General features: G+C 43.9%; 2 protein-coding genes across 4 annotated transcripts; both read right to left on the minus strand.

Annotated features, from left to right (window-relative positions):
• Positions 1-334: 334 nt before the first annotated feature.
• Positions 335-44094, minus strand: DSG2 (desmoglein 2). Of its 2 annotated transcripts, XM_070421227.1 has the most exons (16): positions 43892-44094; positions 28959-28994; positions 27832-27966; positions 25203-25364; positions 24917-25061; positions 23703-23869; positions 21662-21799; positions 21344-21529; positions 20700-20965; positions 17702-17844; positions 17176-17403; positions 15252-15479; positions 12581-12702; positions 8879-9214; positions 7524-8252; positions 335-586 (listed from the first exon to the last, which is right to left on the minus strand). In XM_070421227.1, exons 1-16 carry the CDS (start codon positions 43928-43930, stop codon positions 575-577), a joined length of 3072 nt encoding a protein of 1023 aa, XP_070277328.1. In that variant the 5' UTR covers positions 43931-44094; the 3' UTR covers positions 335-574. The 2 variants fall into 2 exon arrangements, with proteins under 2 accessions (XP_070277328.1, XP_070277327.1); XM_070421226.1 differs by lacking the exon at positions 335-586 and having other exon boundaries at positions 4843-8252.
• Positions 44095-56181: 12087 nt separating this feature from the next.
• DSG3 (desmoglein 3) lies at positions 56182-85048 on the minus strand. 2 transcript variants are annotated; one of them, XM_070421229.1, is made up of 16 exons: positions 84931-85048; positions 76172-76207; positions 75545-75673; positions 74522-74677; positions 73943-74087; positions 73139-73305; positions 72171-72299; positions 71716-71901; positions 69844-70115; positions 68954-69093; positions 67357-67584; positions 64514-64762; positions 62807-62946; positions 62458-62530; positions 60316-60581; positions 56182-59115 (listed from the first exon to the last, which is right to left on the minus strand). In XM_070421229.1, the coding sequence occupies exons 1-16, from the start codon at positions 84976-84978 to the stop codon at positions 58498-58500; spliced, it is 2982 nt and encodes a 993-aa protein (XP_070277330.1). In that variant the 5' UTR covers positions 84979-85048; the 3' UTR covers positions 56182-58497. The 2 variants fall into 2 exon arrangements, with proteins under 2 accessions (XP_070277330.1, XP_070277329.1); XM_070421228.1 differs by having other exon boundaries at positions 75545-75691.
• Between the last annotated feature and the right edge of the window lie 22447 nt (positions 85049-107495).

Below are 107495 nucleotides of genomic sequence, written 5' to 3' on the forward strand. Positions count from 1 at the left end.
AATAGGGTTGTTCACTAAACATTTGTTTAAATTTGCTCTATGAAGTTTCCCAATAGAATGTGGGGGGAAAAGTCCAGTGACACAAGATATGCCATTCAATTAATTTCAATAGCACTGCTTGATTTAAGGGCAATTCAACAGCAAAAAATGGCTGAGCACTGGCCACCTACAGAGCGTTGTTTAATGTACTGAGCTTCCAGGACGAATGCAGCTAATGCTCTTGGGTCAGAAAGCTCACAGTTTCGTCAGGGAGACTAAAGTGAAGTCAGACTGTCATGGCAACAAACATATGCCAGTCATTTTCGGAAAGAGTCTAATTTCAAGTACCTTTATTATTTTTAAATGTAAGGGATTCAGAGTAAATAACTCAATGTTATTTTGGTTGCTTAACGTAGTAACACTTTTTAGACAAATAACTTCACAAGTAGGGAAAAGGGTCTTTTGTCCAGTGCTGTCTTCCAGCGTTGCTTAGGGAAGCGTGTGCCGCGCTGTTGCTGCTCCCCTGGTGGTCCCGTGTCCTTGTTGACATAACATTTAACATTTACTTTACGGGCAGGAAAGAGGCACCGGTGCGTTACAAAATCAACTGAAAGCAGAGGAAAGAAGGAGAGGTTAATAGTTAACATGCACAGGGGTTGGAGTTATCTTCAATGTTTCCCCTCTCCCCTCCTTCAGAATTTCCCACCTGCTGCCCACCCCCCACTGCAGCCGGGGGGGGCGGCGGGAGGGCTCCTTCTGAAAACCTGGTCCTCAGGGGTCCTGCTGGGTCAGTGGGCTCCACTGACTAGACCAGTGATGGCGAACCTTTTGAGCTCGGCGTGTCAGCATTTTGAAAAACCCTAACTTAACTCTGGTGCCGTGTCACATATAGCAATTTTTTGATATTTGCAACCATAGTAAAACAAAGACTTATATTTTTGATACTTATTTTAAATATTTATTTTATTGATTTTTTACAGAGAGGAAGGGAGAGAGATAGAGAGTTAGAAACATCGATGACAGAGAAACATTGATCAGCTGCCTCCTGCACACCTCCTACTGGGAGGTGCCCGCAACCCAGGTACATGCCCTTGACCAGAATCAAACCTGAGACCTTTCAGTCTGCAGGTTGATGCTCTATCCACTGAGCCAAACTGGTTAGGGCTTGATACTTATTTTATATATTTAAATGCCATTTAACAAAGAAAAATCAACCAAAAAAAATGAGTTCGCATGTCACCTCTGACACGCGTGTCATAGGTTCGCCATCACTGGACTAGATTCTGCTCCCACAGTCTTAGCCTGTGGCCTGTACCCACCTCTTCACCCACACCCTATGCTGCGTCCAGTGCGTCATTTCCCAAATAGTGGTACCCCCACCTGTGTGAGGTCTCTGTCAGCTGATCCATGTTGACTTATTCATGTTCATGGAACGCCCTCCCCTCTAACACTGCTCGGGTCTCCCCAGCCCCCACCTCACATGGGAACCCATCTCCCAGTCAGCCTTGGTATTTTCTGTGTTTGATGGCTTGTGTGTTACAGGCTGTGTTGGTTTTAGATTCAAGTGTTTATCACGACCACTCCCACGGCAACCTAGGCCCCACGTTGGCAGAAAAAGCCAACATCTATTCTTAAAATCAGCCCACGCCAGGCTGTGTGCGTTCTTTGTAAGCCCATCGGCCGGGATCATTTCCTCCAAAGCACAGCACCGTGTATAGGAAAGGCTCAGGACGGGCTGCAGAAGGACGCTTGTGTGTTACCCCCAGAGGAGCCTACAGGTTTAGTAGACTTCCGTAAGGGGGCGCATTTCCCAGACAGTCCTGCAGCGCAGTACACTTATCTGGGAGAAGCAGTGAGCAAAAGTATTGGCCTTCGTGAGTTTCTCTTGCATATGAACTACTTTAAATTGCTTAATTCTCTCTTCTAGTTTAGATACTGGGGGACTTGCTATCTTTTGCTGCATGCATAATGCCATCTAGTGGCCAGAGAGCACATGACACTCATTTACCCAGTGCTCCTGAGGCTATGGATTTGGGGCGTGCATAGGGTTAGATACTGTGCTTCTGTGCTCCATCCCCCCTGTAGTATTGCGTGAATATAGTATTCATTTGAATGTTGCCTAGGAGGGGGGTCCTGGGCTCTCAGTCTGGCGACAGATGAGGAGGGGCAGTCAGCAAACACAGCGGCCACCTGTCACCAGGCGGATTAAGGCGCGCTAGGGTGTTGGCATGTCTTGCTTGAGGACAAGTTCTTCCTGACCTCGTGAGCATGGAGGTACTGGATGGTTATCTGCCTGGCTATAGGGAAAGGTGAGGTTTTTGTCTGTGCGATTTCTTTATGGGTTGCCTGTGATGCAGGTATCATTCTGGCTTGACGTTTATTCAATGATAGCATTGTTTTCTTTCTCATCTACCTTTGTGTAGTTTTTCTAAGTGGGCAGGAGATTTTGTTTTTGATTGTGTTTCCATAACCAGGGCAACCGGTCAAAAGAATAAACACAAAGAGGTATAGTTTAAAGGTCAGTAGGGGAGCCACTGGGGAACCCTAGCACACACCACACCCAAAGGAAGGCAGGAAAGAAGCAGAGAAATGAGGAACCGACGGGACCAAGAGGAAACAAACACCGAGAGAGCAGGCTTCAACTCACCCACACGAGTCACTGCTTTATGCAGACTGAAACCTTCCATTAAATGTCAGACATTGTTAAAATGGACAAGAAACACGGTAAAGGCATAGACAGGCTGAGGGTAAAAGGATCAAAGATACACTGTGCAAACACTAAGTACTAGAAGCAAGCTGGTGTGGCGATGTTAATGTTTAAGCAAAGTAGATTTCAATACAAAGAATATAACCAGAGCTAGACATTGCATAATGATAACAGGGTCCATTTTATTTGGGGCCCTAAATGTGCTTGTAGCTAATAAACAGGTGTAACAAGTTTCAAAGTATAGGGAGCAGAGGGAATTAAAAGGGAAGTGGGAGATTTTAACATCCCTCTTTAATAAAAAGGTAGACCAAAGAAAAATCAGTAACGAGACAGGATTGGAGCTACTAAAATAGTGAAACCAAGGAATTTGGTATGTTTAAAGAAGTAAGATTTAAAGATCTGGTAGTTGTTATCTGAACCCTCACTTCTGAGTGATACTTGATAAGCAGCATTTTCTTGTACACATTTGGATGTGGTGATGATTGAAATGTGTCTGTAGGTTCGAGAAATCAACCAGAACTCGCTCCCGTGTGCTGCCTGGGGTGGGAGCCCTGGGGTCACAGCAGTAGGACCCAGTCTTCATGCTTTAGGGTGTCTCAGCCATGTGGTAAAATACTTATTGATGTGACATTATAGCACAGGCAGAACCTTTGATCTTTCCCTGGTAAACTACACTAAGCCACGCAAACAGCCTCTCAACATTGGCCGAACGTCATGATTTCATCTCTCTGGGACAGGGGCGCAAGCTTCCTTCAGCCAACCCAGCAGGCTTCCCAATACCTTCCGGACCGAAAGCCCACGGCAGTTCTGTAGGAAGAGTTGGCAGACTTGGCAAATAGAAATGGAGTGCCCAGTCCCATCTGAATTTCACATAATAGATGATTCTTCACTAAGAGACATGCTTACAACTCAAAAACCATTGGCCCTGGCCGGGTAGTTTAGTTGGTTAGAGTGTTGTCCCAAGATGCCAAGGTTTCGGGTTTGATCTTTGGTTGGGGCACATGCAAGAATCAACCAATGGCCCTGACTGGTTTGGCTCAGTGGATAGAGTGTCATCTGGCGGATGGAAGGGTCCCGCGTTGCAGGCTTGATCCCCAGTAGGGGGCGTGCAGGAGGCAGCAGATCCACAGTTCTCTCTCATCATTGATGTTTCTATATCTCTCTCCCTTTCCCTTCCTCTGTGAAATCAATATAAACATGTATTAAAAAGAGAATCAACCAATGAATGTATAAGTGGGACAACAAATCAATGTGTTTGTCTTTCTCTCTCACAAAATGAATAAATAAGAGCAAACAACACTCCCCTCCCCCATTCATTGATCTGAAATTCAAATTTAACCGGGCCTTCTTGTGTTCTGTGCTACTTCGGAAGGGAAGGGAAATGTGCTCTTCCAAGGGGCTGCTGAGCCGGATGGAAGTTTAACCCTTTGCACTCCGCTGTCCCCTCTCAGGGGACATTGGAATTCTAGCATATCACTCGGATGTCCCCTCTCAGGGGACATTGCAGTTTATTAGTGATTACAGGGAATTGAGTTATTTCAACACAACTTTTTGAGACATGCATGTTTCCCTGAAGTTTTATCTTGAAATGGCACAAGAAATTAAATCAAAATATCGTAAAATTACTAAGATATATACAAGAAATGTCAGCGGGTTTTGTGTCGGATTAAACAATAAACTACATATTCCCGATGTGGGACAAAGAAAACGGGACTGCATTGTGTGTTCTAACAGGAAAACACCTGGTGGCAGGCGTCAAACCACTTATTACTGTAAAACATGCATTAATCAGCCTGCAATGCATATTGGGGAGTGTTACAAAACTTATCATACTGTACAAAATTATAAACAATAAAATATTGTTTTTTTTTGCAAATATACATTCCTCGATGTCACCCAATTCATATAAGTCCAATATCATTATAATACGTTACTTGGTTCCAAAATTATACTAAATAATACGAGGGTCTGTAAATGCACGTTTCCGCCGCAAAGTAGCGTCGAGTAGCTGGTAGCCAATGTCCAGAATGGTTCGGAGTGCAAAGGGTTAAAATGCCCAACAGGCACCTGCCTTCAGGGTGCCCCCTCCTCCTCTAACCTCCAGCGACATCCCTTGTCAGATATGCCGGAGCAATAAAAAGATATGGGCAAAGAGCTGCTCTAAAGGTCATTCTTTATTTAAATATTTTGATGATATGCATACAAATAGAGTCTCCCAAGGAACAAATGTAAAAACTAATACAGATCACCCTTTTGGGAACAGAGAAAGCCATTTAGAAAATGTGATTACGCTATACACATGCGACAGGCCAGGGTTCCCAAGCCTGGCCCTGGTGGGGGTGGTGGGCGGGAGTAGGGGGGAGTTTAAGACCAAGTTTTGTTTGTTCGAAGTAGTTAGGTCATGTTTACGTTCTACACAGTAGTGCTATTCCTGCCGCATACTTGACAAAATATAACTACTAACTCTATAATAATAAAAAGAAGCAACAATCCTAAGTAGAGAGTAAAAAATTTAGGTGAATGGAAGAATGACCTTCACCTTGGTCATGCACTTATGGTGTCAGAACATATTTGCCTTTTACTCATAGTCAGTGGGAGCAAAAAGTATCAGTCTTGTGCATAACACAATTCAATTCAACATTTCTATAAATGTGCTACAAAAATAATATTTTAAAGATTCATTCCTCTAAGCAAAATATCTTGAACAATCACAAAATTACATAGTATTTAAAATTTCTAAAAATGATTGTTTGTTGTGGAGAATATTTATATAAATTGTTACTGATATGAACATATACTTTGAAACCTGAAATGGATTTTTTTTTTTTCAAGGAGCAATAAAAATATAATCTATTTATTTGGTCAAAACACCCAAATCACTTTCCAAAAAAGGGCAAGGGTGTTACCCAAATTCATGTCAGTTACATATTTAATATGTAGTAAGTCATGACTGCCTAGTCAATAACTTTGAGACAGAATAAAATACTTCAAACTCATAATTCTATAAATTATAAGGTCTTTCAATGTTTTGAAAATTTAAAGAGAGTGGCTTGTAAAACCCACTTATGCCACAAATATTGATTTGGCACCCATGTTAGGCACTGAGGATAAATACCAGCTCCAAAACAGGCGTGGTTCTTTCTATACTGTACAGAGATAGCATTGTGGTGAATTTAGCTGTACAAAGTTAGAAGATAATAGAGCCTGAGGTTTTAGAAATAGTATATTATTACTATCAAAAGTAAAGTGATTTTATAGTTATGAATTTTCCCCTGGATAATTTCACTGAATTGGAAGTATTCAATATCTTCCTGATTACTGAGACAAAGGGGGAGGTATAATGCTATTTTTAAGGCCATACAACACACACACAATCATACAGTTATATGCACAGAAACATGTAATGTGTTCTTAGCATGTCAGTGCTCCAAAATTCAGTCCCCAACACAAACGTGAAGACCTCTAGCCTTAACTGGTCGCCCAGCCTGTGTGCACCTTTGGGAGAGTGAGTGTGGACAGTGTGGCAGGTGCAGGAAGGACGGGCTGTAGAAGAGGCTGTGCGGGGGCCGTGGCTTCCTGGCTCTGCTGTGTGCTGCTGACCTGGATGCTCTGTGTTAATTTGGTAAATTCCCAGAAGCTAGATTCCCTGTGGTTAACTTGCTTTGTGACTATTGTGTGGCCACAACTCACTAAATCCCAGAGCATTTCTGAGGGCCTCCTGGACGCTGAGCCGGCCAGGGCCGCTGTCTGTCAGTGAGGGAGACACTTTAACTTTGTGTACGTGCTTCTCGTCTGTGAGGCTCATGAAAGGCAGGTCCCCTGGAAACGGGAGACAGTTACTGCTGTTGACCTCTGGGAGACTGCAGGCATCTCAGGTGTAGGGGTGAGGGCTGCGTTGCGCTGACTGCTCAGGCATATGGGTGAGGGATGTGCTGTGCTGGCTGCCCAGGCATAGGGGTGAGGGCTGCTCAAGTGTAGGAGGGTGAGGGCTGCAGGTGCTGGCTGCTCAGGCGTAGGGGTGAGGGCTGCAGGTGCTGGCTGCTCAGGCGTAGGGGTGAGGGCTGCAGGTGCTGGCTGCTCAGGCGTAGGGGTGAGGGCTGCAGGTGCTGGCTGCTCAGGCGTAGGGGTGAGGGCTACAGGTGCTGGCTGCTCAGGCGTAGGGGTGAGGGCTGCTCAAGTGTAGGAGGGTGAGGGCTGCAGGTGCTGGCTGCTCAGGCGTAGGGGTGAGGGCTGCTCAAGTGTAGGAGGGTGAGGGCTGCAGGTGCTGGCTGCTCAGGCGTAGGGGTGAGGGCTGCTCAAGTGTAGGAGGGTGAGGGCTGCAGGTGCTGGCTGCTCAGGCGTAGGGGTGAGGGCTGCTCAAGTGTAGGAGGGTGAGGGCTGCAGGTGCTGGCTGCCCAGGCGTAGGGGTGAGGGCTGCAGGTGCTGGCTGCTCAGGCGTAGGGGTGAGGGCTGCTCAGGCGTAGGGGTGAGGGCTGCAGGTGTTGGCTGCTCAGGCATAGGGGTGAGGGCTGCAGGTGCTGGCTGCTCAGGCGTAGGAGTGCTGCACGGTGCTGTGCTTGGAGACCCTGGTGGACGCGGTGGTTACAGTGCAACCAGAATGACCAGACTCCTCGGAGCTGAAACTGGGCGGAGGGCCAGGGATTCCAGCTCCCGTAACCACAGTCCTTCTGGCCGTCATGGCCGTTTCAGAGGCCACTGGGGCGCTGGACTGCAGGGTGGAAGCGGGTGTCAGCACCCTCTCGGTCACAGTCACGCTCCGCCCGCCTGCTGCGCTGGCCTGGGCCCGAGCGGACTGCACGCCCGAGCTGGGGGCCAGGAAGCTCTCTCGCTCCCTCACCATCACGTAGTGTCCATCTGGCAGGTGGGCGGTGCCTTCCAGGGCCCCGGACAGGCCCCCGCTGGGCTGTATGAGCCTCTCCGTGACCGTGATGTTGCCTTCATTAGCATAGTGCTGATGAGCGTAGTGCTGATGAGCACAGCGCTGATCCCCCGCGGCAGAGGCTGGCGCGTACACCCGCTCCGTCACTATGAGGCCCTGAGGCTGTCGGGGACCCAGGACAATCGCGGGGGGCGGCCCAGTGCGGCCCGTGGCAAAGGACGTTTCTGTCACGATGACGTTTCCGGCTGCCAGTGGGTCAGGGAGCTGCGCGGCTACCTGCTGGCCCTGCTTAGAGGACACAACCCTCTCGGTGACTGTTTCCCGAGTTATTTCCTCGCCACTGGCTTCGCGCACAGATGTGGGAACTTGCACGCTCCCAGCCGAGGAGAAGGAGCTCTCTGAATGGACCCTCGTTTGCTCGGAGAGGGAGTGGGAAGCGGATTCTCTCACTGGTGCCGGCCTCTGCTCAACTTCCAGGCCCATCTCTATTTTTCGGCCCAAGCACACTTCAGCCAGGGTCCTGAATTTCAGTCCTAAGTCATCCAAGAAGTGGTCATCCAGCTCTCCTTCGATAAAACTGCAACAGCCAATGGAGCCGTGGAGGGACTCGGTGTCCTCCTGAGAATACAGCAGGAGGCAGTCTTTGCCTACGAGGCTGTCATCTTCCTCAGTGTAACAGGCAGCTTTCTAAAAAGGAAATAAAAACAGAGGCGCAGAGTCAGTGACACCACCTCATTTAAGGACAAGACTATATTCCTGCCCAAAATCCATAACTGGAGCGAATTGCAAGGAAACGTTAGGTACCCACACTGAAGGATGTCCGGCGACACATTGGCCTGTATTCTTAAAAAAAAATATCAGTATTGTGAGCCCAGTCGCCATGGCTCAGTGATTGAGTGTTGACCCACAAACCAGGAGGTCATGGTTCAATTCCCAGTCAGGGCACCTGCCAGGGTTGCGGGCTCGATCCCCAGTAGGGGGCATGCAGGAGGCAGCTGATCAATGATTCTTTCATCATTGATGTTTCTATCTCTCTATCCCTCCCCTTTCCTTTCTGAAATCAATAAAAAAATATATTAAAAATAAAAAAATATATTAAGAAAAAAAACCTGTGGGGTCATTGGTGATCACTACTTAAGTCAGCTGACGGACTGGTTCAATGGGTTGCATCTCTCTTCCCTCATTACCTGTCTGCAATCTCTTTCAAAAACGAAATAACAAAGTCCCATCCAGATCCAAGGCAATAACTAGCCTAATCATGTCACATTCACATAGACACAGCTTTTCTCCCAAACCTACACCCCAACCCTTACCTCAGTGAAATAGCTTCCTAGGAACTCCTCACTCATGGCAGCAGCAGCCGCGCGAGCTCCGGCCATGTCTCTGTAAATCCCTGTGGCCCTGGTGGTCCTGATGGTTTCGCCACCCTGGAGGGCTCCTGCTGTCCCTGTGACCTGGGTGGTGCCCCCGGAGAGGTGGCTCCTGTGTTCCTCCCACCGTCCGTCCACCTCGGACATGTCATGCTGCACTCTGGTGAAGGAAGCGGAGCTGCCTCCTTTCACGGTGGTCTCCTTGGCTGCCACGCCTCCCACTCCGCTGCCCACGGCCACGCTCTCTCTGTGATCCGCTGTCAGCAGCGATGGTACCACCTGTGAGGGCAAATGCAGTTGAGAACTGAGTTGGAGGGGTGAAGGGTCTGTCCGGGTGGTAGAATCTGAGCTAAGTGGGCACACAATAAGCTCTTTCCACAGAAACAAATTTGGAACAGTTTTGGGTTGAATAACTTTTCTTTGAGGCTTTTAAAGACCCCCCTTCTACCTTCCTGTTTTTTTAGATGATTATAATCCAAGGAGAAAACAAACGTTACTTAAATACTAGAGGACCGGTGCGCGAAATTCGTGCATGGGTAGGGTCCCTAGGCCTGGCCGGCGATCAGGGCCGATCGGGGCCTTCCAGCTACCGGCTGGGGCCTCCCTGCCCCAGCTGCCGGCTGCTGGCTGGGGTTTTCCTTTGTTCCATGCCACCCCCTGGTGGTCAGTGCATGTCATAGCGAGCGGTCGAACTCCCAAGGGGACACTTTGCATATTAGCCATATATATATATATACTAGAGGCCCGGTGCACAAAAATTTGTGCACTCGGGGGGGAAGGGGGGGTCCCTCAGCCCGGCCTGTGCCCTCTCGAAGTCTGGGACCCCTCGGGAGATAACGACCTGCTGGCTTAGGCCTGCTCCCGGGTGGCAGAGGGCAGGCCCAATTCCTAGGTGCAGCCCCTGGTCGGGCTCAGAGCAGGGCTGATTGGGGAGTTGGGGCGCCGCCCCCTGTCATGCACAGAGCAGGGCGGATTGGGAGGTTGCGATGCCACCCTCAGTCACGCTCAGGGTAGGGCTGATTGGGCGGTTGGGGCACCGCCCCCTGTCACACTTAAGGCAGGGTCGATGGGGAGGTTGTGGTGCCACCCCCTGTCACGCACAGAGCAGGGCCAATCAGGAGGTTGGGGCGCTGCCCCCTGTCACTCACAGAGCAGGGCCAATCAGGGGGTTGGGGCACTGCCCCCCCCTCGCCCCCCCCGTCATGCACAGAGCAGGGCCCATCAGGGGGTTGGGGAACTCCCCCCTGTCACGCACAGAGTAGGGCCAATAGGGGAGTTGGGGCACCGCCCCCTGTCACGCACAGAGCAGGGCGGATCAGGGGGTTGGGGCACCGCCCTCTATCACACACAGAGCAGGGCGGATCAGGGGGTTTGGGCACCACCACTGTCACACTCAGGGCAGGGCCGATGGGGAGGTTATGGCTCTACCCTGTCACACACAGAGCAGGGCCCGTGGAGCGGGGGGGGGGGGCGGGGTGGGTTTGGGCGCCGCACCCTGTCACACACAGAGCAGGGCCGATCAGGAGGTTGGGGCTCCACCCCCTGTCACACACAGAGCCGCAGGGCGATCAGGGGGTTTGGGCGCTGCCCCCTGTCACGCTGATCCGGTGCCAGGAGACCTCTCGGCTCCGCTGATCCCGGTGCTGGGAGGCATATTACCCTTTTACTATATAGGATAGAGGCCTGGGGGCCAGCTGGTTTGCCCTGAAGGGTGTCCTGGATCAGGGTGGGGGTCCCCACTGGGGTGCCTGGCCAGCCTGGATGAGGGGCTGAGGGCTGTTTGCATCTGGTCACACACCCTTCAGGGTGGGGGTCCCCACTGGGGTGCCTGGCCAGTCTGGATGAGGGGATGATGGCTGTTTGCAGCTGGTCACACACCCTTCAGGGTGGGGGTCCCCACTGGGGTGCCTGGCCAGCCTGGGTGAGGGGATGATGGCTGTTTGCAGCTGGTCACACACCCTTCAGGGTGGGGGTCCCCACTGGGGTGCCTGGCCAGTCTGGGTGAGGGGCTGAGGGCTGCTTTCAGGCTGGCAGTTTTGGCTGCTTTCAGGCTGGCGGGAAGCTCCCAACCACTCCTTTTTTTCTTTTTTTTTTTTCTTCTGGGCCAGCTTTAGCTCTGGCTCTAGCTCTGAGGCTTCCGCTGCTGGTTTGTTTGCAGTTCTATAATCGAAACAATGTATAACTTCAGCTCTGAGATCCCAGCCGGCTATATTTGTTAGAATGTTTCAAACTGCCAGCTCAGAGGCCCGCAAGTGAGGCGGGGAACGTTGGAGTCTGCAGTCACTGGAGCAAGGAAGCCTCCCTGCTCGCTTCAGTGCATGGCTGCCGGCCGCCATCTTGGCTGACAGTTAATTTGCATAAGGATACGCTGATTAGCCAATCAGAAGGGTAGTGGTCGTACGCCAATTACCATGTTTCTCTTTTATTAGTGTAGATATATATATATATATATATGGTCATGGCTCATTTACTCTATTGGCACCAATTGCATTCCAACTTTCCTCTAGAGCAGTGATGGCGAACCTATGACACGTGTGTCAGAGGTGACACACGAACTCATTTTTTTGGTTGATTTTTCTTTGTTAAATGGCATTTAAATATACAAAATAAATATCAAAAATATAAGTCTTTGTTTACTATGGTTGCAAATATGAAAAAATTTCTATATGTGACACGGCACCAGAGTTAAGTTAGGGTTTTTCAAAATGCTGACACGCCGAGCTCAAAAGGTTTGCCATCACTGCTCTAGAGTTTAAAGCCTTCTTTATGATGATAGAACCATTATTTTTTGTCTAGCTGGACACATGGTCATCGCAAATACAGATTCTATTTTTAAGCCTCCAATGTTGGTAGAAGTGCCACCACTAAGGCTGGTGAATGGGATTGGCAGATGTGGAGGATGTGTCTTTTAGGAATGTTTTTCAGGGGCGGGTCTTCACCTTTCTCCTGTCTGCTTTTGGGAATGTGGGGACAGAAGTTAGTGTCTGGAGCATGAAGACAGCAGGGGATGGAACTCATCTGTGGAGGGACGATAAGGAAAAAGGAGCCGGCCGCCATATGGGATCACCATGTTGGTCCTGGACCGCCCACGTGTACACTTCAGCCACTGTTGTTCTGAGTTCTCGGATACCTGATGCTAAATCATATCCTATTAGACATGAAGCTCACGTGAAGACTCAGTGAAGAGAAACAGGAGATGCTATTAAGTAGGTAGAAGAGGGGGTTTCGTAATCTTTTACAACTGTAATGGGTGTTGGGCTTACCTCTGCCAACCTGTGTACTGAGGAAATGAAAATGCAGGAACATCTGGTTGTGAAAAACTGCCCATTTAGTATTGGCAATAAGAAATATTTTCATCCTAAATCTCTACACACTCTTGTTCTCTCTAACCTTTGTTCTACATTCCCCGTGTCACGACCTGACCCTTTTTCTACATTCTCTGTAACCCAGGACATGCCACAGTACAGCAAAGCCACCTCAACTCTGCCCTGGCAACGAACACAAAATACGTCTAATTTAAAGGCATGCGAATGAAATCTGTAAGGACCACGTTACTCTCTCATGACCTAACATGTTAGAAACACTTCCCAAGGGCCCTTAAAATCAGAAAAGAAGACGAGGTCCATGCTTATCCCATGATCTGACCTTGTCTTCAGGTGGTGCCCCTTCGTTATTCCAAGCGTGCAGCATCTCCACGGTGCCAGGAATGGGGGCGAAGCCTTTGGCGCCTTCTCCACAGTGCCACATCAGCAGTAAAAGTGGTACAACTGGACAGAAACAAAATTAAGCACAAAAAACGTTAGTCCCAATTTAATTTTAAATGTGTCATATAATTTTGGAATTTGCATATATCATTTCCTGGAATTCAGTCTTCACTTATTTACAACCCTATTTTTTTCTTTTTCTTTTCTTCACCCTGATCCAACCTTGCCAAGCTTGTCGTGGGAGAGGCACACCAAAGTCTGCAGGCAGGATGTGGGGTCCTACAGATTCAGGGGCCTTGTCTGTCAGGAAGAGGCTGTGTCTGGTTACTGAGTGGAACACCAAGACTGAATACAATAGTATCTAAATCATCAAAACCAACTTAAAGACTTCAATTTTTTAAAACCATTTTCATCCTTTATTTTTATATATTTATTTTTATTTTTATTAAATCCTCACTTGAGGATATTTTTCCATTGATTTTTTTAGAGAGAGTGGAAGAGAGAGGGAAAGACAGAGAAACATCGATGTGAGAGAAACACATGCACTGGTTGCCTTCTGCACATGCCCTGACTAGGGCCTGGGCCAGGGAGGATCCTGCAACAGAGGTATATGCCCTTGACTGGAATCGAACCCAGGACCCTTTGGTCCTCAGGCCAACGCTCTATCTACTGAGCTAAACTGTTTAGGCCACTTTCATTTCTAATATGAGAATATCTACTATCCAAAAAAATATATGTGTTAAAAAAAATCAAAAGCGTCTAAGGGTAGAAACATTTTAACATGCTCAAATATTCGAGCACATTGGAATTTTTATAATACTTCACCACTTCCTCCTAGAGTAGAGGTGGGCAAAAGGCAGACTCACTGAGGTTCAAATCTACCTTTGAGTTACTTGAGTACTTCTTTCTAAAACGATTCTTCATTAAAACCCCTTAGGATAGATCAAATACTCAGTACAATTTCAGAGCTCCCCCCTTAAATCTCATTCTACCTCCAGGAGGAAGTGAAGGCCAATGCTGGCCTCTCCATCAAGGTGGTTAAGACTTTAACTACACCTGTGCACAGTCCACCGGAATTGGGTGTTACTGCCACTCCCATTAGGCAGCTTCCAATGATGAAAAGACGACTCCCTAGTCATTTCTTATATTAACAGTTGGCAGCACAGTCACTGTAGCTACTGTGAGCAATAAAAAGATTGAAACCAGCCAGGGGCAGTTCAACATTTGTGCAAATTCAGCAAATATTTGTCAAAGGTGTACTAGGTGCCAAGTGCCACAGTAGGCCCCGGGGAATGTGAGTGAGAAGGCAGTGCAGGGGCTCCCCAGCTCGGGGACCTCCCTACCAGCCTGGGGAACTGAGGGAAGTCACTTACTGGTGTGTGTGTGTATCATAAAGCAGAGACGATGGTATGAAAGCACACTGTACACTGTTGAGTGGTGAGCACTCAATCGCACACCTACTGATGGCTTCGCTAAGCTCTCCCTGTCACTGAAATGGCGGGGCTGCCTCAGAAACGGCCCTCTGCCCACATTCAGTGGTCAAGGGCAGTGGTCTTCCACGTGACCCCAGACTGCAGCCCTTTGTTCTCTCATGAAAGGAACCCTGAGGTCTTGGAGGACATGCAAGGCAGGCAGGACGGGTCCTCACTGTTGGGAAGCACAGAAGTCTCAGTGCTGTGGGCCCCGCTGAAGGGCAAGCCACGCAGAGGGTCGGGGAGGTGGGCTCTGACCAGTTGAATGTGCAAAGCAAAGATGAATGAGAATAAGATGAGCTTGTGAAATAGCCTTGTATCCATAATGCAAATTCAGGCACCCAGTCTTGTCTGAGTGCCTCCTGTGGGCAAGGCCCTGTCCTAGGCACTGGGCAGCGAAGAAGAGACCAGGGCCTTGCCTCACAGAGCTGCCCAAACGGGGACACCACATACTCGAAGTCAGTCAGAGAAAGGCAGATGCCACCGGATTTCACTCACATGTGGAATCTAAAGAACAACACAAATAAAAACAAAACAAAACAGAAACAGACTCACAGACACAGAGACCAGACTGCGGATTCCCAGAGGGGAGGGAGGTTGGGGGACTGGGTGCAAAAGGTGAAGGGATTAAGAAGTACAACTTGGTAGTTACAAAGCGGTCAGTGATATACAGTGCAGCACAGGGAATACGGCCAATAATATTGTAATAACTATGTATGGTGCCAGGCGGGCACTGGAAATATCAGGGGGAACGCATAGTAAAGTATATGACTGTCTAACTATTATGCTGTGCACCTGAAGCTACTACAAAATAATACTGAATGTAAACTATAATTCAAACATTAAAAAAAAAAGTTTGTTTTTCTTAAATGGGGACCCCAGCCTTGTCTATGTTAAAAGGTTGCTGAAGACCACGCATGGTAGCCTTGGTGATTTAAATCCGAAAATGATACATTTTTATATAACCAAGTTCTGAGGCGTGCTCTAATAACCTTTGGTGAATTCACCAATGATCAATCCTTGTTTCCCTCCTCACCCTCAGTGTTCAGTGGTGAGGATAACTGTAAAGGAACCCACGACTACTGTGTAACAACTCCAGTAAAGCCCTTAATGACCGAAGGAGCCAAACACAGTACTCACGCAGCAAGAGCAGAAGGGCTAAGATGATCAGCGCGATGGCGGCCGGCCCCAGGCCCACGGAGCCGCCGTGCAGCGCTTCCACGCAGCCGCTGCCATCCAGGCACTTGCACACCGTGAGCTTCAGGATCTGCTTTTCCGAGCAGCTGAAGCCCTGACTGTCTGAAATCAGGAGCTGGATGTCGCTTCTCCCGGGCTTTCGCTCGCGTTGCTGCAGCAGCACGCTGGTACCTGTGGGGGAAGAGGCAAGAGGGAATGAAATGAGTGATTACGGAGAAGGGCAAGAGTGAGTTATGGAAACATTTTATTTTTAAAGTAAGTTTTTATTGATTTTAGGGAGAGAGAAAAGGAGAGAGACAGAAACATCGGTGAGAGAGAAACATCAACATTGATTGGCTGCCTCCTGCCTCCCCCTGCTGGGGATTGAGCCGGCAGCCGGGCATGTGCCCTTGACCGGGAATGAAACTGGCTCTTGGTGCATGGGTTGATGCTCAACCACTGAGCCACACTGTCTGAGGTAGAAACAGTTTTTCGTGGCCAATAACATTTAGCACCAGTTAGAAGCTTCATCCTTTCTTCATGGCTCTTTTTTTTTTCCTTTTGGGGGGAGGGAAGGTGAAACTATCCACTTTTGGAGACACCCCAGAGGTGGGCTGGCATGTTGGTATGAAAAGGGTTTGGTCTAATTTCTTGCTTAGTCCAGACACTCCAAATACGTGGGTGAAGAGCAAAGGATAGGAGTGAGACATGCTTTACTTTTATGATGATTAGTCTTAACAAGTGTGTGTGGTTTGCCAAATACTATAAACTATTTTATGTACTGGGAATACAGTGACACACAAGTGGTGAGTTAAATGGTACTTCTATTGAATGACCTTTATTTTATCATTTCATGAAAAATTGTTATCCAGGCAATTTCAAACAGACAACAGAGAGAAGAGCTTAATTAACCCATGGTGCCTGTCACCAGCTTTAACATTACTGAAAGCCTTGTAAAGTGATTGTGAAGAGTTGTTAAGCTTTAAATGTTTAATAATAGATCTGTAAATTAAGAAAAGCTTGGGTATGATATTTGAAACTTTAGAAAACGAACACTAATTGTTTAGGAAAAAAGTCTTGTGGTTGGGTCTTTGTACATTCAAAACCACCTGAAGGGCACCCGGAGGCTCACATCAAGAAGGCGGACTTACCTTCTAAGAGAGCTATGTCCAGGATGTGGCCATAAGCATAAGGCTGTCTGGCATGGAGGGTCACAGAGACCCTCCTTAATGGGTGTCCATCACTCACCTGCTTCGTGACCTTGAACAAGCTACTTAACTTTAGTTAAATCAAGGTTTCCTCAGCTAGAATGAAGGAATAGTGTTACGGAGAAAGGATCAAATGAGATCATGTGTCTGAAGGGCCGGCAGAGTGCCTGGCACATGATAAGTGATCAATAAACGTTACTTTTTGCTTAGACGGGCAAGATGCTCCTCAGCTTGTGAGACACAGGCACATCTTCAAGAGCAATTTAGAGAACGCCCAGCTATTAGGACACTAGGTAATTTTTCTTCTCTCCCTCTTCTGTTGTTCCAAATGGGATATTGGATTCGAGCCAGACAAAGGACACTATGCCCAAGGTTCAAAACCTCATTTTATAGCCCCTTTGAAAATTGTGTTGGAAATCCTATATAGTAAAAGGGTAATATGCAGATTGTCCCCTCCACCGGGAGTTTGACCTAAGTTCAACCAGGGGGTAGGGTCGCCCACCAATCGTCCACGTCCCCTCCCCCTGATCGCCTGATAGGGGCGGGCCGCCTGGACCCCACCTGTGCACGAATTTGTGCACTGGGTCTCTAGTATAATTTATAAAAGAAACCCAGCCTCTAGTATAAAGGTTTTCGATTTGTCTTAATATTTTGACGTGTCAGCCAGTGACTTGGCTTACTTTCTTTGTGTACGATTTTCCATTCCTCTGCTATGCCAGCTGGTTTGTCAATGATGACGAAAGTGAAAGGGTCACTGTTTGGGTACCCATCCAGGTCCCTCGCGGTCACGTTCACATACTGCACGTCGTCACAGACATTCAGCACTGGGTCCACCAGGGTGGGGCAGTTGTCATTGATGTCTTCCACCGTGATCACAACAGTGCCAGTGATGGTTTTTCTAGGAGAATCTTAAAGAAAGGGAAGAAAAAAATATGTATATTCTGATTCTACTGCTGATGACAAGCATAGTTTGAATTTTCTTGCCATTTTCATAAGAAGTTCCTAACAAATTAGGACACTTCCTATCCTAGATATTTTTCATAGTTAGATTACGTAATATCTTTTAATCCATGAAATAAGTAGAAATGTGAAAATTTCTCTACTGGAGAGATTTGGTTTTTCTATAAGATCAAAAGAAAGGTTTGTGATGTTGGAAAATAACATCAAACCATATATAACCAAGAAAAATATTTGTAAATAACTTACCTTCTGAGATAGCTAAAATCTTTACAGTGTATGTACCATTTTGGACATATCTGGATTCAAAATCGGGAAATTTTACAAGTTTAATCTCAGATGTGACAGAATCCACAGAGACCCAGTTGTCTATGTCTTCCAATTTGGTATATCTGTTTAAAACAAACAAAATTAATTTTGAATTCTGGATAAACTGTGCCTCTGTAATATTTACAACTTTTTCAAGTTTAACTTTTGCTTCACTGTATATGTTCTTGTTACAGGCATTAATTTGAAATGCTTTTAATTTCCTGAAACCATCCTAAAAGCTCCTCTCTTTACTGCATACAACACTTACTTTAGAACCTTCCTTGTTCCTGTAACTCAAGACATACACACAAGGGCGGCCATCCTTTGTCTGCTCGGCGGAGGTTCACAAGTCTGTCTCTAGCTCTCAGTCTACTCTCCCTGAAGTTTGGGGTAAACCTTTGGAGAATGATGTAGTTACCCAACGAGACCTGGCGGAGAAAAGTGGTCTCACATTCTATTGTTTATTGGCATAATATTGTTTATTATCAATATTTTAAAAGACCAATTTTAAAAATGGAAGTACTTTAACATTTTGGAATATTGTTGATCGCTAAGAGTAATAAGGCTTCTTTCAGTGAGAAATGGTTCAAAGTGAAAGTAATGCTGATGAAGTGATTTCTGGGTTTCTTCCCTCAAAGCCAGGAGAATTAGTGTGGAAGGAGGTAACTTTGAGAAAGGCAAGTAGAACTTTCATATTATGTCTTCAGAAATGTATGTAATTTAATACCATTGCGTTTACAAATAACTGAATCCAAACATAAGCCAATGAGTATTTGGTTCAGTTAACCAGATTTATAATTTATTTTCTGTTAAGTGGCTGTTTGCTAATTTAGAGCAATACTTGTTTACATTGCTATTTAAAAAATTCCAATTATATACTTTAACTGAAATTTCTGCTTTTTAATATTTCTACCAGTAAGGGATGATACATTTGGATTTTCACAAGTATTTCTGAATTTCATGTCTAGAATTTTAAAGCCTGGACTTAACTGATGTCAATGGTTTCCCACATTCATAGTTATAATAATACAGGCAGAGTCTTAGTAAGAAGGATCACATTTCCCATGTATGTGATCGCAGTTACGGAATTTTCTCTCTTCTCTACGGTAGAAATTATAGACACCATTCAATGTAGAATGGCGGCTCACATGTTATGCCAAATATCGATAAACAGTGGATGCATGTGAATAATCAGTAAAACAGTAAATTATGACAAAGTTAACGAAGTAATTCTTCTGTGCCTGTCAGCATTTCTAAATAGCAACCACTAATTAGTTAGGGAGACGTTAGAAAATTATTTAATTTAGTTGTGCGTCCCATTCCTTATCTGTACAATAGTAGGTCTGAATCGACCTTTAAGCTTTCTCATACTGAAGTTCTGTCATTGCATGCTAGAGAATGAAAGAAAATCCTTTTGAGAAATAAGGAACATGGTTCATTATTTTTTTCCAGGCAGAACATATATTTTGATATATTTATCACCCTTAATAAAAATAGCAGCCAAAGTTAAATAGGTGGGAAATATAAGTTTCAATAAATAGCCCAGTATTATTGCAGGATAATGAACTAGAACCTGTAAGCCCCTCAGTGGGCAGCAGTGAGAAATGGTCAGAGAGAGCATGCATCCTCAGGGCTGGGGATCCCCGTAGGGACGGCCTCGTTAAGGTTGGAGCTGTGGAAATAAAGACTAGACCACAAAACTCCCAAGAAGCAGGGCGGTTCCTGCAGGTATGGTGGGCAACACCGGGTCACCAAGATATTGCAGAAAACACAGCGGAGGCTGTTTGTGAATATTATTTTGGGAAAAGGCAATTTGCTACTCTTGGACGATGAATTCTATTAGGAGTCACCAAGCCCGGCTAGTGTGGCTCAGTAGTTCAGCATCGACCTATGAACCAGGAGGTCATAGATTAATCCCCGTTAGAGCACATGCCAAGGTTGCGGGTTCAATCCCCAGTGTGGGGCGTGCAGGAGGCAGCCGATCAATGATTCTCTCTCATCATTGATGTTTGTGTGTCTCTCTCTCCTTCTCCCTTCCTCTCTGAAATCAATAAAAATATATTTTTAAAAAAAGAAGTCACCCAAAGGAAAGAGACTGTTGCAGGGCATTCAGCATTCTTGTTGTGGTTGACCACGCACGTCGACACACTGTTTTACAAAGTGCTGGCACCCAAGAATGCTAAGATAACCCACACGCAAGGACAGCGAGGCAACCGAACCACCCCAGCTGACCGCAGGACCGGCTGTGCGTCTGGGTGGCAGGCGGGCTTCTTTAAATTTGACCCAAGTGACTCTAACTGGGCTCCGTAAGTAACCATCTGTAGATTCGTCCTCTGGTGGCATGGACCTGCGATCTAAGATGTACCTTTACTCTGAACATTTACCCATCATGCACACCTAAGGTGTCGCTCTAAGGGGGCACAGCCCAGTCCCTTCCGCAGGCACAGTGGTGCCATCTAGTGGGCTCTCAATCCAAGTATCCGAGTAAAAGCCACCATGACCGAGACCAAGGTTCCTCCATCCCTGCACCAAACAGCATGGTTTCAATGAAGAGTCATTTCCAGGATTGATGTGCAAATGGTACTGGTTTCTCCACATTAAAATACATGCGGCAACTATTTCTTTTAACCAACCTGGTAGCAAGTGGAATTTGCAATACAATTTGTGACTTCCTGTGCTGTTTTCCAGCCTTGCTAGCCAGAACTGAGGCAGGGACCCCGCCTCTGCCTCACACTTGGGGTGGAGGGAGCGGGCCAGGGGAAATGTCTCCCTGCCTCTCAGCGGCAGGGACAACTCTGGAAAGTTAATCTAGAGCCCGTTGGGGAATTAGAATGCTGGGTGGGAAGAAATGAACGGTTCGCCTTTCATTGCGATTTTGTCAAAAACAGGCATTGAGAGTAATTTACAACGAGCAACTCTACTCGTCACTATCTCTTACTTTACATGGGCTACTTTTCCAGTGTCTTCGTCAAAAGCTTCAAATTTCCCAATAACTTGGCTCAGGCTTGTTTTTTCCATGCTCTCGCTGGTGCGAATGGAGATGGTGCTGCTTCGGAAATGAATGCCTTCCTTCACATTTTTCACGTTGACTTTGATGGGGATGGGTGTCGGCTTATATTGACTCTTCACTGACTTGTGGAAAGGGGCTTTATTAGTGACAATAACGCTGAAGTCAAGATGCTTTATTTCTTCATAATCTAATTCCTAGAAAGGCAATACCAAAGGGAACTGTTCAAAAGAGAGAACTAGAACACACTCAGAACACACACACACACACCCACGTGTGATTTTAATGTTGCATAGGACCATTTAACACAGCAGCTCTGAGTATTCCAACTCATACTGATATCATGCAGTTAAAAATCTGCCAATGTGGATATTCGTAACTGTGAAGGATGATTATGAAACATCCCCAATTAATTTTTTTAAAGGTCAATGTCATTTAAAAAATATATTTATTCTGAACAATTTGAAATGATTTCTTTTCCTAAGGAAGTTAATGGGCATTCAATATCAGTTAATATTTTTTAAACTGGTTCCATTGGTTTGTTCTGGGGAAAGGGCTACAGACATAGTACTTACCTTAATAAGGATCACGATTCCTTCATTAGTTTGATTATCAGTTTCTATGCGGAAATAACCCCTTTCATTTCCTGATGCAAATGTAAAGTTTGCTAACCAATTATCCGAGCCTCTCTCATCTGCGTCCAGCACTTTTATGCGCATCACTTCTACATTGACTCGGTTTTCTTCAACTGTCCCTTCATACTGCAAATCAGGAGCACAGGATTTTCATGTTAATGCCACACACACACACACACACACACACACACGTCATACATTTTTAGGTGAAACTAAGGTATGAATATGTGGACACATTGGTTATGAAATAATAGTTACCCTTTGACTCTCCACCACGGGTATATTGTCATTGACATCCAAAATACGGATCTGAACTTGAGCTTGCTTGACAGGCTTATCTGTTACTTCTCCTTTGCCATCTCTGGCTTCCACTGTCAGAGTGTAGCTGCTGCGTACCTGCAGGGCAATGCAAATACCCCTGGGGTGAACATCAAGCCTCCAAACCTGTCTTCCTGGTTTTATTCACTTCACCATCAAGAAAATGCACCACAGTGCAATTTACTCATAAGTAAGTTTCCTGATCTGCTATTATTCGTGTGAAGATGTTTATTTGCTGTCCGCGGTTTTCCAGAAGGGGCAGAGAAGCCTGGAGGAGTTGCTGGTAGTTATTTTCTTAAAGATGTCCTTGGTGATATTAGTCAATTTCTTAAATCTGTCATTGGTGATATTGTTAGGAGATGAGTCTCTCCTTAAACCAGTTTGTGCACAAGAGTGCTGTTCAAAGTGGCTTTTGCTCTATCTTGGCAGTGATGGCCAGAATACAGGGATCGGTTCTTTCTACCCTACACTTCATTTTCAGCTAATAGTTAAGGCAGAAAGACCCAGTCGCCAGGAAAACCTGGCCAGTGAAGGCAAAATGTGGTGACCTTGACCTTTGTCCGGACATCCCGAGAGATCTGATTCTTAGAGAAGGTGCCCTAGAGAACGGCATCTCAGATGTTCACCTCAAATGAACCCTGCTCTTCCCCACGGCCCCACAGCGCCTCCACCCGAGTGGCGGGTGGAGGTTACAGGGTGGGCAGCCAGCACCGTGCAGGGCGGCTGTGCGGGGCAGAACTTCTCAGTGACAGGAGGACGGCAGAGGCCGCGCCCGGCTCTAGTGCTGGCTCTGTCCCTTACTAGCTGTGCTGGATACACTCGCTTCCTCTGACCCCCAGTGTCCTCCTGTGTAAAAGCGGTGGATAATAAGTGGATCTGCCTCACTGGGTTTCTAGGTGGATTAAATGGGTTCATCTACGTAAAAGGTGTGGGATGCACCTGGCATATGTAAATGCCCGATAAGGAAGATTATGGGCTAAACTTGCCATACTTCAGGGACAGCAGCTTATTAAAAAGTCACACTACTTCAAAATAATACTTTTCCACTCTAATTTTATTGAAGGCATAGAGTAGAGGTTTAAGAGTAATAAAATTCTTGAATTCTACCAAGATCTCAGTAGGAACACTGGGCACAACCCTGTCCCTCTCTGGGCAGAGTGAAACATCCTCCCAAGAGATACAAAACGTACCGACTGCACTTGGGTGATGATTTATGGTTCTTAGGATCATCACCATTTTACTCATGCACACTGTTAAAATCTTCTAGATCCCTTTTTTCTTCTAAAAATTTTCCTTTCACTTAGAAATAAAAATGTGAAATGTTTGAGAGAACAGCCTTTCTAGGACGCCTACTCAAATTTTCTTCCAATTTGGGATTCACAATAATTCTTCCCTTTACAAATAGTTCTATAATGGGGCTGCCACTTGCCTTCCCAGGCATATCTCTGAGCAGTAGAGGAGACCTCTAGTGTTTCATTACAGAACTGCAAATGAAGGAAGCTCTCCAGCAAACAGAACCCTGGCTGGAGAGGCCCCAGACAGTGTTGTCCTTGACAATTTTAAATTTTCTAGCAGCCACATTCAAAGAAGTAAAAAAACCCAGCCCTGATGTTAACATTAAAATTATATTTTATCTAACCTATGGTATCCCAAATATTATTTCAAAATGTAATCAACAAAAAATTATTAAGATGGCATTTTATATTCTTTTCTTTTTTCATACTAAGATTCCCAATTTGGTACATCTTCTGTTTGTAGCACAACTCAATTTGGACCAGTCACATTTCAAGAGCCCAATGGCCACATATGGCCAATGGCTGCCATATTGGACAGCACATCCTTAGGAGGGGATAATTCCAAGAGTTAGCCTATGAACTAGAAATACACAACAAAGCAAGAAAACTGAACAGAGAAACAGAGAGGAGAACCTGAAAGAATAAAGGAGAGTTTAGAAGATGAGCAACATAAAACATTCATGTACCTCTCTGTCCAAGGTATTACTGACTGTATAAATCTCTCCCGTGTCTTTATTCAGGTAGAACATTGCGGGGTTAGCAGGCTCCTGAGATACGATTTTGTAGGAAATTTTAGAATTCATGGAATTGGGCTCATCTGCGTCTGTCGCATTGATTTTCATCACAAGGGTGTCTGGCATTAGAAACAAAGGCATCCAGAATGAAACAACCTTGACCACATGCATATATGTTATTTTATGTATCATTTCAGCTTGTTCCAAGGAGGATTTCATGTGTTTATCAAAACCACAGTTTACCAAGATCAAAAAACTGAACTAGACGAAGAAATAAGTATGAGTGGATTAAAGGAGTAAGAAAAACAAGGAAAGGGCAGGACCAGCGTTAGTAATACAATTCTTAGGGTGAAGTCCCCAACACTTGCTACAGGAGGGCCACAGGTTTATTTACAATAGCTCTAATAAAAAAAGAAGAACAAACAAATACGAACAGATGCTTATTAAGATACAAACAGTTCAGGAGAAGCACAGCTGTTCTTCAGAATATGATCAAAGAGAAATGTCATGCCTGGCTGGTGTGGCTCAGTGGTTGAGCATGGACCTAGAACCCATGATCCATGAGGTCACCGTTTGATTCCCGGTCAGGGCACATGCCCGGGTTGCAGGCTTGATCCCCAGTAGGGGGCATGCAGGAGGCAGCTGATTGATGATTTTCTCTCATTATTGGTGTTTCTATCCCTCTGAAATCATAAAAATATATTTTAAAAAAGAGAGAGAAATCTCTCCTGAAAGTGTTCATGTAGAACACTCTATTGAATGATGCCAATAAACCTGACATGAGTCACAGGTCAGCAAACTACTGCCAGCGGGCAAGGCTAGTCGGCCACCAGTTTTGTAAATAAAGTTTTATTGGAACACAGCCATGCCCATTTGTTTACATACTTTCTATGGCTGCTTTTCTGCTACAAGGCAGAATAGCTGATACAGAGATCCAACATGTCACATCCATCCACCATATCTGTTCTGCGGGTATGAAACAAGTCATGTAAAATCTTTTGAACTTATCACAAAAAAGCCAGTTCTACACCTAGAGCAACAGGCTTGTTACTATTTGTCCCGTGGTTAATACGCAGCCTCCACGGAGTCACAGGAGGTCGCATTCAGCCCCACAGTGGGGTTACAATGCCTCTGGGTATTCATTCATAAAAACAGCGGACACTTACGTGCTGCGCTCAGTTCTTCAACGGACCCAACAAAGACGTCCTGAGTGAACACGGGCTCGTTGTCATTGATATCAAGAACTTTAATGCGCAGTTCTAATGGCTTCTCTAGGTTGTTGCCTCTTTCATCCAAAGCATAACCAGTTAGCTGAAATCATGGTACAAATTATAGAAGAGATTAGATTTAACCTAAGGTAATGACCTGCCATGGTACCAAAAAATAATAAAACAAATCATGACAGTTACTAACGAAAAAACTTCAAACTAATAAATATAAAATTGTTCTTACCAGGAAATAGGGCGTTTCTTCTCGATCAAGAATGCTGGTAACGTTCAGTTCTCCCGTGTCTTTATCAAAGACAAACACACCATACGGTGGCTCTGTGATGCCTTTCCCAGTGTATTTGTATGTAATTTTTATTCTTTTTTCTTCTGCAATATCAGAATGTATCTAGCATGGAAATAACAGGGGAATATTATCTCTAGATAGAGTATTTGGAAAGTTGGGGAAGTTTAACAAGATTTTTTCCTTTTCATGTAAATTTTATTCTTAACGACGTATATAATTAAAATTAGTAAGAAGAAGAGTTATTGCCTACTGAACCACAAAGAATCAGTGCATTTTAGGGAAACATAACGAAAGAATGTGTGAATGACTCAGATATCTCAGAAAACCAAACCAAACCAAAATGAAAACCTCAATTGCTCACACACATACTGGGATGTGACGCCCAGATTACAAATCTGGGTTTTAGAAGGCTTTCTTGAGACGACCTGTTGCTGGGAAATGGAAAATACTATCTTCCGTTATGTAGCTGCTCTTCCTTTCCAGGAGCTCGTCATGCACGACGTGTATAAGACTGGAAGGTGAAGGGAAACTTAGAAGTGTCTGCGCCAGAAACGAAGCGACACAGGGATGGGACGGGGTGAGGCAGGGAAGGGAACCCTGAGGACCCGACACTGCAAATACCTGTGGGGCGGGGCTTCCAGCAGAGGGAGGGAAGGGCCAAGGGGAGGGGCTGGAATGTGGAGCGAGCTTAGATCAGTAAGGGATGCAGCAGAGTGTGGATGGGAGCTTAGATCAGTGAGGGATGTAGCAGAGCAGCCGATGGGGGATGGGGCGCTAGGAGCTGAGGTCAGCGAGGAGGTCAAGGCCACTAAATCCCAAGGGAAGCAATTGAAAGGGTCTCAGGAAGTGGGGGAACAAGCTTCGATTTGTCTTTTCAACCCATCACTCTGGCTGCTTTTGGGAGAATGAACTGTGGTGGGGCCGGGCGTTGGCACGGGGGTGGCAAGAGTGAGAGCAGGGACACAAGGTCAAGACTTTCGGGAACACAGGTCAGAGATGACGCTGACTTGGATGAGGGGGTGGCAGTGGAGGAAGTGGGCAGATCCGGAACATATTTCAGGGGTGAAACTCGTAATACTTGTTACATTTTTAAAAAACTGGATGGAATTATAGTGCCATTTACTGAAATGGGTAGAACTTAGAGCACCTTTAAGGGGAAAAAAAAAAATCAAGGGCTCAGGTTCGCACATGAGATGTAACCATAAAAAAATAGGACACTGAGCGTGAAAGGGAGTTATTAATTATTGAGCCAGGACAGCGACATTAACGGAGACGGTCTCAAGCTGGATAGATGGTCACCTTATGTGTTTGGTATCAGTTTTTCATTTTGAAAATTACTCTTCATGTGTAGGGTGGCAGAACACATGAAGGCCACTCCCAAATATGCCACCTTGGTATAGGTTTATTTTGAGCTGAAGGCAATTGAGAAGAATCGGATATAAAAAAGCTCTCTGCCCTCCCCCTATTTGTCTAGACCAGGGGTGGGCAAACTTTTTGACTCGAGGGCCACAATGGGTTCTTAAACTGGACCGGAGGGCCGGAACAAAAGCATGGATGGAGTGTTTGTGTGAACTAATATAAATTCAAAGTAAACATCATTACATAAAACGGTAAGGTCTTTTTTTTTTTTAGTTTTATTCATTTCAAACGGGCCGGATCCGGCCTGCGGGCCGTAGTTTGCCCACGGCTGGTCTAGACGCAGGACATACATTTATAAAGGTGATCTCACTCTCTCTCCTCTCTATCAAGGACAAAAGTTAATCATCACCGACAACTTTTCAGTATTGAGGTGGCACAAGGACTCCACATAACTTTACTAACGAGTCTTTTCTACCATCAGTTTACCATATATCTGTCTTCCTACCATTTGCTGCCCCTACAAATTCAAAGTCTTTTTCCTTTGCCTTGTCACTTCTCTAAGAATTGTTCCTTTCCTAAGATGCCCGAATTCTAACCAAACCTTTGAGTTACTCATCTCTGGATACTCCCACGTGTGACATGCATAATATACACGTTAATAAACTTGTTTACTTTTCTCCTGTTAGTTTTTCTTTTGTCAGTCCAACAGGTTCCCAGGGAGAGAACCTAGGAGGATAGCAGGAAAAAGAAATTTTCCTCCCCAGCATATACTTCTTTTGATTATTGTAACATTTACACAGAGATTCAACTGGTGCTAGATCCCTTAACTCTTAATTTAATCAAAGCCCCAAATTATATATATGTCTTCACCAATGATGGTGCATCTTCCAGAATGGGAAAGAGGAAGTTGTTTGTTTTCAAATTAAATTTATTGGGTGACATGATCGTATGGGCTTCAGGTGTGGGTTTCTATTTTTTTAAGTTAAATTTGTTGGGGTGACACTGGTCAATATAAGAAAGAAGATCTTAAAACTAGAGGTTCCTGCTAAAAATTAAGCTTTGCTAATTTTCAAATACACCTGCAATATTAAAAACCTAATTAAGTACATTATAGAATTTTCCTTAACTTTGTATGTAAGTGGACATACAAGTCTTCTTCCACCACATTTTGGTAATATGCATGCATTTGCTGTTCCTCTTTAGAAAGTACCTTGGCGATTGGATTCTTTTTGGACAGATCCTCTCCTTCCCGCAGACTCACAGGGGCGGTGATCCAGGCTCGCTTCTGCCGCACTAAGTGAGTATGTTTAGGAAGCGGCTCGTTTGCATTTCTGGTGTGTAAGGTCTACAACAACAAAACATTGCCAAAAAGTGATTAAGTACCTAAGACATCAGGATGGTATCATGGAATTTACTAGAACTTTAAAGAAAGCTGTGTACATTTCAAGGTATAAATTTCCTATTTATTAACAGACTTCCTTTTCATAGAGGAAATGTGTTTATATTCTCGCAAATTCTATAGGAGTTCAACAGATTGTCTCCAAACCAGTATAGCACCTGGGGTTTCATTTTTATCAGAAAGAAAAGATTTCCCAGAGTGAAGAGTTTAAAAGGTTAAAGAATAATTTAGTGACCTTACAAATAAGCAAATTAAAATTAACATGAATTTTTTTTTTCTTACTAATGGAAAATGAAGTTCAGTTTTTCTGTAGTAGCTTATATTTTAAAAATAAATTACTAAATGTTTTAAGACTAAATCTTAGTAACCTATTGATCTCAATTTGACTAAGAGTAGTGAAAGTATCAGTTAATGAATTTATTGTTTTAATGATGGGGTCAAGGTTTAAATTGCCCATATTTTTTTTTAGAACCTTTCCGTGGAAAATGATTGTATAAATTTTCAATTGTGCTTTAACAGATAATACAGGTTTTATCCAAGGAAAATTTCCATACAGCTGACCTAGTGTCTTAAGATCAGAAATGATTATTCTACTAGGTTTCTCACTTCCTAATTTTGTAGTTCTATATGACAGGTATTTATTTAGAAATATTTACACTGCTTATCTCTAGGTCATTAATTTTTTTCCTTTCTTTTAGTTGAAAAATTCTTCTAGAACTTAAAAAATTAAATTATGTAACAAAACATTAAATAACACTGAGGTTTATAATGTAAAAGTATAAAATTTCCCTCTACATTTTCACTCACACTTCAGAGTAGTCACTGTTAACAACTGGATGAATGAGTGTCTTCTATGGTCTTTTCTTATGACCATAGAGTTGCACATGTATAAAGGTCTTTTCCTATAAAAATGCAATGTACTATGCATGGTTCCTTACCTCTAAATGGAGTGCATTTCCAAAGTGAAAGCAGATCTGAAAAATAAAATTATTTATTATTTAATACAATTTATTACTCCAGTTTAAATATTTTTTAAATGAATAATGAGGATATTACAGACATTAACAAGAAGAAAATAGGTTTAACACCACCACTATTCTCCTTTGTCAAAAGGACACAAAATTTATTTTCTCCCCTTTGCCTCCCTGCCATGTCCAGGGCTAGAGAGAGGAATCGACACTCTTTTTGGTCCACAATGTCTTCTCCAGGAAACTCAGAACACAACGAATATCTGAAAACAAACCCCAAACTCTCCTGTGATTTTCATCTCTTGTTCTTGGGGAACCCATTTACTTTTCCTCAAAGTCTTTAGTGTGCAAAGCCACCCAGCACTCCAACTCCCGCCATCCCCCATGGGCCATACACACGGCTACCCATATCCAGACTTCATTCCTCACCTTCCTGGGTCCCACCAACTCTTTTCTCTGGTTCTTATCCAGCACTGTCACATTTTGAACTTCATTATTTCACAGAACTACACGCAGCATGTTTACCCTAACATCTGGACAACACCTCCTATCCTGCCTTTTGATGTTTGCTTCACTTTTCTCCTGGCTTAATCCAAACCAGCACTTTCTTTTTTAAAAAAAATATACTTTATTTATTTTTTACAGAGAGGAAGGGAGAGGGATAGAGAGTTAGAAACATTGATCAGCTGCCTCCTGCACAACCCCACTGGGGATGTGCCCACAACCAAGGTACATGCCCTTGACTGGAATCAAACATGGGACCCTTCAGTCCGCAGGCCAACACTCTGTCCACTGAGCCAAACCAGTCAGGGCCAAACCAGCACTTTCTAATGCGGTCGCCACGTGTGGCTATTTACACTTGAACTTAAATTATTTGTAATTAATAATTCACTTGCTCAACAGCCACGTGAGGTAAGTGGCTTGAGACATCGCAGACACCCATCACTGCCGACAACTCGATTGGACGCTGGTAGATTCCTACCAGCCATCCCAGAGACGCTGTCTGTGACGCAGCCAGCCCTTCTTCTTTTGATCTGCTAATGTTCCTGCCTCACTTTCCCCCCAACTCTGTGAGCCCAACTGTTTTTCTCTTGGATCCTGACCCTGTACTGACCACAGTGCTTGGTAGGGCCCAGGGCCGATAGGGTCTGTCACACACCCATGCTCTCTAACACCTGCTCCTTCCACAGGGCTGCTGTTGGTTTCCAGGGCGACCATATATTTATGTTTTCCTCCAGAGTCCAGAGGACACCATGGTGCCCTCTGTTAGCAGCCCTTTCATTCTCAAAAGTTTGCTCATTCAGACCACAAAGTACACAGCCCCTTTTCTTTGTGTCTCTTATTGTATCCCTATCATGCATAGGATTCCACACCTCATGACCTCATCTAAACCCAGTCACTTCCCAAAGGCCCCACCTCCAAAAGCCATCACTGGGAGATAAGGCTTCTTCCTAGGAATTTGGGGGGAACACATTCAGTCCTTAACTATGTCTGAGAAAATTCTAGCCAATGAGATATCAGGAGAGTCTGGAAAAATGCCCCTCACTGATGAGAAGCACACTGCCAACCTCTCTCCCCACCTGCCCTGGAGATGGGTGAGTGAGGATGAGACGTGGAATGGCTACAGCCAGCTGTGACCACGAGGAGAAAGCTAATGCAATGGCAGAGAAGCCAAACTGAACCTGTGGCATCTCGGAGTCACAGAACTGGTCAAATTTGGAGCCGCCCCATCTCTGACCCACTTTTAAAATATTCTTTTTATTTTAATTTTTTAAAATATGTTTTTATTGACTTCAGAGAGGAAGGGAGAAGGAAAGAGATAGAAACATCAATGATGAGAGAGAATCATGGATCAGCTGCCTCCCGTACGCCCCCTACTGGGGATTGAGCCCATAACCTGGGCATGTGCCCTAACTGGGAATCAAACCGTGACCTCCTGGTTCATGGGTTGATGCTCAACCTCTGAGCGACACTGTCTGGGCTATTTAAGCCACCGTTAGTTGTGTTTTGTTACTTATATCTGAAAGCAACCCACCTCACAAGCCCACTTGGCATGGTTATTACACAAATTAAAAGAAATAATACACAAGTATCTTTATTGCAAATGACTGGCATGTAGCAGGCACTCAGTCAATAGAATTATGATGCTATTTCCTCTATTCCAAGACCTGCATTTTCCTCACCTTAAAATTTCTGAAATTTGGATTCAGTCATTCAGGCCTTCAATTTCCTACAATATGCTAAGTAATATAATGTTCTTAGATGTTGGGGAGAGAGACAAAAGTAGATTGTGATGAGAGCTGTAAAGAAAGTTAAAGCAGGGGCAGGGTGGTAGGCAGTAATGCAGGACTGAGAGGCAGCTCCTGGAAGAGGAGCGAGAGGGGCTCCAGGCAGTGCCCTGCAGGGGACTAGCCAGGCCGTGGAGTGGGACTGATGGCAGCGCCATCGAGGTGGGTGCTGCTGGAGGAGAGTGAGTCGGGGGATGATGGCTGGGCTTTGGGGTGCTGGTGATCTTGTTTCTTAATCCTCTGTAGGCCATAAGTGTCTATAGATGCAAGTGGCGGACCTTTGAATTAAATTCAAAATATCGTGGCGTGTGGGGATGGCTTCCGTTTTGGACGTGTGGCAATTAACCCGCTAATCTAGTCGCTGGTTACGTGGTGTGTGCAGTTTGAGAAAGTCCAGTAATTCAATACACTTGTAACATGTGCACTTTTCTGTATGTTACACTAACAAGCTACAAAGATTTTTGTGCGTCTTGAAGCTGAGGGGGTCTGGTAATCGACATGATAGTTCTGCTGTTGGCTTTTTATAGCACCTGTTGCAACAGCTTGTTTTCAGACTTAACAAGGCAGGAGGGACTGAAATATCCGCTTGGCACTCACTGCACAGAACTGAGAGAATCGTATAACATTCTGCCAGCGGTGGAGCTGTTTACGCCAGCGGTCGCCAGCCGGGGCGGTGAGGTCCGAAAGGTTGGCGACCGCTGGTTTATTGGATTGAAAACAATTAAGATCTTAACTACTCTTTTCTAAAGTGATATGTAATTTGGATGTTCCCTTGGAACTCTGCACCGTGTAAAACACATTCTTCATTTAGAAAAGTGGTTCTCACCTGGAGATGTTGCACCCCCACCCAGCCCTCACTCAGGATATTTGGTAACGTCTAGAGACGTTTCTGGGTGTCTGGTCGGGTTGGGGGTGGGGAGGTGAGTGCCGCTGGCATCGAGTGGGTAGAGACAGAGATGCTTCAGGCCTACAATGCACAAGGCAGCTCCTCTCTCCCCCGACCCGGCCCTCTCTCCCCCAAAGCATTATCTGGTTCCCAAGGGCCAAGGGCCAAGGTTGAGGAGCCCTGATTTAGACCACGGTTCTCTGGGTAGACATCACTGTAGTAACTAGGGCCGTGATGGTGCTACCAGCTCCATGGGACCATGAGGATTTATGTAAATTTCCAAGTTGGTAGCGCATTGCAGGCGATATAAACGGAACAGCTAACACCTCCACTCCTTCCCACTCCCTCGGGCTCTGTCTGCGGGCCCTCCTGGAGGCCTCTCCAGGTTCAAACACTGGAACGTGGCTGCACCGGAGGCCCCTATGGTTTCTCCGAGAAGGAAATCTGTAACTCTTTTCTCACAAGAAACGTGATGAGAGAAAAATATCCTGAGCAGCATGCCTTTAAGACTGAAGAGGAGCCCTAAGCGGTTTAGCTCAGTGGATAGAGTGTCGTTCTGAGGACCCAAGGGTCCCAGCTTTGATTCCGGTCGAGGGCATGTGCCTTCATTGCAGGCTCCGCAGCAGCCCGGGCCCTGGTCAGGACTTGTGCAGGAGGCAACCAATCGATGTGTGTTTCTCACACTGATGTTTTTCTGTCTTTCCCTCTCTCTTCCACTGTCCCTAAAAGTAAATAAATGGAAAAATATCCTCAGGTGAGGATTAACAAAAACAACAACCAACCAAACAAAAAGACTGAAGAGGAAAAGTAATCTTCTGGTCTCTGTGTCCAAAGACTGGAAGATGGACCAGATAAATCCTTAAAAGTGTTCCCAATTTACTAAAGTTTAAAAACAACTTCTATCCTTGAATTCTGTAAAAACTGGTTTTCCTGGTAACTGGCAAGAAAATAATTTGGTTTTGGCAGAGGCACCAGGGAAGGTCAAGCACCACTGCCAAAATACCGCCAAGCAATGCGCTCTTTGTTCTCAAGGTCGGCACCTCTCCATGTACTTCCTGCTCGGAAGGCACCTCGCCGAGTTTAACACGCAGGACCCAGGAGCTCAGGAGGCAGCGGCTGCAGTTCCCTCTGCAGGGCCCACAGGTTCCCGGGGAGGTCGTCTATAAAACGTATTTTATGGCTGAACATCACAGCTCGTTTAGGAAATCGCAACTTAAAAATCCACCTGACAAATGGCCCACTCCAAAGTAGAATTCATACAGCAGCCACACTCAGCGGCTTTAAATTACAAGGACATTTCTGTTTTCACAGCTGCCACTTTAGGAAAGACACAGCCAAGAAAAGCAGTATTTTGAACTTCAAGGATTGAACCCTGAATTTGAACTGTAGACAGCAAAACTATGTCCTTTAAGTCTCACTGCAATAAATTATATGATTTATCACCATCTTTCGCCTGCTCTTCCGATGTCTGGGCTAATCTTAATGTAACAGATATGGCTGTGGGTGACTCATACCTCTTTTAGAATCAAAGAAAATATTTTCTTTGGTAGCATTTATTGGCTGAATGAATTTTAAAATATGGATTTAGCAATGCTGTGATACAGATGAGTTGTTAGATCGTGCACATTCTAACTTCAAGCTGAGTTTTGTGCAATCATGGATAGCTCCTCTTTTCTCCTTGGTATAAGGAACAAAGACAAATAAACCCAAGGCCCAGTTTAAGAAACAGAGCTTCAGATTGTCCTTTTCACCATTAGAGGGCGCTGGTCTACCAAGAAGGCAAACTCCAGGAGCTACCAGACAGTGGCCAACAGTGGCCTCCCAGGTCCTCAGTGGAAAAAGGCATTTTCCATTGCCCTCCCTCAAGTAAGTGGGTGGCCAAACTGAAGATGGAGAAGGTCACTGGCTTTTTGACAGTTGTATGAACACTTGTGCAGGACAAATCTTAGTTTACATTTCTTCTCTCTTTTCCTTTCTAGCACTCTAACTTGTAGTGAAACTAAACCAACAATCTAGACCCAGAAGGTCAGGCCTTACTGCTCACAAACCACAGACAACTGCTGTAAACCGAGGTCACAGTGATGCCTTGGGGGGGGGGGGGGGGCGGCGTGTCAAGAGGCATGGTGTTGGGGGACCTGGTCTCTGTCCGGCTTGGCCCATTAATAACATTCACTAAATCCAGTAACTGGAACACTGTGGGTGCTCACAAAACGTCAAGCCCTCTTCCCTATGCTCCTGTTCCTTCACTTGAGCTCCCTGCCCAGGAGCCAAGTTCACCGGTTTCCTGACTGTAAGCTCCCTGCCCACGAGACAAGTTCCCGAGCACCCAGAAGACTGGCACGTGGAGAAAGCACAGTAGCAGATGATGAATGTATTAACATCAAGCAAATGCTCATCACCCAGCCTACCCGTTACGTATTTCTTGTAAACAAATGAAATTCAGATGATTCCAGCTTTTCTAAACATACATACTTTAGCTCTTACATTTTTAAAGAATACATCTGTGTCCAAGGCACTTAGCTAGTTTAGCTATGACAGGTGGGCCCTGCTCTGGAGCCGCTGAGATGAGTCGGAGAACAAGTGCACCTATATTACTCTAAGAGGAGGAGGAAACACTTGATTGTGTGAATGACAGCTGCCAAGACAGTTCTGGGGACCTTGGAAAGGGCAGCCGCTACTTCCTGCCGGGGAAGTGAGGAGAGGGTTAGGGCAGGGGGTGGCCAGAGCTTGGCCTTGGAGAGCAGGATCTGCGGCTGCGCCCAAGGGAGGCTGCCACGCCGGGATGCGGAGGGGAGGGATGGGCATCGGAGGCAGCCTGCGTGGGGACTTGGAGACTGAGGGCAGAACAGGAAGTCGTGTGGTTTGGCTCCTAGACCAGGCGATGGTAGCAAGTAGAAAATAAAGACAAACGGTTGGGCTAGGGATCTTCACTGACTCTATGGAGTGGGGAGCCATTGGCAGCTTCTGGTAGGGAATACTAGGCCTTCAACACTAGAACTGCAGAAAGATTTCTGGCAGAGCTGGCTCAGATGGAAGGCAGAGGACAGTAATAAGCCAGAGATGTAACGAGGCCGGCGATAGAGGACTGGCACCAGGATGGGTGGGTGGGCGGAGGCAAAGCTTTATGGGGCCCAATTCAGTCCTTGGCAATGCCCTGTGTGTAGAAGACAGAAGGGGTCAGAGGGCACACAGTGCTAAGTCTGATGGCTAGAAGGATGTGATTCTCAGAGCTCAGATGGTAGAAATGTTAAGCTTAGGCCCTGGGGAAACCCTCTGAGTAGGGAGGAGAGGCACTAGACTAGTGGTTCTCAACCTTCTGGCCCTTTAAATACAGTTCCTCATGTTGTGACCCAACCATAAAATTATTTCCGTTGCTACTTCATAACTGTAATTTTGCTACTGTTATGAATCGTCATGTAAATATCTGATATGCAGGATGTATTTTCATTGTTACAAATTGAACGTAATTAAAGCATAGTGATTAATCACAAAAACAATATCTACACTAATAAAAGAGAAACATGGTAATTGGCGTACGACCGCTACCCTTCCCATTGGCTAATCAGCGTATCCTTATGCAAATTAACTGTCAGCCAAGATGGCGGCCGGCAGCCATGCACTGAAGCGAACAGGGAGGCTTGCTTCCTCCAGGAACTGCAGACTCCAACATTCCCCGCCTCACTTGCCGGACTCTCAACTGCAACTCTAAGCAACTATTACTATGTTGCAAATAAGAAGCTAAACAAAACCGGCTTTCAGTCAGCCCCGGACCGCAACATTGTATCCATGTTTTCAGCAGCAAAGCCTCAGAGCTAAAGCTGGCCCAGAATAAAAAAAAGAAAAAGAAAACAAGGAGTGGTTGGGAGCTTTTAGTCAACTGCCAGCGGGAAAACAGCCCTCAGCCCCTCAGCCATCCTGGCCAGGTACCCCAGTGGGGACCCCCACCCTGATCCAGGACACGCTTCAGGGCAAACCAGCTGGCCCCTACCCGTGCACCAGGCCTCTATCCTATATAGTAAAAGGGTAATATGCCTCCCGGCACTGGGATCAGCGGAGCAGCGAGGCTCCCGGCACCGGGATCAGCGTGACAAGGGGCAGCACCCAAACCCCCTGATCAGCCCTGCTCTGTGCCTGATGGGGGGAGCTCCCCAATCCCCTGATCGCCCTGCGGCTCTGTGTTTGACAGGGTGCAGCGCACCAACCCCCTGATCGGCCCTGCTCTGTGTGTGACAGGGTGCAGTGCCCCAACCCCCTGCCCCCACGAGCCCTGCTCTGTGTGTGACAGGGTAGAGCCATAACCTCCCCATTGGCCCTGCCCTGAGTGTGACAGTGGCGGTGCCCCAACCCCCTGATCGGCCCTACTCTGTGGATGATAGAGGGTGGTGCCCCAACCCCCCTCCACTGGCCTTGCTCTGTGTGTGACAGGGTAGAGCCATAACCTCCCCATTGGCCCTGCCCTGAGTGTGACAGGGTGCAGCTCCTCAACCCCCTGATCGGCCCTGCTCTGTGCGTGACAGGGGGCGGTGCCCCAGCTCCCCTATCGGCCCTACTCTGTGAGTGACAGGGGGGAGCTCCTCAACCCCCTGATGGGCCCTGCTCTGTGAGTGACAGGGGGCAGTGCCCCAACCCCCCTGATGGACCCTGCTCTGTTAGTGACAGGGGGCAGCGCCCCAATCCCCTGATCAGCCCTGCTCTGTGAGTGACAGGGAGCAGCGCCCCAACCCCCTGATCGGCCCTGCTCTGTGAGTGACAGGGGGCAGTGCCCCAACCCCCCTGATGGACCCTGCTCTGTGCGTGACAGGGGGCAGCGCCCCAACCCCCTGATCGGCCCTGCTCTGTGAGTGACAGGGAGCAGCGCCCCAACCCCCTGATCGGCCCTGCTCTGTGCGTGATAGGGGGCAGCGCCCCAACCCCCTGATCGGCCCTGCTCTGTGCGTGACAGGGGGTGGCGCCGCAACCTCCCCATCGACCCTGCCTTGAGTGTAACAGGGGGCGGTGCCCCAACCCCCCAATCAGTCTACCCTGAAGGTGGCATTGCAACCTCCCCATCCGCCCTGCTCTGTGCATGACGGGGCGGTGCTCCAACTCCCCAATCGGCCCTGCTCTGAGCCTGACCAGGGGCTGCACTTAGGGATTGGGCCTGCCCTCTGCCACCCGGGAGCAGGCCTAAGCCAGCAGGTTGCTATCTCCCGAGGGGTCCCAGACTGAGAGGGCACAGACCGGGCTGGGCGACCCCCCCCCCCCCCCCCCCCGAGTGCACAAATTTTTGTGCACCGGGCCTCTAGTGTAATTATATATGTGTTTTCCGATGGTCTTAGGCGACCCCTGTGAAAGGGTTGTTCGACCCCCAAAGGGGTCACGGCCCACAGGTTGAGAACCGCTGCACTAGACAATCCAGAATAGGGGATGTGGCCCAGAGTGGGCAAGGGCGGCGCCTCTCAGCCATTGTTGCCACCCTGCTCCCGCGCGTGTCTGGTTTGTCTTCTCGTGATGTGTGCACAGCACATCCCCCTCCCGTGCTTTGCTTTCTTAGCATTAGCCGATGGGATAAATCCTGTCCCAGCGTCCTTCATCCTCATCGCCAAGCTTTGCGTAGGATAAAAACCTCAATACATTAAAAAATAATTTGAAATAGACAACAATAGTCCAATGTTATACGTGGTATACATCTGATACTTTAAGGAAAACTCAACTGAGAAAACAATCTTTCATTATATGTGAACTATATGTTTTAAAGTGTTATTAGCCATTACATTTTGTGGTACATTGAAAGACAGGAAAAAACAAACAAGCTGTGATTAAGAAATGCTCAAATTGATTTAAAGCTCATTTATGATTTCAATTGAGGTTTCTGATTTTTACTACAATTTGATAGTTTTAAAAATACCAATCCCTATTTAATGAGTAATTTCTTTCCATATCAATATTTGTATGCTTCATTCATGAATAAACTATTTTGCAAACTTTAGACTGATAATTGCCATTCTTAGACCTGTCTAATAATTAGATTAATGGGAAGTTTCTATAAGAACGTATTTCTGGATCTCAGCTTTGAGGATTTCAGTTTAGCTCATCAGATATTTCTAATGATCAGGGAGAATTCAGATTGAATGAAGACTGTGTCTTTTTGTAAAGTCCTTTCTCTAAGTTTCTGTTGAGTTGCCATTTCCCTATAACTTACTAATTTTTAGAAACAAAACAAATGTGAAATTATGAGTTTCTAAAATTTCTGGATAGAACTGATTATTCTAAGTTATACTTGAATTTATCCTAAAATCTGTTATCCAGTTGCATATTCGAATACTGTATAACTGATGTTATTGATATTATATGAGTTGCATAGTGTTTCCCAAAAGAAGGTAAATTGAAGGCCTAACCCCTAGCATCTTAGAATGTGACCTGATTAGGAATCAGGGTCTTTGGAGATTTAACCAACTTGAGGTCATCGGTGTGAGCCCAACATGATCACTGTCTTTATAAAAAGGGGACAGTTGGATATGGACTCAGACATGCACGGAAGCAGGGAATATGCAGAGAGACAGGGAGGATGCTGTGTGAAGACAGAGGCCTGAAGTGATGCATCCACAAGGCAAGGAATGCCGAGAACCCTGGAAAACCGCCCAACACGAGGAAGAGGCAGAGGAGGAACCTGCGGAATCTACCAGAGGGAGTGTGGCCCTGCCAACACCTTGATTTCAGACTGCTGGCACCTAGAACTATAACACAAGGCACTTCTGCTGTTCGGAGCCACCCACTTTTTAGTACTTTGTTACAGCAGCCATAGCAAACTAGCAGCAGTAGATACACCTGTTCACAGTACAACTGGCTATCACTGAATCCTTAAAATGTAGTTTGATTTTAAAGGCAAAATTGAGGCAACAATCAGGAAATCTCTTCCTTGAGTGCCCTCTTGAGCATATGGGTGAAGCCTATGGATGTACTGAACCCAATTATATCAAAATAATTATCAGAATTTTGAAAAACCCACCATATTTGTGATGCAGTAATATTATATTGCATTACCAATGCATTAAATGTCTAGTAGGAAGTTTTTTAGTGATGAGAATAAATGGCATTTTGAGATAACTACAGTATGATGTCAACATTTTTGTGAATTCTCAGGTACTGTTAATGCTATTGCAATGTCTTTCCTACATTCATAATTTAAAGAAAGGCTCAATTTCAGTTAGCAGTTAGTGAAAATAGGTATGTAACTTATTCCCAGCCATGTCTAAGGACCCTCTGAATTTTACCTATGGACAGGAGTAGGTAGATCCTAGGTAAAGAACTCTTGAGAAGAAAAGATTCTCTGCTTTTATTCACAAATTCTCTCATTTTTTTCATTTAGGTGGAATTGGCCTAAATGATTGTGATAACTATGTGGGTATCACCCAACATCTCCTCCTGGTGTGTCTTTCTTTTTCTTTAAATATTTCATTTTATTTTTAAAAATATTTTTTATTGATTTCAGAGAGGAAGGGAGAGGCAGAAAGAGATAGAAACATCAATGATGAGTGAGAATCATTGATTGGCTGCCTCCTGCACTCCCTCTACTGGGGATCGAGCCTGCAACCCGGGCATGTGCTCTGACCACAGGATGACGCTTTATCCATTGAACCAAATCAGCTAAGGCTGGTGTGACTTTCCTGAACTGCAGAGGAAAGCCAAAGCTCACATATCACAGACTCCCTTGCAGCTAAGGTTCTGAGTGTGATCATTTAGATTCAGCCACTCAGTACTTAGAGGAGGTGGGAGAGAAGGAAGTGAAGCTGGCACGCATGGATGTGGATGGCTTTGGGTTTCTGCAGCAGCCTTAGTGCCCACCACTAGATTCCTGGGTGCCAAGAGGCAGAGTACAGGTACATTCAGTTGGTGTGGATCCTAGCAGTTGTCACATGGTTCTGTGAGCGGCAGCAATAGCATCCTAATCATGGAAGCTTCCAGACTGCCAGAATGGCAGTGTTTCCTGTTCACAGGAGGGGCGGCCCCTCCCTGTGTGCTTGGGTCCGGCTGTGTGCCTTTGAAGTCTTTACTGATAACACAAACTATGGTCTGTTTCCTCAATCTTTCCTACACTTATGTAATCAACTTACTGTCCGGGAATAAACCTCTTCTTGCCTTAACTAGCTAGAGTGATTTCTGTTATCTGCAACTGAACTCTGACCCATACAGACTATAATTTCTATTCTCTCCTATAAAAAAAAATCCTGTTTCCTTAAGAACTACTTCTGTCTGATGAGTTGCTTTCCATTCTTTACCAAAGACTACCCAGATGGCCCCTGGCTTGCAATGTCGACTTAATGATGGTGCAAATGTGGTAAGCATTCAGGAGAAACCATACGTCCCATTCTGAATTTGGATCTTTTCCAGGCGAGCAATACCTGATAGATACTCCTTTGTGATGCTGGGCGGCAACCGTGAGCTGCATCGCCCTGTCAGCCACGGGATCACAAAGGTCACCAACTGATACTCTACAGTCATGCGCCACATAACGATGTTTCGGTCAACAATGGGCCACACATATGTGATGGTGGTTTCAGTGGATTATAAGCAAAAAGTTTGTTTGTGATGTTGAAAGAAAAGGCTGGAATTGACTTCTATGTTGAATTTCCTGCGAGCTCTGGGTGTTTAAGCAGAAGAGGCGGCTCAGCCTGCTGTCTACCCGTGATGTGCACATACTCACTTCTCCCCTCCACTTCCCTTTCTCTCTCTTTCCTCGCAGTCTGTTCCTCCCTCTCTCTCCTCCCCTCTCCCTTTTATGATTTCTCATCTCAGGCTTAGTCTCTGGGTCTCTGCTCTCCCTTCCATCCCTCCCCACCTGATGTCTATTTCCTCGCCAAAAGCCTCTCCCTTCGCAGCCCTCCGCTGACCCCAAAGCACACATATACATTGTTTTTTGCACCGTTTTTATTGTATCCCTTTAAAAAGACAGTACAAAAAGTAATGTGGATGTGTCTTTCCTATGTTTATATAGACAAATACCGTGGTATTACAGTTGCCTAGCATATTCAGTACAGTGACATGCTGTACAGGTTAGTAGCCTTGGAGCAACAGGCCATACCAGTGATTTCCAACCTTTTTCAGCTCATGGCACATAAACTAATTACTGATATTCTGCAGCACTTCAAAATAAATAGTTTTTCGATTTGACATGCAAAAAAAGTATAATTTGATTCATTCACACCTGATGGCTATTGTTGCATTGGCTGTTGCCATTTATTTTTACTTGACAATCTAAGGCAGGAGTCCTCAAACTTTTTAAACAGGGGGCCAGTTCACTGTCCCTCGGACCGTTGGAGGGCTGGACTATAGTTTAAAAAAAAACTATGAACAAATTCCTATGTACACAGCGGAGGCAAAAACACCCGGCGGGCCGGATAAATGTTTTCGGCGGGCCGCATGTGGCCCTCGGGCTGTAGTTTGAGGACCCCTGATCTAAGGGAAAAGAGGCCAGTGCCCATGACTAAATAGTCAGGTAGTGCATGTTTTAAACATCCTTGTGGCTCACCAGTGCGCCTCTAGTGGCATCCCACACCGGTGGACAATTGCTGGGCCCTTACCATAGAGCCCAGGAGTGTAGTCGGCCCTCCCATGCAGGGTTGCGCAATGATGATATTGCCTAACAACACATTTCTCGGAGCATACACCCGGCAGTAAGTGCAGCATGACTGTGTTAGCAGTGTTTTAGCTAGCGCGTCCTGTGGTGTTGTATCCCATAATGTCTATGAAATGCCTAGCTCTGTCTCATTCTGGTGAGAAGGAGGAACTGGAGATGAAACTCAAGGTAATTGCCCAACTGGACGCTAATGTGGGTGTGCTGAGCGCATGGAAGGCAGGCGAGGCTAGCCTGGGGCGTGCAGGAGGTTGGGGGGAGTAAGTGCATTTCCGACCTACGAGACTGTAAGCATACGAGGAGGTTATCGGGACGGAACCCCACCAGGAGCCGAGGAGCATTTACCTGTCCTTCCAACCTGAGGTACATGGGGGAAAGGCTGAACTGCCCACTTTGACCAAAAATGGACATTCACAATCATATCACAAAATGTACTGTAGAAATATGAAGGCCTGCCAGAATTCTGCCCCACTCCAGTCAGTTATAATCACTTTCAGAGGAACAATGATTGCCAAATTAAAGTAAAAAATATGCTTAAATTATTTATTTCTCTGTCGCTGTTTGAATTGGCCTGCTTGTCACACCATGGGTGATAAAGGTGGCTTCTTTTCCTACATGAAAGGAATTGGATAGGAACTCTCAGAGGGCGCCAGGCGCTAGTTGCTAGGGATTTGTTCTGCTCTGCCCGGAAGTATCACCACGAGGGAATTACGTGCTCTGTTCTTCCCGGGGGTCAAAACAAACCCTCTAAATTATGTCTTAGAAAAGCTTTATTAACAACAGGAACTTGAACTGAAAATTACTTCAATGACTTGGGCAAAACAAGATGGATAAATAGAGCATGAAGGTAATCTGGGGCGGCCAGCTGGGGGTCCTAGTTGCCATGCTGCTGTGAGCTGACTGGAGGCCCTCCTTCTATAACCCAACATAGGAAAGTAATCTTCCTGTTGGGTTATATGTCTAGCTACATTATCACTATATGAAAACCCATTTAGCAAAGTCCTATAAGCCAGGCACATTTCTAAATTATGTGCAAGTCCATTAACAAAGAGAAACGAATATAGTTTAAAACCCAGTTGGCGCATTGAAACCAAGCATGACATGTAGATGTAGCATTGAACACCGTTTTCCAATGGCTCATTAAGCCCTTGCTGGTTTGGCTCAATGGATGGAGCATGGGCAGAGGAGAGGATCCCCGGTTCCATTCCAGTCAAGGGAACATACCTTGGTTGCAGGCTCATCCCTGGGGGAGGGTGGGGGCGGGGGGGGGAGGAGAATGGGGAGGTTGGGGGGAGGGGAGGCAATCAATCGATGTCTCTCTTCTCCCTCATTGATGTTTCTCTGTTTCCTTCCCTTCCTCTCTCTCTAAAAATCAATGGGAAACTATCCTGGGGGAGGACTAACAACAACAGATAGACTAAGCTCTGAAAACCCCATTTGGCTGTGGCTCGACACTTGATTTTCTGTAACCCTTTAAAATGACACAATCTTAGCACTATTACATACATGACTTTTCATACTAGGAAATGGTTTGAAAACACCAACTTTGCGACCTTAAGTTTGATAAGTTAAAACTATCTTTGTGTGGGTGGTTTTGAAAGTGTGGTTTTACTAGTAACCAACAAAAGCTTTGTAAGAAACGTTTCTGAAGTACGTTTGGCCTGGCTGTCGCTGCCGTCTAAGAATTCCGCTGTCCGGGTGTCCCGGCCTCCGCCCGGCCGCGCCCACGGCTCTGGGGGTCGGGAACTGGAGCAGACCGGCGGGGGCGCGGCCACCTCCCTCTGCCTCCGGGTCCCGCCAGAGACCGAACAAAGCGCAGCTCCCCGGGCAGGTGCGCCCGCTCCCGGCCCTCTGCACCCACAGATCGCAGCACCAAAGGGCGTGGGGCTGGGGCCCGGCCAGCACCCAGCGCGTGTTCCGCGGCCCCAGGGCCCGAGCGCGCCGCCGCCTGCCCGGCCTCCCCCGCTCCCGGCGCCCACAGGGAGCACCCGGCGGGCGGGCGGGGCGGCTAGGGCAGCGGGCGGGTCGGGGCCGAGCCCGCGCCCTCGGGTGCCCAGGCCTGCCCGGTGCCCTGGGGTGCCCAGGCCTGCCCGCGCCCCGCCGTTCGCGCACTTACCAGGAGGAGCAGCAGGGCACCCTCCGCGCGCAGCGCCATCGCCGGTCCCCTCCGCGCCCTCGCCTCGGGCCGCTGGTCCCGCTCCTCCGGTTCTGCACTGGCTCCTCCTCGTCCCGCCCGAGGGCCGCCCGCCCGGTTGGTGAGCGGGTGGTCCGAGCTTCCCGCCCCGGTGGGAGTTCCCGCAGGAGGAACGGGCGGTGACGCCGGCCTGTCGCTCACGCACCTGGGGCCCTGACGTCCCTGGTTGGGGACTTTGGGCGGCAGGCCCCGCCCCGTGTCCTCTCCTTCCCAACCCCACCTCCCAGAGCGCTGGACGCAGGGCCACCGGCAGGGCCGGGCCACCCGCAGACCCGCCTTGTCCAGGGAGGACCCGCGCGTCCAGCGTCCTGCGAGGCCGCTCTGGGCGTGTGCGTGGGGCCCGGGCTCAGGAGGCAGGAGGTGCAGGAAGAAAGAGGAGCCCAGGTGGGAACCCGGGTCCTCACTGCACGCGAGAGCGAGGGGCCCACCTGGGGAGCCCTGGTCCGCCAGGGCTTCTCCCCTCTCCCCAAGGCCCGGGAGTAGGTTTGCATCTTGCCTGGCTCAGGGAGAAACAGAAGAATCGCACGTGGTCTAAAGGGACAGTCCTGTGACCCCTGGTGAACTAGATTCCATCAGGAGAGAGCTCTAGAGGTGATAAGGCGAAAGGTACAATCTTCCATGTGGTTTACAAAATCCCTTACACAAAGCGTAACTGGAGGTCCGAATCCTCCACCTGGACACCCTTCTGTGCCTCAGTTTCCAGAACTGTCCAATTGGATTCATAGTGCCCAACACATTGGTTTATTCTAAAGATGAAATCAGAAAATCTGTGTGAAGCATTCTGCGAGGTCTAGCACATAAGGGTGCAATAAATGGCGATATATTATGACAATGGTTATTATTGCAAGTGTACATGTTAATTTGAACTCTTCCTGAAAAACAGAAATACTAGCATCAGCAACAGATGAGGAAACTTCTAAGAAAGGTTAACTATTGGTGTTGGAGTAATGGAAGAGCCCATAAAGGTATAAAGGGTTGATTTGCTACTAGAAAATTTGGCCAAAATGGCATGGTTCCTTCTGTGGTCGGAGGTGCCTTCATCTCCCCTCCCCCAGGCCCCGTCCCTTTCTCTCCCGGGTTCTGATTTTGCCACTTTGCCAGATCCAGTGCAGTAGCCATCTCCTCTTTCGTTCCTTTCAATGTTTAGTTTGTTCCTGTTCATTGAGCATTTAATTTTGTTGGAGATGCAAACATAAATGTTTCTTCATTCAAAGAAACAAAAATAGATCTTTATGAAATAGATCTTATATTATGAAATAATATAACTGTAACTACTATAAACTATTATAAATGCAGTGGTAGAAATATATGCAGGGTGTAATGTGATCATAGAGAAGGGAGTCCCTAGCCACACTTTGAACCATGAGTTAGAGAAATCTCTTTTTAGAGCGTGTGTGCAGTGAGCTGATTCTTAAAAGAATAATTGTGAAGGAGACATTGGGCCTGCCAGGACAGAGTAACTCAGAGCGTAGACACTGTTGGTGAAGAGTCGGGGGTTTCAGATTTATCCGTAACAAAAGCATGGTTTTCATCCTATTGACACAGAAAGGGAAGCCAGAAGCGAAAGCCTGTGTGTGTGTGTGTGTGTGTGTGTGTGTGTGTGTGTGTGAAAATGGAACTTGAGATAGTAGAGCAATATCCAAGTAGAAAAGCCTAGAAGTAGTTTGAATTGAGAAGGAGAAGACCATTGCAGATCAATTTAGGTGGCAGAAACAGTCACCTAATTTTCTATTTTTCTGGCTGTTCTTTCTCAATTCATTTCTTATTCTCTGCCTACCTGTTAAATGCTTATGCCTTTTGAGTTCTTTCCTTCCTCCTTGGCACCAAGCATGAATCTGCAGCCACTCCCAGTGTGCAGATCTCTCACAGCTTCCTCTCCCAAGCCCTGAACACGGGGCACTGCCATTTGGATATTTCATAGGGGCCTCAAATGACCCTACCCAATTCCCACGGCTATCAAGCTCAGCATACTGACAAGAGATTTCCCCGCCCCTCTGTTCCGCTCCAGTCCGCTCTTCCTACTTCCTCCTCTGCCTTGTCAATTTGGCCAACGGGCCAAGAACCTGAGAGTCATCCTCAGCCCTCCTTTGCCCATACCCTCCGTATCAATGACTTCCCTTTCCCTCCATTCCTTCCCCTCGGTGACTCTGCTCAGGATGACTCACACACCTGCCTCTAGCAGTCCCTCTGGGGCTGTGGTGATTTCATCCACGTCCGCTACCCCACCCACCCCTCGTTCTCAGGATTGTTAGTACTTTGAAAGCAGAGGTCATAGCACATTCATAGTGGGCCCAACCCATTGTATCCAACACATAGTAGACAATCAATAAAAACTTGCCGAAACCAATTGTAGGGAAAGGTGTCTGGAATATCCACTGTGGATGAGTTAATCATGGCTCTGGTCAGACAGTGTAGGTCTGGGATTGTGCGTATATGTACAAGCACAGGTGCCCCCACACGTGTGCCTGTGCTGGTTTTATGTGTGTGTTTTCTCCAACCACACTGCAGCAGGAGCAGGAGCAGAATAGCAGATGGTGGGTGTGAGTCAGGGCTGCAGAGTGGCCTGGCTGACAGGTGAGAGGTGTCACCCAGGATGTACAGGGCGTCGAGGGCGGCAGGAGAGGCAGACAGGGCAAAGGTGGAGGAGTTCAGGGGCCGGCTGAGGAGACTGTATCCCATCAGGTGGGATCAGGTGGGGAAATGGGAGAGGGTTGGTCTTCTCTGTAACCCGGAGAAGGGTGGCCTCTGGTAATAACAGGGTGGGAAAAACTTTGTGCTGTCCTGAGCTGGAATGTACAGAGTAGGACCGAGAGCCCAGCAGACGGCGAGCCCCGTGGTCTAACACAGACGCCAGCACCTTCTGAGCGCACTTTGGGGGCAGCATCAGGCTGAGAGCACAGCCACAGAGGCCGACGCCCTGAGAGAGTGAGGGAGCCGGAGGCAGGCGGTGAGTCACCCTGTGTGTCTGAGCCCGTCCCCTCGGGCCCCCTGTGAGTCAGTGTATGACAGCCGGCTGCTGGGAGGCGAAGTCCCTGAATCAAAATCCCTAAAGGACATTGTTGACTTGGTTTATGGGACAGGGGAGAAGAAGATGCTGCAGTTGCAGAATCGGATTTGGCCCAGCAAGGAAAGCAGAGCTTTTGTTCTTGGACCTGAGCAGAGTGCTGAGCACAGTTTAAGAGATTTTGTTTCCAAAACACATCATGCTGGTTTTCAGAGGTGATAAGACCATAGTCATGCTGGCAGTCTTATCAGAAACCTCCACAAGGCCTTGTTGTCCCATCAGAATGCCTCTCCCTCCCACTGACTCACGTTACAATCCTTTGGCCCGAGGCTCCGTGTTGCATGTGTGTTGCTGGAAGGGGGCATGTTATCAGTCTTCACATCCCAGCAGGCTGCTGCTAGCACTGGGCCTGCTCCACTCGCGGCTTCTCTGCCCTAGAACCTTCTGTCTAGACGTGTACACACGTGACTCCCTCGCTCTTAGCTTTTCTGCCCCTCAAATACCACCTTATCCTTGAGGCCTTCTCTGGCCACCCCTTTAAAACCTGCGATTGTGGTGGTCATAGAGGAGGAAAAGTAATAGTGAAGCTGGCCTCACAGTGCCTACAGTCTGTGGGATAGTTTCAAACAAGGTAAAAAACAAAACAAAACAAAACAAAAAAATAACCTGCGATTGCTCCCACCCCAGAGCTCCCTACCCTCCGTCCCTGCTTCCTTGTTCTTCTTGGCACTTCACAGCCTAAGGACTGTGCAGTTACTTATGTATTATCTGTTGCCGTTCACCAGAATGTCAATCTCACGAGGGCTGGGCTTTCTCTGTGAGCTGCTAGGCCTCCAGCAGGACCTGACCCAATGGGGGGTTCTCAGTGGCCATTATCTGAAAGTGTGAATGAGTGAACAAGTGAATACATTTTCAAGGTTATTTTGGAGGGTAGGTTTTGTGTGTATGTTTAAAATGAGGGTAAACATTCAGAGACTATTATATTCCTGGAAGGATGTGAGTAAATGTCTCCAGACTGAGTGGGGGTGCGCTGGGAGGCCTCGTCTACTATGGACAACGCCCCCTGCCTCCCACTTTGTCAGATGGGTTTTGCTAGGACCTCCTGCACAGCACAAAGTGAGAGGAGTTCAGAGAACAAGGGAGAACATAGCTGTGTCCCTCCTCTACTTTAAGACTCCTTTCTTCACAGGGGAGCAAAGTGCGAAACCATAAGCCATACGGGAAATCCCTTTCCCTCCGCAGTGAACAAAGACAGCATTCATGAGGGCAGCGTGACACTGGGGATGTGGACTTGGTTTTCCCAACTCCATTTTCTGAAAACACTTCAGAATGCGTCTCTGGCTTTGGTTTCACCCTGGGATTTGTTTATGGGAATTCCTGGGAAGATAAGGGAGATAGCAGAGGCTGGGGAAGGGACTGGAATTCAGGGCCTGCAGGACAGGGTTTGTGGGTTGATGGCAGGAGAGTTTACGCAGAGTGTCAGACAGAAACTGTAGCCCTGACCCAATGTGGCTAATGACCTCAGGGAGACACAGAAAAGCCCCTCAGAAGATTGAAAAGACGGCTGGTTTCTTGGCAGCTACTTCATTTGCACGTAAACAAGTGACCTTTTTAAGGTTAATGAAAAAGTAAACTAGAGGCAGTGCCATAGCTTTGGAGAGCAAACATGGAGGTAGAAATACCAGCTCTAAAGATCCCTTCAGAATGACCCAGACCAATGGCTTTCGCAGAGAGAAACAGAATCTCAAAAACAAATAATTTCCATTTTAAGGTAAAAACAAGGATTCAAAGATATGAAATCACTCATTTTAATTGACTTCTGAAATTAATCTTGTTGGTGGTGATTTTTATTTCAGTACCATACCATGTAGTAATTTGTTAATCAATTTGTGAGTTATTTACGGCACTTGTTACAATGATTAGAGCACATTAAAGTAATTTAATAATGATGTTACTTACTCACATGTTTGACATTTCCTTGGGTGGAGATACAGGGTGGATTCTAGTTTGGAAGGGGAACAGAGCGAACTTGGCTATGACCTTGGCCACAGGGAGGCATGACCTTGTGGATGCGTCTGTCACAGGTGCCCTGCACAAAACATATTGAGAATCACTGCTTTGAAGGACACACTTAGAAGAGCCGTGCTGCCCCCAAGTTATAATATTGTTATTCTTGAACCCCGAATTAGATATTATGAATGGCAAGTTATTTCTATGTACTAACTTTACTTTTGTTTCCAAAGTAACTGAAAATCTTTTCACATTATAAATAAGAATGAATGGACTCAGTTGCATCTACACACCCAGAGAATCAGAGATCTAAGGCCATTTGCAGATATGAAGAGAATCAAAATGTCTCTAGTATCTGAGCATTTCAGTAAAATGTCTATTTTTAAACCTGTTTTGTTTGTACTGTAAATGTTTTATCTTTTTGTTTCTGCAGTGGGTCTACTTTGAGTTTCATTACCTCATCTAGTTCCTACTTAAAAAAGATATTTTATTACATAGAAATATGTTCAAACATTAAGCAAACCTGTTAAGCAGAACTTTGATACATAGAAGGTTGTGGGGAAAGAAAAATAGTTTGCCTTCTACCCTTCAAAGCTGGAAAATTCTTTTCCTCCCTTAGACAGTGGGAAAAAATTTCCCCTGGTGATTTAGTTTTAATGATCCCAGTGACTCTTACCAGCTTGCCTGAGGACAGCTGTGTTTAAAGATTTTTAAAAAATCATAATGATCATCACTCTATGCCTTGAAAGCAGACCTCTCCTTTTACTAGGTAATTTTCTGTGAATTTACTGTAACTTTTTTTTCTCCCAGCTGGATCTGAATAACATCATACCTCTGGAGAGAGTCACACCCATTTCATGCAGAATCAGGACAATAAAGGTAAGTCAGTCAGCGGTGACTTCTTGTGACTGATTCTCACGGGTATGAAAGAGGAAGGGTGAGTATCATTGTGTGTCTGTCTTAGCTGTAGGATTAGAACACTCTGATGAAGTAATCAGTAAATTTGATGAGCACGCAACACGTTAAGCAGAGCAGTGTTCCTGGGAAGACAGCGTTGAACAAAGTAAAATCCGTGTGATGGTGCATGTGAAGGATTGCTTTATGGTCCATAGAAGTGCATTGTGAGCCTCCATTGTTTGGCCCTGTGGGGAAGCTAAGCCTCAGAATTTTCAATAATTGGACTCTTAAGTTCAGAGTATGGTTTATTGTTCTCTATACCTTAGATTTCCACCTCAGAGATACGAATAAGCCATTTAACACAAACAAAAAATTCGAGGAAGATTGTGGTTTCGTGGCTTTCAGGGTAACAAGATGATGGAAGTTCGCTAGATTGTTTTACTTATTTTTACTTCTTAGAGACCAAATACAGTAGGTGATGTGGTCAGAATGGGAAACCTGAGTCCCAGGTGTGCTCTGAGGTCCCACATGGACAGAGGACACATATGTGGTCTGAGGGACACTGGACAGTGTCTGTACTCAAAACACTCCGCCTCCTGACCTATGACCTAATGATAGTGCAATTTCACTTTGTTTTCTGAGTCAACAGATATTTTATAAGTACTAAAGATATTTACTCCGGGGAGGAGTAACAGAGTGCTTGGTGTGATTTATACTTTACTGTGAATTAATATATCAAACAATTTAAAGATGCATCAGCTAGTTATGCTCAGGTTTTTAAAGGAGGCAGGAGGTAATGGTTATGAAAACATTAAGCACATCATGTTCTAGAAATAAGTAAAAACACATGCAAAGGTAAAGGCAAACTTCACTCTCTTCCCTTTTACGTTGGGTTAACCAGCTTTTGCAAATAAAACTCTTTTCACTTGGCCAGAAACTTGGCACCACAGACCGCACAGAAACTGAACAGCAGCATCGTCATTTAGTGTGTGTATGTGCAGTAATTGCTATTCCAGCAGCATTACCTAATGTATGTGTCCTACTGGAGGTGAGGCCAGTAGCATCATTCCTGTCATGCTCATATTCAACTAATCTCACCCCACCCCACCAACCCCACTCCACCCTACCCCACCCCACCCAACCCCACCCCATCCCACCCCACCTGGCTGTCCTATTCTGCTTGGTGGAAAGAATATAATTAGAACTTTAGGGAAAAAGCCTCCACTCTGCCCGTTTCCAAGGAAGCTCCACGGAAACTTGCAGTAGTGATTCTCTTGAGCTTGACTGCTCATCCCTATTTGCCTGTGTATTCAGAGGAATTCCAGTGCAGGACAGACTAGACAGAACACGCCTGTGGCTAAGGCAAAAGATTAGCGAGAAAGAAATATTACAGCCAGAGTTTAGAGTTGCAGAACCAGAATTAGCAAAGTCAATTCCTGACTCTGCCTTTGATCAGCAAGTTCCTTTTCAGCCTGTTTTTTAAAGCATCTGTACAGTAAGACTTTGGATTAGATCATGTTTTGAGTTCGTATGGTTTCAGTGGCTTGGCTGTCAGCACTCTTGAGTTGAGTTCATTTTGAGGATTTAAATTATAAATGACAAGGATGTGCAAAGAGGTTAAGTTGCCCAAAGACACACAGCTAGTAAGTAGGGGAGCTGTGATTTGAACTCAAGTAGTTTGTCTCCAAAGCCTGAACTCTTAGCCATTAACTTAAAACACAGAATTAAAAAACCAAACCAAACCCAAACCATTTCAAGCTTACCTTTTGTTAACCATTAGCATATGTATAACATACCATTATTTTTGGTTGACTAATAGATAGAATGAGATTTAAAAATTTTCTCTTAGAGCCCTAACCGATTTGGCTCAGTGGATAGAGCGTCAGCCTGCGGACTAAAGGGTCCCAGTTTCGATTCCGGTCAGGGGCATGTACCTTGGTTGCAGGCACATCCCCAGTAGGGGGTGTACAGGAGGCAGCTGGCTGATGTTTCTCTCTCATCGATGTTTCTAACTCTCTATTCCTCTCCCTTCCTCTCTGTAAAAAATCAATAAAATATATTTAAAAAAATTTTTTTCTCTTAGGTCCTCCTGTAGTAGTTTTGATTTTCTGCAAACTTTAGCAGGTTTTCTTTGCCTGATAACTCATTGTTTCCTATGAAAATATCCAACAGCATCTCCTGACTTGTTCTTTCAGTGGAAACATCCCAGTCTACCCACAGCTGGCTGGCTGAGTTAGCAACAGCATGCGCTGGCTTGTCCTGCAGGCCCTCGAGTCTTTGTTGCCGGGAGGAGAAGGCCTCTGTCAGCTGGGCAGCATAGGCCTTGGTTTGCATCTTTAAAAGGATATTCACAGGCCAGCACAAAGAGGGACAGTTCTAGGGTCGAAGAAAGGCAACAGAAAGAGTGGCAGGTTAGAAAATCAACTGAGAATTCATCTATGAGCAGCCATACAGTATCTTCTGAGGAAATTCCCATAGCAATTCATAACAGCTGAGAAGCAGAGGGAAGATGCAGAAGAATAAATATAATCAGAACCTATTAGACTAAGGGTTTATTACACATTAATTTTTTGACATACAGACAAAAGGTTGTCCATATTAATATAGGCAACTTGACGAGATTGGAGACAAGTATGTACCCAGAAATCATCACCACAATTCATGCCATAAACCTATTCATCACCTCCAAGAGTTTCCTTACACCATCTTATTGTTGTTATTATTGTTATGATAAGAGTACTTAACATAAGATTTACCCTCTTAGCAAAATTTTAAGTATATAATATAATATAATATGATTAACTGTAGGCTCTGTGCTATACAGTAGATCTCTGGGACTTACTCATCTTGTATAACCAAATCTTTGTACCCTTTGACTAATACTTCCATTTTCTGTTACACATTTTTTTTATACTAATCAGAAGTTGATTAGTAAAAATATGGACGAGAAAAAGTAAAAGTTTGGTCAAACAAGACATCTTTATTCTGCTATACCTAAGAAAGGTGACAAATCCAGGTGATTCTTCTCTTTTGAATAATAAATTTAGAGAGCCGACTTCGTGCATGTATGTCCAGTCCATGGAGCTGATGATAGGAAGACCCTGCTTCAGCTAAGCCAAGGGACATGGTTGCCTGAGGCAAATGTGTGTGCAAGCGAGTCAGTTGGACAGGGGGACACGGGAAGATGTAACTGGAGTCAATCTCACATTTTGTGTTTAGATACTCATTTCTGGCTTAGTGAAAATGCCACCTTGTAGGAGTGAAAACCATGTCATTATGCCAGTTAAGTAAGTATGGGATTACCTGATTGTGTACTGCTTTATACTTAAGAAAGCTTTTTGCAGTCTCCTCTTGATTAGGAAACCATATAAATGCTTCCTGCGCCTTCTGAGAAATGAGGACAGACGTATTTTTTCCATACCAGTGTTTTGCTTATATTATCATGATCTGGTGTTCTGTGTTTTCACATGAAATTTTCTGCTTGCTAATTTAATAATGAAAAATTCAGCACACAGAAAACAGCAGAGATGTTCTGAGGCATAAAATTAGCCATTAACCATTTGTATGCCATAATCATCTATAGATGCAATTAAATTCAAAATATTGTGGCGAGGGGATGGTTTCAGTTTTGGATGCGTGGCAGTTAACTGGTTAAAACGACAATGGTCCCATGTACTTCAAGGGAATAAAGGAGGAATGGAGATTGCCACCAGGTGTGCGGATGATTGAATAAATTCGTAATCCCTCACCATTCTGGCCTCGTGCGTTCCTCCTTCGGCGACCTAACAGAGATGGCTTTAAGGAGTAGAATAGTTGTGACTGTTAAAAGATGTTGTTTTTCACAAATCATGGGAAAATTAAGATGAATACATCCACTTAAAGTTATTATTTAAAAACAAAACAAAACAAAAAACAAGCTCATAGATACAGAGAACAAATTGGTGGTTTCCAGAAGCCAGGGGCGGTGGTGGTGGTGGTGATGGTGATGGTGGTGGGGGGAGAGTGAAGGGAGTCGAAAGGTACAAATTTATTATTCTAGTTATAAAAGAAATAAGCCCTGGGGATGTAATGTACAGCATGGTCACTATAGTTAATAATACTGAACTGCATATTTGAAAGTTGCTGAGAATAGATCTTAAAACTCCTCATCACAAAAGAAAACATTTTTTTGTAATTATATAGGGTGACGGTTGTTAACTAGATTTATTGTGGTGATCATTTCACAATATTTACAAATACCAAATTTAAAAGAAGTTATGCTTATATCTAGACATTCATATAACCTCTTCTAAAAGTGTACTGTCAAAATAGTTCTTAAGGAGTTTCCCGAAAAAGATTACATGACTTCTATGTAGCTTGTTTTGTTGTTAAATATGGAAGAGAACTGGACATTGTGCCTTGAAAAATAACCTCACACATACTTGAAAGTAGCAGCAAATCATGTACTTGCATTATTTTAATCCATCTCTCTATCTCTACTTTTTTCTCTCTTTCTTTCTATCTCTCAATGTTAGATATACAGAGAGATATGTATAACTGTTTGTTCTCTCTCTATGTACACCCCCCCCACACATACACATGGGTGGGCAAAAGCAGGTTTACAGTTGTAGTAATAATACATAATTAACAAATAATAATATGCAAAGAAACTGTTTCTTGTACTTACAACTGTAAACCTAATTTTGCCAACCCTTGTATATATATGTATATGCCTACATTATATGGCTTCTTTAATCTTTAGGATTATATCTAGATTTCTAATCTTTTACATTTAAAAAAATGATTTTGACTGTTTTCTTTGTATTCTTTCTAAATTTTCGTGTTCAACTCAAATCTTAGAGCTGAAAATAGATTATTCTGAGAGTAATAATTGTCAGTAGTGCTGAGTAATTATAGTCAGACCTTTCCATTTGTGTCACAGTATTGTACAACCTTGAGGAAGCCACTTTGCTTTTCCGGAGTCTCTGTTTCCATGGCTGCAATCTGAGGGTTCTTTAAGAATGAAATGAGAACATGTCACTCTCCTAGCCGTCTGGTGGGCAGCCCTCACCATGTCTCATTTCTTCCCACTCTGCTAGCTGCATTCATTGACACTTGTCCTTTTAGACCATCATTCTCTTGAGTTTTAGCTACATCTGTGTGTGTTTAGATTTTTTGGTTTGTATTTGTAAAAAGAACCAAAAGCCATTGTACTAACGAAAAAGAAAGTAAAGACACCAACCTAGCGTGGCCACGGTCTTGTGGGAGCGGATCTCAGCGCAGCCTGGATCGGATAAAGCTCAGGAACGTCAATGTTCGTCCTGGAAAGCGTGTCCTTTCTGTCACCTGCAATGCAAATGGTTGTCTTGTTTTCTGACCAGTTATTCCCCTGACATAGAGCCTCCCGGCCTGTGTTGGTGAACAAGTGTTAACCCACATAACCTGTGACTCAGTTACTCTCTGTCGCCTGGTAAAGGAGCTGAGAAAGTGCTGAGTTGCCAAGAGCAGGAAGGAAAGACCCTGAACGTTCACTTGTTTCTTAATTATTAGTCGCTTCGAAGCTAGTCAGTTGGATGTATTCCTTTTACGCTCTTGGTTTTGAAAATTAAGATTTTTATTCCTTGACTTTTCTAAGAATAGGAGAAACTGGTGGTATTTACCTACATGGCCTTCATTTTTCCTGAAATTGAGTTGATCATCTGAGTTAAGCCGCCCACTTTCTTCACTCAACATCCATGCTAATCCAGTTTCTGCTTCCCGTACCCAAAGTCCAAGTCCGCATTTAAGAGTGAGGAAGGTCAGTCAGAAGCAAGATCTGAAGTTCTGAAGGGACATATCGTGTGGCATTTCTTAAAAAAATAAAAGACATAAAATGACAAGCATTTAGTGGGGAGCAACCCCCGCTGTGGCTAACGCTGTCACCAGAGCCATGGTATATTTTTTTTCATCATATTAGGCTGGAAACCTTACCTTCTCTTTATTCCAACCTTTCTCTCTGAGTCATCATAGAATGCCAAGACTTTTGCCTGAAAGATGAAGCTAGGTTACCAAACAAATAATAAACGCGTTACAGCCTCCAGTTAGCCAAAGTTAGCCCTGACCTCACCCAGCACCGTCTGCATCCACCTGAGGAAGGTCCTGGGGCTCCTGGTATGTCCTTCCCGCCTGGGAGGAGGCGGGATAGGCGTCAGCTGGGAAAATGACAAAAACATAGATGGAAGTCACTTTCTTCTATCATGTTTTTAAGTAACTATTGATTATAGGGAGTAGTTCAGCCTTTAGAGAATGGTTAAGGAAGTACTCATAAGTTTGTCATCAAAAGATTTTATTATAATGATGTTATACTATTAAAGTATATAGTTGTAAATTGATGATACAGCAAGTAAAAAGAAGTTTACATTTTTTTTTCTGCTTAAAACAATTTTTATTTTTGATGAAAAAATACAGATACATTTTTTGCTTTGAAGTTATTTTACACGGCAAATCAACTTTAGGTCCTCTGAGACAAGGCTGATGTGTTTTCATTTCAGAACACATTGAATTGCAATTATTCCAGTATAGAACCTTTCCTGCTGTGGCATGGTTTCCTCTTCAGCCTGACAAATGCAGCAACATTCCCATATCCCGATAAGTTGGGTTTTAAGAGGCAAAGTTAAAATCCTTTGAGGATCTTGAGTACACTTTTGAACTCGGAATAAGGGTTATTATGACTATTAACTTAACTTCTGTATACACAGAGGCACAGCTCAACATCCCAGAGAAAGCTTCTTTGAGACACAAGAGAAGGGGTGCCCAGTTGTCATAGCAAAGTGACTCCCTTAGGACCCAGCAGGCTGCTCCAAGGGGTCAAGTTCCCCTCAACTCAAGCCAAGTGCACTGCAGGCCTTTAAAAGCAGCAGCAGCCTTGTCGGGAAGAACAGGCTGCCTGCACTCCTCAGGCTAACCTGGCAGCGCCCTCCTGGGAGTTGTGGCATCGGGGAGAGGGGGACATGCTAGATGTAAGGACATTTAGGGGGTCTCTTTCCCCCAAGGTATCCTCAAGACTGCACGCACTCTGCTGAGTGAAAACATGAACACTTTGTTACTTAGCATTCCATCTGGAAAAACAAATAGCAGTTTTGAATATGGCAAAAAAAAAAAATGAGGAGAATTTTATATACAATTAGAGATAGTGGAGCTGCACAGTGACCTTGTAGGGACTCAGCCTACACAGATGGCCATAGCAGGGAGGGTGCTGTCTGTGGCTTAGAGGCTGAAGATCTTGAATGAGCAGAAATGATTTGAAGAACTGCATTGCTATCATGATAACATGAATGAAAGACTATATTCTAAATCTTGACTAACAACATTGTTACGTCAAGAGTGAAATTGCTGCTGAACCGGTTTGGCTCAGTGGATAGAGCTTCGGCCTGCGGACTCAAGGGTCCCGGTTTGATTCTGGTCAAGGGCATGTACCTTGGTTGCGGGCGCATCCCCACTGGGGGGTGTGCAAGAGGCAGCTGATCGATGTTTCTCTCTCATCGATGTTTCTAGCTCTCTATCCCTCTCCCTTCTTCTCTGTAAAAAATCAATAAAATATATATTAAAAAAAGAGTGAAATTGCTGTAGCTGTTTAATTAAAAAAAAAAAAAAGAGCGAGGCTTGAAAAAAATCGATGTTCCTGGTAATCCCTTTTCATATCCTGTTGAACCTGCAATGCTGCTTATAATACATATTCACAAATGTCATCTGGTGCTATTTTAGTCAGAAGCCCCTTTTGCTCATGAGAAAGCCATATTTTGTATTTCCACAAAGTCTGTAGATGTTGTTAACATAATAAACATCATGACATGTCATATGTAAATTCCATTTACCCACTGACATTTGAAAAATAAGGAACATTTTTAACTATTAATACAGGATTTGTTACTAAGAAGTGGTGTAGGAAGGAGTTCAGTGTAAAACATTTTCTTTGCATAGATCATTTCAAGATGAATAAAGAAACCCCAGATACTATTTACAACTTACAAACCTTTCTTAAATGTTCTATGATAAAATTGCCTTATTCTTAGAATAGGAGGCATATAGTTGTAGCAAGTTTACTGCATAAATCAGTAGCCCCTTAGCTTGAGGAAAAGATGCGCTTAGGGTCTCCCAGCACCAAGAAGATAGAAACAACTCAACTCTGAGTAGTTCTCTTTTCCCCTCCTGAGTAACTCAAGATGCTTTGGCCAACACCTTAGACTTGTACATCATTATTCATGATACAAGAAAAGGCGACAGAGAGAAGAACCAGGACTCTTGACTCCAAGTGCTTAATCTCCTAAAAGTGCATTGCATTTTAAAGCGTTGGATGCCTTTCTTTGGTGCTGCAAAAGCAGAAGTTCAAAAATTGTTGGGGAATTTTCCTACTGAGTATGTGAAGATTTTTAAAAAAGCATTAACATTTACTACCACTTGAATAGTATTTGAGAATTAAGAGTGGCAGCATCTTCACTTTAGGGGTATGAACTAGAAAATTTCAACTGTAATTATGATCCCTTTATGAGCGTAGCAAGTAGGTGCCCAATTACACCAATACTGAGACCTGCAATGCCATTACGGATAATTTGGTCCAAATATCTCTATGGGGCCAGCATGCTACTCCAGGTCACTCTGGTCATATCAGACGGGAACAAGGGTCTTCTGTGTAGATCATGTTACACGACCCTCGCAGCTCAGCGGCACCATGGAGGTGGCCATGGCCACTGGCGATGGGACAGATCACTCTCTCTGTCATGACCACATTCTGCATGAGAAGTGGATCCAAGGCCGCGGTGGGGGGTTGCGCGAGGGAGCCAGAAGCCGAGTAAGTCTCCGTCACCAAGTAGCCGCCCTGCTGCAGGGGGTCGGGGATGCAAATGGCCGGCTGGAGGACAGAGCCGGAAGCAGACCAAGCGCAAGCTCCTTGGCCGCCCGACGTGGTCTGGCCCCCAGACAGCTCCGAGTGCTGGATCTCTACGGAGTGGCCACAGGCACCCGTCCCGGAGCCGCTGCCGTGGGTGGGCAGCTGAGACTGTTGGCCTTTGCCATCGAGCCCCAGGCTGATCTCTGCGAGTTGTTTAAATTTCGGGCCCAGCGAGTCCAAGAAGCTGTCATCCAGGTCATCGGCAATGAAGCTGCAGCAGCCCAGGGAGCCCACGGGGGAGCTGGGGGCCCCCAGGCCTTCGTTGTCGTAGATCAGCAAGCAGTCATTTGCTTCCTGGCCATCGTCTTGCTCTGCGCAGGCGAATGCTTTCTAAAGGTGGAGAAAAGTAGGCAAAGGAATTTAAAAAGAGACTCAGCGGAAGAATGTAGTACCATCCCTACACTCAAGGTCTGATCATGAATGCGTGACTTAGGTAATCCGTGGGCATAGACGTAGTCTTCGTACCAACAATCTTAGCAGATATTATCTGGGGTTTGGAGAGTAGTGTAGTTGACTTTCCCTCAGAATTGAGCCTGGCCGAGGCTCAGGTGTAAATTCTTGGTTTTGAAGGCACTTACATGGATGTAGGCCTGAAAAACCAATGTGTATGAAGCCCGGAGGTTACTTGCTGGGCCAGGTGTGAGGGCCCTTTGTGTACTTGTGCCCATGCATGTCTTTGTGTTTGGGGGAGGGGAGAAGGCATCCCGCCGTCATTGTCTACACAGCTCCCACCCAGACTGTGGCCTTGGCCTAGACTCTGCAGCCCTCGTGGGAGCCTGCCCCTTAACTAGGACCCACACCACCTCAGACTATCCCAAGAATCCTCTTCCCAAACAAGCCTTCCCTGCCAGGCTAGCCTCAAGCACAGTGCCAGCCTACATTAGCTCATCTGAGGGCAAGATCCTGGCACTTACCAGTCTGAAACCAAAACTGTATGTGAGATCTGTTCTAATCACACACCAACCAGGAGGCAAGCAACCTGCTCCCAGAGTCCTCTCTGTTCTGGTACCCTTGTCCCTTTATGGTTCTGTGCTCATTGGATCTTGGACCACATCCCTTCTTCCCACTTTTATTTTTGGGTCATTGATGCAATGGTTCTTCAACTATTCTGGGCATGAACTGCTTTGAAAATGTGAAGAATACTATAACCTTTTCTCATAAAATATATGCACTTCTGTTCTGACATCCTTTATGGTATAGGAAATACAAAACAAGCTGCTTCACATTTCTAAAGAGGATGTTGCTGATCCCGAAATGCAAAAGAGTTTGCCATCCGTTGCTATTCCAGTTGGAAGGATGAGGTGCCACTTGCTATCTTCTCTCACTTTGTGTCTACTTGCCTATTTTTCCTTTTGACCAGTAGCCCAATTTTGACAGCCATCCTAGTTTATTTGTATTATTTAGGCAAAGAACCCCGATTTTTTGTTACATTTTAACAAGCTGTAAAGCAACTGCAAAACTGAAATATAGTCAAGTAGAAAAAGATCTCTAACGTAAATAACAGAGCCATGAAGTTTTTCACCAAATTACCTGGGAAAAGTAGGACTCCAAGAAATTCATGCTTATTACTCCTTCACCACATTCTCTGTGGGTCCCGCCAGTGGAATGCCTTGTTCGCATGGTTCCCGACTGGCCTGCAGAGCAGAAGCCAAGTCCAGTGGTGGCTCCAAACCCCGCAGCTGCCCCAGATCCTGCGGCTGCTCCAGATCCCGCGGCTGCTCCAAGGTTGGTGGTCAGTTCCATGCCCGAAGCTCCTTCCACCGTCATTCCTCTGGCACAGGCATTCATACAAACGTCTAAACACAGGGGAGGAAGTTCTCTAACGTCTCCTGCTGGGATTCTTTAAAATCCTGGTCTTTGATATCCATGAGCAGTCATTAAGTAAAGCAAATCGGTGGGAGAAAACACAATGCTATGTCTAGTGGTGATAAGAACACCCCACAGTCTGTTATGTGAGAGTAACGAGGAGGGGAGGGTATAACAGAGGATACTGGCAGGTGAACAAGCTCTGAAAACATGCTAATTGAAAAATATACAAAGGAAATGGATTTTCAGTGACAGCGGCCAGCAATGGAAAAGTAAAAACAGAATATTCAGCACACTGCCGTGGAAAGCTTCTGATGCAATGCTTGTTTGTTTTCAGGGGAAAAATTGTAATGAAGCTGCCATATTGGCTCAGTCTGAAACCCAAAGAGGAGACATGCATATGTGATCATGCAAATTAGCTAATGCTAATTTGGTGTCTTGCTGCCTAAGGAAAATGTATGAACTATGACTATTCTGCCTGTTACCTTTACATTCTGCTGTCGTAGAAAGTTCTTTTTTTCTAGAGAATTCTGAATATAGCTTTGCTATGTAATTATAATGGGGGAGCAGGTGAGGATTGGGGTCGCTTTTAAAGGTAGACAGTTACATTTTTGAGGATATCTCATGAAGATTTTATATCTATTGCTAAGTATAGAATTAAGAAAATTTTTAATATTGGGCATTAAGGTCTTATTGTTCCTCTAGTTTATGCCTTAGTTGTGGCATTGAGATAATATGAATAAAAGAGTCTTTGGTAAACTAAAGGAATAATGTCACCTGTATGACAACATAAGTGATCTTGTCCCATTATGGTTGAAATAAGAATTGGTAACTGGACTCAAATCTGGATACTGTTAGTTCTGGGGAAGGGAGAAGGGCAACAAGATTGAGGATGTGCACATATGAGATTTTAAGTGCAAATATTACCAGTGTTCTGGGCATATATCCTAAGAATCCCAAAACACCAATCAGAAAGAATATATGCACCCAAATGTTCACATAGCATTATTCAGATTAGCCAAGATCTGGAAAGAGCCCAAGTGCCCATCAGAAGATGAGTAGGTAAAAAAACTATGGTACTATGCACAAAGGAATACTATGCAGCAGCAAAAAAGAAGGATCTCTTACCCTTTGCAATAGGATGTATGAACCTAGGGAGTACTGTGCTAAGCAAAATAAGTCAGTCAGAGAAAGACAAGTATCACATGGTCTCACTCAGATGTGGAATCTAAAGAACAAAATAAACTGATGGACAAGATAGAACCAGAGGCATGGATAAATGGAACAGACTGGCAGATCTCAGAGGGAAGGAGGGTGGAGATGACAGGAAGAGATCAACCAATAAATATATATGCATATATGCATAACCCATGGACACAGACAATAGTGTGGTGAAGGCCTAGGGGAGTGGGGGCAGGGTGGAAGGAGGCAAAGGGGGAGAAAGTGGGGGAAATGTGTGATAGTCAACAACAACAACAAAAAGAATAGTCAAAGTTGGGTGGTAGTACAGTGTTTGTTATGTTTTTCTATATGTGTGAAATCTTTTCTATTTAAAAAATCGTAATTGACTGTGTGAGAGCTATAGTTCAGTTTATTAAAGTTTGAGAAAAGTAACAAATCTTCATATATTAAAAACAGTGGCATCAGTGGGCAAGTGAACTTTACTGAAGCCAGATTTAGGTCATGAAATTGACTAATATCCTAAAAATAAACCATCTCATTAAAACCCTATTTTAATGGTACCACCTCCTAGCATATACACAAATATGCAAATTATTAAGAAAAGAATTTAGAACACTTCTTGTTTTTCAACATTTCTTATTTAACCCACTGTGACTTTCAGAAATAAATTTGGTGTTCACGTACCAGAATTTTCCATGAAATCAGCTCCATTGGAGGTTATAAGTGGCACACAAATATTTGTGATTTCCTGCAAACCCTGTTAAAAAAAATACATTAAAGACACACACACAGATTTTGTGGCCCTTTGCAAATGGTGACATTACAAGAAACCCAAATGCTTGCAGGACTAACCACTTTTAGGACTTGACGTCTGAAGAACTAAGATCTTAAAAGGCTCCATTCATTTCAGCACTGACTCCCAAGGGTCCTTGAGGGCCAGGGAACCTCTTATTTTTATACCCCAAATCGCCTTTCCTACCTGAATATAAACAGAACTTCACTCTATATAATTGAGATAAACCTGGATCCTCACCTTGTCTTCAGGTTGGGCCCCTTCGATCCCCCATTGGTGAATCGTTCCTTCTGAGCCCTCAGGAACTGGGATGAATCCAGTGGTTGCTCCCCCAATGGGACCCTTCCCACAGTCACAGGTCAGCAGCAGAAGGGGGGCCACTAGCATAAAGGAAGACAAAATAGTAAGACATTTCAATCTCTCGGAAATGAGTGAACATGACAATTGTCAGAAATGTTACAAAGAAAAGAAAATATTTTTAATATTTATGGAAAATCTAATAGAAAGCACAGTTTGTTTCTGTGAAATAACATTTGATAAATTAAACATACCAAAAGTTCATATGATCATGAAACTGAAGGAGACAGAGCGGTTATTCTTGTGATATATGTGTTGTTGTCTTAAACGGGCCCTGTTTGATGGCTGATGAACGCGGTGGTTCCTTGTTCGTAATTCTTATTATGACGGCGTTTATTTGTACATGTTGAGGCTGTGTTTGTGGTGTCAAGTGAATGCACACGGGATGGACAGGATTTGAGGTGGGCGTGATGTGTTAGTGGTCTGGTCTCCTCTGCGCTCTTAGGAAACAGCAATTAAACCAGCAAACTGCACTTCCTTATGCTTTAAAAATATCTTGTAAATTAACATTTAAGCGAATGGGTTTAGTGGATTTTAACTCTAAAAGTCTATGGTTTTATAATGAATTAGGGAAGTGACTGAATTTTTTCAAGGATTTCTCTTATTTATACAAGAATTTACCAGTTCTTTTTTTTTTTTCAATATATTTTATTGATTTTCTACAGAGAGGAAGGGAGAGAGACAGAGAGCTAGAAACATCGATGAGAGAGAGACATCGATCAGCTGCCTCCTGCACATCTCCTACTGGGGATGTGCCCGAAACCCAGGTACATGCCCTTGACCGGAATCGAACCCGGGACCTTTCAGTCCGCAGGCCGACCCTCTATCCACTGAGCCAAACCGGTTTTGGCTACCAGTTCTTTTAAATGAAAAATATGATTTGATTCACAAGATTTTGATTTAAATGCAACTTTTTAGAAACCCGTCTATTGAATAAAGTGCATGCTACTCCTATTAAAAAATAACACATGTGTGTAGTTTCCCTAAATGTGTTCCATGACCTAATCATATGAAGTGAGGAAGCTATAAAGGGTGCGCATTGAGGCAGTCAGCTGTTTGGAGGAGGCTTGGATCCAGCAGTGCTGTCTCGGAGCCTGTGATAAGTTACTGTTGCTGTAACCCACAAAGCCCGTGATTTCCTACACTGATTTGTCCAAGGCTCTCTGTTTATTTCAGAACCTCATGAGACTTGGATATGGCGAAAACATTTTAGGAAGTGTCTCCCTCATGGATAAAGTCATTGTTTTGATCATGAGTATTATTTTCCCCATCTTGTTTCTCTCAGGCTGTTTTCTAAATGTCTAGCATTTATTACTTGCTTATGCCTTATGCTAATGTCTGCCATTTGTGACTATAGATTGCGACTCACATGTTTGACCTGCTTGGCTAGGTATGAATATAGATTATTGGCAAGTGACACGTTAACTGTAAACACTGCAGATTCTTCCTGGGAGTGCCATTTCCCCCGCTTTGCCTGTGAAAGTTAGGGAACATGTCTACTGCATCGCAGACATGCATCGCCCGTGCAGTGCGAAGGCCTCTGCAGTGCTGACCCCGGGGAGAAACAGGAGGAAGCGTGGGGATACTCACGCAGCAACAGCAAAAGGCCAAGCAGGATCAGGCCGATGGCGTTGGGCCCCAGCCTCCCAGATGGCTGGTCTCCATACCTGGGCCCGGGCTGGGGCTCTGTACAGGTGTCCCTGTTGTCACACTGACACACCTCCACAGCCAGGCCTTCTGGAGTGTCACACTGCCTGTCCTGTCTGTCTGCGATCACGAGGGAGATGGGGTATCTCCCGGGGGGCAGCTGCTGCTGGGTGGTCAGCAGTGCAGAGGTGGCTGTAGAGAAATAATCATGCAAATCAACAGTGGGGCAGGTGCCTTTTCTCTAAAACCACTGCTTTTGGTTAACAGAACCAGAGTTCCGTAGACGTCACTGTTGCAAGCAGTGAGGCTAATGGTAGGGTGAGATTTGAGCAGTTATGAGGCTACAGGGATTTGGCTGGGTAAATCGGGCTGCACATCTTCCTGGTCCCAGAGGGTCCCCCATGAAGACCCAGTCCTGCCCTGAATGTCCCCACAAAGAAGAGGGGCACCGGCATCATTTAAGTCCCAGGTCGCTCTCCTGGGGCACACCCCCTCCTGTGTGGCTGCCTATGCCAACTCCTTGGTTCTTGGTGGCCCTCTTGAGACAGGCGGGAAGCCAGGGCAGTGGAGCAGGGACACGGAGACCACAGCTGAACAAACTGGCGGAGCCAATTACAGTTGGTACAGAAGGCTGCCTCCGGTAACCTCTAGGCCTCAGTTGTATTTCAGCTCCAGGTCCAGACAAGCAGCAACGCCAGGTGGGCGACACTAGGACCTGCTGCGATGACTGACTAACCCCTGCCCTGACACTGACCAATCGGTGGAGACCACGACCCTGAACCTAGAAAACAGATTAATATTCTGCTGAAACCCTCCCCTGAGACCTTTCCTAAGATTCCCGCCTGCAAGAAAGAGATAAAGCAGTGGTTCCCAAACTTATTTGGCCTACCGCCCCCTTTCCAGAAAAAATATTACTCAGCCCCTGGAAATTAATTTTTTAAAAATTTTAATAGCAGTTACTCATCGCCCCCAAATGCACCTGTGGCCATCACCGCCCCCCTGGATCGCTGCAGCGCCTACCAGGGGGCGGTAGCGCCCACTTTGGGAATCACTGAGATAAAGTCTCCAGACAAAGGACTCAGCGTGTGCTCTCCCTTTGGGGGAACGCCCCCTGTCCCGCCATTCCCTTTCCCTCTTCTTCCCCCACAGGCACGCATCTCCTAAACCCTAAGGGACCCCATGAGGCTTGCAACCAGGGGAGCAGTGGGCAGCAGCAGCTCGTCCCAGGCTCACCCCTAAACCTGTCTCCAAGGCTCCCTTTTCCCTGACTCCCCGAGAGCTAGGGCAGCCCAGCCCAGGCTCTCCTGTTGCTTCTTCTAAGCTAGTCCCTTCTTGTTTTATGACTCCAGCTTGAGCAAGTGTTCCCCCACAGTCATCTGAGCTTGTTGTGAAGTTTTTCCCGCAGGAGGTCAAGAACCCAGACACTACTGGCCGCCTGAGGCAGACCCACCAAGGGCCAGGTCCCCTTTCCTGTAACATCGTGACTGCATCCCTCCTGCCTAAATCCATGTGTTTGTGTCTGACTTACCAAGACTGACTGTCTGCTTTGGCTGATGCTACCTCAGCTGCTCCTGTCAGTCCTGATCCCATGAGCCTGGTGCTGGTTGTATGGGATTCCCTGTGGTGAAGGCCATTGTCTCTCTGACTTGTGAGCATTGATTGCTCTCCATTCTCTATTGCTACATCGTTCCTTTCTAAGTGGGCTCCGGCAGCAGCTCTCAGTGGCTGCAGGTCTGTGCTGCGTCCGTCAGTCCTTATTTATTTATTTTACATTCAATATTATTTTGTTTTAGTTCCAGCTGTACAGCCTAGTGTTGAATCGGTCTTGACTCCATCATGCCCTCTGCCATTACCCCTGGTCCACCCAGTCCAGCCTCACCCAGGCAGGTGTATCTAGTGCCAGGCCCTGTCTGTCTCATGTTTCTTTTGCAGCCTTTTCATTGGCCGTGTGTCTGGTAAACCCATTTAGACCTACATGCTTCATTTGGAGCTAAAACCTTACTCCAGGGTCAGTAAGGCCCCAGGAAAGAAGGCCATGGAGAGCAAGACCCCTTTGGGGACCTAGCGATGACTGACACCTAGGACTAGGGCCCCACGGTGCACATGGATAACCGGGAGCAAGGTTGGTTCAGAAAGGAGTTAGAGAAAAGTGACTTCATTTATAAGGGACTGAGGTGGCCTGATGGTCACTATACAATTTGGAAAGGGAGGAGATTCTTATTAAGTCTCTTGGCTGTTTCTCTGAGACTCCTGGCAAAGACAGGAAATGTAAACTTAACGTGGAAAAGGTCAGAAGAAAAGGAAGGATGGAGTAGCTCATTGCCATTGGCTAATGGGTTTACAGGCTTCCATTCACCCCATGCTCAGGATTCCTGACTTGCAACTCTTCTAAGGAGCTCTTCCTATGAGCCCCGAGCAGGCCGGCTCTCCAGTGCGTCCTGTCTGCCCACAGCCTGCCCAGAAAGAAACCTTTATGTATTCAGAAACCTAAACAGCTCTGCAATGCAATAGGTGCCTGACTAGTCTTATTTTGGTGTGCTCTGGAGGTAGAAATAACATATAAGAATAAAAAATTGGAGTCCACATGAAAAACAGAAAATATTAAACAGTGCTAACACGATCTCACAGCATTTCTTTCCTCTGCTAAAGAGAAGAAATTCCCGAGGCAAGGGCTCCATCTTCGTCGCATTGAATGTTTTTCAATTGCTCCTGGAAAGAACTTGCTCCCAGGAGCACTCTCATCCTCCGGGAATTTGCCTTGATGGTGCCCCTGCACTGCTACTCACCGTTAACGGTCGTGATCCGCCACACGATGGGCAGTTTTACACTTTCATCCTCCAGTGAAAACGTGTAGGGGCCAGTGTATCTGTCACTGTCCTGCGCTCTCGCGGAGACAACCACGGAAGGTGATGAGCTGCAGATCCTTTCCTTTTCCAGGACAGTTGTTGGACAATTTTCATTAAAACCAGGCACTTCAACATAGATGGTGCCTGTAGATGTCTTGCCCGTGTTTTCTGTAAGAATGGCATGTTAGAGTTAAAAAGATACACAGAACAAGCAGGCTAGAAGAGTCAATATGGGGAGGGGGGGCCATATGCAATACTTTCAACAACAAAGATGAAAAAATATAAACAGCCCTGACTGGTTTCACTGAATTCACTGACTGCTCAGTGGATAGAGCGTCGGCCTGCGGACTGAAGGGTCCCAGGTTCGATTCCAGTCAAAGGCATGTACCTTGGTTGCGGGCACATCCCCAGTAGGAGGTGTGCAGGTGGCAGCTGATCGATGTTTCTCTCTCATCGATGTTTCTCTCTATCCCTCTCCCTTCCTCTCTGTAAAAAATCAATAAAATATATTTTAAAAAATATAAACAAACAAAAATGAACCCTTTAAGTGTTTCCTGCATGCAGCCAAGTTAGCGTGACTTCTCATGAGAGATTATATTTGTTATTCTTACAAGTAAAAATGACCTACAATCTCCACATCTTGTAAAAAGAAAATTTAACTCGGCTGGCATCTGATTCTGTAGCATTGGCTATTAATTTAATATACTTGGGACTAAGGTGATGAATCCACTGACTGCTAATGAAATCAACAGAAAATAATAGTTTTCTTAAGTGTATCCTACTCCATGATCCCGGCACTGTGTGAAAGATTTTTTACTTCTAAAGCTTGGGCCAAAGTATTTGGAATAATAAATGATTTATCTTTGTTACCTAAGATATAAAAGATTATTTAAAAAAATTTAAATGTGTTGACAATCAAAAACATTAAATGAAATCTAGCAGTGGCAGGATTGAATCTTTCTGTATTTTTTCCCTTCATGCTTTTGCTGTTTTCTCAGATGATGTGAATTTTGGTGTTTATTCTTTTGTTTTAACTTTATGTTTGCTTATTGCCTTGAGTATAAGCTAATTTTATACTTGTGGACACACACATACAAGGTTAATGAATAGTATTTTTAAAACATTCCAGAAGATTTTATTGTTTAATGACATAAGCACATGAGGTCTTCATAAGGAACTCATTGTATGAGTAACTCACAAAGGCACCTCCCACTGGAGCTGAGCTTCCCTTGTAGGCATTCAGCATCAATCTTTATCCATCTTTCTCAAAACCAGAAACTCTGGTGGGTCTAAAAATCCCTGTCCCAACCACAAGCAAACCACAGGACGGAACACAGAATTCACTGGCGCTACAAAGGCCACTGAGATGTTGGAATGCTAGCCTTCTAGCTTCAGCTGCCTCGGACTTGACACCCAAGGCCCTATGATCATTGATCTAGTGTTGAAGGGAATTTGTTCAAGAATCATAATCATCTATTCATAACTAAATGCAATTGGAGGAACATTTCTCTGAATACGATTGAAACATTTTTCTTACCATCGATGGCTAGAACCTCTGCTATGATTGTCCTGTTAAATATGAAAGTAGAATCCCGAACCATGTTTCTGGCAAATTTGATTTGAGCCGTTTTTGAGTCAATAATTAGAAAACCACCATCATTCCTTCCGAGGGCATATCTGTTTTATAATAGAAAAAGGTAATAGTTTTTTTTCAAATATGGAATGTTACCTACTTAATGACAATGACCCATTTATATTTAATGTATCTATATTGAGTATAAGACATTGAAATATGCTTTTCGGAAAAGCAGCAGAGAATTAACAAATTAGTATGGAAAAACAGTAACCCTTAAGGTGTGTTCACCTGGGTTTTTCTAATTTATGCTCGGTGCAATAACCTGTGTTCTTACTCTTTACACTAAAGTAACTGTTTTTGCACGTGTTCTTAGATTTTAGGCATATGTGTCTTTGTAGATACTGTTCTGTCTTATTGCACCACAGCCTTCTGGTGAACCTCTGCTCTTTAAGACTCAATTGAAAGTTTCCATGAACCATTGTCCTGACCTCTGTAGGCAGGCTGAAGCATTTTTCTTTTAGTTTCCACTTTAACTTATGCTTATGTTATCTTTGCTCATAATACAATGTCATCTAATGATTCCACTACTTATCTCTTCTCCAGTTAGCAGCTCATTGAGTTGGCCACCTTTGTATAACTTTATATTCTTGCCATATAATAGTTTTGGTGTTATTTATTTCAACACTGGGGATGGAGCCCGAAACCAGGGCATGTGCCCTGAGTGGGAATTGAACCGTGACCTCGTGGTTTATAGGTTGACGCTCAACCACTGAGCCACACTGGCTGGGTGTAATAATTTATAGATTAATACTAAGTCAAGGAATAATACAATGTTATTGAAATAATCATACCTGACATTTGAAGCAGGTTTGCCAGTGTCTTCATCAATGGCTGCATACGTTCCGAGGATGTAATTGATCAACTTTTTCCTACTTATGCCTTTCTGGACAATAAATGTCTTGGAAGCAGGGCGGAATGCAATTCCTTCTCGCACATTTATAACTTGAACTTTGACTTGGGTTGACTGGACTCGATATTGAGAGATTACAGATTGGTGAAATTCAGCTTTGTTTTTGACGGCGATACTAAATTGTGCATTTTGTAGTTGTTCATAATCTAGCGGCTGGAGTAAAAATAAAATGAGAAGAAAAGAGGCGTCAAAGAAATACGGTTTGGCAAACCCACAAGAGGACAAGAGAACTCTATCTTATATGCTATGAATCGATCCTTCTATTTCTATGAATAGAAACAGATCTAGCAAAATCGTTTCAGAGAGCATTGTAATGTTGAGACAGAGAAACCTTTGGAATTCTTAACTCATGTAACCTCAGTGCAATGATACTCACAAAGCAGGTACTAGCAAACGTCATTTTAGGCAACGGGGTGCAGAGGAAAGAACCCAAACGTGCTATGGCAGCCTGGTTTGAATCCCGGTTCTGCTACTTACAATCCCTGGGACTCAGGGAACAGTATTTCATATCTCTGACCCTCAACTTCCCACTTTTGAAAAAAAATCCCACCCTAGCTGGATTGGCTCAGTGGAAAGAGCATCTGCCTGCAGACCAAAGGGTCCTGGGTTCGATCCCAGTCAAGGGCATGTACCTTGGTTGCAGGCTCCTTGAGCCTTGGCCCTGATCAGAGGCAACCAATCTGTGTGTCGATGTGTGTCTCTCACATCAGTGTTTCTCTGTCTTTCCCTCTCTTTTCCACTCTCCCTAAAAATCAATGGGAAAATATCCCTGGGTGAGGATTAATAGAAACAAAACAAAACAAAACAAACAAAACTAACAAAAACAAATCCCTCACCTCGTCAGATTGTGAGGACTGAGCAAACTGAGGCCCATAATACATTCCTCTGAATGGCAGCTCTTGTCACGCACAGAACAGTCACTGGATTCATGTGCAGTGATGTCTTTTCTGATTTAAAAAATTCGTAGGTGGCCAAGGCAAACTGTCTTTATAAACTTGGTTGGCAAAGAGGCCTCTGTAAAGCAGTGCGTGCGTGGCTTTTTATAGACCCATTTGCAGATGGTCTTGCATGAGAACGATTTGACCTTCCTATGGAGCTGGCCCAGACCAAGGCCTGAGGAACCCTAGGTAAGCCTGCATAGTAAATTTTTTGTGGGTGATGAGATCAGGACGTGCTCATTTTAGTTACATTTGTGTATTCGTGGAAATTATTATAGTAAGGGATCTGGATTTCAGTGTTAACTTTGCAACGACTGCCAAGCATGTTAAAGGGTTACTTTACTCACCCATTTCTCATCTTGCAGCTTTAGTTATACGTTCCTATTTTCTAGAAAAACTTGCCTCTTTTCCTCCTTGACTAGCTAATCCACTTAAAATAAACGGACAGATTCAAAAGCCACAATTCCATGTGTGTGTTTGTATCTCTTCCTAACTTCAGTTGCAGAGGGAGAATGAGATTAAGTCAAGAAATGTGTTCTACTTTCTTGTGCTTAAATTAAGCGTGTGTGTGTGTGTGTGTATTTGTGTTTACTACAGACAGTATGTTGTTTTGGAAGGAAATAAATCAACATGTTAAAAAGGCTGTCTTTAGGTAATGGGGCTATATGTGTGTGTCTTTAAAAAAATTCGACCTACTTTTATGTGTTTTCTAGAAGGAAGTGGTATGATTAATAAGTGCATAAAGTTTACTTGTAGAAATGATAGTTTTGGCTAATAGAGAATATGTTTGCCACCAAAGGGAAGTGAGACCTTACCTTAACCACCTTCAGGATGCCTTCGTTAGTCCTGGCGTCAGTTTGTATTTCAAACCAATTCCCTTCGTTGCCAGAGGTAAAGAAATACTCTGCCAGCCAATTATCTGTGAACTCTTCATCCAAATCTATTACTTGAAATCGAAGTAACTCAGAACTCAAAGTGTTTTCCTCAATACTCACTGAATACTAAGGAGAGAAGCAGAATTTAAGATTCAATGTCAGGTTCTATCGAAGGGGATTATGTTTATTCTGAATGGCATTAATCATGAATTCTCAGATTATGTATTGCCTCCTTGTCAGTTACTGAATTCTTATATTTTACAAAAGCTATTTTTTTAGAGAAAAGTGCGGAGAACCTAAATAGAAGCCAGCGAGCAGACACATGCTGAATTAGGGTGGCAACGTATATAATAAAGAAAATATAAAAATTATTCTTGAGGGAGTGAAGGGTGTACCTGAGATTCTTTGAACATTGGGAAGTTGTCATTGACATCCTTCACTTTGATGCTGCTTTCACACTGGCTTGATAGTCCTTCTCCATCTCGGTCTGCGCCACTCACAATCAGACGGTAGCTGCTCACTTGCTACATTTGGAGTCAAGAAAGAAAATTAATTAACTCTAGTGCCAAGAATATGAGTGACAACTACTTGTTTCCTATGAGTAGGGAGGGAAAATGTTCCAGCTCATGATTTATTGGAGCACGTGCACTGTGTGCTGTCCATCATCGAGGGTGTGTGTGGGGCTCTCGAAGTCTTTAAGAGGCTAGAACAGATTTTCTCTTTTGTGGGCTGCTTAGGGCAAGAAAGGACACTTAGAACAAACGTTGTCAGTGATGATGGTGGGATGCTATGCGAGGGAAGCTCACTTACAGAGTTTTTTTTTCCCTGTCGGTCTGTTCAGAAAATCATCTGCATAAAAGTTATATGGAATACGATGGGGTAGTGTATGGTGGTGGTGGTGTGGTGGTAGGATGATGGGGGAGAGAGAGGAAGGAGATTCTTTAGTGTTCTGGAAGCAGGGGTAACATTAAAAGAAGTCAGGAGAAAAAGTGTGCCATCAGAGATGGCTGTTTTCCAGATAGACATTTTGTGCTTCATCTGTGAAATACCCTTTTCCTCCGTCATATGAGGAATTAATCGCAGTTGGTCCTTGTCCATGAATGGCAATGCCCTCTTCCACGCTCCCACTTTAGCGCCCACTGGTGCACTCACTTGTTTACTGAGGGTGTGACTGATTGTGCAGGTGCCAGGGCCCCCCACCCCCTGGAATCACATTAGAAGGCAGACCGTTTCCCTAGATTGGCCCCGTTGAGTACTGGGAACCTCTTTCCTCTCTTCATTCTCTGGCAAAATGGAATCACTTCTTTCTGGCTTTATTAAATAAAATCCTTTACTTCAATGGCTCCCAAGTGCCTTGCTTTACCTCTCGATCAAGAGAATTGGTCAAAGTGCGGACTTCCCCGCTGTGTCTGCTCATGAGGAACATGGGGATGCCCGCGGGCTCCTGGGAGACGATTTTGAAGGCGATTTTAGAGTTCAGATGGTTTGGCTCATCTGCGTCCGTGGCGTTCAGTATCATCACCAGAGAGTCTGGGAAGGAGAAGTTCATTAAAGAATACGGAGCCGTTGATGTTCTGTTTACACTAATGACTCAACACAAGTTCAAATCAGTATTTGTTTTTTTAAGATCTTATACCTGTAGTATGCTAACAAAATATGACGTGTCACTTGCTGTCTGTCTTCATCAGGTAGAACTGTACTGCCTTCCCTAAAACCCCCCAGTTCCCCTTAGGCCTTGGCTGTGTGGGGTTGAGAGGCTTTTCTGTCTTCCCTTGGTGGATGGCTTTATGATTCTCTTTTCCCCAAATTATTCAAGCGACGTGAGAGTGTCTCATGCCTTATAATCTCAAAAAGCCCTGCTGGTGCATCCCAGCTACCTAAGGCCCCCGCTTTAGCTTTGTGACTGCTGGGTGCCCATGCGACTTGTACGCACAGAATAAGATACGATTGGCCTCATAACAGAGCCGCACCTAGAAGTACAAAGGCAGGGAATTATTAGCTCAACTGCAAATATCAGAAAGAAGATTTAGGTTATCTCTATGAGTTTTTTTGGAAAACTGATGAAACTAAGAATAAATTAGCTTATAAAAATGATATGCTATTGTGATACTTGTATTTGAAAATTTTTTAAAAAATCAGCAGTGGTAGGTACTGTAAAAAGACTTACTTGCAGGACTATTTTCTTCAATTTCACCCATGAATACACTTTGTGAAAACACTGGAGGGTTGTCATTGATGTCTAAAATTTTGACCGTTAATATAAGTGGTTTCTCTACCTCTTGTCCTAAGGCATTTAGCGCATGACATGTGATCTAGAAATAAAAGGGAAAATGTTAATTCTCACTCAGCAAGCTTAATTTGCATACTAGGAGCTTGCCCTGGCATGGATAGAACTTTCACGCAAAGGAGAAAAATGTTTCCCCAAAGAGTAGACAAAGTAAGAAGAGGTACCCGTCTGGGCAGACCCGTTGGGCTAGTTGCCCTTTCTCCGGACTGCCACTGACTCATGGCAGGCGGAGCTCTTGGCAGGCGGCGTCTGCAGTTTGGCAGTCATGCCCCTCCTGGCATGTTCCTTCAGGGGCATGACCATGAGTGGAGGCTCTTTGTCAAGGGGCTAATGTTGTTATTTGTTGGTAGATTGATTTATGCACTGATCTCTCCTCTCCATTAACCAGTACAAGCGTATCATCTTCTAGCTACGATACATGAGGGGAAAAGGGCGCCCCATGTTGAAAACACTACTTACGTGGAAATTTGGGGTTTGCTCACGATCAACTATGGCTGTTATGTTAATATCTCCAGTATTTCTGTCAACAACAAAGATTCCCAAAGGGGGCTGATCAATTCCGATTCCAGTAATGCGGTAGGTAATTTTCTGTTTTGCATGGAAATCTGAACTAATCTGCAGCAAAAAATACCCAAAGTGTTAAATACTAATACAAAGTGTTAGTCAGGCTTTTTCCTTCCCCCCTTTTCTCCACTGCTATAGTCTCCAGTCATCTGTTCATTTTATTCACCCTTTCTGACACTGTGCTGTTTATTTATTACCTAAATCTATACTAGAAATATGACATAAATTGTTGCTTCTGATGACTGGTATGGACAAAAATGCATTAATCATTTTGGTTTTAGAACATTTGCTTAGATTGTGGCCACCATGGTGATGTTAAAAGATTGAGATAAAGTCAGAGAGGCTACTTCTGAATGTTCCTTTCTTAACAGTTAACATTTATAAAAGCCATTTATTTTAGCTTAAATAGGGAGAGCTGGAGAGAAAAAAGGGAAAGGGGTTACATAGTAAGTGTTAAAATGTATTGCTTTTTATTATTCTAATTTTAAAGCTTTTTGTGTGGAAAAGTTCAAAGATATATAGTTAGAATAGTGTAATGAACCTGATATATTTTATCATTCAGCGCCAACAATTAAGAATACATGATCAATTCAATGTTGGCTCCTAGCCATTTTTAAAATTATCTTATCCACAAATTTTTTTCTATTGGCTAGAATCTGGATCTAAATAAGACTTATCCATTGAAATAGGTCCAAGTGTCTTTTAATTATTTTTTTATTAGTCTACAGACCATAGTTCCTTCATCTTTGTCTATCTCTATTATTATTATTATACATTTCATTTTGGTTGTAGATATCAGGTTACTTGTTTTGTGGGTGGCCCAGTCTGCATTTTGCTAACTGGAACTGCCCTATTACTTTAATTTCCATCCAATCCATTTGTTCTGAAAATTCGCACTGCCCTGCTCAGGTGACTTACTTGGGCAATGGGGTTTCTTTTGGAGTTGTCTTCCTCTTCTCTGCAGGGTCTTGCAAATTTCACCCATTCACGTTTATGTCTCCTTCTGCCTTGCACCGCGGTCCCGTTTTCTCCAGGCTGCCCTTTCGTCTTATGGGAAAAGGGGTTCTGTTTGGTATGCACACGTGGGACATTTTCGCTTTGGGAATTGCTTATATAGACACATAGATTGAGGAGCCCCCTATGTTTCAGGATATCTAACGTTGCTCTATCTCAGACTTTGTCAAAGAAGAAACATTAAATAACTAAAAGAGTTACAAAGCTTTTTGCAATGTGACTTTTAAGGCAGCATTTAATCATATTTTGTATTTTCTCCATATATTTCACAGTATCTTAACTATTCTTTGCACACAGGCCCTGTTTCATTAGAACCTGTTGATTTAACATAAGAAGAAACAATGCCTGAGATAAATTATATTAATAACACTTACACATTGCTGGTATTTAAGTATTATTGGACTAGTTGTTAGAATTTTCACAATTTAATTGTTAAATAATTTAAAACATTTAATATTTGTTTGCCTGAACACAATTTTAATTTTTTAATGGAACTATTATTTTAATTACAAAAAACTTTTCATACTTTACCTCTATTCTCATTTCTCCATGAACCAATAGGACCACCTGTAGACATTTAAATAAAGTAAAATTAAATATGAATTTTTCAAATAAGTACTAACTACTTAAGATAATAATCCCGATATTTACATTCTGCTGTTCATATTATAGTTTGTTTCTATTTTTTAAAAAAAGTAGATTTCGATTCAAAGGATAAAATCTTCTCAGGAAAAAGAAAATGTTCTAAATATAAACAAATTCTCTTTACTCTGACTACAGAATTTTAAAGATATACAGGAAAATCTATTGGATTTTGAAAAACTCTTTTTAACAGCCAGTTATAGTAATCAGACATTTTGAATCTGGCTGTTCTATAAATACTTCCCAGGAGATGTGGAAATTGTTGCTTTGGCAAACAATGGCAATCATCATTGTGATAAACTCATCAAGTTCCCTGGGCGATTTTTAAAAGCCATGACTTACGCAACTGACTGGTACCAAGGCATTTCTGTATTAGCTGCAGGGTAAGGCTTTTTTTTTAGTTGTTCATGAGTGGACATAATGAAAGGAACTCGTCTGGGTTAGAGAATGGAACATAGAAGATGGGGTTAGGCTATTCTAAACACAAGAACTGCTTGCTGTGGCACACAGACCTGCTCATCTCTGCCCTACTCCATTTAAATACTGAGCTTAATTTTCTTACTCATCTGAAATAAATGACGATAAAACATGAAGGCAGGCAGGCTAGGGTCTTTACTTCTCAAGAGCACTCGGGACCTTCATCTCTGTCTTTTTCCATCTTGTTTTCTGCCTAGAACGCATCCTTCTTCCCCTTTCACCCACTTAGGTATTACTCATCCTTTAAGATCAATTCAGATTCCAACAACATCCATGAAGCTGTTTTTACTGAGGTCTCCTTTTCTGGGCATGTGCAACCCTTATTCTGAACTATGCAATTTAGTCCAGAATGGTTTGCCTGGATTTATTATTTCTTAATCGTTTTATGTACATTGTGGTGCTAACTCAAGAGAACTGTAAATTTGCCCGATCAGTGCTTCTACATTATTATTATTACTTGCAACCCTTACAATATCTGTTCCTCTGTAGATGTTTCACAACTTTTTGCTAATCCACTGATCATGTGATCTGAAGGAAATCTGGTAGGGGAAAGATTGTGAAAAATAAATCAGAAGAAAAAATGAAAGTAATAATAGTAGTTAGTATTTATTATGGTTTTGTGTCAGTTGCTATGCATAGAGCTTTATATTTATTATCCTAATACTTGGAGCAGCCGTCGCAGCGAGCTTCTGTTATTGTGATCCCTTTTTTTTTGTGGATAAAGAAATGGAGATACGAGAGAGGGAGCACGTGGCTCCAGCTAACAGACCTCCTGGAGCCAGGATTTGAACCATGGCAGCCTGATTCCGAAGTGTGTATGTCACCACAACAGTGGATTCTAGCCAAAGAAGGCATACGTAGATAAGTAAAAACCAGTAGTAGAGAGAAAGTTTTATACTAGTCAATTTAGATCTTTTTCCTGGCAAAGACTGGGGGTTACTCCTGAAATGATATAGATTTATTACATTGTTTATTTGGGGAGATTATCATAAACAGGTAAGTCCGAGTCTTAACCAAAGGAGTAACTTTATCAGACATAGGATGCCGGGACCTTTCCATTCTAACTATTTCATTGAAATCTTTATTTCCAAGGGTGTGTCCATGAAAAGAGCTGTTGCATATTGTGATAACAGGTCTCAACGTGACAGTATAGCTTTGCTGCTCTTTACTGAACACTCTCAGGAGTTACGTGGGACTCCTGAGACCAGAGCAGTGTGGGAACTGCACTGCCCCTGACTCAGGGAGGAAGGCCAGCCACACTCCCCTTCACAGGGAAACGGGAAGAGTCATCCAGAAAATATGCGTCATGTTCGCACTAGCCCCACAGAGAACAGTTCTTCTAAGAGCCACTGAAGTACAGTTCTGTTTTCTTGGGACAGCATAGGAAGGACAACCCTAAACTATGGAGAATGAACATTGTCGACAGCTGTGTCTCATCCAGTCTTTTCACAGAATGAGAGTCCTTAGAGAAGTTACTTAGGCTAAACCTTTACTCTTGCTCATCTTCTCTTAAACTCAAGAATGTTTCCTAATTCTAGGGGGTATTATGAAATGTGATTATTTTTGCTCTTCTAGGAATAATGGGTAGCTAATAAGAAACACTTCTAAATTTTGAAAATGCTCATTAGACATTTGGAAATATAATTGTAGCCTTAAATTATTTAGAATTGTGTTTTTAAAAACTTAATTATTTTAGTTAATACATCTCTGTAGCTACTTGATTATTTGAGTGAATTTGATAATCTAATTATTTTCAACATTTATTAAATATTTCAGTAGTTTCCTGGCAATATAAACCAACTAAGTTGTCTCTTTTGGTGACCTGGACTGGACATATCAGTGTGGAGAAAGCACTTCTTGTCTTGAGAGTTTAATCAGGGTTGGGGAGGGATGCGGGAGGTTGGCCAGCCGGGGAGGGACCATGGGAGGGCTCCAGGACATGTCTGGCCCATCTCGCTCAGTCCCGATTGGCCGGACTCCAGTAGCAAGCTAACCTACTGGTCGGAGCATCTGCCCCCTGGTGGTCAGTGCACATAATAGTGAGTGGTTGAGCGGCCTTAGCATATCATTAGCATATTACGCTTTGATTGGTTGAATGGCCGACCAGACAACTGGACACTTAGCATATTAGGCTTTTATTATATAGGATCATAAAGGTTTGTACTGTATATGGTAGATACACAATAAATACATTTTGAGGATATTTTAATAACAACTGCTACTTTACTTGTTTGGCTATCATTTTATTTGGAGTTACTTCAAGCTTTCGTGTCGGAGGGATAGACAGTTGGACTATGCATTAGATTCATGGAGCTGCTTCCAGCTGGCCTGGAGTATAGCAACCCTTCTCATCTCTAGAATGGGTTAAGAAAGGGCCTCATCCACTCCCCTCTGGGAAATTGGAAGATGAATTAGGTAATTCAAAGAAATCATTTTAATTTTTAAACATGTTTTGTATTTAATTATTTGTGGGAAAAAAGTCATTATATATATATATGTTGGTGATCTCATTTCTATAATTGGTCATATGCAGTGATTATTAATGTGTCAGGCCATAGAGGTCATCAGTAATGTTTGATGAATAAATTACATATGTACAATTCAGAAGACATGAGTGATTTATCTTTCATCATCTCCTATCTATCTCTCTATCTATCTATCCTTTTTAAAATTGAAATTTAACCCCCCCTTAAAAGTTCTAATAAACTTTGTATTCATCAAGTCAAATTTCTTACTTGAACAAAAATGGCATATTTATTTCCTTGGAAATTCTTATTTAATTTCAGACAATTAAATTTCAGTAACTGAGTTTTAGAGTACACTCAATTAATTTAGAAAGTTAAACCTTGTATTGTGATAGAGATGCTAATTAAAACAAATACCATGGATATTCTCAGATGCTCATTTTAAATGCTGCATAAGTTGCAGTCAAGTATAGTAAAAAAAAAAATTGGACCCTGGATCCTGAATCCTTGAGTTAAGTCCCAGTCTCAATAGACCAGTTGTATAACTTGGAAACATTACTTAAATTTCCGGTTTCCTCATCTGTAAAATAGGGACAACATTTCTACTTACTTTGTAGGTTTCTTGTGAGGATTCAATGAATTCATAGGTGTAAAGTGCATAGATGAGCCCTAGCCCACTAGGACTTATGTGCTTAATACATGTTAATCACTTCTGTCCCTAAACTTTAAAAAAAAAAAAGGTATAAAAGAGCCCCTTGGACATGAAGTGAGTGCCCTTGTATTGTTACTATCCACACCAAGGCACACAGAGCTGTCCCTTTTTTGAGCATTGGAAAGCGACAAGAACCAGTTCTCCTTCGTCCAGTTGTGTAGCTCGTTCCTTGCCCAACTCCAGGGGGACTGTTGACACTGGAGTTGAGGCGAATGCACCTCCTGGAACTGTGCCCTGCACAGCCTGGCCAGCTGCACACGTGAGGCAGCTGGGCACCTTAGACAAATTGAGTTATTCACAGTGTCTTAGAGCTAGTAACCAGGTGCCTGTACATAGGGGGTCCCCCCAAAGGGTAGACACACACTTTCAATAATTATGAAGGCAGTGTTTAGTAAAATGCACTTCATTTTCATAGTAGAGCTATCAGCTGGTAAAGTGCATACATTCTTGGGGACACCCTGTATTTCTCTTGTGATGAACTTCGCACAGCAAGCCCTCACCTGGCCATCAGGGTGACTCCTGACTGGAGAGGAAGAGTGAGAGGCTGGAGGTTAGGAGCAGCCTGCTGGGAACTGAGTGTTCGGTTCCAAAGGAAAGGAGTTTCAGGTGTTAGGTAAGCGGGAGTGGTGACTGACAGAAGTAATTGCATCTCTCCTGCCTTCCGCTCAAGTCGGGCGGGGTTGCCAGAATTGCCTGGCAAGGTTATTCTGATTTTGGCTCTTAACCGGAAGAGAGGACCGGGGGCAACTAATTTTCATACATCTATTAGCATTGGAAAGCAGATTGTTTCATCAGTCACGAGAAGAAGAGATACCTCAAAGATTTTCCTTCTGTTAAAGATTTGGACCATTTAGCCTACAATTTTTTCCTAAAATTTTTCTCTTTGGCTATTCTGTAGAAGAAGGTGATTGGAGGTCATTTCTCTGTATTTGGACCGCATTCTCTCAGAACTTGATATTTAAAGGACTTCTCTCGCTTTTTTCCAGCCCTATCACTACTAACTTTAAACACTGTGTTCTGGAAATATTTGCATTTCAGACATCTCTATTAGTTTTGTGATGAGTAAACTTTATATAATATAGAAACGTAAAATTAAAACACGCATTGTCCAGATAGCATTAAAGAGTGTTATGTTTTGGGGACTATCAAACACTGAGCAATGTGCACCTTGAAGACAAACCTTTTCAAAAAGTTAAATCTCTGAAGAAAAGCATTTTTCAGTCATAAAGCCTTTCCCCAAAATGCATATTTTGTATTGTGCAAAATGGATCAAACAGGCACAGGAAACTGCTAAATAGTAGGGAGAATATTAAGGCAGGAGTTATCAAGAGTCATCTTAATTACTAAAGTATTGCAACTGATAGGCATTCGCATCTTAGAAAGCACTTGGCATTTTCCACGCACTTCCTTGCGCTGATTTACTCTCACTCTGGCCATTTTAGTGTAGGCAGGGGGCTCTGATCCTTCTTACTTGACAGTGGAGGAAACAAGGGCTGGAGTGAGTCAGCAGAGCAGGCGTAGACAGAGGGCTGTGACTTTGCTGTTCTGTCTCGCCTCTCTAGGCAACCCTGGTGTGGTCATAGGATGGCGGAATTAGTGCAGAACCTCAAACATGTTTTCCAACTTTCAGACCCACCCTTCCACAACAAAAGATGTGCGTCCCCACTAGACAATGCTTGGAAAAACATTGCTTTTTTTCCCCATCACCACACTGTTTCGAAACTGGGTGGTGCCCCACTTCTGAAAGGATTCCATTAGCTTTCACAGAATATACTTTTCAATATGACCCTCATCTGCTTTTCCAACTCATGTCCAGACTCCCCGGTGCAAGCTGTCATTCCGGCCAAACCAGTGTGTCCATTGTCCCCAGGCACATGTCATACTGCATCTGCCTTTGCTCACGTTGGTTTGACAAGGGAAGATCCCCTCCCTTGATCCACCTATGAAACCTTACCTGGTCCCTGGAGCCTCGTTTGCCTGCCTCACTCCTGACTGACGCTGCCTTCCACTAATAGCATCAATTACCAGCATTGTCCAGGGAAAGTGTAATGAGAACCTCACGAATAATTTCAAATGTCCTAATAGTTATATTTAAAAGGATTTAAAAAGGTAAAATTAATTTTAACGCAGGTCTTATCTAATATATCCAAAATACTACCATGTCAATATGTAAGCAATGTAAACATTATTAATGATATGTTTTCCATACTAAATCCTTAAAATATGATGCATATTTTACACCTAACATCTCAGTTCAACCAGTCTCATTTCAAGTGGTTAGTAGCCCATGTGGCTAGAGGCTACCATTTTGGACAGAGCAGTTCTAGACCACTCAGTTTAACAATTATGTATAAAGTTATATTGCTGTTTAAATAGCTTGTGTGGAGGTGTGTAACATTTTCTTTAAGGGGGAGAAATGTTTTAACATTTCATAGTGCATTTTAGAGGCTGCGTGTGTGTGTGTGTGTGTGTGTGTGTGTGTGTGTGTGAAGTTATAGTTTAGAGAGGCCTTATTCAGTTATTCATTTATCCATTCTTCAAACAATTGAGTGTTCACTGTAAGGCAGATATTATGGGTAGACATTGGAGTTAAAAAATGAATGAAACAGCCCTCAGTATAAGGATCTCACAGTAACTAGAGGAACAGAGGGATGATAGAGGATATACCTCAAAGCAGGAAAGAGCTCTCTAAGCTTGTGGGGGTCCAATTCTGTGTCCTTATGACAACACTATTCTGACTCACACTCCGCTTATCTCCTAGCTTCCTGAGTTGGTCACCCATTCCAGAGTGGGTTATTAGGCTACCTGTGGTTTAGTCTAGAAATGACCATCTGAAAGGTGGGAAGTCATACAACTGTAACATCTATAATAATAAAAGCGTAATGTGCTAATTAGACCCAACAGCCAAACGACCTTCTGGACGTCATTCTGGATGTCCTTCTGGATGAAGCTGTGGCGGAGGGAGCCGAGGCAGAGGCAGTTAGGGGCGATCAGGCAGGCAGGCAGAAGGGTTAGGGGTGATCAGGCATGCAAGTAGTTAGGGGTGATCAGGCAGGTGAGCAATTAGGAGCCAGCGGTCTCAGATTTCGAGAAGGATGTCTGACTATCCCACAGGGATCGTACCTAAACCAGCAGTCAGATATCCCCTGAGGGGTCCCGGATTGCGAGAGGGTGCAGGCTGGGCTGAGGGACACTCCCCTCCCCCCGCATGAATTTTGTGCACCGGGCCTCTAGTTTCTCTATAATATTCTTAGGTGGAAAACACATCCAGCCTTTGGTGGAAAACACATGGACATATTTTAAACATAATACTTTTTATGTATTAAAATAAATACATTAGATAACCAGAACAATTACAGTTCATCCTTGAACAGCATGGGAATTTTTTTCAATAAATACTGTAAATGTATTTTCTCTTCCTTATGATTTTCTTAATAACATTTTCTTTTCTCTAGTTTACTTTATTATAAAAATATGGTGTATTTATACATATCATATGAAATATGTGTTAATTGACTGTTTATATTATTGGTAGGGAGGAGTCAAAAGTTATACAAAGATTTTTTGACTGCATGGGGGTCAATGTCCCCTTAACCCAGTGGTCTGCAAACTCATTAGTCAACAGAGCCAAATATCAACAGTACAACGATTGAAATTTCTTTTGAGAGCCAAATTTTTTAAACTTAAACTATATAGGTAGGTATACTGTTATTAACTTAATTAGGGTACTCCTAAGGCTTAGGAAGAGCCACACTCAAGGGGCCAAAGAACCGCATGTGGCTCGCGAGCCACAGTTTGCCGATCACGGCCCTAATCCATTACCATGTTGTTTAAGGGTCAGTTGTAGCTACTTTGTCATAATAGAAACGACCCTAACAAAAAATAAGCCAATTTTCTAGAGCAGCCTCATGAGAGCGAAGGCTGGGAATCTCCCTGGCTCACAAGGCAGCTGTTCTAATTTTGGACACATTTACTGTTTAGAAAGTTCCTCCTTGAGATCTATCTCCCTGTCACTTCTTAAAGTCCAATGATCTCAACGTTACAGACGAAGAGGCAAGCACAACTGATGCCCAGACTAGCCCAGTTTATTATCGATAAAGTGGGGAATTAGCATTAGGAATTTTTAAAAATGTTCACGTGTGGTATACTTCACTATTTTGCTATCTTCATGTGACTGAGAATATTGTGACTTTGTTTCTTCACTAGAGTAGCACCGTTAGGAACAAGCTGGTCTGTATCATCCAGGCCAGTGCTTTGCTCTGCAGATCCCACTTCTCTTTTGGTTAGAAAGAGTCCCACCCAGCAGAGTGTCCCTCTCTCCGGGAGTGTCTGATAAAATGTCCATGTGTTTTCCACCAAAGGCTGGATGTGTTTTGCACAGAATGACTAAGCAGACACGCTGTTTTCTTAATAACCCTCTCAGCTGCTCTCGAGTCAAACGCTGCTTTGATTTTAGTTCAACGGTCCTTGGCTATTGCAGAAACATGTCAGGTAGCAAGACCGGGCATGAGTGATTCAGAGCCATACGCTCAACAGATATGTTACCTTGGGAAACAGACCTGCTTCTCTTTAATGTGTTTTAGCTTGTGCATCAAAAAGACGAATAAAAACATGACTTTGAAGAAAGTGACGGTGTTGTGGAAAATACATCTGAGATCAGGGTTATTTGATTCATTAACTAAAGAAATGCTAAATGGCGACTTTCAAATTCATTTCTCTCTCATTTAGTTTTCTATGTAAAATATATGAAAAAAAACAACCCCACAGCAAATGGGAGAAATGAGTAATCGTTATAATTGCATATTAAAATGTTACTTCGACTGCACTCTTTTAGACTTTATAAGAAGGATTTGCAGTTTCACTTTAAAGTGTTTGTTTCCACTGTGCCTTCTTAGGCTTTGTAATAGGGATTCAGCAATCAAATATGATACTCCCTTAGAGGAGAGAAAGAAGCACGGAAAGCTACGATTATTGGAAGGAAAAGGAGGACTTACCATGAAAACGGTGAGAGTCCCCGTGGTTCTGAAGAGGAGCCAAGCCATCGTGTGGAGTCCCCAGGCGAGCAGATCCCGGAGTGTCTCAGTCCGTCCACAGCAGCGTCTGTGCCTCTCCAGGAGTCCGCGGCGGCCTGTTATGCGGGCCCTCCCCACCCAACCCTAGGATTGGTCTCACCAGAAACGCTTGAATCACTTTTCTCCCAGGTGAAAACTTAGACACACCCCAATTCCTGAAGCGATGAGATCCTTTGTTGGAAGCTGAATGGGAAGGTACCAGATGAATAAGAAGTTAATCACGGTGTGGGGTGCAGAGCGAGCCCTGACTGCGCCGGAAAGAATCCAGTCGGCTCTTCCAGGGCTGCAGTGAAAGCTGAAGGCAAAACAAAACTCAGAATCCCCCCGAAGCTTGTCTCTTCAGGCTGAGAACATTGATAGACCTAAAGCTAAGCAAAATGTAGGTGTTAAGTAATAATAGATCTTATTGAAAATAACTACAACTCTGAAGAAGAAAACCACCACACACACAACTGTTAATGTAGGTTTTGAAGGAGAACAGCTAGAAATAAAATGGGAGTCCACAGTTACATGGTGCCTTGGACATTGCGCTTTATAAATAAAGCATTTAAAGCCAGATCTCTGACAGCAGTCAGATGGCATTTTTCCTATTGTATTTCATTTAATGTATACGTTTTTTTAAAAGGTAGGCGGCTGGTCAAGTAGGTTATATTTGTGCGCTTTTAATTACTCAAGGTCCTTCCCCCAGGGCAGCCTGCTCACTGCTACAGGCTGTGCGGTTCTAAACATCTGGTCTCCAACCTGCGTTAAGGACAGAGAAAAACTGCTGACACCACTTTAGTTTGCGTATAACATTAGAATTAAACCCTCCCCCCCTTTTTTATCCTCACCTGCGGAGTGGGGATTTTTTCCATTGATTTTTAGAGAGAGAGGGAGAAAGAGAAAGAGAAACATTGATATGTTTCTCTTAATTAATTGGTTGCCTCCTGCACACACCCCAACTAGGGCAGGGATTGAATCTGCAACCCAGGTACTCGCTGTTTACTGGGAATTGAACCCGCAACGCTCAGGTGTGCAGGCTGACGCTCTAACCATTGGGCTGCTGGCCAGGACTAAAAACACTTTTTAAAAAAAATTTATTTTTATTGATTTCAGAGAAGAAGGGAGAGGGAGAGAGAGATAGAAACACCAATGATGAGAGAGAATCATTGATCGGCTGCCTCCTGCACATCCCCTACTGGGGATCGAGCCCACAACCCAGGCATGTGACCTTGACAGGAATTGAACCTGGGACCCTTCAGTCCACAGGCCAACACTAGCCACAGAGCCAAACCAGCCAGGGCTAAAAACACTTTTAAATATTCTAGGTTATCTAAAGAAAGGTTTGGTAGAAGAGCAATTGTATTTTTATAAGTATTTATGCACCAGGTTTGGGAAGCTTTTAGTTTCAGGGGAGCCTAAAATCACAGATGATTTTAGGCAGGAAGAATTTTGTGTGCCAGCTGGAAAAGAACACCGTGTAGGCCAAGTCTTGTGTTTTGTTTTGTTTTTAATTGTGGTTAAATGTACATAACAAAATTTACCATTTTAAGTGTACAGCTGAGTGCATTAAGTACACTCACATTGTTGTGCAACCATCATCATCATCTGTCTCCAAAAAAATCTCATTTTTGTAGATAAAGTTTTATTGGAACACAGACATAGCCATTTGTTTATATATTATGTTGTGAATGGCTGCTTTTGTGGTGCAAGGGAAAGTTGAGCAGAGCTGAGTAGTGGGACAGGGACTGGATGGTCACACAGCCCCAAATATTTACTGCTAACGTATAGAAAATGTTTGCTTTATTTATTTACTTTCAGAAAATGTTTGCTGACCCCTGGTTGACACCATATACCTTTAGAATATCTGGGACAAATCTGAAGGGGATTGACTGCAACAGAGGAATAATTAGTAAATATTTTAGATTTGCTTTCACTTGGTAAGGAAGTTTCTAAAGATCAGGTTTATTATTATTATTTTTTTAGAGTTCCCTCTAAATTCCATAATGCGCATTTTATGCACGTTTTGATTAGAATCAGAAAGTGAACAACTACTGAATCCTTTTCAATATGGAAAGACTGACATGCAGGGAACAGTCTTCTCTGAATTAGGAAGTGGTTTCTCTGTGGCTGGACCAGTCAGCAAATATGAGGGATAGAAGCTGGCTGAGCATTATTGCGCTTATTAGTGATTTGTACGTTGGTTACTTTCTGAAGTTAGTTTTTGAATTTGGTTAACAGTGGCGAGAGTTTTGGGTTTATAAGTTGATATATTGGGCCTTTTTTCTTACCACAGAATGAGAGGAAATGCCTATGCCTAGGCAAAGGCTGGAAGGAACCACCATCATAGACTAGGACTTACCTTTTTGAGTGAAGTGATCATAGATGTTGTAGGGGAACTCACTGTAGAGATGCAACATGGCTTGAGCAGCAAAGGCGCCTGGGAAATGATGAACTCTCGTGACTACTTAACTCTGTTACTGTTTGGCTCTCTGTAACCTGGGGCTTGGCTGACTCCCCGGAAAGCCAGACTGCCACCCAAAGACGCACAGCAGGCCCAGGAAGGACGCTAGTAGATGTGTAGAGTGTGCTAACTGCCTGGTGCTCCCTGTTAACTTAGGGAAGTGCTGTTCTTTCCGGTGGTCTATGTGGCGGGTACCATGTGGTTTTACAGTTAACCACCTATGAAGAGAGACCCTGTCCTGGGTGGGGTGTGGATTCTTCCTGCCCACCATACATTGCTGTACCTGTATATGTAAGTTTCTTCTATTAAAGTCCTTATGAATTTGAATAAGGCTACATGTCAGTTCTTTGGAATTGATCCTGAATTTAGGCTTTTGAGGCGCTCCCCCAACACATATACTTAATTTATTTTCTTCATTAGGCCTGTATATATTTTCTGATTTTTTTGTAATGAGAATGTATTAGTTTTATAATTTAAAAAGTTATTTAAAAATTAATGTGCCCTGGCCGGTGTGGCTTAGTTGGTTGGAGGGTCATCCCATGCATTGGAAGGGTGCCGGTTCAGTTCCTGGTCAGGGCAAATACCTGGGTTGTGGGTTTGATCGCTGTGGGGGCTTATACAGGAGGCAACCAATGGATGTTTTCCTCATACATTGATGTTTCTTTCTCTCTCTTCCTTACCCTTTCTCTAAAAATATCAGTAGGAAACATATCCTTGGGTGAGGAGCAGGGAAGTAGAGAAAAATGTAGTGAACTTTCAATTTCTTTCCCATTATTTAAAATCTTGTAATTCTTCAAAGTTTTATTGTGCTAAAGACAAAAGAGATTTTAAAAAATGTTAGCAGTGAATTATGATATTCCTCGGCATAGCCATAAGTTGCATTGTGGACTCAGTTCTAGATATGGCTGACTTTGTTCTGATTTGCCTTCCCTAAAACTTCAGATCTTTGACAATTTTAATTATTAGGGCTTAAAACTGCTAATTATCATTTTACCCTCTCTTTACCTGAACACAGGTTAAGTATTTCAAAATACCTCTAAGAATTCTTGGTTGGGCATTGTATAAAGGGTAGGGTGCCCCTCTAAAGACCCACATACCATTCTTGGTCGGATGCAGGCTGGCTTCAGCCGCTGTCCCAGTCGAGGAGGCCAGAGAGCGATGACGAATCCCACTGTGTGCTCCGTAGGCAGGCGGGGCGCTCTCTCTACTTTTCTGTGTGCCCTTGACAGTGCTTTAAGCCACACTTCCTTTTCTTTGGAGGACTGGGGCCTTGGTGAGGTAATAAGGCATCGGAGTGCTGGGGCCACACTTACGTGGTGCCAGGAAGGTCTTTGCAAAGCGCCTTCTGCACTGAGCAGTGTCCTCACTTGCTGTTTTGTTTGTCTGAAAAGGAAAGAAAGGAGGACTTGCCAGTGGTTTCTGTTGGCTGGTTATCTTCTTATCCTCAGGATAATGGCTTTGGAAATCTCAGCCCAACCTGAATCTGGCTCTAACTCAAGAGGTGGAAAGAAAAGAGGATCCCAACAATAATATTCAGAATCATTAACAGGGAGCTTCATCGTGTGTGTATATTGTACTTCGCCTGCTGCACCGCATTGAAAGTATAAAAGCTGGACAATAGATACAACACATCAAAAAGCCAAAGACACCATTCTTCAATTGTAGGAATGTGAACCCGGGTGTATGGAGTGAAGCAGGAAGAATGCGTATCTGTCCAGTGCGCAGTGGCTCAGAGGTTTCCAGGATGTTTCTAATGCTCATTACCCACAGCAGTGCTGTTCTTCCTCACGTGGAGGGTGTTAATGAGACACACTTTCACCAACAAGCCTTCACTGGTCTTCGTTTGTTTTGACTGGAAGCTTATATTTAATATGTTTTCTATGTCAGACATTACTACTTTTGGTACTTAACTGTTTTTGAATGTCTACACACTCGTGAGCTAAGATATTGGTCTCACACATAAGCATTAACAAAATTAAACACGGACCCTGCCCTGGCCTCAGAGCTTGTGTTCATCGCTTTGTTATTCACGGGAATGGAAACCCTGCATCTCTTCCATTAGGATCGTCCCCGAAGACACTCAGAAATGTCAGAGACTATACAGTTGTGCGTCTGAAGGGCATAGTCTGCACCTGAATAATTAGTGAGAATAGGGCTGGTGACCACGGTCCCGTTAGAGCAGCGGCTCTCAACCTGTGGGTCGCGACCCCTTTGGCGGTCGAACGACCCTTCCACAGGGGTCGCCTAAGACCATCCTGCATATCAGATATTTACATTACGATTCATAACAGTAGCATCATTACAGTTATGAAGTAGCAACGAAAGTAATTTTTTGGTTGGGTCACAACATGAGGAACTGTATTTAAAGGACCAGAAGGTTGAGAACCACTGTGTTAGAGGAAGGCGTGTAACATGGTTCACCATGCTTCTTACTTGAAAACTTTGTGTACTTTTTAACATATATAGATTCAAGGTCAAACTTCAGAATGCTAAATAAGGGTGAGTGCATATTAAAAAAAAATTGTTCCTGATGCTGTGGACCAGGGTCATTGTCTTTTTGCTCTGACTTGGGTTGATTAAGCAATTGCTTAGATGTGGGCATATTTTTGTAAGGTAATAAACCGTGTGAGGGAGGAATTTCCAAATGCATCTCACTCAACAAAGGGCTTCTGAGCAAAGCTTTTCTTTGGTTCCCGTGGTTTGTTGCAGATAAAACTGACGGTGTATTTAGAATCCATCCTGCTTCCTCCTTCCCTGGGCTCCCTCCGCATGAGCCAAATCCCCGGTCCTTCTCGGGTAGCTCGGGCAGTGGGTCTATGACTGAGCTCTTGTTCCTTTCCCGCCTCGCCCGGTCCACCCCTTACTCAGCAACCCAAGTCTGTTTTTCAAAGGTCGAGGCTCCCAGTGCACCTGGAACAGAATCAGACCTGTTTGTCGTGGCTTAGAAGGAACTAGCCTCAGCCATTCCCGTGTTCCTCTCCCACCACATCACACAACACCCGCCCCCTCTTTCCCGCTCCTTCTGTTCTTCCAAAACCCTCAGCTCCTTTTCTGCCTCAGCTCTTCACTTCATTTCTCCCCCTTCCTCCTCGCTGGCATCTCATTCAGTAGGGGGTCATGTATGTGACCTTCTCTGAGAGGTCTTCCTACTTCCCACATGTGGGCACTCTCACCTCCATTATTCTGATTATTGGTCCCCGGCATTCCCGTGTGCTTCCTGTGCAGGGCTCAGTGATGTGTAGGCTGCACTTCTTGGTGGGATTGCTTCTGTTGCCTCTCTCCACCGCTTGACTGTGAGCTCTGTGAGCGCCCAGCCATGTCTGTTTCATTGAGCAGCACATTCCCAGGGCTTTGGGAGGAATAAGTGAATACATCTGTGAAAATGTTGTGCAAGTGTCACTGTGGGATCGAAGGGCACAGATAGTTCAAATCTTTAATAACTTGTCATCTAAAAGGCTATTAGCAATTTACATCCCCCGCTGATGTTCCTCCTCCCTATGAGGCATAGAATTTGTTATAGGTATTTCTTTTTCACTTCTTTTATGAGAAAACAGTATTTTTTTCAAATATATTTTTATTGGTTTCAGAGAGGAAGGGAGAGATAGAGATAGAAATATCACCGATGAGAGAGAATCATTGATCAGCTGCCGCCTGCACACCCCACAGTGGGGATCAAGCCCGCAATCGGAGCCTGTGCCCCGACTGGGAATCAAACTGTGACCTCCTGTTTCATAGGTTGGTACTCAACCACTGAGCCATACCAGCTGGGCAGGGAAAACAGTATTCTTATGAAAAAACATATTTTAGCACTATTGACAGATTTAAGTATTTATTGAATGCTAGTAATTTATTAGATTATAATAAGTTAAAACAAAAATTGAGATCTGAGTATAGCAATCTAAGGAGCTGGACTCAGAAGAGAGTAAGTTCTGGATGTTGGTTAGTTCCAGGGGCACAGCCCTCCTGGATCGAGCATCGTTCTGGCTTTTTCACCATCTCAGGTGAGATGATGTCAAAAGGTGTGACAGCCAAATCTGCCAAGCCAAATATTAATTCTCTGTGCTCTGTAGCTATTGCCACAACCTCTTTATTTTTACATTTTTAATCTTCACTTTGATGATAGCGGGAACATTTTGCAGATGTCCTCAAGCATTTTTAAGTATCATGGGAGCCATTACTTATGTTTTTCTAGCATTCAAATTGTACCAGTGTTATTATTGGTAATTCCTGGGGAAGGAAATCTTTTTTGATCATTGGTTTTGGGTTTTTTTTGCTTTTAAAGTAACATTTTTTAAAAAATTAACATGTGCATAAATAGGAAACTGAAAAACACAAGCAAAGAACAAAGCCATCCATAATCACAAGCAGTTCACAGTCTGACATGTCCTAAGTCCTGTGTATCTACACAACTAAGCTTCCATTTTTATGTAATTAAGATGGTACAGTTATGTATCATGCTTTCTCACACATCATGAATATTTACCATTTCAAAGTCCCAAAGCTATGAGTATTTTGATAACTAAGAATACCCTACACCAACTCAATCTGGAAGAAAATGTAATCCTGTCTTACTTGGTGACAAAAATTTCATAAAAAACAAAAATAGCAACAGACCTCTAGATAAAAGATATGCACAAAGTTACATTTAAAATCCTGCATTCCCTTAATGTTCCATTAAAAATGAGACCCACAGCAAGAGTACATAAAGTATGATGCTTCTAAGAGAATTATAATTTATAACTTTAAAATATTAGCAAGGAGGCAAGTTTTGACTGAAGTACTTAACAGCCTATTCCTATAGCACAGCCTGAAGAGATGCACGCACATCCGTGGTTATCACCACAACGTGAATGTGAACACAGCCACACACACCCCTCGCATGAGCAAGTCCTGAGGTCCATGTCTGAGATGGTCAACAACTCCATGTCCCAGATGCCTCTTTTCCAACAATTATTACAAAAAGATATTTCCAGATTGGTTAATTCACTAGTAATTGTTTTAATTTAAATCTCAACCCTCCACTCCACCCATGGCAAGAAATATGTGGAATGCTTCACCTGCTGCTCAAGCCACATACCGGGGCGTGGCTGCCCAGAGAAACAGAAATTTCTCTGCTCCCTGCTGTGCTCAGAGTAATGTTGCTTTTAAAGTAACATTTTTTAAAAATTAACATGTGCATAAATAGGAAACTGAAAAACACAAGCAAAGAACAAAGCCATCCATAATCACAAGCAGTTCACAGTCTGACATGTCCTAAGTCCTGTGTATCTACACAACTAAGCTTCCATTTTTATGTAATTAAGATGGTACAGTTATGTATTACAGAGCAGCCTTAGGAAGACGGACTCTGAAATCCCCAGGGACATTGGGAATGGCCTCTGAGGCTTCAGGGATGCCTGCGTGGAGAGCGCTGCCTCCGGCGTGGTAAGGAAAGGGGCCCCTTCGAGACAGTGAGCAGCCGCCGCCATCCAGTGTCCCTCAGGGTGGGTCCATTTCTCTGCCAGACCCATGTTACTGGCTTTTTACCTGGTGAGGATCAGACGCTAATGCTTTCATGACTAGTAAGTTCCTGGTAAGTTTGGCAAACCAGTAAAACCTGCACGGCGTAGTGGACTGGGCATGTTATGATTGATGTCCTGACTAGGAGCTACAAAACCTCTTGAAAAGATCACTTAGAGGAAACAGAAATTTCAAGTGAATGTTCTCTGCCGTTTTCAGGGCAGAATACCTTTCCCATCAGGTGGATCTGTTTTGTGTTCACATGGTTAGGGAAGCACTGAGCGTTCAGCTCAAACACAGGGACATGTTTTTTTCTGCAGTTTGGATGTGTCTGATTGGCCTTCCTTTGACTAAACACCATTATTCTGTTCCTTGTCATCGAGAAGAGACTCAGAATCCACCACGTCCTGGATGGGTAATGAATCCAGCGTGTGCAGCAGATGTTCTTTAGCCCACGGAAGGGTTTTCTATGTTGTTCCACATGAACTTTTTTGAACATCATTTCCACTTCCTTTCCTTTCTTGAAGCGTCTGAAGGTTCCTATGGGTGTATGGAACCTAAGGTTTCCCCAAGCACAGCCTGTGCAGTGTGAGCTGTGGTCTCTGGTCCAGGCTGGCTCAGCTCCAGCTCACTCGGCTGATTTCTGGAAGGCTCCGCCTCAGGAGCGGTGACAGGGAGGGAGGCGGCCTCTCCCGCCCTTGTTAGCTCAGCAGCCCGTGAGTCAGTGCGGGTCCCTTTCTGATGCGTGAGACCCGGGCCGGTTTTACGGATGTGCGCGCCTGTTGCTTGACTTGTGCAACGCCGGGACTTAATGCTAATCTCCAGCTCTCCCTGTGAAGTGAGGTTGGCAGGTTCTCAGGACACCCTCTTATTGCTTAGACGCCGAGGTGATGCAATTGGTACTCATTTGGGTTGGTCAGCCTGCGTTTATAGGAAGTGCTTAGGAAATGGATCTCCAGTTACTCCAAATTTCACCACATTGAGGGTTTTCCGTTTTGGGGGGCTACATTTTGATAATTTATCTTTTCAGAGGAAATTATTTCTGTCTTCCAGTGTTTTTTAATTTAACATCACACATTTGCACATAGCATTTTCTTAAAGAAATTTTAAGGTAGAGTTTTATAGAAAAATTCTGTAACTTTTCTTTGCCCTAGTAATAGAAATCTAGAAAGTGAAATGAGAAACATATTCTAGTCACAATCTTAGTTAAAAACTGTAAAATATTTGGAAGTAGCTTCCTCAAAAACGTATAACATAATATTGATGAAGGACATATCACAAGAGGTAAGAAAACAGAAAGATGGCATATCCCTGGGTGAGAACACTTTCTATTCTAGAGCATCAGTTCCTCAGAGAAAAATCTAATGCAGGTCTCGGGCTTGACACATAGTCTCTGTGAGGGATTGAAGAGGAGGAGGATAAAAGTCTTGAAATCTACATGGAAGGAAAAATGTCCTCAACAGCTCATTAAAGAAGGACTACGAAGAGTACTGAAGGGGTCTTCTCTTACCAGGCAGCAGACTTCACTATAATCCTGTGATTATTCAAAAAGCAACTGCGAGATGTAACTGTTCTTCCGGCCTCATGTTTCTATGAAAGGGGGATGCAGCTGTAGTGAGGATGACTTCATTCCCATCCCTCCTGTGCGCCTGCTTATGGGTGAAGGACAAAGCAGCTGACTGGTGAGTTTGGGGGCAGGAATGGTACATCCTGGGTTTAGCCCACTGCCCCTCCCACCCCGTGCCCCTTCTCACCTGGTCCACTGCTTGGCTCTCAGTGGCTACCTGTTGAGTAAGGACGTGGATGGATGAATCATTGGATGAGGGGTGTAGAGATGAAGAGAACTGAATTGTAATTCTTAGCTGAGCCCCAGATTGAGCAGGGAAGTTAAGTAAAAACTAGGAGCAAGAGGTGGGGCAGAGGACCTGTTAGGGGGACTGATGACATATAGAGGGGCTCCCTTAAGGCACATAGAGCCTGAATCTCATTGAACAGCTGTCAGACTTTCAGGCATGAAGGGAACAGATATTTATTGAGTGCCCTCTATGTACTTAATTGGGGTGTTAAGCATTTTCTTGACATCATTTATTTAATTATTTAATTACCCCTAACACTCTGCAAGGAAGATGTTATTCACCCCATTTTGCAGACAAGACAACCCAGGCCCAGCAGTTCCTTCCTGTCCACCATATTGGTCAGTGGCGCAGCTGGGATTTGAACAGGTCTGTCTGCCTTTAAAGTTTATGTTCTTCCCACAACCCTATTGGCTCCCACAGGAGGGACGTGACCACACGAGGGAGACCTCCCTAACTTGTCAGGGAGTCTGCAAGGTGCTTGTTCATAGCCCGAAAGCAGAGCAGTTTTCTGTGCCATTGCTTTGGTTTTTTTAAAAAAAATTATGGTATTTTTTTGGAATTTCAAAGAGTTACAGATTTTTGTGTCTATCAGAAAAGGATGTGGTCATAGAAGTTGAAAAGTGCTGTATTTGTTTATTTTATCTTCACTTTCTTCTTAGTTTTTTTAAAAAATAAAAGCATCATTTTATTATTATGTCAGCAGTATATGTGCAGCATAGGAAGTTAGAAAATACAAACAAGCAAAATGGAAAAGAAAGTCACCGAATTCTGACCACCCAGAGATCACTTCCGGTAACTTGTAAGTAGTACAAGTCTTGTCCGGAAAGTGAGGCGAACTACATTTTCCTTTCAGGGTGTTTGGGAGAATTAAATAATCCAATAAGTGATGTGGAGGAAATACTTAGCAGAGCATTTAAATATATGGAAGGTAAATATTGGTTCTCTTTCCTGCTTGAAATTTCTTTCACTTACTTTCTTATTCACCTGTGTGTGGCTTTTTGTTTTAGCCAAAATGAGAGTCTGCTATACATGCTTTTTAGTCACTTGCTTTTTTATGTGAGTGAATCTATATTTTTCCATGTCAGTTAACATTTTTCTTCTCAGATACTCAGTTCATATTAAAATTTCCTCAAATAAGCAAAAATAAAAAATAAAAAAGGCTTTTAAAGCTGATTTGTCCTGTCCAAATTAGCATCTAATTCAGGACCACAATTCCACCTTAAATTTATTTTACTCTAACATTGTTTTAATTTTTAAAAATTAAAAAAAAAAATGACACCACCTTGTTGCAGAGACTGAGCCAGTTGTCTTACAGAGGTCACCCTTCGGATTGGTCTTGTCTAACTTGTGTTTAACTTGTCCCTCTCTCCTGGTGCTTCTAATCCCGTCTACTTTCCTTATTACAGCTAAAGGTTTTCAGGTTCAAATCAAGCATCTTTGTCCGGGATGCATCCTATGCACTTCATTTTGCATCTCACCAGAAAACAGAAGGGTATCTGGGTAACCCACTTGCCTCTTGGTGGTCTGTTTGTTTGATATTCAGGTTATGCTGATTAATATTCAGGTTATGCAGACGTCAAGGAAGATTCTAGTGATCTGCAGTAATGGTCTTTTTAGCCTGTGAGACAAGTTCCAAAATATTTAAACAGTTGATGCCGACGGTTGCAGAAATACATTACATATTAAACAGATAATATCCTTCATTGATAATATCCTTCATTAAAAGACAAAGCGATTTGTGTAGCTTCCATGAGTCCTGCCCTATTGGTCACAGAATGTCAGAACCAGAGGACAGAAACAGAACCAAAAGCAGGTCAGGCCCTTCCTGCCCTCCATCAAGTTTAACTCCACAAGCCCAGCAGCACGGAGGCACTGAGCCTCCTGTGAAGTGCAGATCTGAGCCTGGGTCAGATCCCTGCAGTGCCTCCTCAGCTCCTGCAGGGTAAACGTCTAGATTTTAACGTGGACACGTGGGTTTCTATGATTTGGTCCAATGATGTCTAAGTCTCACGGCCCGCCTTCTTGATCTCACCAGGAAGCTGCATGACAAAGGACAGACGAGTCGGGTCTAGGATAGACAGTCGGGTCATGGTTTGGAACTGGGGGAACCTACTAGATACCTGTCCTGATTTCTGAGGGATGGTTCCTAATCGTACTTCTTTCTCGTTTTTGTTGTTTTTTCTCATGAGTTCTAAATACCTAACCCTTGACCTTTATCCTGACTGCTTTGCCCTCTGCCTGACTTGGATCTCTGATTGTTAACATAACGAGAGCCTTTCAGACATGGCTGGCTTGCCCGCTTCCTAGAGTCTGACCTGGGGTCGCTGCCCCTAATTGTAGACTTTCCCCCAAGACCCCCAAACCTGCTCTCCAGGCCAGGCTGCAGAGGCATGACTCCCGGCTCAGACTTCAACCCACTGAGTTCATTTCAACGAATACTTACTGAGTATCTGATATGAACAGGCCAGGCACTGGTGCTACAGAGGAATAACACAAAGTCCACTCCTTGCGGGGGGTGAGGGGGGTGCACTTGAAAGGGGGGTCAGCTGTTCAGCAAACATTTCAGAATGATCTCTAAGAACGCTCTCCCCACGTCCTGCATGGGCACAGGCTAGTCTGGAAGATCAGAGATGGCACCTGGAGGAGATGACTCCTCCTCTTAGTGCTAAGGAAGCAGCCGGCAAAGAGTGGGCAGGGATGCTAGCGGGTGGTAGGGGTGATGCGGGGGGGGGACCCCAGCAGTCTGCAGTGTGGTGTGACACAGGCATAAAAAGCATAAGGCATGATCCATCTAGTCTAGTCGTGTTGAAACTCCGGTTTAAACATGGTCAAAAATATAGTTTATCGCCAACCAGTACACACACACAGACATATACTCTTATTATGTATGAGGGACTTTGCTATTTCCTTTTATATTCTATTTCATTCCATTAAAAACGTCCATCTAGGTAGACATTCTAAATTGACTTTATGATCCATTATTGGGGGGTGTAGCTCACTGTGTGAAAAACACAAATTTAATCCAACTCTCTAATTTTACAAAAAAAGAAGGTGAGCAGATTTAAGTAACTTATCCAAGAACGGGACCCATATATGAATAGACTTCTCACTCTAGTTATGCAGAGTGGTGAGCCTCGGTAGGTAGAAGTTGAGGCATCTAATTATTTTTTCCTCCTGATAGATTATTAGTATCTCTTTATGATGTCTCCTTTAGAAAGACAGATTCTCTCATAATCTACAGACAGTAGAGGAGATAATCTTGATAATGTTAAGAAGTGATTGAGAAGGATAATTTAGTCAGCCAGTATTTATTCCTCAGGCACTTATTAGGTGTCTAAGATGTTCCAAGCACACTGGGCCTAGAGATACAAAGATGAGTGAGGTATGGTGGAATCTTGGATCAGGGTGTGTCCATAAGCATGGAAAGAAAGGAACTAATTTATTCCTGCTTTGAAGGATTTTACATACCTAACTGGTCATGTGAAATTGACAAATATTTAATGAATGCCTAAAATGGTGACTATTTTCGGAAATTCAACTTAGTTTAACAAGATGAGTATGGAAGGGGGCAATAGGTGGACGATTCTAAGTTAAGACGGAGAGGGATGGTGATAATACCCATCAGTAATTATGCATCTGTCCTGGCAACCCAGGAGGCATGCTTACTGCTAACTATGCACACAGCACTATGAATCACCAATGGCTCCAAGTTGCAAAAGTGATTATGAAGCATTTCTTATTTTGGCCAGATTTCCCAGCTGACAGTGTTATGGACGCTTTCTCTTTTAAGCCTTCTCTGCTAGTCAGTCTATCGTGGGGCTCGGTGGTTTCAGCCCCAGCCTTTTTCCTGTTTAGCCACATGCTTTTCTGCCTTCACTGAGGTGCTTGACAACCACTTTGCCAAAACATGCAATGAACGGAACACACCCCGATCTTCAGAGAAAGGGCACCCTTTTCGATTCCCTGGAAGCCCTACTCCTAAGCCAGTGGGATTTGCTGTTGTCTCCCTGTCCCCTCCTTTGGTTATGTGGGGAGGAGACAGCGGGAGGGAGGAATCTGGGAGGAGGCTGCTGCCCCCTTGACCTGCTGGGTTTTCCTTTCTGAGGGAGCCTGTGGTGCAGGGCAGAAAGGATCTGCTGACTTGGAGAGAGACGGGGAGAGAGCAGAGCTGGAGCTGATGGAGGGCAGGTGTCATGTTCCCTCTTAGGACAGAGAACTGTTCCCTCTTTCAGGTCATACACTGGCTTCCTCTCCACAGAAAACAAGGCTCCCAGCTGAAAGCCTGCAGATTGAGGCACGAAGAAAGGCGCTAACTACTTAGACTAGTGGATTACCAGGATCGCTAAAGGACATTCCCCCCATTTCTTCAGATAACCAGTTAGTTTTCACTGATGCATCTGATGCAGTTGGGGAAGGTGAAAGGTGTGAAGGTTCCAGTTAGCTTTTTGTAGCGCTTGCTGTGTGAGGTGTGCTACAGATTTTAGTCGTCGGGCAGCATCTGGACTCTTCCCTGCTTAGAAGCTATGTGCTGTGTGAACAGATATCACCCAGCAGGAAGAACGAGTGACTTGTTAGCTTGTGGTATTGTTTGGGGAGTTTGCACCCCACCTTACAATTGTTATGAAAGTGATTACTATGTAAGCCAAATGTCCCCTCCCGTGTCTCGCTCTTCCGTCCTCTGTTCAAGGGCTAAAACAAATCATTTTATCATAGTTTTTCATCGTCACTTGTCACAGTAACTTCTCTCCTGCCAACATGTCAGTGCGGGTGAGAGAGAGGAAATAAATTCCCTAAGTTAAGGGAGGCGGGTGAGGGGTGGAAACATTGGTTTGAAACTATGGAAATGGAGAGTAACAGGGAACAGGCAGGTACTTGACGTCCACAGATTGTGAAAGATTAGTCATAGTTTAATGTATTCTGGACAGTGGAAAATATCAATTTTTTGAAATCAAGAAGAAAGATAATAAGTGCCATCTCAGGATGGGACCTGCCATTATCAAGTCAGATAATGTCCTCTTTGCTGGGAATACCCCCCCCCCCCCCCAATAAAGCACATATTTAATCTATAAGGATATTTCTTGGTGGGTGGTTGACCCAGTTTTGTCGACCAGCCTACAGTGGTGCCTGGGAGATGCCAGTGTGGCCTGCTGGTTAGATCTTCTCATGCCTTTTTGGGAAAGAAACTTTTTCAGTGTTCAAATTGTTGGATGATAATTTGGTTCTTTCTTAGAAAATTATAGCCCATAATTTTGGTTCTAGGATTATACTATACATAGATCAGGGCTGAACACATTATAGATAGCAGAGCCTGTGTTGAATTCAGAAGAAAAAATGAGTATGTTTTATGTCCATGAAAAATAACCTGAGACAAATTAAGTCTTGATAGCTGAGGGTATCTATCTAAATATTTCTCTTCAATTCTAGCATCCTTACAAACAAATATAAGTTTCATAATGATGTATCAAATCTATTAGATTCACAGATTCAATCTCAGCTGGGAGGAAAACTGGAACTCCAAAAAATTTAAAGCCATATTATATCTATGAGAATTGCACTTGGGAGTGTAAGGTCTTTTCACTGATGTTGGGACCATCTTGTTAATAATGTGTCATAATATACAGATTCTTAAACATGTGCAAAGCCTTGGACCCCGCAGTTTCAGTTCCGATGGAAATAAGGTAAAGCACCTGCAAAGCTCCACATCACTATTTACACATCAAAGGAGTGGGAGGAGCCTCAGTGTCCGTTCCTGGGCTGAAATAGCCCTGAAAATACTTTTACAGAGTGTGTTAAATGGAAAAAGTAGGCACAAACTTTTATACATTATAGTCTCAGCTTTTAAGTGATATGTAACGAATAAGAGCCTAGAGAAAGGGTGTAGTGACAGCCGCGGATTTGGGTTCCTAGGCGCTGTGTGTCGGCTGCAGGGTAAGCGGGGGCAGCGTTGAGTGAGAGGAAAACCAGCATGATGTGGGCAGTGGTCCTCTCTGGTAATGGTGCATGATTTCCACTTCCTTTTCATTTTCTTACATCTTCTAAATTCTCCACAATAAGTACATTAGTGTGTTTTTTAAAAAATTCTCACCCAACGATATTTTTCCATTGATTTTTAGAGTGGAAGAGAGAGAAAAACATCGATTGATTGCCTCTTGCACATGTCCTAACCAGGGCCCCGGCCGGGGAGGAGCCTGCAGCTGACATACATGCCCTTGACTGGAATCAAACTCAGGACCCTTCAGTTCACAGGCTGGCGCTCTATCCACTGAGCCAAACCGGCTAGGGCAATACACGTTAGTTTCATAATAGGAAATGACCAATGCTGGCTGCACTAATAAAAAGTAGCTTAGAATCTTAACACTGACTTGTTTAAAATGTTTGTTTTTATTCCTTATAAATGTGGGAAGTCTGTTATTCTTGACGTAAAAGGCTGGGTCTTCGTCTGCATGTTCTGCTCCTTCCGATGATCGTCCTCCAGGGAGAGTCCCACTGTTTCAAGAGCTTTTCCTGAGCTTGGTGCTTTTAGGCTACAGTGACATCTTCGGCGTAACTGGTTGCCCTCGTTGATCCTCGGCGCCACTGCTGCCGCAATTACAATGCGAGTGTGTGACATGGGCCGTTAGTTAGTCAGCTATCCCAGGGATGATGACGTGTACACGAAACTCCAGCCATTCCCTCGCTGCTGTGGTTCATTGAAACAGCTTCCTCCCTGGTCTCCTTCCCAGCAGCCTCTGCCCCTCCTACAGGCACCAGAGCAGCTTCCCAGGTGAGGCCCAATTCACAGTTCTCCTGTGAGTGTCTCACTGGCTCTCAGGTTCAAATAAAGACTCCTTAGCAGGTCATCCAGACGTAGGCCTCCGACTTCTGGTCTGTGCAACCATCTTCTCTCATTCTCCACCTTGCCAACTACGACACAATTTTCAAAATCGAATCTGTCCGTGTTCCCTCTTCCCTCCTCCTCTCCCGTGCTGTTTCATTGGTCTGGAATGCCCTTCCGTTTCTTCATCTGTCTATTTGCTATGGGCCCTCCCACCCTCAGCCAAAGGTCGTTTCTTCTGAGCAGCCTTTTCCAGCTCCACGTGGCTGGGCCCTTCTTTTCTCCCACAGGCGCTCACCCGGTCCCCGGGGGTAACACGTGCCATCCTGTGTTTTCACGCTTCTTCCTGCCTCTGCTGTGCGAGCCTTGGTGGCCAGGACCCTGGTTCCCCTCTCTCCTCCGAGCACTTAGCTCACGAGTAGCCGGTGAAACGCTCAAAAGCTGCTTAAAGCAGGAATGCGCTTCGGAACTAGGCACAGTAGAGCCCATGTCATCTTTTTCTAACTGCTTCATCTATGAAGGAAGATCAAAAGGTGGGCCAAGGAAGATGTTTGAAAAGTAATTAGCATAATGCCTGGCATAGAACAACACATATTTGTGTTTTGTTTTTTAAAGCCTTCTCTCTTTACAACCTCATCTAGTTTTTATGTTCCCCGCACCTGGTGGAGAATGCCTCGCTGATACCAAAGTCCCCACCCTGTTAGTGCCTCCCTGTTAAACACACAACGAAAACTTCCCAGTCAACCAACATTTGTGCTGATCACATGTGCACGCCGTGACTTTTGTACTCACACCTCACCATCACTCACCGCACAGTTCACCTCCTCCCGGTAGGTGTGCACTCAGCTTGTTTCTTACCTTGAACTCAGTCATCTGCTAATCACAGAGAAACTATGACTTTCTAACCCAAGCGTGGTCCTCTTTGTAGGAAGCGGTTTTCAGTGCTTAGAGTTGGTCTGTTCTGTCAATAGCAATAACAGGGAGTCCTCAACTTTCCTTCAGTGCGCTTTATCTGCCTTGCGTCTCGGTGCCCCTACAATTGCCTTTCTCATGCACAGCTCAGCCTACAGATGAGCGAGAGCACAGGCCCGTCGTGCTCACACATGATACCTGCTGGCCAGTCAGTGCCAGACAGTCCCACCTTTACCTGCCACACAGAACTTGTTTGTGTAACGATTGGACTGGTTCTGTTTCCTTCCCCTTATTATTTTTAACAAGATAGGACACCCCCCAAGTTCGGGCTTATTAACTTTCTTAACAATCCACAAAAGCAAGGGTTTACTGGCAAACCCTCGCTAGCAATTCTTTCTCAGTGTGAACTCAGTTTCTTCAGATTCATTGTTAATTTAAATAAGCTGAAACAGAATTTAAAGAAGTTGTTTTAGCAAATCACTTTTTATCTGTATTTGATATTTAGTATATGTTTATTGTAACAATCGTTTACACATTTTAACATTCAAGAAAAAAGTGAAAAGAAATTATACCATATTTAGTGGCAGTAAGTGTTGGCTTTCTGGGAATGTTTTTTTTTTCTTTCATGTAACATGTAAGTGTAATGTTTAAGGTTCATTTATTTGATTTTTATGGTTGTTTTGAGAAATATATGACGACGAAGAGTAAAGATCTTTTATCTTACTATTGGAAACTCTAGTTTGCCCCCTGCTGTATGATATGTTTATTACGGAACTTAAATAAGAAATCGAAGAAATGGTTTTGAAAAGAAAATTTAAAAACACCTATCAACCAACCATTAGCTATAATGTAAGGTAATCATATTATCAGTAGTCTCTCTCAAATTTCCAGAAATTTTAACTTTCTTTTAAAGCATTTTTTTCTGCATAAAATCACTTTCTCTGTAACATTTTAGAATTTATTTTATTTATTATTTAGAATTTACTTTTTTTGAAAGGAATGTGAGGTTGTTTTCAGTGATTTTATTTTATTATTCTTTTTGCAAAAGGTAAATTTCTCCTGAAATGTGACTATCTTCATGAGTTATGCACTTGCATTTTTTTTGCTAAGTGTAGCATTTACAAAGCTTCTCAGAGATCATTCGAAGGGCTGCTTTAAATCCAAAATTAAAGAGTGCGCCTGGCCGGCGTGGCTCAGTGGTTGAGCATCGACCAATGAACCAGGAGGTCACGGTTCCATTCCCAGTCAGGGCACATGCCCAGGTTGTGGGCTTGATCCCCAGTGGGGAATGTGCAGAAAGCAGCTAATCAATGATTCTCTCTCATCATTGATATTTCAATCTCTCTCTCCTCCCTTCCTCTCTGAAATCAATAAAAAGTACCAAATTAGAGTGCATGCTCTGTACTAGACATTCTGTTTCACTGGAGATACAGAATCTTTATCTGAGGGGCTCACAGACTGTCAGGCTTGGGTGCTGACAGTGGAGTGAGCAAGCAGATGGGTCGTGGAGGACATACCAAGAAATGCTCCCAGGAAGTGGCAGAGCTTGAGGGAGCGCTGAAAGATGAGGAGGAAGAAGTGAGTAGATGAGAGGAGAGCAGAGGGTTCCAGATGAAGGAGGCAGGGTGGGTCAGGGGACAGAGCTAAGAGAAAGCATGCCCTGCTCCAGAAACCGCAGAGTCCATACGCCTCACCTCAAGTAATAAAAGAGGACAAGGGCTGTCACTGTGCAAATACCTCCCATGCAGAATGAGCGATTGGAGTCATGTTGGACAAGACAGCACAGACCAGCTCACCTCAGTGGAGACTTAGAGGCTCTCCCAGGCTTTCGGCCAGTGAGCCACCTTCTTTTAAGGAGCTCCTGCCCGCCATGCTCGGTTCTCTGCCTTAGTGCCCCAGCCGTGGCGGTGACTCTGTGTCTGATGACAACAGCACAGCAGCTATCGTGAGGAGCACCGAGGGCTGCCCGGGGGGTCCTGTGAAATGGGACCAGCCGTTCGCCAGCACAGAAATGTCACTGGGTCCTCATTCCCTACCGGGCTAGAGCCACACCCCTCATGGGAGTCGAGATCTGCCATCTGCCTCTCACATGTCCTCCATCATTACATTTTCAAGAATGTGGTAAGAATATGATTTTTGGAGGTAGGCTATCTCGGGTGTGAATTTTAACTCTGCTACTCAAGCTCTGATATAAAAATAACAGTTTCCCTCAGCTTTAAATGCCCCTCCTACAGGCACCAGTGTCTTCATCTATGACATTGGGGTCATACCACAAGTGTTTTTCAGAATTCAATAGGATAATATGTCTTGAGTAATTAGTATAATAAGCATCATCTAAAATGACTGACTATGTAGTAATTTTATAATTTTTCACTGTTTCAGGCATTTAAAATATATACTTTTAATCTTAAAAATATTTAATTTGAATACTTAAATGGATGTATCCTGTGGGTTTGGCTTTTATACCTTTTAGAATCACTGTTAGACAGAATTCTACTTGGCCTGGCTCAGATCTCACCGTGTTCAAAAGCCTTCCTCAGTTCCCTTAATTGAAATGATTATTTTTTCATTATTGTGACGGAAATTGGTGCCTCTGATACAGGACAGTATTAAGTCCAATGGGAAAAGACATTCTATAATTTACATTCAATTGATTTGTTAGTTTATAGTGAGCATTTACTAATAACATAACAGTTATATTGAGAAATTCCATTATGGTCAGATAAGTGAATTGTTCTGAATTTAAATTTATGAATGAATCCATTTTCCTCTATTATATATGTAATGCTAAAGATGATATTCACCTAGAACACAGTGGGGAAATTTTTTCTGAATGTGTGGTTGTGCACCAAAGAGAAAACAAAACACTTTTTCTTATCACAGGTTTTATTGAAGAAACATATAAAACATCATTACATTAGTAATACATTGCATACTGGAAGATCTAATCAAAAAGGAATTTTTGAAAAATTTTTTTTATGAAACAAGTTTATAAATACTCTGCTTCCTATAGTCTTTCTTTCCCTTCACCTGATAGAACTTTTCTAAGACAACCCATTTATTCATTTAACAATGCTATCCCCTCAAGTAAACATGCAGGGCGGGAGATATGACCTGAACTACCTTCTGTTATACTTACTTATTTATTACGTCTAATTTCCCGGCTTCTGGATTTATTTTTAAGCTCTAACGTAAGTGCTGTGTCACCTTTACCTCTTAGGTAAATCAGTAGCGTAACTCTGAAGCACTGGACGGGGAGTCCTGCTTGTTTGGGATGATGTTTTTAAAATACTGATTTCAGAGGCGTGAGTCCTGTATGAGCCATGCTGACGACCTGAGAGTGATGGAGGGGCCTCCTCACTGATGGCATGGAGAGAACATGAAATGGCTCTGGTCTTGCTTCTAGGGATCGTGGAGGGAGGCAGCCACCGTCAGAGGCAGATTGCCTCTGCGAGCACCTTACATCTTTGCGTATTGATAGACGGAGGAGAAAAAGCCCACAGAGAAACTTTCTCGCCCTTCTCACAAGTGGTTTTACCTAATTTGAAATTTTTAATCTGTCAGTACTATTTTATTCATCATTTTTCACATCTAATACTATTTTTAGTTTTAATTCCATTGTCACCTTCCATTTAATTATTTACTAATTGTTTCACAATGTTTAGAATGACTGGCCTAATAGAATAAAAATTTCAAAAAAATAGGTCAGCATATGGCATGGGCCTGAATGCGTACAGGTGCTACTGAGTGTTAGGATGGCCATGATGCCATGCTCTCTGGCTGTGCTATGGATTAACAGAATGTAGCAGAATCGGTGTGAAAGCCTAACGTAAGGAATGGCTGTAATGTCTGCAATACCTGCAATTTGGAACTGATTAGAAAACATGTAAATTACCTGGCATTGTACTGTTTTAGCCATTCTATACTTTAACCACAAAACCTTTTTTATTTTCTTGAGGGAGACTTTTTCCTCGAACTAGAAAATAGCAAAGACCATGCAACAGGCCAAATAAGATCCTCTCCATGTCGGATGCAGTTCTAGTATTAAAGTTCTAGTATTACATAGCACACTGGCCAGGGCACCCGAGCGAGGGGTTCAAGTTTGGTACCACAACTGCTGGTTGTGATCACTTCATGTCTCCAGTTCTAGATTCCTTTTCTGTAAAATGAGAGAATTGGGCAAGAGTATATGTGAGATGCCCCAGATTTTACAATAGTTTTATCTATAAAGGAAGAAGCACCAAAATTATTTTTTCCAAAGGAAAAGTCCCTGAAAATAAGTTTATTTCATTTACATGATCTACGAGTCATAGTATAGTTACTACTATATAGTTTACATATTTTACAGAACTAAATAAAACAATCTCACTAGAGTTCTTTTTCTCAAAAAGAACTTATTTTAGCTTTGAGTGCACTAAAAACAAGCAACCTGTACATGTGTTTCCACTGCACGCCCCCAGTAGGAGTAGCAGTGTTAAAAGGAAAAACAGAACTTGGTAATGGTCTAAATACTTTACTAATTATTTTTGGTGGGAACTTGGACATGTATCCCCAGAGTTTTATTCTAAGTCTTGATATGAATTAGAAGTACTATGAAGACAGAAATCATGCCTGTCTTCCCTATGTATTCACAGAGCCAAGACCAGCACTCAGCATAGAGCAGCTTTTCAGTTGTTGAATACACACACTTACAGAGGTGCTTTTGGAGATGATCTAGTTACCAAATAAAAACTCTATGGCTCAGGTCAATGATACTTATTAAACCATAATCCGTATGTTCTTCTGACATAAGTAGTGAGAGCAGGGAAAAAATTCTCTGTAATGGGGAAAACCTCTACTACTCTACTACTTCCCCTAAGAGCTATTTATAGTGTAGTGTTTTCATATTTTGTTTCGCTATTTTCATTGCTATTTACAATTAATGATACAAATCAATAAAGTGCAACAAAAATTAATCCATTTT

Source organism: Myotis yumanensis, unplaced genomic scaffold, assembly GCF_028538775.1.
Source record: "Myotis yumanensis isolate MYYU_CA2020_CCGP unplaced genomic scaffold, mMyoYum1.0.hap1 SCAF_7, whole genome shotgun sequence".
Lineage (NCBI taxonomy): Eukaryota > Metazoa > Chordata > Mammalia > Chiroptera > Vespertilionidae > Myotis > Myotis yumanensis.

Bases quoted from the DNA above. Each gene is read 5' to 3' on its own strand.
- DSG3 (XM_070421228.1), bottom strand. From the start codon at position 84,978: ATGGCTTGGCTCCTCTTCAGAACCACGGGGACTCTCACCGTTTTCATG. The intron at 74,088-74,521 runs GTAAGTAGTGTT...TTTTATTTCTAG, and splicing joins AGCAAACCCCAAATTTCCAC to ATCACATGTCATGCGCTAAA. The intron at 70,116-71,715 runs GTAAGGTCTCAC...TTTTTACTCCAG, and splicing joins GCATCCTGAAGGTGGTTAAG to CCGCTAGATTATGAACAACT.
- DSG2 (XM_070421226.1), bottom strand. From the start codon at position 43,930: ATGGCGCTGCGCGCGGAGGGTGCCCTGCTGCTCCTCCTG. The intron at 21,530-21,661 runs GTAACTATTATT...CCTGATTTGCAG, and splicing joins CCGTGGTGGAGAGTCAAAGG to TATGAAGGGACAGTTGAAGA. The intron at 12,703-15,251 runs GTGAGTACTGTG...GTTTCTGTCCAG, and splicing joins AGCCCTTCTGCTCTTGCTGC to TTGTACCACTTTTACTGCTG.